Raw genomic sequence first — 113,081 nt, forward strand, 5'->3', positions numbered from 1 at the left:
ATTTGAGTAAAAATTTATCCGATTTTAGTTTATAAATACAGTACAATTTGTTTACAAGTAAAAATTAACTATTTATATTTTTAATGAAATATTCACTCAATGTATCCATGATATTAATCATCAGTGGATTAACAATTTTCTTTTATTAATGGTATTTATAGAAAACGATGTAAGTAGTGATCAATGACATGTCTCCTTATTTATCACAACGTTCATCTAAAAGGGTGATAATTGTATTGGTGGGGCATGCTAAAGGTAGATTGTTATTGTACAATCGAGCACTTTTCAAGGTGTACTTACCTCCTTCAATGGTTGGGTTGCTCCTTCACATTTGACTATAACTACGACTATGAAATTCTTTTGGACCTTTGGGCTCTTTAAACTTTGTGGATTATGAGAAAGGGGTATTTAGACTTTAATTAGTCCAACCAATGTCATTAATGAATGGAAATGACATTTTTCCCTGTTTTAACATATGTTGATAGTTGACATGTTTAGTCTAGTAGGCAATGAAATTAAGATAAAAGACTACAAATGAGAGTAGGTATAATATATAGGAAGAGAAAGGTGAATGGAAGCACATAATTAGTGATGATTGAAAAAGAGCAACATTTTTGCAGTAGTAATGTTGTATGTTTGAAGAACAGAATGTGTATGTTGGGGGTTAGGATGGGTGAGATTGGACACATGTTCTGTAGTGTCTACCAACTGAGTAGACAATGTAGGAGGACACAATATTACACATCATCCTCCTTATCTACCAACCAGTTCACTCCATAAAATACCTTTCATCTTTAATTTCTTCATTTTTTTAATGATATATCATTCATGTTTTAGCTATCATTGGACAAATTTAAGAGTCTTATATACATTTTAAATTATCACAACATGCAAAAATGTAACATAATTTAGTTTTCAACGTGAACGTATATCCTTTTAAGAAATTGTAGGTTTAATTATCTCCTCAAGAATGGTAAGGTGTCTGAAAATTTAGATTTGAAGAGACAAATATATATATATATACATTGACACAATTTTACAATTTTAGATGCATTATATACAATATGAGACGGGTAATATTTATTATCAAAAGTAAAACCAAATATTATATTGTATCCTATCAATTTATTTTAACGAAACAATAAAAGGTATTGAAAAAAAATTTATTATCATCCTTAGACTAACGTGCTTGAGACTAATCAAGCTCAATGCGGACACTATCTTGACCTTACCAAATCAAACTAGCAAATTCTTTCCATATATATACTCAAAAGAATAATACTCGGATGCATATCCAATACATTCAAATGTGATAGAATACATGCAACTCAAGATGGAAATACCCCACCTTTCACAACCATCAACAAAAACCTTATAAATACCACTTATAATAATTATTGCTTAACAAAATTAAATTAGAATTTCTAAAAGAAAATATGATTTACGATATAAACCTTTTGAAAATAAAATTTTGAGTGAAAGTTTTTAGTTCTTGAACGGGTAATATATATATATATATATATAAACTCTAATTTGGAGGAGACATGGGTGTAGGTGGTGCATAGATGTAACTCTATTTCATCACACATTACTAGAAAGCTACTGATTAAAAACTGTTTAGCAGTGAAAGAGGCCTAAAGTTGTTGAAATTATTAGAAGAAAAACAAATAAGATGCTTGAGCTTGATTATGAAAAAAGGTTACACTAAAAATACTGAGACGATGGGGTCCGACGAAGAGATTCACTAAATCTTTCATAACACACCCTTTTCTGACCACCTGCTCACTCTACTCTGTACTTCTCCTCTCTTCTCAGTCGTCTTGTCGGAACCCCTCTCTTCTTTGGGCTCAAGCCCATTTCTTTCATCCTAATTGGGCTCCACTCTTCTCTGTCCATCTGCTTCCCGCCTTCCGCTCATTGCCAAATCAATCCCCCACTCTCACTCTTTTCCCTTCTTCTCTACCATCTACCTCTTTTCTTTTTCTTCAGATTTTTAAGTTTGTTGCAAGATGATAACAGATTAAACGGAGCTTTGATTTTTTAGAACCTATATTTTATTTCAAGTTTTAAAAAAACACCTTTCAAATTATAAGTTATTTAACTAATTAAATTGTCACAAATTTCACCCATCATATATAAATACTATACGTATATAAAATAATGATTAAAAAGATGGTATATATAATCTGTTATTGTCTTCGGATGTGGAATTGTTGGGCTTTGAGGGCGGCCCAATAAAGATGGTAAAAGGCAAAATTGGGCTGATCCAGTTGCCCATCAACTTGTAAACTCTTTGACTCCCTCTATTTTGGAGTCATTTGATTTGATTGCACATCAGAATTGAGAATACATTATAAATCAAATACTGACAAATTAGGCTTTCTTTTTTTTTTACCCTAAAGAAGAATAAAAAACAAATAATCTATATTTGGAAAATGATTTCAAACTAAGCATCTAAAAGAGAAAGGACTTTTTTTCTTTTTTTTTTTCTTTTTTTAATTTTAAATTCTGTCCATTGATAGGTTTTTAGTGCTTTTGGGTCTCTCTTGGAGTTGAAGTTGTCTGGAAAAAGAGAGAAAAAAAGGAGATTGTAAGTGGAGAAATGGACTTTAAGAAAGTTTTAAGGGTACTTTCTCTGCCCTTTTTAAACTTTCTTTCCACTATGCAAACAAACAAAGTACCATTAACCTTTTTTAATTTTGTTTTTCCTTTGAAAATTGTTGTAAATTTCAGTAGGAATTAAAATCTGTAAAATATTATATCCTTTATCCAATTATGAGGAGGTTGATGAGGTGTGATGTGAAGGTGGAAATATGCTTCGCTTCTAATTCATTAACATTTTTCCTTAAAATAAAGTTCCTCATCTTCAAATCCCATCATTTTATTTCTTAAATTTGATAATGTCATTTCTTGATTTCTCTTTTGATCTTTTTTTTTTATAAAAGAACAACAACAATAATATATTCTGTGGATCCATTTATCATCTTCTTTAAACTTGCTGGTTGTTTAACTGTGGTTGGTTTATCTTTAGTTTTGTTATCATATAATATAATTGAGGGTTTCTTATTTTATTATTTTCGGGAAAAGATGTTTTAGAAAGGATCTAATGTGGCAAATCTAGCTTGTCTAACAAAAAAGAACCAATTGTGGGGTCTCTTTGTTAGTTGCATTTAAGATTTTACATTGATTAAATTGTGATAATCATGAATTTATGAGTAAAAATATTATATTTGTAGCTATACCTTATAACACCTATGCCATATTTGGGGAGTGGTTTTCAAGTGTTTTATCATCGATAGAGAAAAAAAAATGGAAATTATTTTGAACAATCAATTTGATGGTCATATAAATGTTTACACTGATCTTTTTGTTAAACCTATTCCAAACGTTGTTGATAACAAAATTTATTTCTAAACTTTAATTGCCAACAAAACATAAAAATAAATGAGATTGGAAATATTTTTATATCGACTCTTGTTTCAATTAGTGGGTGAGAATTAGTAAAAATAAATTGTAATATTTAACTAAGTTTATAACCCAATTTACGATTTCTTTTAAAGGAAGTTAGAAGCCCTCTACATGATGGTTGAAAATATTGTGTTCAATGTTTAGGGAGAGAAATCTTCCAAGTGATTTAATGGCATAGGCACAAGAATTAATATTGAATATAATTATCAATATTGGATGTGTTAGTGTAGTTCTTAATTTTCCATAAAGTGAAATCTAAAATAACAATGATAAAAACAAAATGCAGCCCACTTAAAAAAGAATAATACATATAATTCAATAATGTCATTAATTCTTTTTTTATTATTATTTTAAAAATTGTTATATGTGTGTAGAATTTTCTAACAGCTAACATAATAATTATTATCCTAATTAATAAGTAGTATGAGAGTCAAATCCTATATTTAACTAATTACATTCTATTAGTAATGGTGCAATGTTTATATGGTGTTATAATCAAACCATATTATTAGATAAAGTCTTTAATTACTTGATAAAAAGCAAACAATAAAAGTTAAATGTATGTTATTGACAATTGACTGGTGGGACAGAATTTTGTTAATTGGTCTATATCATATTATTTAAAGAGTAGATCCAATAATCTTGATGATGGGTCAGTAGTTATGATTAAATGCAATTAATTTAACAAATTGTACTTTTTAAGAGTGGTAATGAGGTAAATGAATGTCACACAAAACATTCCAAATGGCCTTATTAATATTTAACATGTGGTTTGCCATCTATGCCATATGCCATTCTCTTTAATTTGTTTTTCTTTCGCTCTTAATTTACTTTAATCTCTCACGCTTTATAATATTTTTTTTTCCGTTTACTAATATATAAACCAAACTTTGTTAGTGTGATAAATATGCATTTTTGTGTTCATTGTTAATTATCGTTTTTTAAACAAATCACTACACTTTCATTTTGGTGTGTGTCCCTTAATTTTGTTTTTTTTTTAAACAAATAATTCAAATATTATTGTTAAATATTGGCTATTTTCTTTTTAAAAAGTACTAAAGAAAAGGAAGAATTAGAACGTTAACGTTTCAAATTTAGGGTTTTACTGCAACTTTAATTCGAAGCTATGAATGATAGCATTTCTAATTACAACCCAACCTTTTCTTTCTTTTTTCTTTTTCTTTCTCTTGGGCTTATTCATTTCTTTTTGAAAAAATTCAATTAATATGGAAATAATAATGAAAATATATGGAGCTGATATAGAGAGTAAGACCCAGAATTTAGAAGCAAAAAACCTATAAGTCTTTTATTCTTATTTAAATTCGAATTGGGTGAATGTTAAAATGAGTGGTTGATAAATTTTGATGATATGATATACAGTGAATCAGCCCTTGGAATTTATTCTACTACTTATAAAAAGAAAAAGAAATAAAAGTTTCTAATTTGCATTTAGACAATGGAAGTTTGGAATCCATTATCCAAAGTTTAAAATTTTACGAAAAAATCAACCATTTAGTAAACTCTGTTAATTCAGGACATTTACTATTGAGAATTTCACATAAAGAAAATAAACAGATCTAACCAATTTTTTTTTTTTAAAGAAAGAAAGGTTTTTAATTCTCTTAGCCATGCCAATGTGAAATGGAAAAATATTGGAGAATAAGTAGAGATTGACATGGTAATGTTTAGAAGGCATAAAATGGAAAGTTTTTCGTGTAAAAGGGTCTGAAATGGAAAAAACAACACAAGAAGGCAAAGAGAATAATTAAAGAGCTGACTTAACACAATCCAACACAAACAATAAGAAAGCCCACTCACAGAATATATGTCTGAAATACAAACTTTGTCTTTTAATACACATAAAAAGAAATGTATATAATTTATTTTTGAATTTCTTCTCCATATATATATATCATCGTATCTATCACAATTTATCACATAATTAAAATCAAGAACATTGGAGCCATCTCTGTGCAAGACAACCAACAGGAACATTTTGTTTATTTATTTAAATTTAGATGAACACAAAATAACAAAGTCAATAGGAACAAACGCGGTTGTCATCAATTTGAATAGGACCCTCCACTTCCAACAAAACGAGCCTAAAAATTGGAGAAGAAACACAGCACATATTAACAAAAATCAAGTCCTCCATTTTCAATTAAACCACAAAAAACTCTATTCTTTAACTTTTTCTTTTTTCTTTTTCTCTTTGGTATTATTGTATGAATCTGTGTGTGTGGTAGAAGCTTCTCCAAGATCCCTCTTGTCCCCATCACCACCATCCATTATAACACCCCATCCTCTCACAACTATGAATTCTAGATTTTCCTATTTGTGTTTAACCCAACCTGATTCAACTAACATAAAGAAGAAAAAGAAAAAGCTTGTACTATACCAATTCGGAGGTCAAAAGTTAGGTAACAATTTTATACTATGTTTAATTATTATTTTTATTTTAAAAAACTGATTATGAATTCACATAGAGGGAAGGTAAAATGATTATGTGCTTTTCAAAATATGAGATTAAGTACGTTCTAAATTTGTGCTTATATTATAATTTAGATTTTAGATTTTATCTTTACCCTTTGTTTCTGGTTAAAGAAAGAAAATTTTAAGTTTTTAAGTGAATGAACGTATGAAAAGAAATATACATGTGAGATCTCATGGTAGATAAAGTGTTTTAACTCATGCCCTAGTAAAAAGAAATGTCACTTTTTGAGTATATTGTATGATATAATGTTTCAACAATTTCGTGAAATTGATAAAATTTGAACCTTTTACATGAGTCTTTTTCTTTTCTTTTCTCTTTCATAATTAATTAATTAATTTGGTGCTTAAAAAAAATCATATAGGAAAGCAGCAAATAGTGAATCCAACTTAAGTCCAACTTAGAACATTTGTAGGAATTATGTCTCATTCATGCTTAGTACTGTTCCCCTTTCATTTTCCTTTTCCCTTTGGTTGTCTTCCAAATATTATTTCTTTTTTCTTCTTTGGTGGTCTCTATATTTGAAGGTAGCTGTATTTCAATGAGAAAAATATTATTAGACACATAATTAAGAGGAAAAAAAAATACATCCCCCTCCTCACATGCGTCCAAATATTCGAATAATTTATCATTTGAAACAATCATCAATAATAACCATAATATCAAAATTGTTTGAAAAAACTATTGATTTATTGGGATCCATCACTGCTCGGTCTACACTGATTTCCTTTGAAATTTTGTGGTATATTTATTTATAAAAATATATTAGAGACGGCTAATAAAATGATGATTAATCATCACCTCATAGAAACAAAATTGACCAACAAAAAACTTAATGGTACAAATTAATAATAAAAGAAACTAACTATTTTTCACTAATATAAGGAAATTAAAAAAGGTATGCAGAGGAGCTCTGGTACCAAGTTGAATTTTTTTTTTTTAAAAAAAAAAACCATCATCAAATGGGTCAAATTAAAACAATGTTTTGTTGTGTCTTTTGTGGATCATGTGTGTCATTTTGTGAAATAAAAGAAATAGTAGGGGCCTAGGAAGAAAAGGAAAAAGAAAAGAGTGAGGATATATAATTAATTAGGATCAGTAGTAATGTTTTCTTTTCTTTTTTTCTTTCTTTTTTTTTTGAATGGGAAAAATAAAATAATGGTTAGAGGTTTTTAGTACACACAGCAACATGGAAAGCAATCATAGTTGATGTCTCTCCAAAGAGTCTTGTGTTTCACACTTCACAATATAAAAGAAAGTAGGAGTAGAGAGAGTTAAGTTGAAGGGTTTAGGTTACACCCAATATATTTCTCAAATTGATGTCATTGCCTTTTCTTTTTCTTTTCTTATATGTATTCTAACTAAAATATTTTTTTAATTAAAAGAAAAAACTATAAAAAAAACAAGGTTAGAAAACAAATCGAAACATCTAACTAAAACTTTACCATAGCGTAAGATATAATTAAAACCTAATGCATGAGAAAAATGTATATTAGGTTGTTCAAACCTAATATATTCCTTTGACTGATTTTTCTGTACACTATTCTTGTAACTCTTATGGTTTTTTTTTTTTTTTTTTTTTTTTGAATGAATGCATTATCAGATCTAAGATATGATGAAGGGTACTAAGAAGTGAAACTAAGATATGTCAGTGTTCACCTGTTGATTCCACTATTTAGTACCTCAATTTATATTTGGACACGAAATTATAAAGTTAAAAATATGGTGATAGTTTAATTTTGAGAGAGGGACAAATGGATATAATGTTAAAAAGGGTTCAAGTGTAATTTTGGAAGGGGGGAGAGAAGTTTGGAAGGTTGTCGATGTCAAAAAGGGCTAATTAAGATCCTTGAATAGGTCCCCCATGGATATGGATCTCTCCTTTTGATCCTTACGCAAACTCTATTTCTATTTTCTTTTTTTAAAAAATTTAATTCTCTCTTTTTTGTTCATTTGAAAATAATTTTAAGAGAGAAGAAAATTGAAATTTTAGAGGTAAGAGTTTTTGGTGGAAACCCATATTGGGTGTGGGGTCTGGAGGGAGAAGGGTTTAATGATGCGGTCCGCCGCATGATTGGATCCGCAGCCGACCACCACCACCGCCGTCCTACGTGGACATAACCCAATCTATATCACCCCCCCTCCACCGCTCCTCACCGCCGAGCTCGGAGGCGTCTCTCTTTTATCAACTCAGCTCTTTTTCTTCACCCGGCGACCGACTCAACTAAATATATTGGTCGTTTTAGTGCTCCGATCACCATTACCCCAACTTTATAGCCTTAATTTAAACTCCAAGTTTTCTCCTTTATATACCTAGTGGAGCTTCATTTTACCATGTTTACAGAATTCATCTCATAAAGTATCGTAAATAAAAAATATTTATCCACACTTTTCTTTTTCGGTTTTGAAATTTAACTTGCGAGGTTAAGGGGTTGAGTTTCTTGGCAAAAAGATAAAATAAAATATAAACGGGAGCTCGATCCATAAAGTTCATATTTAATATCTATAAAAGCATTTTGAAAACTTCATTAGTTGACCCATCAAGTTCTTGCTTTTTAAGATTTAAATGCTAATTTAAATTTAGTCTTTGTTGTTAGTAATAATGAAAATATTAAATTTTATTCAAGAAAAGTTGCAATGCCTACTGCATATCTGTCCAAAATTTATAAAAGAGATTAAAAGATAATAGTTTTTCTCCAGTATGTTCTTTTAAAAAATAAAATTGGACATCATAACTTTATGAAGGATTCAAAGTTAAAACTTCCACAGTGAAACTATAGACCATCTGTTCATTTTCTTTCATTTCGCCAAGGTGATATGGGATCAGAGGGTGTCGATTTGGACTAGATGGCTTAACAGAAGTGAAAATATATAGGATCTTTGCTCCAATATATGCCACGACATACTTCCAAACACCAAGAAGATTATCCGCTTCAAAATATATCAGCTGCAGGCTTATGGACCATATGGAACAACCGAAATTTCAAGGATACTCAAACAAGCTACTCCACCATCAACGTTTGGGAGGATATTTGCTCTCATAAAGAAAAAAAGTTTGCAAATTGTTTAAAGATTACAGTTCGCTAATATCTTTATTAATATACATATGCCTTTTGTAATCTTTAATCTTGCTATATATTGGCCTATCTCTAGCTCGAACTTTTTGTTCTATTTGTTCGTAATGATATATTTTTTTCAAAATAATGAGGGTATTAAGTCCTGTTAGAGTACATATACCTCTTTACCTATGATACGGAAAAAAGAAAAAAGATAAACATCCACAAATATTAAGATTAGTTTTATTTACTATGTTAAATGTAGGCGCAGGGCAAGGCAAAGTATTCTCGATGTGGAAATAATTATAATAATTAATCCATGTCCTGTAAAGATCCCTAAGAAAAATAAAACAAGCAATTAATAATATTTAAACAACAACTACTAAAAAAGTTTGAAATTGAAACTACTCAATTGGCAAAGAAGTAAAGACAAAATTAATAGTTAGAGGTATAATTGATTCAGAAATGGAATTAATTATAATTATAATGATCCTCCTCCCATTTAAAATAATAATGTGTAGTAGAGAAATAGAAGAAATTGATTGGTAAGACGGTTGTCACACTTGAAAAGGGATAGGTTGGTTAATTAACAAAGTGAAATTAAAATGATGGATTTTATATGGTGGGATTAAAGAGTCAATTCTTTGGCGGAAAGGCATATAGTGAAGAGAAAAAATGAAGTTAAAAAAAAGTAACATATAACATTGCTTTAATTAGATATAAATAAATAAGGTATAGTGAAACCATGGACATGCCGACCCTTGATAAATCCTTGTCTTGATAGCAACTGAGGTTGATAACTTAGCACCATATATAACTAGATCATAAAACGACATGTCGGACATTCCCCACTCCCCGGCCCTTTCTTTTATTTTCTTTGCTCATCAATTTTCTTTTTGCCTTTTCTTGTACCCACGCAAAGGACCACTGCCCTTAAATTCAATGGTATTATACTTACGGTCTAATTGCTTCACAAATAATATCATGAAGTTTATGTAATATTATTCTCGTTTTCTTCTAAAATTTTATTTACTTTATGTAGGGATTTTGATTTACCATTAGAAACAAATATATTTGGTATTATTTATTGAATTAATTACTCCTTCTTGTAATTCAATGAATGATATGAGAGGGAGAGCTCAATACATGTCTACTAACTTATACATTACTCTTGTAAGTCAAATTTTTGTATTAGGCATGGTTTTGACATCAATTTTGAGTTAATGAATAAATCTATAGTTAATAGTTCATAGAATAAAGTGGTTATAAATTTTAGATTTTCAAAATTTTATTTTAGTTGAAGATAATTATAAAAAGGGTATTTCATAACCATTTATCATTCATAATTCTCTTCTTTTATTGAAGAGACATGAAAATGTAAACGATAATTATGATCTTTTGTGCTTTTAAGTTTTTCTCTCTCTCTCTGCAAACAAGATGGAAGCAATAATTTTCACAAAACAAAATTATAAAAAGTAAAATGACACAAATCCCTTGTCATATTTAATTTGATGTGAACCAATTTTTTTAATTGAATCTCTGTTGTTACAAAATAGAAGAAGTTAAAAAAAAGAGAGAGAGAGAGGAGATTAGGCCAAAAAAATAAAGAAATAATTAGAGAACAAAAATAGAGGGCACAGAAAGGAATGATCCCCGTCCGTGGGGTTCCAATTGGCCAAAGGAAATAAATATGTATTTTCCAAATTCTCTCTTTTTTTCTTTTTTATTTATTTTCTTTTCGTTTGCTTTGTTTATGTGCTACGTAAAGTAAAAACACACTCCACCAACCATTGACTGACACGTTGCACTCACTGCACTCCTCAACGTACTCGTTTAACTTTTTTTTTTTTTAATTTATTTTTTGTTACTAGACAACTGTTTCTTTCTTCCCCAAAGTACTTGTCGAGAAATCATTTGCTGGCCGGAATTCTACCACCCCCTCAATTTACTAAAGTACCCCTTACGCGATTCTATTGACTACTGCTTTCTACGTTCTATGCCTAACCCTTCGAATATTCTACATCAGAACTCACAAAAAGCCATGTCACCCCTCCACCGTGGACGGTCGGCTATTGGCGCCATTACGTGGCATCCTTGTTATGCCAACGTTCATGCTTCTTTATATTTTCTAAATTTTCATCCATGGATATTAATTATTATTCTTTTTTTTTTCTTTTTGTAAATTGATTTATGGTGATTATTTAAATTTATTGACACATAGAGATGGTATTTTATTTAAAACTTGGGGCAATAAAATAGATTTAAAATATATTAACCAAATTTGGAATATTTGTTTTTTCTATAGAAAAATGATGAGTACTTTTTTCTTCTTCTTCAAATTCTAATCATCACAGAGGTATATCAGCACAAGGGGATTATATATATACAGAGAGGAAGTTCACATGTGTTCTGAAATTTATTTGAACTTTTTTCCTCAAAAAAAGCTTCTTGTTTCTTAGTCTTAAAGGTTGTTTGAAAAAATATTTTATTTATATATATATATATATATAGAAGATATAATTAACATTGGTGGTTGTTTGGATCCAATTATCTCTTAGTAGTCAAAACAAACAAAATATATGGGTATACATTTCACTATAGTCTACATCTTATGAATTCATTTGACATTTGAATAAGTCACACATGTACCATTTCTTACAAAAGTAACCATAATAAAAATTAGAATCAATTGAGTTACAAAAACTTAAGAGTTTGATTAAAACAATAACTATTGATTTCATCTGAATATTTACGAAACTTGAAGAAGGTAGAGACGAATAAATGTTTTAAAATTCTTAATTCCAAATGTAAGAATTTTTTTATAAACAAAATTTGATAACTATAGATGAATTATAAAAATATTTGCAGATCACTAAGTTAATAAAATAGACATATTGTATATCTGGTCGTTACCCTTAAATAACACCAAATATTAATTTAGTTAATAAGTTACATATACAGCTAAAAATAGCGTAAATAATAAAAATAATGGTATTTATTTAAATAGTTTTAAAAATATGGTAAATAACTATTTGAAAAAAAATATATACAAGAAGAATAGAATACATTATTAAAAACTAAAGAGTAAATTGTATTTATTTTATTTGTAATTATAAAGGAATAATTGTCACGGATAAAAAGTAGGATTTAAATTGCCACCACTTTTATAACATATATATATATATTATTTGATAAATAGTTGAAAAACAAGAAGATTTGTGTGGCAACCAAAATAATGAGGACGGAAAGTAATAATCAATACAAAGAGAAAAACAAGAAGGAAAGAATGTTAGTTTCTGAAGGCATACTTTTTAGTAAAGGAGCGCACACTAACGAACCAAACATTAATCCAACATCAAAATGACGCACACTTTAAACTCATGCACCTATCTCTTCTCTTTTTTCGCTTTTTTGCTCATCCTAAAAAAAGAAGATGACCTTTGTTAGTTTTGATTTGCATTTGAACATTTTCAAATAACTATCTTCGGTAGATATTTCTTGAAATAGTGGACAAAAATTGAAATCTATAATATATGTGATAGTGTATGGATCTTATGCTCATCCCTCACATTGTTTCTAAATCATCATTTTAAACAAATAGCAATCTTGTTATTTTACAAATAAAATTAAGAATAGATTTTATTTTGGAGATTATGATTGTAGCTAGTAAATCACAATATCTTAATTAAATTGAAACATCTTTGGTACCCTTATTAAGTTACAAATCCAATCGAAATGAATCCATTGCCACAAAAGTAAAAATACATGCTTGTCGATCAATATAAGTAAAGAAAGGATGAAAAGGGAAAGGGAAAGGGAAAGGCAGGAGAAAAACCTTTCAATTTAAAGCAACAGTAAATAAATCCCAGTTATATATATATATATATATATATATATATATATATATATATATATATATATATATAAAGATTAAAGCATCAAGGAAACTAATTAATAGATAAAGTCTTTCTTTATCTTTCTTAAACATGGCTGTAGTCACCCTCCCGACTTTATGGTTAGAAAGAAATAGGAGAATTTTTACTGAAGAAGAAAAATCTCAGTCGGCTTTATGGAAAGATATACAAGTACTCACTGGATTATGGACAAGTCTCTCTCATATTCAGAAACTACTCTACTGGTCGCATTACACTAAATCTCAATGTATTTTAATGTTTTTTCTTAGACTTTGAGGTTTCGGGTCTCATAGGCTACTCTCTAGCCTTTTTGTTTTCCTGCTTCCATACTTTCTTTGCAAATTATTAAAGAAGCGGGAATGATGAGGGTGTTAAGGAGGTGTCCACCTAGTGGAGATTTTCTGTTTGCACCTGCTGACCCATCGTATATTTATAAAAAAAAATTAATAGATAAAGTCTTTATATTTAGAAGTCGAGAGTTCAAATACCACAGACCTTTTAATCAACTTTAACACAAAATATAAAGTAGACGCTCAAACAAAATACACATATATGTTAAATATATAATGATCAAGTGTGAACTATATCTACTTTTCTAACTTATTAAGATGAAATTAAAATGGAAAGACCCTCAAACTCACAGTTAACAACATCAAAAAAACGAACTAATTATAATTATGATAATGGATTGAAGAAGAAGAATATGAAGTAAATAATTGGTAATGATATAACAAAGATGAAATGTAAACGTCATGAAACAAACTTGAAGACCAAAAATTTGTTGAGAAAACGAAACCTAAAGTCATATCGTAAACGACAATAGTAATAATAATAAAAACGTACTTAACAACAAAAAGCACTTCTTCCTTTCACATTTTTACCACCAAAAAAACAAAACCCACATAATAAATAATAATATTAATAAAAAGTAAAGTATTTTTAAACAAAACAAAGAAAAGAAAAAAAGACGTCATCGAACTGGGGACAGCCATCAAGCCATGCGCAAGACACTGACCCTACACACTACCCTAAACCTCTCCTTTTATATTCTCTTTATTTCCCCATTTCCTCCCCTACACTACTCCTCCTTCAAATTACACAATCCCCCTCCTGATCTCCTCATCTCCTCATCTCCAGACACCACACCCACAACCACTTCCACCACAGTCTCACCGCCATCGCCCTCCGTCGCCTCCGCCTCTGTCTTTGTTTTCTTACCCAGGTATATAAATTCTTAATATTAATTCTGAGAGCATGGTGTGTACAGTTAATGATAGAAGTGGCAGAAAACAAAGACATGGGAGATGAATTTCAGAGTATTTAGGTTTAAATTAGGGTTTGGTATTTTCGAGGTTTCTGATTACAGTTTCTGCCTTCAAAATTCTCGACAACTAGACATTACCCATTTTCAAGTCAGACAGACACAAACCCATTGTTTTTATTTTTCTTTTCTTCTTTTTTTCTTTTTTTGTCTTTTCACTTTCGAGAACCGCGTGCTAATTTGTGATTACTGATCACGTCATCCTTACACCCCCCGTTCTTTTTTCCTTTTTTAGGTTTTAAAATACCATTAATGCTCTTCATCACATTATTAATTAATTCCATACTCCAATCACTACTTTTCATAATAACACAGAGTGAAGATAAATAAATCATTTATAATTTAATTCTGTTTATGGGTATACCAATGGATGAGACCCCGTTCTTGAGTTATCATTCCCACCATTCACCAACACAAGACAGCATCATTAACACCCAACAAAATTCTTTTCCTTCTCCGTTTTCACATTCATTCCAATTCTTTTTTTAAAAAAAATTCCATATTAATCCCGTCATTAAATGATATATTGTTTTGTTTCGAATGCTAAAGTAGGTAGTATGTTGATAATTTTCCAAAAATACCCTACCTCTCATCATTTCTTCATCTACTTTTTTTTTTCACCTCCTCCCCCACAATTTTATTTTTCCCAAGAAAAAAAAAAGGAAGAATCATTGTCTCTGATATAATGGGTTTTGTTTATACCACACGCGGTTTTTTTTCCTCTAAGAGATTTAAAATGGTGGGGTGTCTCGCTGCTCACCACCAAATGAACTTATCATTATCTTTCATTCCATGTGTCCTCACCTCATTCGTCAATTTCCTTCCTTTTTTTCATTTTCCATATCAACCCCTACATATATATATACACACCCACACAAGTCATTTGATCCTTTGTCTCTCTACTTGTTTTCTTCGATCCATTGTTTATGTTTTTCTTTACATTAAAAAAAAAAAAATAGTGCTCTGATTCATTTTATAATCATAAGGTGATTTTGGTAGTAGTGTAGAGATGATTGAGGTTACAGCATGCGGAGAGGATTAATATTTGTGTTTGTTGGGGTTGAATTTGATGCAGTAATTTGACAACACAAATAAACAGTTATAGTTGCCACTAGAGATGATGGAATCTATAGAGTCATCGTGTGTTCCACCGGGGTTTCGGTTTCATCCAACCGATGAAGAACTCGTTGGATATTATCTAAGGAAGAAGGTAGCTTCACAAAAGATTGATCTCGATGTCATTAAAGATATAGATCTTTACAGGATTGAGCCGTGGGATCTTCAAGGTAACATCTACTAATCAAAGTTTTATAACTTTTTTGTTATTAGGGTTTCCTTTTAAGAAACCCTAAGATCTCTTTTGTCTAAAACTATATATGTTTTGTGATGGGCAGAGAAATGTTGGATTGGTTATGAAGAGCAAAATGAGTGGTACTTCTTTAGTCATAAGGATAAGAAATATCCGACCGGGACGAGGACGAATCGGGCTACATTAGCTGGATTCTGGAAGGCGACCGGGAGAGATAAAGCTGTTTATGACAAGAATAAGCTCATCGGTATGAGGAAAACCCTCGTCTTCTATCGAGGTCGAGCTCCAAATGGTCAAAAGACAGATTGGATCATGCATGAGTACAGATTAGAATCCGATGAGAATAACCCTCCCCAAGTAAGCTCTTCTACTAAACCTATTTAAGAAGTTGCTCAAAGATCAATTTAGAATAATAAGATTAATAATTTTTTTTACATACAGTTACAAATCATGATGTTTATATAAGTAAAGTATTGAAAACAAAAAGAAAAGTTTTGTTTTTTTTTCCATCTATAGTTTCCAATCATTCGTGCTAAGTAGACTTCAATGAGTTTTTTCCTTTCTCTCTCTCTCTCTCTCTTTTTAATTTGTAATTTTTGTATCGGAAATGCAATTTTGATCAGTAGTAAAAATTATCCTTTTTGCACATCATTTTAACTTTATACAGACAATATGATCAATATGTCAAATTAACCTCATTATCAGTTGATCTTCATGAACATGAAGAACTTATGACTTTCACTACTTTAAACTGTGTTGAAAAAATGACAAAAAAACAAAAACAAAAACAACAAATGAGGAATTGGGACAACTTTTGGTTTCTATAATTAGTCCACTAAATGTACAGTTGTTTTAACAAGAAGACTATTTCCATAAAGATGATTCCCCCACCAAAAACTCCATAAGTCAAAAGCTAATACTTACAAATAAATACATATAATTGTTTTGTGTTTGAATTTATATTCTTTTCAATATCATTTTAGTCCTTCCTGTTTGTCAATAAAAGACAATTTCCTCCAATCCCTTTTCCTAGTTTTAATATCTTTTGACTTTTTTTTCACCACTTTCATCACTTTATAAATTACAAACATCCATAAAAGAGCTACACCAAAAGTTAATATCAAAAAGTCCAAACCTTTACTTTATTTTACCCTTCTGGAATACCATTCATCTTCTTACCATTTTTTATTTATTCCCACAAAATCTCTTATCTTTCCCTATGTACATAAAATTTTCTTTAAAATATTCCATTGGGGTTTTGGCTAATTTGGTTGATTTATATTTCAGGAAGAAGGATGGGTGGTTTGTAGGGCATTCAAGAAGCGAACCACCGGACAATCAAAGACGTCAGTGGTTGAGCGATGGGATTCAAGCTATTTCTATGACGAACCAAGTGGAGTGTGCTCGGCAATCGATCCACTCGAGCTCATCTCTAGGCAGGCATTGTCGCCACACGGGTTGTTAGAGCATAATAATATCATGTGTAAGCAAGAGATGGAACAAACTGAGAATGTGAAGTTCATACAATATAATGATTCATTTGTGCAACTTCCACAGCTTGAGAGTCCATCTCTTCCGTTAGTGAAGAGATCAAGTTCAATTTCTTTGGTGTCCGAATGCAATGAAGAAGAAGATCCACCAGCAAAAAGAAGGTATAATAATAACAATAATAATAATATCAACTCAAAGGTGACGGATTGGAGGGCATTGGACAAGTTTGTGGCTTCTCAATTGAGTCAAGGAGATGCATTTGAAGGAGAAGGAAATTCAAGGTTTGGTGCACAAAGTAGTAATAATAATAATAATACTAACAATAATATTATTATTAGTAATAATAATATAAATTCAGCAGATATGGCAATATTATTGATGCAGAATAGAGGAGATCAAGATGAAGAGAACCTGTATAAAGGGTTCTTGAGTTCAAACTCAGAGTCTGATTTTGGAATTTGCATATTTGAGAAATGAAGAGAAATTGGAGAGATGATTAATTTGGATAATATTTTTAATATGTGTTATTATGAGGGTTATTATATGGATCTTGGGATCATATCTCTATAATGTATTTTTGTAAGATATGGTTGTGAATGAGTGAAGATAAAAACTCTCTCTCTCTCTCTTCTCTCCTCTCTTTTTCTCTATCTCTCTACTCAAAAACCAAATAAGGATAAAGAAATATATAATGCTTCATATATTTCTGAGAAATTATTAATTTTTCCCCAAGAAAAAAAAAAGACATGGAATTATAATTTCACACAAACATAGAAAAGCAAAATAGAAACTTTGCACTAAAAAAACTAAAGTAGTTATTATTATTAAGAGTGAATCCTATTTATGTTTTAAGTTTGGTGTACTTTTGTTAGAGAGTTGGATTATTAAGAGTTTCTAATTAACAGTTAACATTTACTAATGCTTAACTGCTCAAGTTTACTTAGCTGGTGTGAACGCATGCAGTACAAAATAATTTATATTTTCATCTGGGAGAGATGTGCAATATTAGTCAACACATATAACTCAAAACGGTAGTGAAATATTTGCGTTACATTCATTAGACGTTTACATATATGAAACACCCATTAGCTAATTAAAGCACTGTTTTTTTAAGGATACTTCAAAAAAGCTTCCTTGATCAATAAATAAATAGAACAAATATAACAGATAGCAAGACCATCAAACGAGCGAGGTTAGAGAAACGTTTTTCAATTGAGGAAGGCAGTATGAATTTAACGCTTTAGGGAAGCTACTACGATCGATCATAATATCATTCCATAGAAATGGATGGGTTTTGGACAATTCTCTTTAAAAATTCTATTGTTACGTTTCAACTAGATGAATTAAAGAGATGCACCAATTATATTACCGCATCGGATGTGTATATATTTCTTATGTGATAGAGACGAGAAGAAATTCAAAAGAGCATCCAAGGAGGATGACAAATATAGAGGTTGCATTATTGGTGGCATATATGATCATCATATTGGCCCATTTTGTTTTATTATTAATGAGCATTGCAGAGAAGAAAATGAACCAATGTTTCATTTGAACTCTAAAAATTACAACACACACCAAGTGGAATTCGTATAATCAATGCCATTATGTACTTCCAGTTTTCTAAGCATCATGAAGAACCATCCACTTGAAAATTTTTACTTTCGAAGGAGAAAAAAAAAAGACCAAATATTCATAAGTAAACCACTAATAAATTTATGTTTTTTTATGATCTTTATAACAAATGATTGTAAATGACACATTTATGAAAATATTTATAGATGGATTGCCATAATCTATATATTTTTTTTTAATATGTTGATTTATTTTGCTATATTTGAAAGTGTATGAAGCATACCAACTATTTAAAAATAAATACTTACCCAAGTCATTAAGACATCTATTCTCCAGAGTTGGTGCTACTTGCTTCTATGTATATATACATCATATTAATTATATTTTCTATAACTTCCTAACCTTGTTTAAATACATTTGCATTATGATAATGAAAGCAACATGATCACCATCCACCCCCCCACCACACACACACACACAAAATCTTTTGTTCATATATATTCTCTCCAATAGCCACTGTTTATTAAGTTCAGAAACACATTTGGGCATGGACCAAAACCCTAGCTATCTTTTTTCCTTGTTGGTAACTGTATTCCTTTTTCAAAATAGTGGAAGGAAAAGGACATGTATACATTCTTTCTGTTGGAAGGAGGAAGGTAAAGGCTATGACTTTAAAGAGAGAGGGAAGAGGCATATATTCGATGATGGACTTAAATGGTTATGGGATCGACCACAATCAGCAATGGGATGCAAAATTTAATTTAACTATTCTCCCTTTAGTTCTCTAGTCTCTCTTGGCGGTGTGTGTGTGTGTGTGTTTTTGGTGGGCCAATTGGTTGTCTAGCGTGCTCTATGCTTAATATACCGTATATCCCTTTCACTACCATGCTTCCTCTTCTCTCCCTTTTTTCCCCTTCGCAAACTCCACTTTATCATAACATACCCTTAAACCATACCCAATTTTCAAACAACATAACCAACTCATCTGGAAGGGTACTGCTATATGACATTTTTTTCTAATGATAAAATCATTCTTTTCCTTCGTCATCTACTGGTTAGATAAGAGACTAATCGTGGATGTATAAACGATGACAATTATCTTTAATGGTAAGATATCTTTTGGGTAGAACAAAAGTAAAACAAAGAAAGTATACAATATCACTGTGAACATATGGGAAGGATCCTTATTACTACTTAACACTTTCTTATAGTTAGTTGATTTGGTTGATGTTGGTAACACATTGGTGACTTGAATAATATGAGTGAGAGAGAGAGAGAGAGAGAGAGAGAGAGAGAGAGAGAGAGAGAAAGAGAGGTTATAGGTTGGGTGACTGCTGCATGGTTTTGTGTGTCTGAAAAAGAAAGAAAGGCAAACTTTTCTTTTTGTTTGGGGAGGAGCAGTTAAACTTTGAGGTTGTGCAGTTTGTGTCGGAGGGCGGTGTTCCTGAATGGACAAAATTAAACGCATGTCTTACGTTGTCTTTTTCCATTCTTTTTAAAAGTGAGCTCTCACAAATTGGTCCATTCCTTCTCCCCTACTGCCCTATTTCCTCTTCTTTACCCTTTTTTCCTCTTATCTACAAATAAAGACAAACTACTTCTCCATTATTCCTTTTGCTTTAAATTAACATTTCATTTTTCTATTTATCTTCCTTTCTCTTTGCATGTTTTTCATTCACCTACTACCTTAACTTTCTTCTTAAACAATCAAAGATCAGTCCTCTTTATTATATCAATATCAATTTATTACTAAATTTTAATTATAAAAGAAATGATGCATGATATATATATATCAGACTATCAGTGCAATCTAACTTTGATTTAGATTATTAAAGACTAGTAAATTTATCAACTTATTTCCAAAGCTTTCGATTAATTCACTGCTAGCGAAGATTTAGAAAGTACAGTTAATTATTTCGTTGATCACCATACAGAAGCAAGCATGTATAACCAAAATTCACAATATATAATAGTTAGAATGAGACGATTGTCATTCTAAACATAACAATAACGATGGAGTGCAAAAAAGAAATGTGGTACGGTTCTACAACATTATTATTTGTATGAGGTAGGTTATAGGTAGCTAATATATTCTGATGAATAGGCTTTTGGGGGTTAGGGATAGATGGTTGTAAAAGAATGAAACCAAAAAGCAAGATGTGTGTTTGTGTGATGTGGTGTAGAAAGTGGAGAAGGTGTATGGCTTTTTGGTGAGTGAAAATAAAAATTAAAGTGGAAAGGAAACGAAGCAATGAGTATGAAAGTTGACAAAAACGAGAGGCTTTAAGAGAATGTTTTTGAAGAACAATAATTCGGTTGATGGCACGCAACGCCACATTTCTCTTTTTGAACTTTGTAACCCTTTTCCATGCAATTTCACTCACCTTATGCTTCCACTTCCACCTTTTCTTTTATCTTACTATAACTTACCACAATAACATTTTTCATTTTGACCAAAACTTCACACATTCAACTGTTATTTGTCACCTCACTTCTTTTTTCTTTTTCTTTTTTAACAATATACTAAAGTTACCTATTTCTCACCTCACTTTTATCACCTTTCTATTATTATTTTATCTCATGTGGGAGAAACAAAATTGATAAAGCAAACAAAGTGAATGTTACAAAATCAACAATTAAATCCATACAAAAAATATATAGACCAACACAAAAATATACATGATTCATTAACATTGTGTTAGCTACGTTCACAAAGTAGAGAAAGAAAAATATTATTAGAGAGAATGTTTTCTATATACAAAATGACATCACTAGGTTAGTGAGTTTATACATTGCGTTTATCTAGATCTTACAATTGAAATCATAAGTAACTCTTACATAAATACACATGCTCGATAAGAGAGTAGTTTTTATCAAGGTTAATTTTCATAAATATAACAAACCAACAAAATATTTGCGACATATGTAACAAAATGAAAAACCCATTAAACTGATGTATATGATGGTGTACAAAAAAAAGTCTAATCTAAATTATCGTGTTCCAAATATAAACAATATTTTATTAAAAAACATTTTTTATTGTATACCAAATCTAAAGATCGTGTGCTAAATCTAAAAGATTGTCTACACAAATATAGTACGTCAATTAATGGTGTGATATTTTTAATATTTTTCATTGTGGAAGTATTTTTCGTTTTCGAAATTGTTCTACTAAATATTTTGCCTCTTGTTATATTTCTTAAAAGACCTCTTTTGTTAAGGTAAATATATAAAAAAAATACATAGGTAAATGTTTCAATGAGATTGTAGATTCTAGGAAAATACTTAGTTGTATTTATTAGAGAAAATTGACTACTAAGTCATGAGGATGCAAGTGTCAACATAGTTGAGATATCTAAATGCATTTATTGACATCAATGGGAAATGTTAGTTGGGATTCCCACCAAATAAGGGTGTCACGAGAATATATAAAGGAGGATCAAAATCATCTTATTATGAGATAGTTTGAGTAACAAAATAAATAATATCATATTAATTATATTACTATTTAATAAGCATATTATTTTTTTCTTAGTATTTTAGGCCAAAACTTAAAGAGTTGAGGAGCAATCGTTTAGAGGTGGAGTCTTATGGGCTGGACCAACCAAACTTGCAGGCCCAATTAAGTGTTAAACCAGGTCCAAATAAAAAGTGGACCGGCCTTCTATTCAAATTACTCATTCTTTCCCATTCAAACCCATTCATTGCCAATCACACTCTTTCTTTTTTCTTTTTTCTTTTTTCATTTTTTTTAAACACTGATTTATTTCTTCAAACTATTCATCTAAATCATATAAATGGAAGTAATTATGTGACATAGTATATGTATATATATATGTGTGTTAAAACAACACTCATTATTCTCTAATTTATAAGTATGCATGCAATTGCACAGTCGGACGATAATTAGTATATACCACAATTTATATAATATAATATTACATATAGTTACATGAGAATAGAAAGAGTGGAAACAAATCTGTTAAGAAACAAAATATATGTTGTAAAAGAATGAGAGTTTAAGAATGAAGCAAAATCATGTAAAGTGTAAACCAAATTTATTCAAAATCATGTAATGTGTATTTTACATTTAGATATAAAATTGACTTTTTAAATTTAGAATTTTTCTCAATCTTTTTAATCTTCAAACTTTTGTATTTTTCCGTTCAATAAATTTGGATCAATTTCCAAACATGAACAAATATTTTTTATACTAATGGATCTCCCAATTTTATTCAAAACAAGTGGTAGTTAAAAATATTCAAATTGAGATTAACAAACAAGGATTAATTGGCAAAAATTTGAAGTAAGGTTATTTGTTTATTTTCTTTAAATTAGGAAGAATTGTTTTGGTTTCTTTATAGAGAATTACAAAAGATTACGAATACGGATAAAACAAAATCCCAAAAATCAAAACCATAGGCCAAATCATGCATCTAATTCAATTGGTTTTCATTTGATTCTTCCATCTTATTCAAACTGCTAATCAGAGGATCCCAAAAAAATGTATGGTATCAAGAACATTGAAATTCATAAGAAAGGATTTATTCTCATTGCAGATGAAGCAAAAACACTGAAATAGATCACAAGATCCCAGAATTTACACACTACGACATGATCGTAATTCGTAACCAAGATATTCACAGAAGAGGATTCAAACACAAACTTTGTTTAAACTCTACTCTACATTCACACAACCGCTTTTTTAGCCCTCTTCGCTGCAGGAGACTTAATTGATTTCGGCTGTTTCGGCTTCGCCGGGGTAGACCTTTTCGGTTTCTTTGCAACAACCTTCTTCACCGCCTTACTCACCGCCTCCTCCGTCTTCACCGCCTTCCTCTTCCTTCCAGTAGTTCTCGTCGTTCTTGCCTGTTTTGTTTTCTTCTCCGCGTTCGCTTTTGCGACTTTCGTTGCGTTCATGTCTTTTTTCTTTCCTGTTTCGGATAGCTTATACGACGCCTTGATCTTCGTTAATTTTCCTTTAGCTGTGGAATTCTTCAATTGAAGAGCCAAGATTTTCCTGAAATTCGCTGGAAGAACCGCCTTGTGTTTTTCCTCCATGTATTTCGCTATGGCGTACGGACTCGATCCATTCTTCTCGTTGAGTGACGAGATTGCTTCATTGATCATCTGCAATTATATTACAATTCATCAGAATTCTCACTCAATACAATCAAAATCAACACAATCAAAACATCAACAAATAAAATTACCTGAAAATACGGTGGATGTGAAGCAACTTTAGACTGTCTAGGCTTCTTCTCCCTCGTCGCTCTAGGTTTCTTCTCCTTCACCGGCTTCTCTACCTCCTTCGGCTCCTCCGTAGCCGGAACCTCCACAGGAGCGACATCCTCCGCCGGAACTTTCACTTCTGCAGCCTCTCCCGTCGATGACATGATCAATACTTTCAAGAAGCAAAGGCTTATCGAATATGCTCGAGACGGAGAACTGCTCGGAGGAAGTTATAGGTGAAGAAGAATCTGGATGTGGAGGGAAATACGAGCTGAGATTGGCCAGTTCAAGTGGACAAGGATTGCCAACATGTAATAAAGAAGATATCTGAGGCGTACACGTGGAAAAGAAGGGATCGTTATTATGAGATGCAAATCCTGAAGGGAGAAGGCATTTGGACAAATACCACTGAGGATTTGTTTTTCCTTTTACATTTTCATAGAAAGAAAATGAAGAGAGTTTTTGTGTTTTCTCTTTTAATTTGGAGTGGCAATTAAATGGGAATTGTTTTGATTAATTTAGATTTATTTTTGAAGAGATTGAAGAAGAGAAAATGAAGATTAAAATGAAGGGTCAGTTAGAGAAAATGGTTGTGATTTGAAGTTAATAGGGGAAGTTGAATTGGAACAGTTTTTGATACATTTCTGCATGCATTAACCATTATCTTATTAAACTTTACTCTTTACTCACATTTTACCTTAATTTAATGATCTACTGTTTCCAATTAGGTAGTTTGGGTTTCATATCTATATCTACAAAATTAAAAATCTATCATTATGGTCTACAAATAAAAATTTTAAACTCATATTTATGATATACTTATAGTATTTTGATACTATTGAGTTCGTTATTTTGTGCTAAAGTTGTAATTGAAAAAGAGTTTTTAAAAAAACAACAAAATAACTAAGGATATTTTCAATTTGTACTTGGAGTGAGTGTTAAAGTAATGTGGAAAGGTGGTTTTATAATAATCCTTTTGCTATAGTAAAACTTTTTATAACTAACTCTATCATTAAAATGCACAACTTCCTCCCTCTCTAATATTTCCATTCATCCCACCATCATCTTTGATGATTGGTCACCCTTGATGACTAGTTTTAGTAATTACTTCGTTGAAGATCGCCTCTAATGACTACTCTAGCTTGCCAACTTCTACAATCACCTCTGCGCTAACACCTATATGACCAACTCAACGACATTGAGACCTAACTTTAGTTTCAATTATATTGTTAAGCTTTCAAATATATAATTATCGTTTTTTTTAAGAGGTACAGTAATAAATGCAAAGGTGGAGAATTGAACCTGAAACCTCTTGTCAACAAATTTATCGGTGCCAGCTAAATTCATGTTGGTGCGTTATCGTGAATTTTAGATGAAATCATTAATACTTTACGTTATAAAATATCATTAACTTTCAAAATCTTCAATGATACCAATAAACAAAACCGTTAATACCTATTTAAAATATATCGTTGAACTTTAATCTATATGGCGGTACGAAAAGAAGCATATGAAGTTTATGTAATATCTATACAAATATATTTTAAACAAAAAAGAGTAAATAGATATTTTTACAAAGATGACATAAAATAAAGGGATTTGTAAAATTGATAAAATTGGCCAACTATTTAGGGTTTATGACAAAATGCAAAATCATGTGTAACTAATTTTTGTTTTTCTGTGAATATTTTTTCCATAAAATATAAATAGTTTGTATTTTTTTTATTATTGGAAAAAACCCTAAAAATAATTTAGAAAAAGCTCTCTAAGAAAAAAAAATGAGAAAGTTTATTTTGAAAATATTATTATAATTAAATTAAGAGCATTTTGGAATGACTTAGAAACTAACTTTTCAAAAATTTATTTTTATTTAAACAACTCTTCATAAAAATTTCTTAAAATAAAAAATACAAATGTGTTTTAAAATGTTTTTAAGGAGTATTTTTATACACAATTTTTTTTATTTGTTATGTATCCTAAAAATGTTTTTATAAAACAATTTCAAGGTTAATCGATGGTGACTAGAGGTTGGTTGATGGTGGTCACCAGAGTTGTTTGTCGGAGTTACCATTGGTGATGGTCGAAGATTAGCCAACGACATTCATCAGATCTGGTATCCGAAAGTTGGTCGATGAACTTCCCTACCTCTGAAATAAATACCCATAAGGTTGAAGAATGGAAGAGCAATTGAGTTATTTTAAATCTTAATCATAACCTACAACTAAAACAAAACATTACCAAGTAGTGAACTATTATAGCTCACTCCAATCCAAACCCAAACATATCCTTAATAGGTATTTTTTATAAAACCAATAGAGATAAGAGATCTCACAACTCAAGGTCAAAGACACACATAAAGACACCAAACACGACAAGGAACCAACAAAAAACTACTAAAACACAATAGGAAAACAAAAACAACTCATAAAAAGTCCCAAAAAGAATTTGTTATTTGAGTCCTCTAATCGAACTAGAGGAAGAGGTCGCAAAGTAGCACCATGTACACACATCTAATATGATAAATAAAAACACAACAAACTAACCCTCTAAACATGGCCTTTAACCATACAAATCAGCGGTGAATCTATGAAAGGGGCGCCCCCTCAGTCCGTGTGTTATATACGGGTATATATTGTGTTTTTTATAAAATATATAGAAAAATGTTTGTTTTGCTTAATTATAAATAATATGTGACCCATTTAGAACCTAAATTAGTGCTTGCTTTGTTGGTTGAGTAATGGTTCTCTATATCCTAGCCCTTGGATTCAAGAAAAACAAATGTCAATATTTTTATATTTTCATAAAATTAACCATTAACCAATTTTTATTGGTTTAAATATACACACAAACACACATTAAAATGTTTATAATTAAGTTTCATATACCCTAATTATAGTTAATTAATCAATTAAATTAGAATTTTAGAGATGTATTTGTAACAAACGTGAAGGTTGTTTGTGAAATTTTCCTCCTTAAAACCTATCTAAAACTAAAAGGTATTTTTGTAACGTTAATATATATATATAGAAGAATTAAAAGCCCTAAAGAGGCTTAATCGTCGTCGACTCGATAGGGTCGGTTTTTAGGGCTTCCTCTTTTGCAGCGCACCATTCTTTCTACATCTCCCTTCGTCATCTGCTTCAAATTTCATTCTATTTTCTTCATCGTCTTCTTTTCGATTTTAATTTTCTGAATCAGATCCTTACTATCGGATCCACCTTAAAGGATTGAGTTTTTTTTTTTTGGTTCAGATAAAACAAATCTTCGTTTGTTAAGTAGATTATCTCCTCTTCATAACCGATCGTTTATTTGGTTATATACTTATAATCTGGAACATTATTGGTAATTTTGAAGCGAATCGATTTTGAGTTAGAGCGTCTCTGATCTGAGATTTAGAGATGAAGCGGTCGAGGAAATCAAAGGGTGTTTCGTGGGCTCACGGAGTTAATCTTTGTCAGGTATAATCGTAATATCTTCTAATCGAAGTCTCGTTTCCTTAGAAAATTATTAAAATTAATATAAGCATTCATTCAACGAATTTAACCTCTAATCGAACCACTTTTCTTATTGATCTAAATTGTATAATTTCACTTTAGGTAATTCTAAAAATTCATAGAAATACCATCTTTGGGACAATGTTTTTCTTAAAACTGGAGCGATTAACAAGATTTTGCTGCTAATGAATTCGTTTTCTTGATAACAAAAAGTTGGAATTAATATCGCTCGTTGGGTGAATTAAGAAATTAAGATTGTTTGCTAATAATCAATTGGGCAATAAATGATTAATACATTTGCTCACATTTACGAATTTCAATGAGCCGCAGTCCGATTGATCGATCTGAGTGACGATCTTGAATTTCAGATCAATAAAATTGTGGAAGCTTTGAAGATACGATCTTAATCTAAAATATGTAAGGATTGACGTAATAAAAATTGGATTCAGTTTATAGTTTCAAGTACGATTGTACAAATGGCTGTAATACACGTGACCAAAGCTTCTGGCGACAAAATATTAACAGAATGATTCTTGTTCATCAAAACTGCAATTTTGTTCTTTGTGGTCAATAATCCCAATAACAATAACAATTAATAAATAAACGAAGAAAAAACAACAAAATACAAATGGGTTTTTTGAGTTGCTTCAAGAAGAAGTAAAAGTGGAATCTTTTATTGAATCCTTTTCTTTTTTTTCTTTGTAAAAACTCAAACCATACCGGGGAGATATAGATCAAACTTTTGTTTTTTGCCCCTCTTTTAATGATCTGGTTTCTTGGAGGATTTGGATGTTGGACAACTATTTCGATGAACCAATAAAGATATCTTCTCTCAAAGCTCAGTATGGAAATACTAATGCCATTCAATTCCAGTTTAGGAAATTTTTTTATTCCTCCTTAGAATGCATTTTGAAGTGTTTTTATTTAGTTTCTTCCATGGGAAACCAACCCTTTTGTTATTGTCACTCTTTTCAGAAAGTATTCTTTTGTCATCGTTTGCCTTTTTTCTTAAAAACTGTAGTGGCTTCTTCTCAGATGCTATTGATTGAATGCCTACTCTTTTTACATTTTATGAACACACTCTGGTTCACCTATTGCCATTCTGAGAGTGACAATGGAACCAATTGAATGAAGGCTTTAGTTTGAACGGAGGCAATGCCTTAACAGGGTGATGCAAGATATTGATTGGAGTTTAGAATGTTATACTTAATAATTAGATGTCGCAGAACCATTTAGCAGATGCTGATACTACAGATATTAGGATTTCCCTCCTTTCCTTCTTGCTGTGTAACTTGTGCAAATTGAAGTACATTGAAGTTTTAAATTAAGGTGAATATCTATGGTTTTGAATAGGTGAAGCTCTTCTCATCAGAGGACTGTCCTTCAAGAGTTGGTCTGAAATCTCCAGATCAACTCCAAGCAAAAACTCCTTGGATGTTGCATCCTTATACCGCCGAGATTAACGATTGCCCTCCTGGATTTGAAGTTACTCCTTTGGGGAACCAATTAGCAGATCTGTCCCGCATCCCTTTGGTTAAGTGGAAGCGCCCTCTCAAGGTGAGAGTCCTATTTGAAAATTTTGTTCACTTCTCAGTGTACTAATCCGCTTTACAATGTGATGTATGTTGCTTGCATCTTCTTCTGTTGTGTAATATTTTTAAAACTGCAATACCATTTCTCTCCGTACAGTTTGGTATGAATCCCAACTGGCGTGTGGGGGCAGGAGAGGAAAGTGAAGAGGTAGAATCTCAGAAGTTCAGAGAAATGAGATTTCTCGAAGCAGTTTATCCTCGAGCATCTGCCATTCCCCCAGGGTAATTTCATTATTTTGTTTTTGACATCAACTTGGAAGGCTCACTCATTATTTTGTTAACATTAACCTTATGCAATTTTTTTTTTTTTGTGTGTGTGTATAGTGCGACCGTTTCTTCTGATATTCAAGACGAGTTTTACGATGATAGCCTCACTCCTCTTGTCCCTATTATTCCTGTTGAAGAAGATGAGTGTGAAGATTTAGGTTCAGATTCGGCCATTGTAGGAAACTTCTCTACGAGCTCTCTGCCGATGGCTTCCCACTTTCATTTGGAACCTTCTGTAAGAACCATTGAAACATCTGCAGTTGAAAAGCCTATCGAGAAGTTACCTGATGTTGGTGTGGATGTAGCCGTTGCTGCCTCTACTGCATATGCAGTATTAACGAAAAGCATGGAACAGGGAAGCATGATCGATACGAATTTGCTTATTAAAATTTTCAGTGACCCGAAAATGATTCAGAATTTGTCCAATATTCACCCTCTATCTACAGCTGTCCCAGGGAATCCACCACCCACCTCCACTGGTGCACCAATATCTTTGTCAAAGCCAGTGAATGAATCCAATAGAATACCAAGAGTGCCGAACGGATTCTCATCGACGGTCACTGCTGCTCTCCCTCAGACGAGTAGCATACCTACACCTGATGTAAATCTAGTTGTAGTTCCCGGCAACTTACCAGTTCAAGATCCGAACTTGGTAAAAGTTACCTTACGAAATGCCGGGAACTATCCAAAATTAGGTTCAATTCCCGCACACGCAAACATGTCACTGGTAAGTTCAGTGAGAAAAGAAGCAGCTCAGCAAATGAAGGATGTTAGCTATTATAAGAACTTAGTTAGAGAACATGGAGATCAAAGGGACTTTAAGAAACAGAAACTTGGACAACAAGATGGCAACAATATTTACAATCATCATAATCTGAATATGGCACATGAGATGAAAGAAGAAAACTTGAAACCCAAGATTCAGAAACAATGCATTTACTTTAATGGCTCAAAAGGGTGTCGAAATGGCCTTAATTGCCAATTCAAACATGATATCATACTTAACAATCAAAACAAGAGAATGAAACTGTTTGGTGAAGTAACAAGGAGGAATTAATTGGGTTTATGGTCAGGCAGGTAAATTTTATGTCCTCTTTGAGGAAAAAAGGGAAATCTTGTGTTAGGATGAATTTCAACATCATTCCTAAGGGGAAAATTTTGAGATAAGCTGGGAGAAAGAGTTCTTCCCTGTGTAATCCTTTAGCATGATTGTGAATCCCTTTCATACTATTCTATTTTGTAAATAGAGCCTTCTTTTGTTAGGCTGTGGATGTCTTTCGTTTATTATTATTTTTTCAAATTTTGTAAAAGAACATCAATTTTGTGATTTAGCAATGTTGATGGATTTGTCATACGTATTTTTTTTAATAACAAATTTTTTAGACTAATAACCTCACTCTTCGTTTTGTACTATACAAGACATTTTGAAATGATTGTATTGGAATTTTGGGAGTGTTTTTTAGAAATACAAAAGCTTGAAATATGATGGCAGTAAAGTAGATTCTTAGGCATATTCTTTTTAACTTTATAATTTTGTAATTTGTATGTGCTTTAAAGTTCATTATGAGGCCATGTGGAGCGTCACCTTTCAAAAAATTGTCAACTTCTTGTAGCATTTAATACCAAACCTTTGTAAACTTATGCATACTTCTCTAATTTCTTACTTCATATAGATCAACTTTATTTATGTTTAGTTAGAATTTTGTAGAAGCCAATGCCAAATCTTTAAAATTTTAATTCGTGCTCTTATAATTTGTTTCTTGTAGGTTTGTACGTTTTTACAATTTTTCATTTTCAGTTTTTCTTTGTAATTTAAAAAAAAATGTTTTTGTTTTAGAAACAAAAAAATAAATTCGTTATCAAGCACCAAATCTCCAAAACTTAAAACGAAAAATGAATAAGTTACCAAATAATCTCTAAGTAAGCAATTACGAACAAGTGAAAGATGTATAAGTAATAGTTTTTACTTTTTAGAGGGTTGACGTTTGTGTATTATCATTGAACCTCACATTGTGACATAATTTGGAGGGGAAAGCTAAAGACGAAATTGCCTCCACTTTTGGTGAAGTTTTAATTACATCGAAAATAATGTAATGACTTCAGATTGCAATTAATTATGGTAGCCTATGTTTTCATTAAATTATTTTATGTAATTGATTACTCATTAAGGACGGGCTACGTTTCTTAATAATTGTCAATAAATGCATGGTAAATATTTATGAACTTATCAATATATTCACTTACAAAGTAAACAGAGTCTAGCCTATTTTATGATTAGGGACCATGTTGTTTCTATAATCTTATTTGAAGCTATTTGTAATCATGATTTTTCTTCTTTCAATTATATCAATTGAAATTTCTATTTTACTGTTCATCTCTTGATATTTGTTGTTTTACTTTCATTGTATACCGAAATTATTCTAACCATTCCTTTTGTAAACAAATTAAAAGTGTGTTATTTAAGACAAAACCTCTGCTATCACGAGATCATTATTAGAGCGAAATACACTCTTTTTTTTTTTTTATTTCAAGGAGCATGAGTTTCTTTCTATTAGCTCTTGAGGGGACGTTTCGGACAAATATTAACCTAAGACTATAAAATAACATTTTGTTGTAATAAATACTATTTTGTACTCCTCAATAAACTACCATCTCACGTTATTTTATAGCTTCAATTTACTATTTGCTACCGTTTTTACTATTTTACACTCTTTATTGTTTTATTATTTCTTATTGTGTTATTATATCATTTCTAAACTAAAATAGTTTACCTCTCAAATATACTATTATAAACCAAATAAAAATTATTTGCACATCAATCACCAACTATAATAATCTAGAACTACGATAACTTAACTCCTTGACTCAAACGACTCCTAAAGAATTTTAAAATTAAAAACAAAATTGAGATTGATTTAGTAATTTAAAATACATGAGTGTACTTATATATATGTGAACTCTTGAAAATACACATTTGAAATATTACTTGAACAAATCATTTTCTTCATTCGTAGTGTAGTTTACATTTAAAACTTCAATTTTTTCCATCCATTCGTTCATTCACATTTTAAATTAAGCTTTCAAATATAGTCTTTTCAAGATTGGAGTTTCCATATGTTTCAATAATAAAAGGTTTAAGATAATAATTAAAAATGTAAAACCACGACTCAAGACAGCTCATTGGTTCTCTTCACTCTTCACTCTTTAACGTATTATATATATATATATAAGTATATTTAGGTAGTGAGCCTGAATCTTCAATACTCTGTTACCCTAAATCTGAAACTGAGGTACAACATAGCTCAGTTTCTTGATGACAGACGGGGAAAACGAAATGTTTAAAGAATGAAATATTCCCAATTGGTAAGGAGTAATCAATCTACATAATAATGGGTTTGAACCAAAAAAATGAAATTTGTAGCTACAAAAAAATTGAAGCTGAGAGAGTAAATTCAATGGATGATCAAACAATTTGGGCTTCTGCAATCTAACAAGAAGACCAACACTGATGCAACAGCATCGGTTTGCTACCAAGCTAGAAGTTTGCAAGAACATGAAGTTATTTTTCTCTCAGAATAGGCCATCCTTTCTTGATAATATCGTTGATCTTGGCATCGATTTGCTTCTGAGTCTTTGGAGGGCATAGCTCTGCGGCGTACCCATTCATATTTGCTGCCAAAGTGGACATCTCAAGCTCCTCTTCTGGCAAGTTACCCATTAATTGAATAAAAAATGGATTCCTCTTCAGCTCAAATTTCTGCACGTAAATATGTAGATCAGTGTGAGCGAGATATACATATGTCAGCAAGTCCATTCTTCTTTAGGGTAATTGCAAAGACGCAACTTTTAGGACTAATAATTAAGTGCGCAACAATATTGAAAAGAATTGCAAATAAAGCAAAATCTACAAGTGATAGTTTCTATCACTTATTAGGTTCCTGTAAGTGTTAGACTCTTGTTAGCAAGATGGATCATTATCGATAGATTGTAGCTATAAGAGTTGGATCTAAATTTTGCTACATTTGCATTTTTTTCCTATGCTCTATCTGTACTTTTAGACCTGAATGTTATATTTTGAAACTTTCTTCTTTTGACCACAAAGTCTCTCGAAATGGATCATCCATTTCTAGAAATGAGATGCACTTCATCTTTCAAATGGGAGAGGGGTTTAGGAGGTTGCAATTCGTAAAGTACCAAAAAGACTACAGACATCACAACCTTGCTTACTTCAGCTTCAAGTCGGAAAAGTGGGGCAGAGGGTAGCAACTTACAAAGTAGGCAAAGACCAAAGATGTCTCAATCTATCTTAACTTGTAATGTTCTAGGTGAGTTGCATGTCAAGAACCAGGATATCTTAAAATCTGAAATTTCTCCACAAAATTGCCTCAAAGGATTACATTAATCAATGGTATTAACCTGATGTTCAGGCTCAGCAGGATAAAATGCTCCAAGTTCCTGAATTTGTGTAGTTACAGCACTTCCTCTTGACTTCAGTTGCTCTTTTTCTTTGCTAACAGTAGCCAGTCTAGATTCCTCAGTATCATTAATAGTAAAAATGATAGATCTGATACAAAAGAATACATAACACCATTATCAAAGGTTGATTTCGACTAAATTATGAGCTAGAATTTATAAATAGCATACCTATACTGGTTGCCCACATCAGGACCTTGCCCAAACACTTGCCTCGAATCATGACTGGACCAAAAAACCTCTAACAGTTGCCTAAAACTAATAAGCTTAGGATCATATTCAACCTGCAAAGAATTACAAAGCATATGATAAAAAACTCAATCACATCAAAACATTGATGTAATGTAAGGAAACCCAAAACGAAACTTTTTCAGAACCAATATATATCAACAAATGATTCAAATTTTGTAACTTGAAATACTCCATGGTCCACCAATGATATCTACAGATTGAAGCATTTATCATGAAGGGCGGTTCCTCAAGTAATTTCGTCACCACAATAGAATACAACAAACTTATCTAGGATTAAGTGAAGGCACCGTTGAATTCAAAATTTTACAGAACATGCAACTTCAATCTAACAATTTCTTAAATGCACGTAAATGAATGCCTCATTTGATTGGTTGGTCGTAGGTGCATAAATAGACAAGACGATTTATACCGAAGTTATTAACAAATCCTATCCCAAGCACTGACAAGTCGTCGACAAAAAAGAAAACTGGATTCAGTCCATTTTCACATCAGAGATCTGCGACAAACAAATTCTACATACCACCAAATGTCAGGACATTCAAACCTCATCACTGCCTCGCACAAGGAGATTTCCAAGACAATAAATCCGATCAAGAAAGCAAAACAATATCAAAAAGGTAAACAAACAATACGACCAAACGTACAAACAGGATCTACCGAAATAATGACATCAGCAACACCATCCGAAATGTAGAGTACAGAAAATTCACAAAATGAAAAGTGAAAATTAAGCAATCAAAAAAATAAGAAATGAAAAGGAGAAGAGAAGAGAAGAGAAGGTAAGAGTACAAACCCGAACAGACTCGGCGTGATCCCCCAAGCTACGGTACTCAGGATTGTGTTTAGTACCACCGGCATAGCCGACGGTGGTCCGGACAACTCCATCCAAGCAACCGAAGACAGCTTCGGATCTCCAGAAACTTCCAAGAGCAAAAACTGCGGTTTTCAAGGACTGATGGCTTGAAGTAGTCTTAATAGGTTCAACAATTCGATTCGGAATTCTGATACAATGAGATTTCTCGGAAAGGAGAAAGACGAGGAAGAAGATGATGGTGGAAATACGAAGGCAGATTGTTGTCTGCAAAAGAGCCATCACAATCTGCAATACAGGCGGACAGTTCGAGCAATTGAGTCTTCATTTTAGACATAATGGACTCCAAAATTTAGCAACATCAGGTCTGGGCCACTAGCCCGCTATAATGTTGAATCCCAGGCCCATTTATCCAGAACAAGGTAAAAAAACCACTATCTTTCACCATTGTGCTTTACCCATTTTGAATCTTTTAACTCTATATATATACTATGTTTATATTTTAAATGTTATAAATTAAATAATTTTTTAGGTAAAACAAGATGTTGAGTTGGAAAATGTGATGAAGAGTAGTTGAGATAGAAGATTGGATTCACATCCCCTGCTGTTGTACTACAAGAAAAGATCATTTTAACTTCAAATATATGAATAGAAATAGAATTACGTTATGGGTACAAAGAAAACCGTTCAAACAACGAATCAATTGCCGGAAGAGCCAGCTTAGAATGTGGCAATTCATGAATGGTGCTCATTTTATTTTTCCAGTGAGGCCAAACTAAACACAACCAAAACTAGGTTAGGTTTCCATTTCGATTCGATATTTACACTCCTAGTCCAAAACATATTTAGGGAGAACAAGCATTTTTTAAATCAATGTTCATATATTATCAGGGGGGCATTTAACCAGAACAAAACTTCTGAACGTAAGTAACCTTCAAAACAATGTAAGCACCAAACAAAAAGGAAAACTAAAGTTTCTTCAAAAATCAGCCAAATATATAAATATCGGACCAAACTCATACGGGAAAAAACAAACCAAAATTTCAAATTTGTAAACGAAGGAACTCTTAACAGTTACTCAAAAAGTAATATTGGTCGTACACGACTAGTCTTGGAAAAATTGATAGATAAAAGTAAAATGAAATGATCTCAAAACCGAAATAACAATCTAGATTATAATACTGTCTATGCCTTATCGGCTTTAGCGGCAGTTGCTGCAGCTTGTCCTCTGAGCCTACCAGTTCTTCGTGCTGCAATGAGACCAACCTTTTGACCAGGAGGCGCATCCCGTCTGACTGTGCTGGCATGTCCAATGTGTTGATGGTTACCTCCTCCATGAGGATGCTCAACGGGATTCATTGCAACACCACGGACCTTAGGCCAGCAGTTCCTCTTCACTCTAAATTTATGGTAAGCATTACCAGCCTTCAAGAGGGGCTTCTCAGTCCTGCCTCCGCCTGCAACCTGACCAACCATGGCACGGCACCCACTTGGAACTATTTTCTTCGCACCGGATGGAAGCTTGATCCTGATTGTTATTAAAAAACGAACATCAGACAATGTTTGAATGAATTCACAAGCTAGAATCAAATGTCACCAATCTGCTAACTACCAATCACACACGAAAAATATAAAATTCCACAAGACAGCAAAGTTTAAAACAAGAATTAAACATCAATTCAGTTCAGCACCCAACACCAAACAACAAAAATAGAAAAGAATCAATATCTTAAATTATTAAATTCCAACAACCGGGAATGGAGACTGAATGTTATTCAACCTGGACGTTCAATCAGAACCTATCTTGCAAACGCCTAATGTTTGAATTTTCATTTCCATATCAATTAAGATCAAGGCAGCAATTAAAAGCAATAAAGTTCACAGAACAATCCATCAAGAGACGTGCGAGAATTAACTGTCAAACTTCAGGTAGGTCAATAATTTTTCATTCAAAATTCAACCTTAACCCCAATTTTGTGTCTATTATCTCTCCTTGACGGTCCTCTATTTGATTGCTTCTGATTTTAGTTCACCCTAATTTCTGTCTCTCGCTTATTAATTCTCCTCTTTTGATATTTACCCTGATCCACTCTTATCCCCCTTTCTCTTCCTCTCTCAAAAGCCTTCCCGATCCCTCTTCGAGAAGTCAAGGCAATATATCTTCTTGGACTAAATTTGTTCGTAAAGGTGAAAGATTAACTACACGCATTAGATTACACTTTTTAGCTAGGTTGGTGCAACAAGTAACATAATATTAACGCAAAACAACATACAACCGCGATAAAAAAAAAAAGTATATTTATAGATGAGATCAAACAAATTAAACAGAAATCAATATCTCATCATCAAACCTGGATGTGTCGTTATCGGGATTGTGACTGATAACAATCGCGTAGTCTCCCGAGCACCTGGCAAAAACACCACGATCACCAACATGGTGTTCAACGTTGCAAACGACGGCACCTTCAGGGATCGACCTAACGGGCAAGACGTTTCCAACCACAAGATTTGCTTTCTTCCCACAGTAGACAAATTGGCCAGTGTACATACCCTCAGCCGCAACGAACAGCTCATTCTGTTTCTTGTACCTGAAAGGATGACGGAAGGAAACACGAGCAAGTGGCGCTCCACGGCCAGGGTCGTGAATAATCTCAGTGACGACTCCTTTCAGATAACCATTTCGTTCACCGAAATCAAGACTTCTGAACCTGGCCGGGCCCTTCCGATGATGGGTATGGGACTTGAAGACGGATCCCGCTCCCTTACGTTGAGCACGAATGACTCTTCCCATGGCGACTCCGCGAGATCGGAGATTTTCAGTTCGTTACCGCAGCGATAATAAAGAAACCTAGGGTTTAGACGAATTTATATCACGTCAAACTAAAACTGACTAGCCCATTTTGCTACAAGGGTCATATATGAAGCCCAACTTGGTTCCGCTTTTAGAGCCCACCGGCCCACACTCGTTGCCCTCATAATTGGATACTTGGATCCGTCCCATGTAAACAAACAAAGTTGAACGCTAGCATATGAGATTAAATAACTCTCCTTCATACCTAACAAACATGTAATATTTTTTAGGCTAATTTATAAAACAAGTCCCTCAATTGATGATTATGTAAAAAACATCACTAAACTTTGTTGAAAAATATCTTTAATATTAGTTTTAGATGAAAATTGTTTAAGTTTTATTTCAAAACTCCAAATTTTCATAAATACTTACAAACTTATAAAAAAGTTCAAAAATATTTCAATAAATTCAATTTTAAAACTATATTTTTAAATTTTCATCGATAAGTGGATATTTCTATTGATATCTTTGCATTTTCATGGATTCGATATTTCCATAACATCGTACAAAAATTCACAAATCATAAAAAATAAACATGAAAACGCCACTAATATAAATATAATGTAAATGATAGATATGTATACTTATTTAAAAATAATAAAATACTTATTTACTAATTTAAAACTATATTTTGAGTTTGTTATTTTTATAATTTTACAAAAATAATAAATATATTAGATTATAATCATATATTGTATAAATTTAAACTTTGAATTTAAACCTATTTATTAATCAATAATGTTTAAAGTTAATAATATTTATATAATATTAGCAACAATGGCATAGCAATAATCTAAGGGGATTTACATATATCTCCCAAACCTTACCATTATTTTACTAAAAGTATTGATATTAAATTATTTTATCAAAACAGGTATATATAGAGTTTAGTGGTGATATCCAAAATTAACTTTTAGAACAATAATAATAAGTTCAAAATTAGTATTTAACCTTATTGTGTTTTCTCTAATACAATTAAAAGATTAAAGATAGTTCTTATTACGAAACAAAACTAAAAGACAGTAGTACAGAAGTCCACCTAAATCAAATAAGTAAAGGACAATAGTACACAAAAATAATGAAATTCAAACATTTCCATAAAGAATATTTATACATTGTGTTTTCAAACAATAATGGTTTTTAAAAATTTCATATCTACCATAAACATAATTAAATAAAACCTGAAAAAATAAACCTTTCTCAAATAAAACACTTTTTAAAGTGTATTTAGCATATGCATATTCTCATAATTAATTTCAAATTACTAGAAGTGTTTTTTGTTAAAAAAAAACTGTGATAGCACGAAAAAGATTTTTCCTAAAGCAGAAAACATATTAATTTAAAAACTAGTTTTGGGATAACCCTTGGGGCAAGTTAGCAACTAAACAAAATTGACATTAAAAGCACAATGTTAGAATTAAGAAAACATTATTATTTAAAGTACTTTATGAAAAAGGTTTCACCAACAAGCCATGTCTAACTCAATAACAAAAACTAACATTGCATGTAATGTTACTCATAAATTAAATCTCTAGATTGTTACTATCAACTTAAATAAAACTATAATTATTAAAAACATTACAACTTTGATTATCAATTAAACGATTCAAACTTCTCAAGCCGAAAAATTAATGTTAATAGTAAGATATTTAAGATTGTTTAAAAGAATGGAGATAATGCAAGGGTAACGAACATGTGTGGCCTACAAACTTGGCCCAAGGCCAACCCCATTTGATGGTTCTAGATGGTCTCCCAATTACTCCCACAAGGAAGGGAAGGCATTGGGGTCGAAGAATGTTGTCCTAAACTTATAACTATCAATTCCATTATTATATGTCGTCGTCCTCATCATCATTTTCTTTTCTTTCAATTTGGTATAGGAAATTTTGTAACAAAATTTGTCATCCATCCAATTTTATCCATTAAATTAAAATTGGTACTTTTTAATTTGTTGATGTGGTCAGATTTGGAGTTCTAGAAAGATCTTTTTCAAAGTATGTGAAACTTTAACCTTTCTAATACTCCTTTTCTTTTGTTGCTTCTTAGGGTAGGAGTTTTTTTTTTTCTTTTAAAAAATACAATTTGATTTCATATGGTTCTTCTATCCATCATAGATTTGAAATTTTATTGTATCTATACACTTCTAATTTAAAATTTAAAATGGTTATTATTTTGTAATATTAGATTAATTTACAATCAATTAAATAAGACATATTATTATGTTTAATAATGAATTGAGTTTAAATTTTATATACATAAATGGAAGCAATTGAAGTAAAAAATCCATAGATTGGCTTAGAATTATGGTAAGGGTGAATAGTAATATAACTGTTTTTTGTGATTATCTTATCTTGCTTTATCTCATAGCTTGTTTTTCCTTTTTGACTCTTTGTAGCCTCATATTATCTCTTTAGATACATTTCACATCAAACCTTCATTTTCTAAACTAATAATTTACCAATTTTTGTTTTTTTTTTTTGTTTTTCTAAAAAAAAATTTAAGAATCCATTAACAACTTCAATAATCTTTAAATTAATAGAATTATCTGACAAAAAATGAAGAACTTATTGGCTAATAATACTCTAACTCCTCAATTGTGTACAACAAGAAAGTAATCAAATAAGACAAGAATTTATAATACACGAATTTAAATGTTTACAGATCGGATCTATTAAACTACATAACTCAAAAACTAAATATTACTTTTAAGAATTGAAATGAAGAAGAAGAAGAAGAATGAAAAAAGAAAGAGCTTTTTTTTTTTTTTCTTTTGAGGAAAATAAGATTGAAATCTAAAATTTGGTAAGATATGGAAATAATAAAAAGATGGATGATAGTGATGATGAAAGCGAAATTGATTCTAAATTTATTTAATCATATAGTGTTATGATGTGATGAGGTTTGTCTCAATATAATTAATCACCGAAATTAGCTCATAATCCCTTTGTTTAAATCGTAAGTAATGATTGAATGAATATTGTGAAAGTTAAAATTGATTAAAATAAAAAGTACATATATAAAAGATAAGAAAAACACACACTTGAGCAATAATTAAGGGAGGATGAAAGTCATATTATGCGGCTGCTGATAGAGAATACTTAATGAAGCAAAGCATGGAAGGTATACAATAGACACTGTTTGGTAGAATGATCCACATTATGTGTGGATATCTCCACCCCCATTCCCATGTGCCCTTTCTTTAAAAACAAAAAGATTAATTAACCTTTAATCTTTTTTTTAAGTCCAAAGTTTTGTTATCATATCATTAACAAATGATTAGATTATTAAAGAAATTTTTTGAATGTTATCCTATTTGTTTAAAAAATACATTGATTCTCTTGAAAGTTTGTAATAAATTTTTAAAAACTATATGTGGTTGAAGTATAATTTCGTACCTTGTTTGTATAAATGTTTATGAAAGTTGATGAGTAATATTTTACTATTTTAAAAATAATTTAGCTTTTTTGGACTTTATTTTAGGAGGATTGTGGAACCTACTTTACTTGTTCAACTTTGAACTTCATGTTCCAACTTGAGTATCTCCCAACTTGATAAGGTCTAAAATTTGTCAACTGTCAATTATGGAGGGGGCAGTACCATGATTACAAGGATCCTAAACTTACAAATTAAGTTTGGGGCATAGCTCTTTACATATGTTTACTAGAACTCTCACTAGGTTCAATCTAAAAATGTTGTTACATGTTATCAGGTACACTCACCACATCACCTTTTTCTTTTCTTTTAATAATATGTAAGGAAATCACGTAAGGGTAGAGGAAATTACATGATCAATAATATAAACATTTTTATGTCAATTGAGCTATATTTATTTTGATAGCTCTACTCGTCATTTTGCAACTCACTACGACTATACAGAAAAAAAATGATTAAAGAATAAGAAAAAAGAAGTTATCGTATACCAAACTTTAATGGAACAATTGAATGGACTACAAAAGGATGAGTGTAATTTAAAATTGGACTTTTAAAAGATATTTTTTCCACGTAATTATAAACTAATTGCAGTACTTTTTCTACTCCAAAAAATTCCAGAATAGAAGTAAAATAAATAAAGATCAAAATGATTTGTGTAGTTTTATTTGAATCGAGGATAATGAAAAACCTGCAACCTTTTGCTTTATATTATTGATGGTAGACTTATAAAGATGTTCACAACAATAGAAAAATCAAATCCATTGCAACGCTTTGGCATTTCATCTTAAACACCAAAAAGAGAGAGAGAGAGAGAGATAAATGATATACGGTTTAGCTTTACAGTTTGAAAAACTGTACAACCAAATTTTTACAATATATGATCAAAGATGATTTTACGTCAATCGTGTTAAAAAAGAACTCCAGCAAAAGGAGGAGGGCAAATTTGGCTCCTTCCAATTCCTTTTTCCTACTAATAATCAAACAACTTAAAAGAAGAAAAAAATGATGAGTATTTGTATTTGTTTGAACTTCATCTGATCTTAATCATGGAAGTTAAGGAGCGAAAAACAACTTCTTCACAAGGGATAGTGATTCCCATGTCATGGTTGAAACCAAACTCCTCCTCTGCTCTCTGCAGCAAGCTTTGGAATTGTGGATGGGCTAGCCACGAGATCGGGACAATGTATCGGCTTCGGTTTTCTCCGACGTAGACGGCGAAATGGCCTTTTGGGACGTCTTCAGGGAGACCATCTTCATTACAGCCATTTGTTCTCTTGCCAAAGCTTGAACATCTTTTGAGAATATGTCTGAAGGAGGCAGAGGGCTGAAGTAGATTAGCCTTTTTGATAGCCATAATATTATAAGAGTGGGAAGCAAGTATGTGTGTTTTGTGGCTGGTGGGAGGGAGGGAGGGAGGGAGGGAGGAATATGATAGGTAGACCGATAGATTGAGTTAGAATATAAGTTTGAAAAGAAAATGGAGAGATTAAAGAGGTATTTAAGAGGAAGAGGAAAAATATTGAGAAACAAAAACATGTGAGATGTGGGAGTAAAGAACAGACCACAAGAGTTCTAAGCCAATTGTGTATTGGAAGAGTTTGCATATGCCAACCCAAGTGGGCCTTTTCTCTACCCAGTTGGGTCTCTTTAACACACAACATGGGGCCCCCACTTTCGCCAATTCAACATTTTTCACAGCTTAGATTGGGGAGATGAGTTTTGTTCAAATTAGGGTTCAGGTGGAATGAGTTAGAACATTGTATATTAGCAAAGACATTTCCACTTCCTACCAAATCCAAAACTTACATACACATTTGAATATCAATAAAATAGAATAGCAAGGCAACCTTTTCCAGAGAAGAATAAATTAGAAACAATTTAATATGGTTAGATTTCACGAGAGTAGCATTAGAATTTGTCTTCATTATCCACATAATATAATAATGGTTATCACAAGTTTAGTCCGTGTGTCTACGTGATACTATTAAACAGTATCTAAACTTCAACTTTAAATTTTGTGTCATGGTAGAATAAAAAATTTGTTTTCCAAAAAGAAAATCAAGACTTAAATAGCTAAAATTTTAATTTAACCTAGAATAATAATAATTTATTAAGGTACTTCAATGTCTTTGACCATTTATTGAAGCTCTGCACACGCATAGGTTGGACAGAGTGTGGATTCATTAAATTTATCATTGAATTGAATTGTATTGTTAGACCACATGACCAGTCTACGCTACGGTTTTCAGCCTGTTCTATTTAGGAAAAAGCTTCCACAGTTATTTATCATCATTTTGTAAGAACTAAATAATTTCATTTAGAAGAGAAAGGTTACCAATATATTTACAACAACATAATAGCAATAGAGATAGAGATAGAGAATTCAGACCACAAACCTCGCCATTTCAGGAATTGAAATCCTCGCTTTGAGCCCGACCCATTCTATTTAAGAAAAACATTTTATTAGAAGAAGAAGTTTACTAATATATTTACGAAAAATAGACAGCTGATCAGAAAGCTGAAAGCAAAGAGCAAATATTTCGGGAATGCCAGAGCATTTTAACAAAGACGTGCCACAAAATGAAAAGCAATTTGCTATACTACATGTTTCCCACATGAGACTTAAGAGCCCGTAAAAGTCAATTTCCTGAAGGTAATTATTTAATTATTATTACAGAAAACAACGTTCTCACGATTTCCTCGTATCTAGGCTACACAAAGCCACTCACCAGATTGAAAGACCAAACTTGAAATTTTGTCTTACATATTTTGGCCTGTTAAATCCAAATCTTGAGGCTCTGTATCAACAGAATCCGCGCAAGTAAAGACTTGTGTTTCCGACTCAGTTGTGGAGTGGTCCAAGTCCAGGACATACGGTTCTACTTTCGGGCACGAAGTAGGATAGATTTGACTTATAGTACCTTATTAAGGTAGTGGACCATAGAGACGAAACTCTGTTTCTTTATTCTTAACTCTCTGCGTACTGGTCTGTTCCTTGGATAACACAAGTTTGTCTTTGAAAGCTCAGCTTAGCTCAAAATAGGCTACCCACCATCCACAATTTCCCAGCCCCTGTAGATGTTGGCACATTCGAACGATTCAAAAACCGTCACACTCCGAGACTGTTTGTTACCTGTTTATCTGTATGTGAAATGAAACATCTATAAATGTTAATAGTAAATAATGGTGAGAGATGAAAGGATACACATATTGAGTAAAGACTATGTCATTATGCTCCCAGCCAATTCCCTTGAATGTCTCCACATCAAAAGACCACCCATGTGGCAACCCAAAAGCTGGAAATACACGAGTTCAAAATTCTCTAGAGTTTCGATAAAATAGGGTTTATCTTATGTAAATGAGCACCACTCATATATCCAGCCTTACTTTGCTGACTTGCTTCAGTTTCCCATGTTCCAAGGCTCAAAAGCAATCTCGTTGGCTATGATATAAGCAGCCTCTCTGTCTATACAACTGACGTAGGGCAGCTGAATTCACCTTCCAGTCCTTTCCCATTCTCACCCCATTGAGAATTATTAGGGTAAATGAGAAGAGCTCCAAACTACCTGCATTCAGCAATTTCACAAAAGCAGACTTTTCTATTCATTGTGGGGCATACAAATGGGGGCTTCTACCATTGCAATAATGTCTTCAAGTTCAGCTATTGTTCTAATTTCAATGTAATGATGTTAAAGCAGCCAGAAGCAATAAATACGAGAATAGATAGGCATTATCCACAGAAACAGCTGTCTTCACAATCTGCGAGCAGCAAAAAAATGAAGGAGTAAGAGAGAAGGATTTTCGTTGTCAGTATTTCCTGTGAAGCAGAGGCCATTTTTACTAAGCAACAAAGGACAATTTCCTTTTAGCACATGCTGACCTGAAAATTTGATGAATATCATGACCATGTTTGTCATATTAAAAACAAGATTATTTAGCATAAATGCCACTCCAGTCTTCGGTGTAAAGAAAATCTTAAATAGTGCAAGATCATACTTTTTTATATTCTCCTTGACTTTATCATCATTAGTACTTTTTCTCTATGAGGAGTTTCATTAATCTCCTCACATAAAATCAAAATTGTAGAAAGGGAAAAAATCTATCTTGCTTCCATTCCATGGTTCTGCACCCACAAAAACATAATAATACAAATAAACTGATCACTTTACATGGGTTTAAAATATTAATTGTAAACCAGGAACACCACAAAAACATACAGTGAGGATTCAATCAACTATATCATTTCAGTTCACAGTATTCATAAATTACAATCATCTGAAGCTTCTTGAGGATTTGGGGCCGAACCAAAGAAGACTGGATTTGAGAGAATGGAAGCTGGATCACTTTGGTGCCGTAGTACCTGCAGATTTTTTGAGTCTATGTCCAAGGAGCAATGTGCCTAATAAACAATTTATCGACCTCATTGGGGGGAAAAAAAGCAAAAATATTATTTCCTTGATATCTTGCTTTTGAGAGGATTAGAACCCAAAAGCTGATAACGTTTGAAAAGTGTCCCGACATTCCCATCACCCCATAAGATGGTCCGGAGAAGATGTAGAAGAGGTTGCCACATATTTGTTCATTGAACTTTTGCCAAGAGATTCTGCAAAAAGCTCTAAGCTACTTCTAATTGTTTAGGTTCCACTCCAGGTCTTAATCCAAAGCTAAATTTGCATACAGAATCTCAGATCTACCTACTGTTTGAAAGATTTCAATAGAGACACAGCAGAATGTTTAGGATTGGAGAATAATATTCAAGTCTGAAATTATGCGAGGCTTAAGGTTTAATACTTTTAGCTAGTAATTCCTGTAGCTATTCCTTCTTCTATGCACTTGCCAGTTAGAGAGGGTCTTTTCTTTCAATGGTAATATTGACCCATGGGATTTTGCAACGGATTGCCAGTTCTTCCTTCCCCTGCGTATTCATTTTCATCAACGCAGATGTGGGTGAATCAATAAAAACACGGATGATTAAAAAGTATCTCAGGAGCACAAGTGAACTAACAAATTTCCTACGAGCGATAAATCCTACTTTAATTGACTTTAACTGCATGAATAATTTTTTTAAAGAAAACTCAGTACATTACTGTTTACATTGGCCTGAACCATGAGAACTGGCAGGAAAACCTAATTACATCGATAAACTCCATCAGCCTCCAGCTTATGACGTAAATTCATAACCAGCAGTTGGTTTAGAGAACTGAGGCAGTCCATCCATCACACTGAGTTGTCTTCTCAATTTGACAATATGAGCTTGCACCTAGCAGATCAACCATCGTGTTAATGCAAAAATCGACAATCTTAATCATGAGCCTCCCAATAGATTATTGCTCGTGATTAACAAAGAATGAAATAAGCTAATAATGATTGATTTGGAACTAACACATCTAGTAACCAGAACCAATAGGCACAAAGTCAACTAGGAAACAAGTTCAAGTACATAATAAACTACAAACTAATAAGTCATAACCATATTCTTATATAAATGTACTTTATATCAAATTTCACAATAAAACTAAAATCCACCAAAGTCTAGTAGGAAATGTCAATTATAAGTGGACTTCAATTTTCCACAGTTTGACATATACACTGCCACCAACAAGATGAAAAAGACCATCAAACAAACATGTATTAACTCTTATAAAAAAAATTCAGCCAGATATTAACAAAGTCACTGATCATTGTGCCGTTGTAGTAGAAAACCAGAAATTAGTTCTCTTTAGAAACTAAAGTATTTCGATAAGTAGAAAGCAAACGATAAAGAAATAGGAGAAAATATGGTTTGAGGTGAAAAATATATATATATATATTCATACTTGTTGGCGAGCAGCAGCAAGTTTTAACAGCTCGTCTGCTTCTGAGAAATTCAGGAACCACTGACTAAGGGAATGATCCTTAGTGTCGCCTTTCTCCCTTTCTGCCATATTCTCAATTGATGCTGCATATAGCCAATTATTGAATTAACATAGAAACTGCAACAACAGGTATGCAAGATAAAATAACAGACAATTACCAGGATTAGGTAGATTGAAACCAGCAGGAAGCCGAGGCACAACAACAGCTGGATGATTCTGAACACGAGAGAAAAAAATTTCGGATGGATCGGGAAACACAATTTCGTTGTAAGATTCCACCACAACAGGCTTCTTTGTTGTTTGGGGACCAGACTCATCTTCAGGGTACAACTTCAGATGGTGAAACCTATAATAATTTAAAATAGTCATAAAATAGAATTTGCAAATCCCCATAACTCAAGCTGGATAACTCTCTATCACACACCCCTATTATTCCTTTCTCATTTGATATAATCTTTACTGTCTCCTGATTGTTTCATATTCAATGAAAACACAGTCAATGCCACGAAAAAATAGCAACAATAACTTACAGATCTAATTGTTTATCACAGACGTCGCTGTGGAAAAAAAGTGTGATGGCAATCTCAAATTCTCCCCAACCAGATTCTGATAACTCAAAAGGCGGTGATTCAATCACTCTTGTCGGATTATTAAAGCTAGGGTGCAACTGAAACACAACTCTCTTTATCACTACCCCGAGATCCTCATTAGTAGCACCACGCACATAGACCGTCCATTTATGTGACTGGGACCTAAAGGGAAAATTAGATAATCTTCGTTAGCCAAATGCCTAAAAGAAGGAAGGGAAATGAAACAAACCCTGAAAAATGGAAACTCACTCGCTGGCCTTCCTGCCAAGGTAAAATGCGATGGTTCCACAGACAATTGGGACGCAGATTTCCATATCTTTAAGCTTCCTGCTAGCATTCTAGAGTAGTACAAAATGCCTTGAGATGAAATGGGCTAGTGCAATGTGGTATAGAATTTACATAGATAAACAAATTAATAAAATATAAACCCTCATACAGCTCAGGGATTTAGTTATCTATTATGTCTCTTCAACTACGAGTACCAATGTCAACAATCAGTGAAACAAGGGTGAGTCTGACAAGTAAATACAATATCTACTTTTCAAAACAACCAGAAAGATCAAGTATGAGAACCTTGGCATCGCTTCCTTCAGAGGATTTTGAGATTTTGATGCGCGGTGGCTTATTACCAGATGGTCCAGATCCACCTTCGTCAGCCGGCGCTTCACCTTGTTTCCTACCGGACATCGAGTTGGGCCTCTAAATCTGTTGACAATTTGATCACAATACAAAGACTATAATTTATTTTCATTCAATTTCATAATTTCGTGGGAACTCAAAGGCGCGAATCTGAACTGATTGGGGGTTAGGGTTTAAGAAGGTTCTAGCCAAAAGGGTCTTGTGATATTTCGTACCACTTATCAAAAAGTGTATATATGTTCCAGTTTAACAATTACAAGGTCTATATTTAAATATGATGTGTTTGTCAAATGCTTGATTATTATTTTCATTTGATGCGACTTTTTTTAAATAACTCAAGGTGTTTCGTATGCTTATTTTTTAAAACACTCACTTAATTTATGAACGTTTTTAAAAATAGCAAATAAATTAAAATATTTATAAATTATACCAAAATTTTATATTATATCAATGATAATCTATCACTATAACATATCAATAAATATTCGTTATAGAATTTACTATATGTTGTAAATATTATGTAAAATGTGTTATTTTTTAAAAAAAAAATCTTTAATATATACATGTGTATATAGGTGTCTAGTAGCATATTCGAAAAAATTGTTGGCATAGGCTTTATAGTTTAATTTAAATAGTTTGAAATATGACTTGAACGTACGTTTAGAGGGGATGAGTGACAGTTTTACCACTAGGCTAGCTTATAACGTTGATATTGTTTCAATTATATATACATACAAATAACATCAAGTTGTATGTATGCTCTTTGTATGTATGTAGGCCTATACTAAATCCATGATATCATCAGTAAAAAATTAATCAAGATGATAAAAACGTCAACAAGTACACTTGTTTTAGTTTAACACATATTAATTGATTTGAATCTCATAATATGACACTTAGGCATATGTTGACCAAATTAGTGCGTCTTACAACACATATCTACATCTTATTTCCCTTACTTGTATTCCTACTTTATTTTTAGAAAATCACCATCGTTGTGTTTTTGCCTTCACCATCATATCTCGATGAACTCGTCAAAAAACAATAAGACGAACTTTGTCAATAAACAATATACTTCATCTTCCATATACGTAAAACGTTCACCAATATGCAATATTTGGAATACGCTTTTGCTTTCATAAGCTACGTTCCACTTTTGGGTCAACCATGATAGGCCTACAATCTCACTCTATTTTCAATAAGTTTAAATACTACTGATTTCATAATTTTTTTACGAGAGTTGAAGAAAGTGTCCACTAGTAATGGTAAAAAGTGCTCGCACGAAAAAAAAAATGCAAATGAAAAATATCATATACAGTTTGTGTTGGAAAATGATCTAGGAGACGATGGAAACGGGTCGGTGGAAAACTCTATACCAAAATCATGAGCATACGAGAAAGTCAGTTTGATAACAGAATGGTACAAACATTCTCACATTTTAAATCACTAACAATCCTAACAAGGTTGCATTTCATTTTTAATGAAATCAATAAATAATCTATTACTATGAACTTGGAAGTTCGGGTAAAATGTTTGCTCAAACACAAGGAAATGTTAAAATATATATGGTTTGACAATACAAATTCATAAAATTTGTTGTGATAATATCTAATATATATTGGTTTGACAATATATAATTATATTTTACAAGCGGGTCCGAACACTTACCTATATAATTTTTTTATTTTATTTTTTGAAATAGAGAGTTTGTAAATAGAGAAACGGAGTTGGAGCGTGACAAAATGAATGGAAGTATAGTCAATAATTATAAATTTACTACACAGTCCTAAATTCCTAACACCTAAAATAGTCTAAAGTTAATGCCGAGGGCTCACTGGTAGTGCCGTAAAAGGCCATCGAAGCCGAAGCCCACGAAAATCCCGCGGGCAAGCTTAGCCCACACAGAGAAAAAGAAGAACCGCCGTGGTTGGTGTGTTGCTGGAGGCGGAAATTTTCGCCTTCTCCTCTCCTCTTCCCTTCGAGTACACTGGTTGTTTTTTGACCATCAGTTGAACTAATATTTTGAGCAATGGATGGAGGGAAGGAGGGGATAGAAGGAAAAGCATCGTTACAACTGGCAATGGGCGAAGGTAAAGAAGGCGATTGGGAGTGCAGTGGATGCAAGAATAGGAACTATGCTTTTCGATCCTTCTGTAATAGATGCAAACAACCTCGCCTTCTTGTCGACAATAAAACGCCTCCAGACTCCAAATGGCTTCCTCGAATCGGTGATTGGATCTGCACGGGTTAGCTTCCTATATTAACTGTACTTGTTTTTGCCCCGTTTCTTTATGCAACCTGCAAACTGTGTTGTATTCCCGACTTCGTTTTGTTGGTTTTCATAGCTGAACTTAGAATTAAACGTTTAGTTCAGAATTTTAGAGTAGCATAATTCGATTCTGTGTCTGACACTTGGTGTGGGTATTTTGTTTGAAGAATGTTCACGTGATGGAGTTTTGTTGGAACGTTTCTCTTTTCTAACATCTGAGTAGGAGTGGAGTTATCGAGTTAGGCTTATGGCTCTTACTCCAGTGAGGTTTCTTGCTTTGATAGTTTTCCACCTAAATACAATGAGCTAATAATTATTGAACATTTCCAATTTAAATCGACTAAAACTGTAGGGTGTGGTGAAGGAAAATCCCCATTGATGTGATCAGTAAATAAAATACTAATCAAGATAGCCTTAAACATCCTGTGTAATAAAATACTCATTTACTGCCAATTCAGAAAATCTGTAGTTGGAGTTGGTATACTTTACACAGCCATGTGTTATACTATGAAGAGTGAAATTGTTTTGATCTTTGGTTTGCCTGTCACTGGACTTAAATCAAAGGAATCTTCATTGCATATTTACCTCCAGTTCAAAATTTTCTTTGAGGATTGTTTTCTGCTTGCACTTTCCATTAATGTTTATATTCCAGCGAACTCATGCTTTTAGAAAAATTCTAAACTAGGTTGAGTCATGAGTCGTTTGTGTTTTTTGTATGTGTATATGGTGTGGATGGACTGCTTGGTGTGCGTATACCTGGTTTTCTTGTGGGTTGGGTTTGTCTGGCTGTGGTGCAATAGGTTGCACTAACAACAATTATGCATCAAGAGAGAAGTGCAAAAAGTGTGGACAACCAAAGGAGGTAGCAGCAATGCCAGCACTTGCAATCCCTGGAGCTTCTTTTCCAACTTATTCACACTATTTTGCCAGGACCCAGGGAGGATTGGATTCAAAGATGAATCTTGGATTAATTGGAAATGGCACTTCACAGCATCTGCATCCCTTGAGCTCTAACTGGTCCCTGGGAGGTGCTGATAAGTATGGAATTCATGCAGCTCCAACATTTCCTTTGAGTGGAAATAATTCTGCAATCTCGTATATGAGTTTAGCTAATCAGCTCCTTTCGGTTCCAAAGGGCTGGCGGAATGGCGACTGGTTATGCAACTGTGGTTTTCATAATTATTCTTCACGTGCACAGGTGGGGTTTCCACCTTTACATACTGAGAGTTGTTTTGTACTTTTCCTATTGGTGTTTGTGGTTTCTCATTTCTGTTTACACCTGTTGTTTATCTAATTGAGCTTTGTCATATTTGCAGTGCAAGAAGTGCAATGCTTCACCACAAGGTACTTGTCCTTTCTCTTTGGTCTCTAGGTTTTGAATGGTCATTCTAGGATTTTAGCTTTAAGAGAGCACGAGGGACTATTTTAAAGTCTATGTAAGTAATAATGAAAAGGCATTGGACCTATGGCGTGTCTTGTGAGAAAGATGTTTATATTGTTTAAGCAATCCTATTTATATTCTTTGTTGTTAGTTGAATGAGTAAATTCATAGTCCAGAGTTTGTAGTAATGTCTCATAGGAGGAAATGTTGGTGGAATGGAAAAACTTAGTTGGCCTAAGGAGAGGTTGTTCTAATATCCTTGTACAAGGTGTTTCAGCTGAGAAAAGTAGAGTAGGTAGTGGAGATAAAAGTTGATTGGAATTCTAATTCTGAATGAATTTGACTTCCCCTGAGGGACATTAGACTCACCTATCTTTCTTTCCACTTCCTTTTTTTATGTATATATTTTTTGTTTGGATTATGCAGCACTTGGAATGAAACGGTTAGCATCCGAAGAACTTGTTCATCAGTGGGATAACAAGAGATTGAATATTGGACAGGTATTCCCTATGCTCAGGAGAAAAAGGATGATAATATTTTTTCGTATTTAAAGAAAATTTTCTGTTAAAATTTGGTAACTCTGATCAATGGCTTCTTCCCGTTCTTTTCTTGGCATTCAGGCAAATGAGCAACAACAATCTTACCCAGGTTTTGAGCAGATGATGGGCGCTGGTAGTGACCCAAACGTAGGATTATATAATTCTTATCCCCATGAAAGTTCTAGTGTAGCTCCAAATTTGGAAATGCCAATGCAGTTTCCTCCACAAGCAACTGCACCGACGCTCCTAGGGAAAGGGTAATATGCATTTGCTAGCCGTATTTCATTTTCTTGGCGATCGAAACAATGAGATATTCAAACCCTTTTCTTTCTGACCAAAATCGGTACCAAGACTACTGAAGTGATGAATAATAATTTATAATGCTTGACATTACCCAATATTTTAGTACCATAGAACAACTTGTTTTTTGGTTGACTATGAACTCTTCACTGATTGAGACAATTCATTCCTATCCTAACCTTATGAATCTGCAGAGCAAAGCAATGGCGCAACGGAGATTGGATGTGCACAAATTGCAATAATCATAATTATGCATCTCGCTTACACTGTAACAGGTTATCACCTAAACTAATATATTATCTGGTTGATCTTTTAACCTTTAGATCTTATAATTCAGTTGCGCCACAAGTTCTTACGTGGAAAATGGCTGATTTGTATGTTCTTCTGGTTGCTAACTTAGTAGGTTTATTGGATGTTAAATGGAGTTTGGCAGCTCGCATTGCATTTATATTGCAGGTCCATTATTGAAATGCTTTTTTGTAACAGGTGCAAGACTCAAAGAGATTCACTTTCTCTGCCCCTCAGTGCCATCTAAGAACAATTTTTCTACAGACTTGGGATGGTTTTTGTTCCTATGCTGCAAGTTTCTTTCAACCAAATTTTTGGATCTCATAATCAACTCTTCTAGTCTCCAAGGTATATTGATTGATTGTCAGTTTTCCATTACTTAGGGAAGGAGGTTTTGATGTGAATGACATTACTATTTTTGTTGAACAGTTGAGAATTTTAGTGTTGAAGCATTTATATATAATAATAATAAGATATATATATATATATATATATTTTCAGTTTTTCATATTAAATTTATCACCTTCTTGTCTCAGACGGTTGGAATAGTGGGGATTAAGTGTAAAAATAAGGCTACCAGCATGAAAACGAGCTGCAGTGTGTAACACCAAGCTTGGATTTTTCAAAGTTACTAAGTTTCATCTTTCTTTCACTGAGAAATTTAGTTTTTTGTCTCTAAATTTTGGGTCTATTTCATTTTTCTTTGAAATAATTTAATATGATTACAAGATGTTGCGAACTTACCCTTCAAATTTGAATTTTGTTTTCAATTGAATTATTAAGTTTTGTAGTTAAAAAGTGTAAATCTTGAAACTTAATTATTCAATTAAAATAAATGATTCAATTAAAACAAAATTCAAATTTAAGTGCTAAATGTATAAAATTTTGAATGTTAGGATCAAATGGCCCAGAAATTTAGTGGCCATCAAGGTAATTTTCCCCCTTGTGTGTTTCTAATCATTAGAACTTTGATTTTGGTATTCTATGTCTCTAAACATATAAAGATATAAGATAATTAGTTGGAATCAGTGAAGGGTAAAGCTAAAGATATTTCAGTGTCTTCCACTAATAGATAACTCACAATATCTTCCACAAAGTATTCTAATGATCAAACCCAAAATTCATAATCACCAAATTCTCCACTAACACTTGTCAGTTAAGAAATCTCCAGTACAAGAATTTACAACAATACTTGAACAGCCGCGATAGATGATGTATGAAAAAGGATTAAAGATCGAAACTAAAGGAAGGTGGTTCCGACGATCATGAGCCCTTGAATACAGAAGTCGGAGATAATGGCGGAGTATCCAACTGATAAAGATTTAGCGAAGGCCCGACGAATCGAAACACAATCCAACCACCAATCATAATAAAAATGGAAGCATAAGCAAATTTGTTTAGCCAAAACAACAAACCCTTCTCTCCCATATACACCTCCATCGTCTTTTCCGCCACGCTCATCTCCTCCCATTTCTTCGTCTTACTGGAACCAACCTCCGCTGCCGCCTTTCTCGGCCGCCCATTTCCCATCGCCGCTCCATCCTCCCTCTCCTGTTTTGATCGTCTTCTCGACCGCTTACGAAACCGCACTTCAACCGTCTCCGGAGGCGTTATTTCCGGCGGAACCTGCGGTGGTGCGGTGTCGCCGTCGGTGCCAGTGGCGTTGATCGGTTTGATCCTGAGAGGGCGTTGGTGGCGTAGAGTTGGAAAGAAGATCTGAATTTGAGAAGTTGGGGAGAATTTTTGAGGATTGATGGTTGAGAGCGGTGGTTTAGAAGCGAGAATTTGGTGGAGACTGATTGATTCCATTGTTTCTGACTCCCGACCTTCGTATTCTGGAGTTGCTTTATCCATATCTTTCGGTTTCTCTGGCTGAGAATTATTGGGGGCCCATTTACATGAGTTGAACTCGGATCTAGCTCACTCGTATTGGGCTTCTCTTATTAGCCCAGCCCAACTTAATATAGAGGGAAAAAAAGCAAAATTTACCAAATTGTTTGTTTTTTTTTTTTTTGTTATATTTAGTAAATAGTTTCACTTTTTTTTCTATTCATAAGAGTTCTAAAAGTAAATTTCAAACTTGTTTTTTCCCATGTAGAATTTTACTTGTAATTCAAATATTTATTAAAAATAAAAAACAGTAAAACCACTTAAAATGTTAAGAAAAACTTAATAACAAATGAATGCTCAATAGTCAATAATACATATGTATTTAGTATTTCACCATGCTAAGCATGTTTTATTTGGATAATTACATGTTTAAACAACTTTTTAAAATACAGACTAATTAAATTCAACATATAAGGAAGAACAAAATTTTGTATCTTAATAGAAATAGAAAATAGTACTTGGATTTGGATCTGATTAGTGTTTTTTTTTTCTTGTTAGGGAACTTTTAATAGTACTTTAAAAAAGGAAAGAAATGAATAGTAATAAAAAAAGAAGAAAATCTTATGGGTAGAATAAAAGAAAGGAAAAAAAAGAAGAAGTTTTAATTAAATAAAAGAGAAAAAAAAAAAAAAGTAATTAAGTGTGTTGGGGTTTTTGAGTGTTCTAACCCAAAATTGGAAGAAACTGAAACTGTAATAGAAACAAGAGACCCGAATCCGAATCCGAATCTGATGCTGTTTTTGTTGTAAGTACTTCTCTTCCAAAATTCGCATTTGCCGCTATCGAATTAATAAAACTTTCGCAATTCCACTCTATATTTTACGGTCCACAAACCAAGTCTTCCCGTAATTTTGATTTTTAGCATCATTGCTTCTGTTGAGTTCTCCGGCTTTGCTGTCGACCGATTTCTTGCTTCTTTAGCAACATCTTCTTAGCCAACATCTCGTCGCTTGCAGTTGATTATCTTTCACTCGCCGATGGCATTTAGTCATCAGCATCTCAAACTGGACGACCCTTTTCTTCATAATTACAAGCCCTCAGAGCTAAAGATCGCTTCTGAGTTTCTCACCACTTGGCTTCCGTTTCTTTCCAAAGATCTCTGCGGAGACTGCACCAAATTGCTCTCGGATCGTATCCGCACCCTCGATCGAGGTAATTTTTTGTTGCTTTTTTATTCGTTCTTGATAAATTATTGCAGGAGGGGTGTTAGAAAGAATGACCCATCTAATTTATTTTCGAATCTTCAAATAATTGAGTGTATGAAGGGAAAATTTTAATATTTTTGAAGAGTGGGGAATTGATTTTTATTAAATTAGAGTTCTTAGATTTCTTCATGTGTTGTGTTACTAAAAAGAGTGACGGGTCTGATGTGTTTGGTAATTTACATGATCTGTTTCTTTGGTTTGCACGATCTTGCTTCCCCTGTTTAATATTTAGGATAATCTGATGGAATTATTGAACTTAACAATGTTGTAGCTGGCCGTTCCGACGAGAATTCAGGTTCTCCACCAGCAGTGGATGACATGCATGAGAGTAACGGTAATCAGGATGATGCTTTTGATGCAAACTCTCTTGGAAGTTGGAAAGATGAAGCGGAAACCAATTCATTAGGGAGTTGGAAAGACGGCATGAATGCAGGGAATGAAGCTGATGGAGGACCTGAAACTTCTTCTAGTGAGCTGCCCTCTAAATTAAATTCCACCAAGACCTCAGGCCCTCGAATGTCGTGGGCTGATATGACTCAGGAAGATGAACTAGAAGAAGAGGAAGATGAGTATGAATCAGAAAAAAGATTAGTCAGTGTTAATGAGTCCACACGGAAGTTAACAATATCGAAGGTTATTGAGAGGCCAAAGCTGTCTAGAGAGCAGAGGGAGCACATCAGATTCATGAATGTTGGAAGGAAGAAAGATTTTATTTGTCTGGAGAGGTTTAAAGGAAAACTAGTGAATATTCTTGAAGGACTTGAACTTCATACGTGTATTTTTAGTGCTGCAGAACAGACGAGAATAGTTGATCATGTTTATGCACTTCAGGAGATGGGCAAGAGGGGTGAATTAAGAGGTAATTTTTCCCGTTTGCATATTAATTATCTCTATTTTCTACTGAATGCTGACATAGTGGTTCAAGTGTGTATAACTTGGGGATTTATCCTATTCCTCGTTAGTTTTTGTTTAGCAAGTTATGTACGATGTACCTGGGCTCATCTAATATATTGCATCAGTACAAGTACGATCTAACAACCCATCCCTATTTCAGTTCCATTTGGTCTTTTTTGTAGTATCATGTAAGGTAATAAGCTAATATCATTTTAGTTAAAACAAAAGGTAAAACTATGTGGCATGAAGCCAGCAGTCATCGAGCAGGTGGTTTTGGGTGGAGTAAGTTGGGTAAATGTCCCAAGACATTGGAGGAGTAGACCGTGTTTGTTAGTTGTACAATTGGGGGTGGGTGGTGGTGTGATATTTTTAGCTTTCGTTGAGCAAGGTAGTGAAAATTCTGTATTTGACAATACAATAGTAGTTCTTGTGGGAGAGATCACCGACCTTCTTGAATTGGAAAATTTGAACAAATAGGCTTTTTTTTTTGTCCTGTTTGATTGATTGTATGTGAAATTCAAACTTTCCCTTGCTAAAAGGGTGACCAATTGGATCCCTTGAAGTAAAGTCATCAGCTTTCCTCCAATTAAAGCTAGATAAGCCAATAGGATATGATTTCAAAATAAAGCAGCATAAGGGGAAGTAATGAAGACATGTAGCAAGAATTCATTGTCCTTTTGACAAAGGGCACAACAGTTAGTGAGGAAGCAATTAAAGGGACTTTTCCTTTTAATTTTCTTTTCTTTTCTTTTGTGGAAAATCAACAGTGCAAATACTTCCACAACTAAGTTTCCACAAGAAAAGTTCTGATTTTCGTTGGGGAAGTACTCTTCCACAAACGCAAGTGTAGAGCTATGTGTTGGTATGATGTTGAGGATGTGATTCTTTGGGTGAAGGATTTTGATGTGAAGGGGTCCATTTTTGTCCAATGGTCATCTCCAACACTTTATTTTTCTATTGTGTACAAGCATGACAATTGTCCCCCTTGTTTTTTCTTTCTTTTGATTGAAAATGTGACAATGACTCGAACAGAACACCACATTCACCATTTTTAAATTTTTGCAGAACGAACATTTTCAGCTCCCAAAAAGTGGATGAAGGGAAAGGGGCGTGTAACTATGCAGTTTGGGTGCTGTTACAATTATGCACCTGTGAGTCTATCTGATTGCTAAGTTGGTTTGGTTCTTTCTAATTGCATTTAACTTTCCATTTTTGAGACTCAACTAGTTGTGATGCTCAGCTTGTACCCCTAATTAGAGTATCATGTTTAATGAAAGGGTAAATCATTCTAATGACAGGATAAAAATGGCAATCCTCCTGGAATTCTTCGAAGTGAAATTGTGGATCCATTACCATCTCTCTTTAAGGTGATCATTCGAAGGTTGGTGAGGTGGCATGTGCTTCCTCCAACATGTGTTCCTGATAGTTGCATTGTGAACATCTATGACGAAGGGGACTGTATTCCTCCACATATTGACAACCACGATTTTGTTCGACCTTTCTGCACTGTGTCATTTCTCAGTGAATGCAATATTGTTTTTGGAACAAATCTTTCTATTGTAGGACCAGGTGAATTTTCAGGGCCAATTGCAATCCCTCTGCCTGTGGGGTATGTATAATATGCAGTTAACTATGTTTACTTTCATGGTTAATTTCCCCTTTCCATCTCTGCAGTTTGTCCATTGCATCAGATTTTCAATCTTATTGTTATTCATTTTCTCCCAGGTCCGTTCTTGTGTTAAATGGAAATGGAGCTGATGTTGCGAAGCATTGTGTACCTGCAGTCCCTACAAAGAGGTATAATCAGGAAGTTTGTTTTGCTTGTTTATGATTCTGTTTGGACACGACCTTTACTTGCTAGTTATTCAACCTAACTTGCCTCTTTTCTGGTTTACTTTAGAATATCAATTACATTTAGAAGGATAGATGAGTCCAAAAGGCCAATTGAGTATGCTCCAGAACCGGATTTGCAGGGAATCCAACCATTACCCTATGATGTACCAACTTCTCCTGTGTCATCGGAAAGGGAAATAAGGAGGCAGCCATTTAGGAGGGGTGGTCATATGAGAACCAGGGGATCTGGAAACAGAGGCGACACTCGATATGATTCACGCAATCCAGGTAGAGGAGCTCATCATAATTCAGCAGATAGGAAGAGCAGAGAGTAAATTGAGGCAACTGAAGAGTAGCATACTAGCATTCATTTATCAGTCCTGTTTCATCATTTTTCCGCATCAGACAGTTGGGTGTTAAGAGTAATGCATAAAGACCTTAAGGAGACTGGTTTGCAAGCTCACGTTACCATGTTGGCATATTAGTTATTATTCATTTGTGTATCAAGAATTTTCCAAACATTTATTAGCACGCTTTAGATGCTGTCATATTTGTCATAGTCCTTTATCATATATTGTTACTGAAATGTTGTAAAAAATTATGAGTTTCTGCTCCTTGGGAGTGTCCGATAGATCCAGAACACAACTCTGAAGGCAGAATTCTCAAATGGATCTAGATTATACCTTGGGGAATGAGAAATAAAAGCATAAATATGTTTGTTCTACAGCACATAGCATTGAAGTCAGAGGTAACCGCTGCTGATTAACCAGTTTCAAGCTGTCTTGTATAAGGGCTTTTCATCAGGATTTTACTCTGAGAATTTGTGTTCATATTGATTTATTTGTATGGGCCCTGTGATGACTGGCTGATTAAAACGTGTTGAGCATATTTTATTTCCTTTCTTTGGGTTGGTGAAATGTGTAAAGGATTGTTTATCTGATATAAAGTCGAATTTTAGCCTATTTTTTTTATCTATTTAAATCTTCTCCAAATATGATAAATTTGAGTACTTGAGGTTCTTGTAAGAGTGAGAATATTTTGAAGGGATATTAGTTCTGCCAAATAAACTGGAGATGGTTATGGCAGAGGGGATTCTCTGTTGCTTCATATATAAATAAATGTAAATTAAAAGCCACTTCCTCAATTGTTAAATATTTAAGACGGGACCATGAAATTCAACATCCAAAAAAAGCTACTCTACTTGGAAGTTTAGAATGGGCCAGTATCATTCACAACACACTGCACTCTTATTTGCCAGTAAATCTCAAGATTTGAACTTCAACATCATTCTCTGCATATATTATCACACGTTCTTGATATGATCCTCTTGAATTGATGCAACATCCCAAAAACAAAACCAGGAAAAATCTTTAATTATTAACGTCACTAAATCATGTTCACCATTATTAGAGGCCTTCTGTTTGATGTAGTCTGATTTTTTTTGTTTAACTAACCTAAACAATTTGGTTCAGTTTTTCAAATTCAAAACCAAATCGAAAGTAAAATTTACTACGAACCACAAACTGAATTTTCGATCGAGACCCCGTAAATCAACAATTATACGAGGTTATAACAATATCTTAAAAGGGAAAAATATTAAAGGTCGATTGATCTTGATATATATATATATATAGTCGTAAAAGATAGATATATAGGTAAAATAGGAGTTGAAATTGTCATTAATGAAGGAACAGAAAATCTTCAAAATTTAAATGCCTCTGTCTGTGTTTGAGTTTCTGAGTGTTAATTAATTGAAACTGCATGAGAAGAAAAGGGTCCACCCTAAAAGGCCACAGCAATGGGAAGTAAAAGTTAAAGCACATATATTATTTAACCTAAAAAGAAAATTTAAAAACAAAAAACGTAATAAGAGGGAAAGGTCAGTACACAGTAGGTACCAATATTATTCCATCTATCCATATTTATGCCTTTTTCTTTCTTTTTCTTCTTCTTTTATTTTGTGGTTTGCTTGTTTTCTCATTTTTCTTTTACAAAATTGGCACTTTTTAAAAAATCCTTCAAACAATATTGAGATTGACAACCAAGATTGCCATAAAAAAATTGAAATTATGAATTCTATTTTCTAGTCATTGTCCACAAACTAAACCCTAATATCAATATTTTTTAAATTAGAAAAAAAAAAAGGGTAAAAAAGTTGTGGCTAGGGTTTTTCTTTGCCTGGTTACAAGTCTCTATCCTAAGGAGTGAAATCATAATATTATTTAATTTTCTTTTCCTTTAAAAAGAATAGGGGTATTATAGAGAGATATGGAATGATATTGTGATGTATGTTGAGTGATATGGGTGAGAAAATGAGAGAGAGAAGAGATTTATGATTACCCGGAAGAAAAGGGAGATTTTGTACCTAAAACCCTACACCCCTTCATCTCTAAACCCACTCCCCCATCAGCTAAGCCCTTCACAATTTCTTTCATTCAAAACAATACCTTTCCTTTTAATTTAACACTTAATTTAGATTAAGTTTTTACGATTTTCACTAAATCGTTACTCCATGGATTAAATAAGTTTAAAGGTTTTGTTTGTTTTTTTTTATTTATAGAGATGATAGGGAGAGAAGAGGGGTAGTGTTTTCACACTGACAAAACCCAAGTCTAAAAAGTTGATCAACTTTGAAGCAAGAGTGCAACATATTTGGGCAAATAAAACAAAAAGGAAATTGTAAAATTAATGTTATTGAATTTGATGTGTGTGTGTGTGTGTGTGTTGTGTGTTTTTATTATATATATAAATATATATATATATATATATATATATATATATATATATATATATATATATATATATATATATATATATATATATTGATATGGCTCAAAAGCCCATAAAAATGGATGATAAGGAAAGGCATATCTCATGATGGGGTTTGTCAAAATCAAACAAATAATGTAATCTGTAAAAGTTGTAATTATATTATTGGAATTGGAGAAAAGGAATGAGACAGTTAACACACCCATGAATTCAACGAAAACCAAAACTCATCTTCTCACCTTTTCTCACACATTATTTACCAAACCCTAACATTATCATGCATTCTTTTCAAAACCAACAACAAAGTACTACATTATATACAATAATGGGTTTCCCATTGTATATAATTATTCGTTACAATGCATGCAAAACTTTAATTTATTTATTAAATTCTACTAGTTTATGGATATCTTATTGTTTTTGTTAAATTTTGCACTGGATTAACTTAGATTGAATAAAGGATAACAACATTTATTACTTTTTAATTTACACACCTTCACAACTTTAATTATTTAATTTAACGCTTACACGTGTATAAAAAAACAAAATACAAATTAAGAAACACATTTGATTCTTACGAAGGTAAATTACATTTTTTATAGGTTGTTTGAAATTCGAATGATTGTTTAGTTCTACATACTAACCATCTACGTTATCAATTTATATGAAATGAGATCTTTTGGTAATCATATATATATATATCATTTGAGCTAAGTGGTAGGGAGAAAAAATCAAAACTTTGAAAATACTTATTGAAAACAAAATAAGAAGACAATGGTCTATAATATAAAATGGCGGAGTCAGAAGAAGAAAAACCCTAGTTAGGGCTACATTTGGGTCACAGGAGGACTGTCTAATTAAAAAGAAGAAATCACAAAAACATTATCTATTTTCTTTGTTTTTTCTTGATACATCAAAAACATTATCTTGGGAGTTGGGAAAATATGTAGTATATATATATATATATCCCTAATTCCACAGTTAAATCATTGGGGTTATGGAGTTGATAGGTTTGGGGAATATATGTATAAATGAGAGAGAGAATTATGAATAATTGTTAGGAGATTTTGGTAAATAATTGATTGTTTTTAAAAGAAGAGAATAGAGAAAATGGGATGTTTTGTTTTGTGCAGAGAAATAATGAAATGAGATGAGAAATGGATTGGGAATTTGATTGGACATTTGTGAGTGAAAATTTATGAATATAATTATTATGGGTTTTTGGGGGAAAAATGAATGAAAACAAATTGGAAGAGGGAGAGGTGACTGAACAAAAAAGGGATCAATAGATTCTACAATTCAAAGTGGATCTTAGTATGATCTTTTCTTATATCCATTTTTTCTCTCAACTTGTCACTTTTTTTTTTTTTATTTTACACTTCAATATATTTTCTCTCTCAAATATATTATTAGTATTCTCTTCTTTAATTAATTTATTCTCATCTGATCTGAGATGTGGTGCTGAGAACTGCAAAAATATAACACACTTGTATTTGTATGGGACACCTAATTAGACCTAACACTAACAAAATCTTCTATCCCTCTCTCTCTCTCTATCTCATCAAGTTTGGATTTTTCTCAACTCTATGGTTTCCAATAATTTGTAATCTTTATACCACATATAAATATATATAATATATGTATATGTATGTACGTGTTAGAAGGGTTCACGCCCAGGTAAAGACCCAAAGCTTATGTGCATATACAAAACTAGAAGAATTAAGTGCAACCGTCAAAGAAAATACATATAAATAGCTTCATTTGAGAATCCTACAAAGGAAGGGTAAGTAATATGTAAAAAGATAACTATGGTCTCACTTTTTGTGAGCGTTTTAGCTAAACTACGTACTTTTTATATATACTTAGGCATTAAAGTGTGAAAGACTTGACATTACACTATGACGATGCAATGATATCTCTTATGCATGTCAACTTTGGATAGCGAGATTAGCTTGCAAATCAAATCATGAGAGGCCACGACAACAACGAATGGAAACAAACAATTACCATGTATATTATTTTACCTTGCATCTTTGCTTGTCACTGTTCAAACGACAGCTAGAGAATAGGAAAATAGGAACACTTATGATAAGCAGTCAAGTTATATACGCTCAAATTAAAATTAGACAGAAGAAAAAAATATGAGTATTGTGTATAATACATATTTTGTTTGGGAGAAGTTTGTTGGGTTAATTGTATATTAATTAACCAGGTTAAAAATGGATGATTGTAATTTAAATTATATAGTTTTGTCATATCCATTAAATTGATTTGGGAATGGCATACATATCCCTGGAAAATCCATTCTCTCATTTCTTCATTTTCTTGTTTATTCAAAGCTTTTTTCGTTCCAAAAGTTGTTCAACTAATATAATTAAATTGATTTCCATTTTCTATATTTTATAAAACAGACTCCAATTCTACCACAATGTTACTGTTTATTTAATTTAGTTTTTCTTCTGTTTAGAGACCTAAGATTTGAAACACCCAGTTCAGAAAGGTAGATTACAAAATAATGAAATAGTGATCATAAATTATAAAAATTATAATAAAGTTAAAAGAAATTTAAACTTAATATATCCTCTTCTTTTTATCTAGTTTACTACTGAAAAAGCCAAAATAGAACACTTAACATATAAACAAAAACAATAAAGTAAATTCATTATAGCACTTTACTAGTTGGATTTGTGGTTTTATGTGTCAAAAATCCCAAATCAATTTCCAAGACATCTTATCATAACTGATCTTCTGAGCTGATTAATCGGGGAATTATATATATATATATATATATATATATATATATATCTTTTTCTCTTACTGATTAGAGAAGTTTTAAGACAGCCCCAGTAAACACCCAAAGAGCAGAAAAGGATTTGGAGCTCATTTTGGTGCTTAGCTTTTTTAAGGTATACTGTTACTAAAGCAAAAATTAGAACAACAAATTGCACCCAAAAGTCCCCAAGTTTTATATGTAAATTAAATGAACAAACACACACATATATATATATATGATATAAAAAATGGTTTTTCTAAATTTAAAATCTTGAAACAACAAGATTGGAGTTTATGGATTTTGGTTGAAACCAAGCTTCCAAAATATAAAAATGAAATGATCAGTTCTGCAGAATAAATATGGTAAAGAACCCACTTAGGGTTTTTAAAGCTCTGCCTATATATTCAAATAGATATGAATGTTGATCCTTTACTGGGGAAGAAGCAGCCTCATTCTTTTTTCTTTTTCTTTTTTTTCTTCTTTTTTTTAAACAAATAAAACATATTTTTAACAGCTGCTTTTCCCAGATTTCTAATTCTAAGGAGAGGGTTATAATTTCTTCTTTTTTCTTTTAAAGGAAAATACGTTTTTAGCTCTCAAATTTTGGGGGGCTTAATTAAGTGTCTGTTTGATCATTTAGGCTTTGATATGATGATATGATACACATTATTTAACTGTCAAATTTTAAGTCACGTTTTTATTTACACTTTTAATGTTGAATGTTTACTGTTTATTCATACTTTTCTTTTTTCTTTTGGTGTTAATGGAAATCAACTCATTTTAAATAATTACAATTAATAAGTATTTTTAAATATAGTAAAATTAACCCATATATATATCTATAATAATTTATCTCTAATTAGTTGATTTTCACTGTAAAATATAATTTTCTAACTATTTTAAATTAAGCTAATTATTGATAGTGGAGAGTAGATATATTGATTCTACTTACTAATCCATTATGAAAAAAAGTATATCTGGAAACGTAAAATTGTAAAATTTTAAAACTAAGGAAGGATCAAATTGAAACTTACACCCAAACACAAAAACTAGATCCAAAAATAAAAATTAAAAAAAGGTGAAAATAATAAAAGGAAAAAAAAAAGGGGTTAATTTCACTGTCAAGGAAAGGTTGAATGAGTGTACTTTATGGGAACAGAGTATCTTCTCCTTTCCGATACAAAGGAGGGGTTTTTGGAGGGTAGGCCTCCCTAACTTTGCAAGTACAATTAAACCCTTCAAATAATACATTCATCTCTTTCATTTTCTTAGCCCTCACAGAACCATAAAATAGAAACCCTACTCTCTAAAACTACCCCCTCCCCTCCTCCCTCCTTTCCTTTCTTTCTCTTCTCACCAAAATTAAAATAAACATTATTCATTTTATCATAAGAGATATGGACTAATTAGAACAACAATTCTTCACCCATCCATAGTATTTAATTCTCATTTCCACGTTTACATGAGTTTGATGTCGACTTGAGAGGTACAGTGAATCATTATCAATTCCATTGCAGTAAAATTTTTTTGCAATTTTACTAATGTTAAAATCATACAGAAACAGAAATGTTAAACTTGGTTAAAATCATAAAATGTCTATATATATCAATTTAATTAAATCATTTTAAACTATCAAAATTTCAATAAAATTAAGATTGGATAAAATAGACCCATCAAACTCAAGTGTAGGATCTCAGCATTATCTTCTTAAGAATCTTCAACTTTTACAGTTTTACCCATTGATTATTTTTGCATGTACAGAAATATCCCTGGGGGGTGAAAAAATCATATGGGATAGAATTAATGGAAATAGAACATAATAATACAATGGAAAGGGATTGATTATATATATGATGAATCTTTAAACATTCATAAACATAAATATTAAAAGAAAGTTATGATTAATAATTCAATTCTTGTAATTTATAATTGGTAAAGATGGTCACTTTCCTGTCATATGAAAAATATATCACTTAAAATTGAATGATATTTGTTATAATGTGTTCTATTGATAAACTTATTAATGAAAGTTAAATTTATTTTATAAGTTACTGTCGCAATGGGATAAAAAACTCAACTCTAAACTTAACTAAAATTTTCGTTAAATTGTGATAAACTTCAAATTCAAACAACTAAAATGGTTACAAACTTATAAAATGTAATTGATAATATAGGGTTTGGTGAAATTTTGATTTTTGATTTTCTATTTATAAAAATTAGGGTTATTAACATCCCTCTCACCTATTTTTCTTTTTAATTTTGTATTTTTAAAGGAAAATATAAAATTTTAACAAACTATTTACCAATATTTGTGGAAGGTTCTATTTTTCCAAAATTAAATCCAAATTGCAAAAATTAAAATTTGCCTTTTATTTAAAAAAAGCTAACAAATCAATTTAGTTTACATATATTAAATATGATGGATAAGAAATTGTGAAAAAAACAAACTCAATTTTCAAAATTCTATCGAACGAGACGAATATGGGTTAATGAGTTTAAAGTAGGATGATGGAGGTGTCAAGTTAATCAAAACCTTCTTATACAACTCTAATGCTTATTTGATATCGAGTTTTTTCCTTATTTGATATCGAGTTTTTTTCGTATGAATTAAATCATTACAAAATGCAAAATTGTTAGGTTTAAAAAGTAGTTAAAGACCAAAATTGCTACATTAGGGAAAGAGGCTGATAAATTTTTTTAACCCAAATGAAAACAATAACTTTCGAAACTAAGAATAACGAAAAGAAATTTGAGCACCTCTCCCCCCACCCCACATTTATTCATTCATTCAAACCACCTCCCCTCCTCCTCAGGTAAAAATAATTTTTTTGTGGGGTTTTTTTCTTTTATTTTCTAAATAAAATTAAAGTATATATATAATTTTTTAGAAAATGAAAAAAAAAAAAAAAAAAAAAAAAAGAAAGGGGCAGTACAAACCCACTCTTTCTAAGCCCTCTTTTGTCCCTTCCCTTTTTATGATCATTTTGAGTCCTTCTCTCACAGATTTTCCCTCTGATTTCACTCCATGTGCCACTCTCACTCTTTCTTTCTTTCTTTCTTTCTTTCTTTCCTTCTTTCCTTCTTTCCTTCTTTCTTTATTTCTCTATATTAATTAATTTCATGCACACACACCCTCACACTCACTCATCTCATTAATTAATAATTTTCTCAATACCCCTTAACTTGTCCATATTCTCACCAATGGAACATCCTGCCAAACAACAACAACAAGAACAAGGAATTAATGATCAAGGTGGTGAAGGTGGTGGTGGAAGCAATGGAAAAGGTGGGTTTTTGTGTAGGCAAAGTAGCAGTCGATGGACTCCAACAACTGACCAAATACGAATATTGAAAGAGCTTTATTATAACAATGGTGTTCGCTCCCCAAGCGCTGATCAAATTCAGAGGATCTCTGCTAGGCTTAGACAGTACGGTAAAATCGAAGGCAAAAACGTTTTTTATTGGTTTCAAAACCATAAGGCTCGTGAAAGACAGAAGAAAAGATTCACTTCAAATTCCACTTCTCCTATTACTACCTCCAATACTACTACAACTACTACTGATTTTAAAATTTCTTCAACTAATAATAATATTAACTGGAAGTCTGAAGATCATTCCTCCTCTTCTCATAACAAATTTCCTCCAGGTTCGTTGTTTCTTATAACAATCTGTTTCTGTTTTTTTTTTTTTAAGGAAAGGAATAACAATTGCTTTAATTGATTCTTGTTTTTGCAGCTCCTTCTTCTTCGGTTATGGTCGCCGTTGGCCATATGGGAAATTACGGATATGGGTCTGCCACTTTTGAGAACAGTTTTAGAGTATGTTCTAATTTTTACCATACTAAATTTTCATTATTTAATTTCATCAGGGTGTTTTTTCCCTTTCACGTGTTCTGAAGTCAAGAAATGGAAATTTTTTTATCTTTTTTTGTTTTGTTTTTTTGTTTGAGAGAAGCAGGAACAATCACTTCAGAAAATTTTGGAAAATAAGATCATAGAGTGAAACATTTGAGTTTTTTTCTTCTATTATTTATAGCGATTTCTGTTTGGAATTTCTGTTTGTTTCTCGTCGTTTTTTAAATTATGAATTTTACTTTATTGAAGAAACATTTGAATTTGAGCTGCTAGTTGAATTTTGGAAACAAGAAATTACTTTTTAGTTTCCATACTTGGTTCATTCAAAGTCTAGTAAAAAGTGAACAAACTTTTAATTTTCATAAAGATCAAAGGTTTTGTCTTTACAAGAAAAAAAAAAAACATTTTCTTTTTCTAAAAATCGAACAGTTATCGAACAAATTTAGTATTTGGAATGATTTTGGATACAAAATATAATAAATAAGTGGGTAATTTTAGAAGTGGTTTTGCAAGGTGTGGGATCTTTTGTCGATTAATCCAAATTTGATCTGATTCTGCTACGCCACTTCTTCCCGTTTCTCAGGAGTGTTCAATATCGTCCGGAGGAAATAGCAGTGTCGTCGGGTACCGGAGCCACAACATGGGATCATGGATCGGTATCGATCCGTATTCTTCTCCGGCAGCTGCCGCGGCGGGGGGATCAGCCAATGTGTTTGAAAAAACAAAATATGTTGAAGAATCCATGGAAGATCACGAGGAGCAAGAGATCGAAACTCTCCCCCTTTTCCCCATCCATGGTGACCGGAATAATCTCGGTGGTTTCTGCAGCATGAAGCCGGAATATTCAGAGAGCTACTACACCACCACTTGGTACGGGCGGTCTGACGATAATGGAGCCGCCGGTTCTCGGGCTTCGCTGGAACTCAGCCTCAACTCTTACGCCACCATCTCACCTGATGATGGAATGTGATTTCATGAAAACCCCCAGAAAGTAATTTTAAATTAATTGTTTATGAAGTTTAATTATCCAATTATGGGTTTGTTTGAAAAAAACTTAGAGATTTCTAATTAATTAGGTGCTGAAAACTGATATTAAGAATTAATATCTTTGTTTCCTCGAACTTAGTGTTTGTATTTACTAAAATTCCCAACTAATTTCTCTTTCCCTCCTTTGTTAATTTTTTCAAAAAAAAAATTATTTTCTTTTTAAACAAAATTTCAAAAATCGTCTTGAATTAACTTTTATTTTATTTATTAACTAAAACATTAGCATACATAAACTAATTATAGTATTACATTTGATGAGCATATGAAAAATTTATATTCCATTATTTAACTAACCTAACGTGTACTTTTAATTAAGAAATTTTCAAATTAATTTTTCATTCCACTCGAAAAACTCATGTTTCACAGTTTAGATCATAGACATAAATAATCGATCTCACGCATGCTCATATTTCATTTTCAAATCATCGATGAGACACTTAGATATGTTTCGTTCTATTCAAGTAATTATATTTTATCTTTTATATTGAAAAAAATCATATATATTAGGACACATTTTGTATATTTAGATATATGAAGTATTTATAAAACTATGAGTCAATCATTTCCACACATTTTAGGTGCAAAACATATTTTAATCTACAGTTTAAAATTCTAACATATAATTTTAAGTTCTTGTTTTTTATTTCTTTTTCCAATTCACTAAAGGATTTGAAAATTAAACAATATAAAAGTTTTATTTGTTTCATAAATTTTTTATGTCATTTAAAAAAAATGTATTTGATGTGTTTTTCTAATAAGTTATTGGAGATAAAGACTTACTAGCTAACATGTGCATGGTGCATCCATACATATATGTATTTAGTTTTATGGGATAAATATTATTTCGATTTAATAGAAATAAAAATAAATAAATCAAAGTATACGACACAGAAGACAAATAAGTGTAAAATTAATCATCTCACATTTTTATATTAAGAAAGTTGATAAAAGTAAATAACTATAAGATTTGATTAATACATTTAAAATTATATCAGTTAAAGAGTTACTAATAAACTTGTCCAAACTTGACTAACCAACATCTACCTTTTAATGAACATAGTTAATATAAAACCCTTACTTTAAGAAAATTATAGCTTTTTATTTTCTAAAATGTTAAATCTAACAAAATGGTCAATGTTCCTGTGAGGTTAATATTTACACATATTTTGTTTGTGCTTTAGTTTCAATAACTTTTTAGAATCCACACCCACCTCTTTTGTGATAATTGGTTCAAAAATAATATTTAATACATAAAACTTTAAATTGGAATACATCCTAAGTATTTATTTTAAAAAATAAGTTATTTTTAAAAAAAATTAAAGTGTGTTTGAGTCCTTTATATTGAAAAAAGAAATTAAGTCAATCAAACCGATCATAACAATGATATATTTTACGTTTACCAACTTTACAAAATTTTGTTTTTGATAATTAACTTTTATTTCATTCTTACTATAAAGTAAATCTTTAAACTTTAGAAAGAGGGTATTGAGTTATAAAATCAAATATAAAATTTTAGATAGACCCAAAATATTATTTTTTTCAGGATATTTTTTTAGGGTTTTTGGAGTTGTGTTAGATGGGAGGAAGAGTAAGAGAAAGAGAGAGAATGATTAGTTTAGGTGTTGAAGGAAGGGAATAATGTATTAAAATAAAGAGAAGAAAGATGATTGAAAGAGAAAAATGTATAATTTTACTATTGGTGGGTGACAACTGACAAATATGAGAGAACATTTGTCTTTGTTGATGGAATGACCAATGCATCTCTCTCTTCATCTCTGCATCCTCATCTTTCCAGTTTCATTTGTTTTTCAATCTTCAGATTTTCATGGCCCCACCCCCCTATACCCTCTTCTTCTCCATCTTCCATATATTAATACTTCAAACTTTATCCATTGCTTTTCTTGTCATTTTTCCCTCCTATGTTTAGGAGCTTTCTTTTTAACTTTCACTGTCACTAAAGCACTCGTATCATATCCAACGTTACATTGAACGATATATGCGCTTACAAGCATCCTAAGTTTTATTTGTTTTCTAAAATCTTAGTTATATACCTAGACTTTCAAATTTTATGTTTTAGTTATTCAAAGTAAAATGGTTCAACTTCAAATCATTAGTTTCTTCCCTTAAATAGATTTAAAAAATTGCAATACTTACATCTTTCCACTTTAACAAACATCTCAAAACTATTCTTGAAATAAAAGATATTCTTTCGAGATATTGACAAGAATTGTATCCTAAAATGGTGTTCGCTTATCTTCGACAAAACTCGAATGAATCACCCGCATAATTGTTTCAAATCATCCCACATATTTTTATTCAAAATGGTAAAAGACGTATACTCCAAACGGTGATTTTTAAAATTCAATAAAGGTTAAAGAATAATGTTATCAAATAGTAATGTTACTGTGTCTTTAATTTAGTGATAGTTAAGGGTTATTTTTTAAATTCAATAAATTAGGGTTTCTTTTTCTAAGGTGGAAGGGAACAAAGGGTTAACTAGTAGTAGTGGTAGTGTAGTACAATTTTGTGGAAAAGATTTTGCAATGATTTAAAGTTGAATAAATGGAAGAGAGAGAGAGAGAGAAGTGAAAATGTATAGTTTTTTTGTATAGTGTAAAGTGTAAAGTGTAAAGTGTGTTAGGGGGTAGAAGAATAAAATGATGAGAGATGAAGAATGTCTATGCAGCCATTTTCATAGAGAGTATATATTTTGAAGTTTGAACCCTTACTTTTTTCGTAAATTGCGCTTTAATTATTTTCACTATTTCTTTCACTAATCACTCTTTTCAATCCAACCTTTCCCAATATTTTTCTTTTCCTTTCCCAATGCTCTCCAAATTCATCCACTCCTCTCTATTCTTTTTTATTATTAATTTCCCTCTCAATTTTATATTGTTTATTCTAATCAAACAATTAGTGCAACATAATTAAGTGTTAAACATGTTAAAAAGTAGTTGTGATTAAAGAACACTCTTTACTCTTTTGTGATAATTAAAAACAATTAAGCATATTGGTGCCTCCTTCCTTTTGGGTTTTGGAACAGCTTCTACTAGATTATATTACTTTCTTGTTTTCAGGGTTGTACAGTTGAATAATTAAGCTGCATGTGCCCTTTTTTTTCCCTTTATTGAGAAAGGTAATTTAATATTGTAGTCATTGAACTACGCTTAGGTTACTGTTTGTGTAAATTAAGTGGATGTTAACTAAAGTTTGATAAGAGCATAAATTAATTAATTAATATATCAAATGGATGTTGAACAAACCTCATAAAGAGATCATAATAAACTAAAGAACAACAAAATTTTAATAAGCAAACTTAACTGTAATATATAAATGTTTCAACCATCTTATACTAATTCCACGAGACAACTCACTTGACTTTACAACATTAAATGTAATGAAAACTCATAAGAAACTAAGTTCTAGATAAGTGGCTTCGTTGTTGATGAAGATTGTGTATCCTTTTTACCACTTTTCAAATTGGAAATAAGAACTCTGATCTAATTTGTATTAATTAAATTATACTCAAATTCACATTAACAAAAGCAGTAAAACAAACAACAAACTCTAGTCATAATAATATAGACATCCAGAATATAGAATTATGGAAAAGAAACTGCTAAACGAACTCCTTTGTTCAAAGTGCGGTGTGTTCTTCAATAGTGAAAAACATATGAGAAATTAAAAGCAATCAGAAAATGATACGGAACTTTATGTTGGTAATTCATTACTGGGGTCTCCATCCCAGGATGCTTGTAAAATGAAGCATTGATAAATAAGGTCTCAATCAAAAAGATTTTGGGCGGGGATGCGTTTCTCTGTTTGGTTTGACAAATTGTCATACTTTATGGCTTCCGAATGACTCTAATGTCTTTTGGGGAGGGGGTTGAGTGTCAATACCAGAAAGAAGAGGGAGAAAAAAAAAAGTGAAGACAAACCTTCTATTCACGGTTGATAGGTACAGTAAAAATTTAGTTGTGGATCGAAGAAGATCTTTAAAGCTTTTTGAGGCTTCAAGTACGTAATGTCCTTTACCAGTAACATGGCCCAAGTGACATGAACCCACGCATGCATGCCCTTTTTCTTATTTTCATTTGCTATTTGGACCCTTTCAAAATATTAAATTTCACTTACCTTTGCCTGTTTCTTTTGATCATAACTGACACTCCTCTGCACTCTGCACTCCATATTCCTCCATGCTCCTTCTGCTACAAACTTCTCCCCTTTTCTTCTACCTGTTACTCCAAACAAGATATCAGAAAAAGAAAAACAGAAATCTTCATTAAGCAATTGATTCCTAAACAAGAAATGATCCGTGATGTTGAACTAATTGCTAATGATGTTGCAATGGTACTGAAATTTAATGTAGCATACAAAAGAAATATTCTATAACGTGGTATAAGCAAACAATGATGTGTGCCATGTTATAAGAGGAAAAGCAAGGAAGATTATAATTTACAAGAACGCTTGAAGAGCTTCTACTAAGATGAATAAGAACGATGTAAAGTATATTACTTATTCAAGGAATTTTGGGAGCTTTCACATTAACATTAGGACTGTGAGCAACATATTGATTCCATAACTATGTATACGTTTAACGAAAGTCTTCCTTTCATGATATACATATTTTTAGATATCTTCTATAGGAGAAAGCTAGTTAAAAGTTCAAGCATTTTTATGAGGCAGCTTGAACATCAATAACAACTACTGGGACCTTGTTCTTATGTAGATAACCAATTATACAATTAATAGCTGCGGCTGCTCACTTCCTATTGTACATCCTCACTGAGCCAATTGGTTTTAGAAAGAGGATGGCATCTACAGGTTGGCATTTTCTCCATGACTTGATGAGAGAGGTCATTTCCACCTTGTTAAAACGTGGATGCAAATCAGAAGATTTCTATTTTCTGTCTACATAAGCTCCCAATTTAGACAAATCGGGTATCCAAAATGACAGTTCAGAAGATCCCGTTGCAAACATTAGACTTCCCGGAGCCCACTTTATGACAGGAGGTTCCATTTCAGTGCTCATCCAGCTTGCAACCTGGGTGAGACAGAAACACGCCAATAATAAGGCAAAGGGATTGTAAGTATCAAACACTGTGAGCATGAATATGAAAAGATATTTAATCCTCCATTTATTACTGACTGCCTGCAATGATTTATTACCATCAATTGATACAGTTAGCGAGCATGGCAACAGATGTGCATTTCATGTGCAATTGTAATTCAAACCAAAACTGAGTCATTCAACCTTCAACATGTTTATCTCAAGCCAAGATGGTAATTACTGAATGTAGAGATGAGGAACAAACACAGTTTTACATGGAAGCCTTAGTACAGGGAGAAAAACCACGGTGCTCATAATTTTATTATTTTCTAATACTCATAAAGCTACAAAGGGAAAGTATTCATAGCCAACACGAGCCTAATTAACAAAATAAAAAATAGGCCAAAGTAAATTACGTAGCTACCCTTGGGCTTTCAACATGACCTAAGCTCATTATTTCTAACAGTAATAATGACAGAAGACAAAACTCTGGTCTGTGTTATGACAATTACAATCCTCTGTCATTTACTTGTTCTATGAAGTCGTTTGAGGTGAAAGTTGTTTGGACCACGATGGTTGTAAAATAATCATAAGAAAGAGGGAAAATGAAGGTTAAATAAGAAATGGAGAACTTTCACTACCTCTTTTCCACTCCTTACACTCCAAGCATAAACACTGCCATCTCCCGAACCTGTCATGTGTGCACAAACACCCAAAAACTTAAGATCCCAAAAGAGTACCAAATTGTTCTTTCAATTCCTTTTATGATCCTCCGTTCTTTCAATCTGACTAGGTCACTATTGATCTTTTATTTTTACATATAATCAATCAACATAAGATGAATAAAATTTCAAGTACTACATAATATAGTTGTGTGTATTCATAAGAGAACATAAAAACAATCATGAAAACATCTAAAAGCTACATTTTCTGTAGAAAATTAAGAAACAGATTCATTGAACGAATGAAATTATCCAAAGCTTTACAAAGAGGGATTCGTTTAATAGGGACTCCATTATATAATATTACAACTTGATAAATCTTCAAACTTTGATCCAACAAACACATGCCAGATTCGTGGTTACCTGATATCACAAACATTCCCTCCGGACTAAAAGATGCCTCCAACGTCAAATTCCTTGAAATGGGTTTTACATTGTACGTAGATAACTACATCAACAGTGAAGTTAGTAGCATATCGGGGTCAAAATGGGCGAAAAAGTTATAACGTAAAGCACTTAAACATTGGAAAAAATAACTCACTAGTGTTCCTCTGAAAGAATCAAGAACATGAATATGCCCATCTGAAGTCGTCAACAACATGAGTCTCCCATCATTACTGAACTTTACAATATTTGCATCAGATAGATCCTCCCCAACAGAAAATATATCGAAAGGACCCTATAACTTTCAAAAATTTCACCATATAAGAAGATTAGAATAAGACATACAAATGAAGAATAAACCTTAAAGTTAACCACATGAATGTGCAAAATTATCAATCTTATTAAACCTTCTCATATTTGCGAGCATCAAACATCCTTATGTAACCTCCAAAGGCAATGGCAAAGACCACACCTTGCTCATCATATGCTGTAGCTGGCTTTCCTTGTACACGTAAGAGACCCTAACATACAGACATGCTTAAATTAAGTTAATGGAACTTTTGCTCTCTTTATTCTCTTACGGAATGGAAAAAAGGAAGGGAGGACGTGACAGGTGTAACACTGAGCTTCTAGTGACTATTACATCACCTGGCATTTCTCTGCCCTTTGATCCCAAAGCAAAACAGTTCGATCAAGAGACCCAGATATAAAGCATTCTTTGCGAGCGCATAAGCTGAGTGATACAACTCTGAAAAAGGGAAACTAAAGTTGGTCCTCTAATTCATAAACGATTCCTTGGAAATAGATGCCAAACATAGATCCTGGTAATAGTGAAGACAAAAAAAAATGTATAAACCTGTCGTGATGACCTCTAAAGTACCGCAGGTACTTATTGTCGTTCAAGGAGAGAAGCCGCAGAGACTCTAAAGATTTAAATTGATAAATAAGAAAAAATAGTGGAATGAATTTGCAGGCGAAAAGGAGATATGTTCTAAGATTAACATTACCGTCCCACCCATTTTTGGAAGAATATATCACTGTTGTAGGGTGAGAAGTAAAGCAAACCAGATCAACCCCGTACTTTTTGCTGTTAATTGTTTTCAAACATCTGAAATCACAACACCCTCAAAATAATAAGATGGTGGGAAGTAGAGCAGAACACCAGCTAAGTTGTAAACTAGTAAAAGTAATTAAAAGCAATCTAGATTGAGGTGAATAGAAGGACTCGTACGTTGCACTGGCAACATCATAAAGTCGGATGGATTCATCGTCACTTGCAGTCACCAGATAGCTTGAAGTCTTGTGAAAATCCATTGAACTGATTCTACCATTCTGGGGTAAATAATTGAAGAGGAACAGACAGCATTAAAATTAAAACAAGAAGAATAAGCAACAATACGACAAAAACATCAAATTAGACATCATAAAATAACAATCCCCTCGTCAGTTAGATTGAATGAACTCAATATTTTTTATTATTGACAGATAAGTGAGTTTAATTCTCCACTTTTGTCACAGCCGGATTCAAAACGCTCAAGGATTCCCCATATTTGAAAAACAAAACAAAGGGAGGTGAAGCAATATCGGAGTATCGGTCAGCTATTCCATTTTCTAACCACTAAACGTTGAAAATTGAACGGAAGAATTGAGTGTTCGTGAAATTCAGTAATGAGATGGAGAAAAGAAAGAAAGTACATAGTCTCTGAATGTCATGCCGACTTCCATGCTTTGAAGGATTTCTTCAGTTAGCTCCAAAGACACTTTCTCCTCCCTTTCGGATTGAGACCCTGAATCAATTATTAATTGAAGTTAAGCGTGAAAGAGCAGAAAGTGGATGAGCTAAAATCAAAATACTGACCTCCCATTGATGAATTTTTAGGCTTCGGATTCAAAATATGATGAACTTCTCGGCGGAATTACGAACGCTTTCATGCCCTAACAGGCAACGTCCTCAACCGCCTAAAATGGTAGCGGGAAAAACATCCGCAACGCCAGACCCTCTGGACGGGCTCTCTTTTATTGGGCCAGAATTCAGCTTTGGCGGCCCAACTTGCGACCCCCATTTTATTTAGGAATAATAGAACTTTTTTATTTAAAAAGAAAAAGAAAAAAAAAAAACTATCTAATACGATAGGAAGATTTGAATGAGCTTTGGATTATTGTTAACACGTACTATGTGGTAGTTGAGTCATTCTCAATTTCTCACTAAGGAAGGCATTCGTTCTAATAAAAAAGAAAGAACTTGATATTATATTTTTACTATTTTGGTGTAAGTTATAGGGTTGAAATACATAAATATAGATACTACCAAAATATCACCTATAAAAAAGTAGTATACAAGTGAGATTGGTTTTTCCTTAAAATATAATAATATTTTTAACAAAATATTTAATGTTGTTTAATGTGTGAACCCATTCAAGGTACAACTTAAAATGTTATAAAATATGAAATACATGGACTAATTTGTTAATTGATATGACTAAAATGTGACAATTTTGAAAATACTCGACAAAATAACCGCAAGTTAAGATTCAAAATAATAAAGTGTAAATTTTAACCAAATGTATTTTTTAACCTACAATTTATTTAATAAACTCTTTTTTTAACCTTAGATGTGCGAATTTATAAATGTCAACTCAGTCTCGTAGATATTAAAATAGAATGTTATGTCTAATATAATTATTGGGGAATACGGTTTGGTCAATCGAGTTTTGTTGTGACATCACGACAATAGTAAATCTGTTGTGTCAAACATACATTTATATATGGAGAAAAATTAGTAACAAACAAGTGTTATCATCTTTTTTTAGTCAGTTGATCATAATGATAGGTTTGTCATATTTAACAATACTTGACGAATAAATTTACAAACTTTTAATTTTATATATTTCAAATGACACGTTTGTCTGAATTCATGTGCATGAGAGTTCATGATACTTTTTCTTTTTAAAAACAACAATCAAGAGGGTAAAAGTCCAACCAATTACAAAATACCACTACTAGACAAAAGCATAAAAAAAAAAAATTGATCCACTAAAGCTTTATGCATAACATTGTTAGCAAAATCATCTCAACGCTAACGAACATGGGACAATGCGACAATTCCCAACACAACACCTCGATCCTTGGCTTCCAATACAAAGAACGAGACTTCCAAATAGCATTATATGAAATTACAAACAAGCTAAATACACATTTTTATTAGTATTTCAATCTGTTAAAACTATATATGTTTTGTTTTATTTCATTATAAAAAAAGAAAAATTGTCTCTCCCTGGTGTGTAGAACCAACCATTTTATTATATGTATACATTCACAATGTAACAACATTTCCAAGTTTAGCTTAGTTCTTTTAAGGTCAAGTGTAATTTTCCTAAATTTGCTTGGACACACTTTAATTTTAATACTTACATAAATATAATATAACTAAAATATCTGAGCAAAAAGATACTTCGTACTTCAACGTGATCTCACTCTGTATGCTTCGTAACAACAATATAGCAAAAACAAAATCATACATATAGAAAGATATCCACATGAAATTTCTCTACATACCATTCTACAAACTCATAATTTACACATCTACATAAGACCCAAATTGTAAAACATACGAACAATACATTCAATTTCAAACACACAAAAGTCACTAAATTGGATCCACCCTGCACTTTTTTTACCTGACCGGCACCGGCACCGACACCGTCATATCATCATCGGCGTCATCCACCGATCCACGGTCAAGAATTACCTCGTCGTCGGAATACGCCTTCATCTTGATGAACTCGATGCAATCGGCGACGGCTTCACTGTGGTGGTGGTCGACGTTAGGATATGAGTGTCGCCGCCTTACGACTACGTCGTCTTGGAAGGTGGCTCCGGCGGCGGGATGATGATTTGTGGCCTTTGAGAGAGCACACAGCATAATGAATCGGAAAACAGCCTCGCGGAGGCGCTCGAACAGGGTCATTGGCGACGGGGGCTTGGTGGTCTTCTTGGCGTCGCCGGATCTTGGTTTTCGGAGGCAGAGATTGGGCGGGGGCTTGATCTTCCTGGGGACTCGTCTTGATTTTTCGGCCATTGATAAATTTGATTTGACTGAATTGGAGCAATTGGTGGTATTTTAAAAGGAAATATGGGGGTTGGTTTTTTTGTATTTTATATGAGAATTCATGGCATAGGACAATAACTTTTTAATATTTGTTTTCGTGGTTGGATGGAACATTGACATGTGGTTAAGAGCTACAATCCATAAGCCAATTTGCCTACGTTCAATTACATTTCTAATTTGATCCCCTTAATTATTGATTTGTCTAATCTAATCATATGCATTCTTGTTATAATATTACTCCATGTTAGCTCTAATTCGGTTAAATTATAAATTTATAAATACTCTGCTTTTTTATTACTATTCTTAAAAAAAAAAACTCCAATTTAGTTCTTATAATTTAGAGAAGATGGGTTGAATAATTCTTAGGTAGAGATTTTTGTTTGGATTTTATCAGGCTATGAGAGAGTTAGATTCCAACATTTAAAACTATAGAGATTGAATTATTTGGCTATATTATGGAGCGGAATTGATTAATCTAACCTTTGAAGTATATCAAATAACAAAGTGAACATTATCTCTTAGACAATGGTTCTTGAGCACACATGGTATATTTATTATTATGTTTAATTATACTTTTAAATCATACTAATCCACCCAGTTAATATGTTGGTTGTAATGTATCGTGGTCACATGGTTGTGTTTAAAGGTGAAAAACTAAAGATTGTTGGTTGTCATCTAATATATTTATTTATTCACTTCAAATCATATTATCGTCTTACATGAATCAATGAGCCTTCTAAATTCTCACATCGTCTAACTTACATTATCAATCAAAAGAGATAAATTATATATACAAAAGCACATACTTTTTCCCCACAAAAAAGGCAAAGACAGCATGCTGAAGTGAATTAAGTTATTTTGTTTAAATAATTATTTAAACAAGTGACTGTGAGTGAAAAAATGCTCATAAAAAAGGTAGAAAACCGATATAAACGACTCCGAATATTTATAATATATACATATAGATAATTACTACTGACATTGTGACAATTTAAATATAATAAAAAATATTGTGACAATGCTTAAGAGGTCACGAGTTCAACTCATAGTGTCCACTTATGATTTAATTTTTCATTAGTTTATTTCCTACCTAAATATTATATCGTCACGTAGATTGTTCCATGCAAATAGTTAGGATGTGTATAAATTAATTAGTCAAAAACTTATATATATAAAGACATACAAAAAATTAAAGAGAGAAGAAGAGTACTAATTTTGTATGAATATATACAATAAATTGTAAACGATTAAAAAGTCGACAAAATATTTACAGATTAATTTGGACAAAAATGTTAAAATATCATATGCTTAATATATATAAATTTTTTTCTTTGAAAGTAACTTGGGTTAAAATTGAAGATTTAAACCTATAACTAAATAGAAGAAGTTAAGCTTAGGTAGAGAATAGAGGAAAACCATAGTTTAAGAAACAGAAATGAGGAAAATGTGTGATGTACGGCTGCATGGCTTTGGTTAAAAGTTGAAAGCATGAATGGGGTTGTTTAGTTAACAAACAATGATGGAATTAAGGCATTAAAGAATGGAAGCATTTTTGGTGCTTTGTTATTGTCTGGTAACGTGCACAGCCAACTCGATTCTACTATTCTTTTAATTTCCCAAATTTCATATTTTCGTACACCCTCTGTTATTATATTCTTGACATTTTTTGTGATTGGACCTCATAGGGTCAGTTCAGTCTCAAATGCCTACAAATCTCCAAATAGTTTCAATTTCCTTTTTTTAATTTTCGACATGGACCCCATTTGATTATTATGTGTTCTCTAAGAAGCCTTTCAGAAAATGCGCACTACATTCTACATTGTATAAGCATCCATCATTTTTGGGTCAAATCATGATTCATGGATTATAAATTATGTATTGGTTTTAGTGAGCTAACTAATTGTAAAATGTATTTCATTTCTTAAATTACAAACCGATTTTCTCACCTTTTTCAAACATCAGACTTATTTTAGTTTTATTTTTATTCGTCTTTTATCTCATTGAATTTTTTTTACCTATATTTCAATAATTTTACTATCATCTATCTATCACGTTTAAATGTTGCAAATATGTGTTTGTTGGTTTTGAAACATTTCTCTAAATGTTGAGTACTGAGGAGACCCAAGAATTAGTAAGAGAAGGTGAAGATAAAAAGAAGAGATAAAGTAGAACAAGAGTGATAAACCAAGATATGGAAACGAAATTGGGTGAGATTAGAGTGATAATGGGAGACAACAAGATAACGAGCGTGGTTAAGAGGTCAATCTGTGTGCATGATGTTTCACTTTGGTAATATTCACCTAAGTACATCACATCAATAGATGAGTTAAAAAAATATATTTATTTCAAAATGTCAAGATCAATTTTAATTCTTCCAACATGATCAATATAAGATATTTTATAGTTTTTATTTATTTATTAAGAATAACCAAGATTTATCACAACATATATTTAATGTCAATTAAACTATTTTGGTACTAAATGATTATACCTAATTTAAATAACCAACAACAAAGACTGAGATTAAAAATTAGTAAGAGTGTAAAAACAAATTTAAATTGAAGTATTATTAAGTAAAAATAAATAAATAAGTATACATATTTGCTTACTGATTTTATGCAAACATGTTTGGTGCACGTATTTTTAAAAACCAAGTGTATGCGTGTATTGTCAACTTAGTTCAAGGCTTCATTAATTTCAGCATATCACGAAAATTCTGCTAACAAAGTAAATGAGAAAAAAATAAAATCCACCTCGCATGAATGAAGGTAAATATATACTAAACACCAATATTAGCAAAAATGCAAACAGAGCTAAGCCACATGAGTCGTGTTAGTCATTTTTTATGTCTTGGATATAGAATTTTTCATTTGAATCTTTTGCATCATTTGGACGTCACACATTCACATGCCTCCATGTGCATAATCATGTAATTTTTTAAACACATGCTCATTTGCTTGCTTAAGTTGTATTTTTCTTTTATGGTTTTAATTAATTAGGGAATTCATGTGTTGTTTATAATTAATTTAGGATTTGTTTTCTGAGTGTTCGTTTTTATGAGAGCTTTTTTAGGTTTCTTTGTTATGTTATTTGTGTAGCTAAATTTGGTAACTGTGTGTTTTATTTTTACTTTGGCAATCTCAATCATTTACGCAATTCATTACTTTTGTTATAGATTTTTCTTCTTCTTAACAACTCTTAATATATACACACACATATAAGTATTTTTATTAGTTAATTTCTGACCTATATTTACATGTCATTTGGCTTGGTGTCGGCCGTGGATAGCATGCCCTTCCGCCCACTTACCGACTATCTATTTAAAAACAGTTTATGAACTATCCTTTTCCTCTTGTTTTGATTATATTGGATCACATTAATGCTATTTTTTATTACCTACTATGTAAAGCTAATTTCATTTTGATTTTGGTCAAATTTAATTATTTTTAAGTGTATTAAACTATGTGATATTCCAACAAATTTGATTCTACAGATTTTATTCTCATCCACACCTATCTCGCTTTTCTTTCGATTTTCTTTTTAAAACTGGTGACGGAGATTCGTTAAGATAAAGACTAAGATCGAGATGAATTTTGACGCTATCTTTTTCGTCTCGTTTTTGTATTTTATAATTTTTACCATCAAACTTTTCAATGCTTCTTTGTTATCTATTTGAGGATGCATGGTTGTGTTGGTTAAAAAAATCCTATTTGAACGTAGCTCAACATGTAAAATACGATCTAAACTAGATTGAAGAACCGTATAAGTCTAAATTGTTTCATGCAATGACAATTCGTCATCTATTTAAGTATGCTCTAAATAATGAAACATAATCTATCATCTCAAATATAAATTATTATTCATATTGGCAGTTGTTAATTTGAAAGAGATAGATGGAACTCACATTGTCACATAGGGTATGAGAACCTATAAAGTTGAAATGGGTATTTGGTGGAATAAAAAATAAATTGAGATACATGACCAATGTTGATCAATCAGAAAATGTGAAAGAACATGGTGAGAATCTAACATTTGAAAATGTAAGGATTCGTAATCATTCAAATATCAATAAAATACGATGAAAAAAATACTAACAAACGTTTGTCACACTGGAAACAATAAATTATTTTAACTTTGGTAAAAAAACAAGTAAAATACGTACTTACTAATCTAAACATTTTTTAGTTTTTATAATTTTCTAAAAAAATATCATCCGACACAAACACATTTTAGTAATATTTTTGTAAAATTACGACCTTCATCAAAGTTTTAAACCTTTTAATTTTGAGGCACCTTTGACGATCGAGTAACCAATCTAATAAAAACACAAAACCAAACAAGAAAAATTTCAAAGCTTTTTTATTCAATGCGAAAACTCAACACAGTACACAACTCCAAAATCGTGAGCATGCAAAACCCAGGATTAAAAGGACATACAAAAACCAATTTGAACTTGCATGCCAAAATAATCACATCTATAAATTTCGAAATCAAATTTAAACTTTCAAATATAAAATCAAACTTCTTAATAATTTCCCTTCTTTTTAGCGAAAAGCCATCCAATCAAAGGAACCAAACCCTTTTTTTTCGACCTTTTAACCGAAGAAGAAGAACCCGGAGGCGATAATAATGACGGTTTTTGAGCCAACAATAACTCCTCATTCTTATTAACCATGATTCGGTCCAATTCAGGAGGACTTGCAAATTTCACACTTCTCCTATTCTGCAATATCACTGCATTGTTGTTTGTTTTGCTGTTTAATTCTTTTTCATTCTCTACGAATTTGAGATCTTCGTCCACGTCGGGATGCATTGTCAGGGCTAGTGAAAGCGGATGGCGATGATCGTTGCGCCGGTGCGGGCTTCGGTGTTCTATTGACTTGAGTTTTTCGAGTTCTTGTTTGGTTCGCTCGAGCTCGTCCGTGAGAGATTGGAGGCAGAATGCTAATACTCCGTTCTCTTCTTTGGCTTTCTCTAGACTTTCCTTTGTTCCTTCTAGCTCCGCCGCTAAGACACCTATTCTAGTTTGAGATTGTCCTCCTTCCGCCATCTTATAAAAAAAAAAAAAAAAACTAAAACTTACTAAACCATATGCTCTATTTGATCTTTTTGTACGTGTTGATCAACAAGACACTCAGTAGTTTTGGAAAAATTTTTTCAAGAAAAAAACTATGTTACAGCAATCACCAAACAAATAAATACATCAAAATGTAAGAGAAGATTGATATATACCCACAAATTTAGAATACAAGAAGATGTCATATAGGTTTATACAATGCACTTCATCTAAACCAGTAAATCATAAATAGCCATAGATAATTAATTAATACAAATTTAAAACATTTACTGAATAGTGTCATTGTAAGTTTATCAATTGAATTTTAGGATATATATTCACAGTAAGAGGAGGTTAAAAAAAAGAATATAACGGATTCAGTCAAGAAATATCAAATTATTCATGACTAAGCCACATATATAATTTTAATTTCTCGTATAAAGACCATTCTGATGTCATGCATGCTGGTACTTTATTTCATTTTGTTTTAAATTTTCTTTTTCTATCTCGTGAATTTAATTAAGCTAGAAAAAAATATTTTTGGTTCTTTTAAGTATTTATTAAAGTAACAATCTACTCTACAAACTTTGATCCATAGCATTTTACTTTTTATATAATCTGTAAATAGAACTCATTTTAATATATATACATATATATTCACTTTTAACAAAAAAAATTCAAAAACCAGTCAAATAGTGTAAATGTGAAAAAAGAAAAAACAATAATTTTAATAAATCGTGTTTTGATTTGTAGACTACGACTAAGAAATTAAATGTTTTAAGAAAATGTAAAATCCATAGTATGGAAAGTGGAATAAAAAAAGATATGTTTCAAAAGTAGAAAGCTAGAATGAACTAATCAAATCAAGTTGTTAAGCCCTATGTATTGGTTGGGTATAAATGATGATTAGGGAAGGAAAGATGAGCTTGAAGTAATAAATAAGATATATGACAGAACTAAACTGATTGTAATGAACCCTAATTCATTTATACATTACTAATATAAGTGATGGAGCTAATTAAGGGCTCTTTTGAAAAATAAGATTAGGATGTATATATATCAGTTACAAACAGAGAAATTTGAATATAGATTATACTGATGGTCTAACTGCTTTTTTAAAAAAAAAAAACTTATTTTTTACCATTAGAGTGTTATAAAATAACCATTTAACATTAGTTAATTAGTTATCATTCTTTCTTTCAAAATATATTATGTACATTACATTTCATAGCTAAAAGTTTATGGGATACGAAATTTTAAAATAGAAATAAGACTAATATTTTGTTTAATATACTTGTAAATAATTAAATAAAGGCTTTTAAATGATCTGATTAGGTTACCGAATAAATTTAGTAATTCGTATAACTAATTAGATAAGTTATATGTGATTCAAATGTCCAAATAGTTCAAATCATCTATCTTCACTTTTTTATGGTTGAAACTAAAAGAAATGCATACTTACGCTATATTTTGTTCTTTTAAAAACAACTCAATGAACAAACATATAATTCAATAGGTTAAATATGTAAAATCAATTCAGGAAGTTACATTCGTGTGCTTGTAATTTTTTGCACGTTTAACTATATAGCTTTAGTTAATATCGATAAAAACAATGATAAAATGTGAAAATTATTCAATCATATATTTAGAAAAAAATTTAATTAGAAAATAAACATAAAAAGAGTTAAACATATATATTATTTACACCAATACCAATGTAGTACTTACTATTTTGTGTTACGATCAGAAATATAAATTTATCCGTGGCATTCGTGCATGTCTCGGACTCATTAAAACATTGTTATGTTAAACAGCGATAGAAAGCTATAATAATATACGTACTTCCTTAATTTTGTTGGCATAAATTTCCCCAACAAGAACTCTTTCTCCGAACAACACAACTGCCTCCTTAACCGACCTGAACGGCGCTCTAGTATCAATCTCGGCTCTACCTCTCACAATCAGCCGCCCGCCACCGTCTTCTCCGTCCATGTTCTGCGGCTGAAGAAATTAACCTCTCCGGCGGGGCGGAGAGATTTTGGAAATGAAAGTAGTGGGAGTGATAATAAAAATATGGATGTGGGATAATGTGTGTATTGTGTGGGGAGTGGGTTTTAAAGAGGGAGGTTGGGAAATGGAGGAGGTTAAGGAAATTGATTAAGGGGGAGATTTGTTTTGTTTACTTCGCGTCCACTTCACTAGAATGATTTTTATTGTTGGATTGAAGTTGACAACGGGACGGGGGGGTGGTTAACCCATCTTAATTCCGTTAGTTCTACCCGGTTGTGTCTTAAGATTATGACTCGTCTCCACGCCCCACCTTTGGTCCGGGCCCCACACCCCACCACGTATTTGTTTTATTTTTTAATTTTGTAATTTCAATTATGAAATTAGTTTCTCTTTTTGTTTTATTTACATTTTTACCGTCGACTTTTACTGATACTTCATATTTAGTGTTGATTTAACTTACGATTAACTAGTTGTTGTTTTACTGGTACTCCTTTTGGTATCCGGACTTAACTTAATTCCAACTTAATTACTGATTTCAAATAACAACCATGCAAAAGATTCCTTGGTCATGGAAATTATTCAAAGAAGAGAAAGATTGAGATTAAGATTAAAATGTAGATTTTGAAATTAAATTTAAATTTTTAAAAAAATTATGAAACACAACCATAAATTAAGTAAAAGTTATATTCGAATTTTAACTATTATAGTAAAATGTGTGTTTTTTTTTAATCTCTTTGATCATATATCTATATATATATATATACATGTGTGTATATTATACAGAGAGAACAAGGGAGAATCAATTTTGAGAAAATTTTGATTTGTTTTTCTTGTTGGTTTTATTTGAGGGGAGTATGCATGGATTCTATTTTATTTCAATGTCTAAACTCTTGAATGTTCGATTAAAGGAGGATTAATTAGGGTTGGTTTAAATTAAACTTTGAATATAGTAGCAAATATTATGACTCTAAATAATTAAAAAGTATTTATAAAATATAATAAAATTTAAGATTATATCGTAGATAGAAAATAATAAAATTTCAATATTAGTAATATATATAAAAATTGATTATATTTTATAAATATTTTGTTATATAATTATGTGATAAAATTATCAAATAAAAATAGTTTATAAATTAGGAAACAATTAAAAGTTTTCTTTATTTTCTAAAAAAACGTGTATGTTTGCAAAGTTTGGATTCAAGAGAATTATTCAACCATCAAAATAATAATAAATTAGTTTATTTCTATGAAAGGATAGAGATGGTTATTAGACAATTTTATAACAAACAAAAATTGAAAGTTTGAAATTAAAAACCACCAATTGTAATAAAAAAGGAAAGAAATAATTGCAAACAAGATAATAACATTATAAGTTTTCATGGGAAAAATTGACTTTACAAGATTTTAATTTATATCAACGGTGGACTATGATATACATGTGTTACATTAATGGTAAACCGTAATATCATTTATTTGTGTCTATTATTAAAAATATGAATGTTTATAGGAATCTATTATTATAATTTTAAAGTATGATTTTGTAACATCCGTAAATAAGTTAACTCATATTGAAAATCATGGATATGACTGCACTTCCTCGTCTGACAGGGAAGAAATGTAAAACTTAAATTTAAAGGTGTTCATCCAATTATTACGAGCACTACAATAAATGATACCTAGCTTAGGGTTTTGCAAAATTTCACCTTCGCGGATTGAATACGATCAGCGTCACCTGCTCTACGGATGGGCCAATGTTAGCCCATGGTCCGGCTAGCCCAGTCGGGTCCAGCCCAATCACAAGACTAGACTATACGAGTACGAGTAGAGCTCTCTCTGACCATTTCATGTGATGGTTGATTCGGAAGCGGGAGGGATCGAAGTCTAGTCTACCCGGGAAACAGAAATTCGACTGGGAATTGCTTGCAATTTTGCGCAACAAGATCACTGAACCCTAAGCACCGGAGCAGAAATCGAATTCCCTGCACAATTCTCTCACCGAAGTCGCTTGATTCTCTACTTCTTTGTTCTACTACACTCTACCAGTCGATGAAGGCTCTTCAGAGCCTGGTTCGAGTATGAAGAAGAAGAAGAAGCTGCTGGAACTCCCTAACGCTGTGAATATTTAGTCGTTTAACGTTCGACAATTACCTACCTCCTATTCGCATTCATCGTTACTACAAGTACGCCATGAGTCCCATTCAGAACTTCGAGCAACATTCTCGCCACCTCGTCGAGCCTGAACTCAGTACTCTTTCTTTCTCTATGTCTTTCTGTTTCTGCGCCAACATTTTTGCTTTCCTGCGTTAAGTTCCAAGAAACTTGGTTATTTGAGTGTAAAGTTGTAGTTCTTTCTTTCTTTCTTTCGTTTTTTACAAATATATTTTGTAATGTTTTCTTGTGTTTTCTTGTGTTTTCTTGTTTCGAAGTACGGTTGAACTCAGCCATGGAGTATGACTTGTGCTTCTTTCTTATCTTTCAGTCATCAGGGCACGGTTTCTGTATTATTGTCGTGTTTTCTTTTTGTTTCGCAACGATTAGATTGAGCTATACTTAGTTTCACCTGTACGTTGCTTTCTTTTTATTCTGAAATATGTGTTCTCTAACAGATATTCAGACGAGGCTTCAAATGGCAACGGAGGTTCGAGATAGCTTGGAGATTGCTCATACTCCTGAGTACTTAAATTTTCTGAAATGTTACTTTCGTGCGTTCTCTGTAATCCTACTTAAAATTACAAAGCCTCAATTCACCGACAGTCATGAGCATAAGCTTCGGAACATTGTGGTGGAGATTCTTAATCGGCTTCCACACAGTGAAGTTTTAAGGCCCTTTGTGCAGGATCTGTTGAAGGTCGCCATGCAAGTGCTTACCACAGATAACGAGGAGAATGGCTTAATTTGTATTCGCATAATCTTCGATCTTCTTAGAAATTTTAGACCGACTCTAGAAAATGAAGTGCAGCCATTCCTGGACTTCGTGTGCAAAATTTACCAGAACTTTAAGTTGACTGTAAGCCATTTTTTTGAAAATCCGTCTGCTAGTGTCGAAGATGTAAAGCCCATGGAGGTATCCACTTCATCAGACCAGTCAATGAATTCCGGATGCACGGGGACTGTGCAACTCAATCCCAGTACCCGTTCATTTAAGATAGTAACGGAGAGTCCACTGGTCGTCATGTTTCTTTTCCAGCTGTACAGTCGGCTTGTTCATACAAATATCCCTCACTTGTTGCCTCTAATGGTTTCTGCTATTTCTGTTCCAGGACCTGAAAAGGTTCCTCCCTCTTTGAAGACTCATTTCATTGAACTGAAGGGTGCGCAGGTTAAGGTATGCTGTATGCGGATACTCGTGTATATATTTATTTAAATTCTGGCAAGGGAGGGCGAGACATGATTCCTTGAATGTCTGTAACAACGTAGCTATTTATTCTCGTAGGCTTCATACCCAAATGTCCTAAATAAGAGCAATGACATGAGTCTTTTCTTCTTCTTCTTCTTCTTTTTTCTTCCAGTTTTTTCCATTATATTATCCACACAGTTGAATGATATTTCTCTGCTTTGCATGCGTGTTTGTGTATATCATGTTAGTAATCCTTCAGGCACTCTTTATGGGTCAGGGGGAGTGACTCTCCCCTTGACTTTTTTGAGATCGAGTCAAAATCATTAGAGCCTTTCGTCCTTATGAAGTACGATAGCATTGGATATATGTCTCTGATGACTAGATAAACTGTGCTATTGTTGGGGACTTACTCCGCCTTGATATTGCATTAAATAATTTTCATTTAGAGTTGCATATCTATCTTTTACTATGAGCTATGCTATGAATGCAATTAGTCAATTGGGCAGTACAGATACATCTAGTTACAGTAGAATCATTCTGTACGTTAACTACAGCAATCAATCAGGAAGTAAAATAAAAATGTACTTATTTTATGCCTCTGTGATTGCAGACGGTTTCTTTTTTAACATATCTATTGAGGAGTTCTGCTGATTATATCAGGCCACATGAAGAAAGTATTTGTAAGAGTATTGTGAATTTGCTGGTCACATGTTCAGATTCCGTGTCGATACGGAAGGTGAGAACTTTTGTACTCGAGTATCCTGGGTTACTTTGCGAACCCAGTCAGTTGGTTCAAAAGAAAATCGGAGACATAAGTTTAATGTTGATTAATGCAGGAATTATTAGTAGCCTTGAAGCATGTTCTTGGAACAGAGTATAAAAGGGGCTTATTTCCATTGATTGATACACTGTTGGAAGAGAAGTAATGTATTCGACCTATATACATCCCAGTGGAGAGCTTTGCTGTTATTTATACTGATAGTTGGTTGTCTTATCTTTCCTTTTTTCAGGGTTGTAGTTGGAACTGGTCGGGCATGCTATGAGACATTAAGACCATTAGCCTATAGTTTACTAGCAGAAATTGTGCATCATGTCAGAGTGGATCTTTCACTGCCTCAGGTATTTCCATTTGTGTACTTACTATAAGTGCCTATTTATTTTCTATCGGTATCTATGGATTGATCACGAGCCAAAATATGGTTTGGGCCCTTATGTGTCTTGAGCATATACTGAATGCAGTTAATATGAATTTTGTAACATTTTCAGATTTTTTTGATAGTCGCCAAATAAAAGGGAATATTTTCTCCTGCAATTTTCAGTGCTACTGGACAAATGTTCTAAGTTTGTCCTATTTGTTCGTTAATTTTAGCACCTCTAAAATTTTCTGAGGGTTCTGGAAATTTAGGGTGTCTATACCTTTGCACATGAATTTTCTTGACAGTCTTGTTCCAAGCTGGTCTGAAAACGAGAATGCTTATGTTTTTGTTATTTATATGCTTTCCTACTGTATTTTTTTTGAACAAGAGATAGTATTTCGTTGATGAAATGAAAAGAGTGACTAATGCTCAATAGATACAAAACTCCACAGAGGAGAGAGAAAAGTAAACTAAAGACAAATCATTAAGTAAAACATAATTAGAGCAATTCCATAAACAAGAAATTACATTAGGGTTAGATGGGTTGTCCTGTAAAAATAGTCGAGGTGCGCGTAAGCCGTGAATGCTCATGGATATAAAAAAATAAAAAAAAAATTACACATTAACACAAAGTGATGTTATAACATGTACTTAGCATTACTTTTCACATTTTCAATTGAACATTTTGTATTTTTGTTTCGTCATAACGTAAACCATTCTCCCCTCCCCTTCTCTTTATGATCTCGTTGGTCCATGTTAACTCAGTTTCTTCTGCACATTATTATGCTTTATCATCTGATTAATGCTGTGTGATGGTTGCAGCTATCGCGGATTATCTACTTGTTCTCAAGCAACATGCATGATGCTTCACTATCACTTAGCATTCATACTACTTGTGCACGGTTGATGCTGAACTTGGTACCTTAACTACCTGTTTTGCTTCCAATGTTATGAACCTCTTCCTATTTTATTTTTTGGCATGCTTGAATAAAATGGATTTTGGATATAGGTGGAGCCAATCTTTGAGAAGGGTGTCGACCAAACCTCTATGGATGAATCACGGATTCTCTTGGTCTGACATAATCATATGTTTGTTGATTGCATTCTCAATTAGCAAAACCCTATCAGTCAATTTTATGTTTAACATTTTACATTACAATCATCCCTTGTATAGGGGCGTATTTTGGACTCTTTTGTTGGAAAATTTAGTACATTCAAGCACACCATTCCTCAGGTACCACATTTGCCTTGTATACATACCTCCCTCAACCTGAAAAGCTGTGAATACTTATTACTCTGCCATTTTTGTTTCAAATATTCTTACTGAGTTACACTTTTTTTAATTTAAATATTCTTATTGATTTTCTGTCTCATTCTTTGCAGTTGTTGGAGGAAGGTGAGGAAGGAAAAGACCGTGCCAACTTGAGGTCCAAGCTTGAGCTTCCTGTTCAGGTTGGTTCTACGCACCAACTTTTTTGCTGTATATATATATATTTGAATCTCTATTTTTAATGAATTAATTTATTTGGTATTGTTATTACTGGAAATTTCTCACTTTTTATTTTTCCCGTGAGAGAGTAGGGACTTAGCCTTACATAAAATGATAGTCAATACATATGTACCTTTTTAACAGACTGGTTGATGGAATAGAAGCATGAGCTGAAAAAGGATAAGTCTTGACGACTTCTTATGAATCACAATTTAAGCTTATTATCACAAATCTATTAATTTCTTTCTCTTCGTCCCTAGATAATTTTAATATTGGCTCAACTTGAAGGTCCTTGTGTCTCTTTGTGGGACCCGTTGAACTTGCGCCTTTTTTTGGTAAAAAACTGAGCTTGCATTGTAAAAAATGAAAGTATGTACAAGGGCATACAAAAAACAAAAGTCTAAAAAGCCCCTACATTACCAACAACTAAGGATTCGATTCAAAAGAATCAAACCAAGATCACAATTACAAAAGGTGGGGTAATAGTTGCCCCTAAGGATGCACCAAAGTTTCATTCCAAAAGATCATTAAGAACAACCTAATGGGCCAAGGCACAAGAAGTCCCTTCCCCTACATTTCTGTTCTCTCTCTCTCTCTCTTAAATGAAAAAATTCCGATCTAAATTAACAAAGTGGAGTAATTACAAAAGATATTGTAAAGGTTACTTACAAAAGTAATCGTTGCTCACTTGTGATCATCTCACCTCTTATCTCATTGAATTAAATGGTAGGATTTTGCATGTTAGCCACCCTCCACAAAAAGAAAAAGAATACATTCAACACTCGAACAGTATTCTGCAAATACTGAAGATTTAAGGAGTCCATGGTTTGGTTTTTCAGTCTAAGAGATCATATTTGTTATCTTCTTGTTTGTAGTGAAAATGTTTGGATACATCTTCTCAAAAAATTAAAATTGTATTATGTTCATTGGTGTTCAGTTAAGTGGTTAAAAGTGCGAAGTGAAGGTTGTATCCTAATACGCTAATAATGTCAATTATCTATATAAATGGCGTTGATTAGATTACTGAGTTAAATTTTGTTGTCTACAAACTTCTGGAAGTATTATTAGGTTTTGCAATTTACTCAATGCAACATGTTCTTGATTGATATTTCAATACGTAAGATCTATTCTCCTGCATTCTGCTGTATATTATTGAACCCATTATCTACCATATTCTTGCAGGCAGTTCTAAATTTGCAGGTCCCTGTGGAACATTCGAAGGAAGTCAATGACTGTAAGCATTTGATTAAGACATTAATCATGGGTAATAAATTCTCTTTCGCAATCATTTTTTTTCTGAATTAGTATTTAAAATCAGTATGTTTTGAGGCTTCTGATTCTGTATTCCATAGGTAGCAGATTTTCTCACCTGTTATGTCTTCTAAATATTCTTTTATTTGGTCTATAATATTGTTATGTTGGCCTGTTTTCTTTAGGAATGAAGACTATCATTTGGAGTATCACTCATGCACATTTACCCCGATCTCAGGTGCTTATTAATACTAAATATGGTGGTTTTAGTTTGGCTATTCTTTGGTTATGTAATGTATTATTTTGATTTATGGTTAAGGTTTCTCCATCTCCAAACGGAACACATCCACAAATGCTTGTTAACCCATCATCGAATTTGGCAACCCCACAAGCACTCAAGGGAATGAGAGAGGATGAGGTATCGTACAATTGATGATTAATGTGCGTGTGTGTTATTTTGTTGTGGTGATTAAAAGTCTTACCATAACTTTTGTCTGGGTAGGTGTGTAAAGCCTCTGGTGTTTTGAAAAGTGGTGTTCATTGCTTAACACTTTTCAAGGAAAAGGACGAAGAAGTAGAAATGCTTCATCTGTTCTCACAGATACTTACTATTATGGAACCTCGGGATCTGATGGATATGTTCTCATTGTGTATGCCTGAACTTTTCGACTGCATGATTTCTAACACACAGCTGGTCCATCTGTTTTCAACATTTTTGCAAACACCTAAAGTATATAGGCCTTTTGCAGAAGTTTTGGTTAATTTTCTTGTCAGCAGTAAACTTGATCTTTTGAAGCACCCAGATTCGCCAGGAGCAAAATTGGTATTGCATCTCTTTCGTTTTGTATTTGGTGCTGTTTCTAAAGCACCTTCAGATTTTGAGCGTATTTTACAGCCTCACGTGACTGTCATAATGGAAGTTTGTGTAAAAAGTGCTACAGAAGTTGAAAGACCTCTTGGATACATGCAACTTCTTCGCATAATGTTTCGAGCATTAGCAGGGTGCAAATTTGAGCTTTTACTACGTGATCTGATTTCTTTGCTACAACCTTGCCTCAATATGTTACTGACCATGCTCGATGGTCCAACTGGGGAAGATATGAGGGATCTGTTATTGGAATTATGCCTCACATTGCCTGCACGCTTAAGCTCATTATTGCCTCACCTTCCTCGTTTAATGAAGCCTCTTGTTTTGTGTCTTAAAGGAAGTGATGAGTTAGTTGGTCTGGGTTTACGAACCCTTGAGTTTTGGGTTGATAGTTTAAACCCTGATTTCCTAGAACCTAGTATGGCTACTGTGATGTCTGAAGTGATTTTAGCCTTATGGTCTCATTTGAGGCCAATGCCCTATTCTTGGGGTGCAAAAGCATTGCAAGTTCTTGGAAAGTTAGGTGGTCGTAATAGACGGTTTCTCAAGGAGCCACTTGCTTTAGAATGCAAGGAGAATCCGGAACATGGACTTCGTTTGATTCTTACCTTTGAGCCATCTACTCCCTTTTTGGTGCCACTGGATAGATGCATTAATCTTGCTGTATCTGCTGTGATGAACAAAACTGGTGGTGTCGATTCTTTCTACAGAAAGCAAGCTTTGAAGTTCCTTCGCGTCTGCTTGTCGTCTCAGCTTAATTTACCTGGAATTGTGGCTGATGATGGCTATACACCCAGGCAATTGTCAACTTTGCTTGTCTCTTCTGTTGATTCCTCTTGGCGAAGATCTGAGACTCCGGAGGCAAAGGTTGGATTTCATTAGACTGTACTGTGTCTATACTCTCTAACGTGATGTTCTGCTTTTTGATGTAAAGTCGTTTGGTCATAAGAAAGTTTTTCTTATTGCCCTAGTCTTCTTATTGTAGAGGTCTCTAGTGGTTTTAAATTCTCCCTTCTTTAGGAAAGGTGTGTGTATTTTTATTGCATGCTTATGGATATGTTCTGATCCTACCCGTTATCTCATTTGGAATATATATGGTATATGGTTTTAACTTTTACTTGTTTGAAATTTGATATATTTCTGATTGTTTATATTTTCATCATGATTGTTAATACTGATATTGTTTTTCTCCATCATATTTATGCTTTCCTTTCGTTTTTTCAAATTACTTGTTTGTTCTTCCTAGATGGGAATGCATTCTTATTGCCAATTACTCTAATATCTGTCACTTCTCTAATTAGACGGATTTTTTGCAGGCGGATTTGGGTGTGAAGACAAAAACCCAACTTATGGCTGAGAAATCTGTTTTCAAACTTTTATTGATGACCATTATTGCTGCTGGTTCAGAGGAAGATCTCAATGAACCGAAGGATGATTTTGTGCTTAATGTATGCCGCCATTTTGCCATATTATTCCATATTGATTCTTCTCTAAATAATCCTCCAGTTGCTTCTGCCTCACATGGGAGTACCCTGCTTCCCTCAAATGTTAATGCCAATTCGAGATTAAAAAGCAGTGCCTGTTGTAACCTGAAAGAGTTAGACCCTCTCATTTTTTTGGATGCTTTGGTTGAGGTGCTAGCAGATGAAAATAGGATCCATGCAAAAGCTGCTCTAAATGCTCTAAATTTGTTCTCTGAAATGCTTCTTTTTCTTGGTCGTGGAAAACAAACTGATGTAATGATGACGAGAGGGCCGGGGACCCCAATGAGTGTTTCCAGTCCCATGAGCCCTGTATATTCACCACCTCCAAGTGTCCGTATTCCGGTTTTTGAGCAACTTTTGCCACGGCTTTTGCATTGTTGTTATGGCTGTTCATGGCAAGCCCAAATGGGTGGTGTTATTGGACTTGGTGCTTTAGTTGGGAAGGTTACTGTTGAAACTCTTTGCCATTTTCAAGTAAAAATTGTACGAGGCCTGGTATATGTTCTGAAAAGGCTACCCATTTATGCTAGTAAGGAGCAAGAGGAGACTAGCCAAGTACTTAATCATGTTCTTCGTGTTGTGAATAATGTTGATGAAGCAAACAGTGAACCACGCAGACAAAGCTTTCAAGGAGTAGTAGATGTTCTTGCTTCTGAGTTGTTTAATCCCAATTCATCAACTATTGTGAGAAAGAATGTACAGTCATGCTTAGCTCTTTTGGCCAGTAGGACCGGTAGTGAGGTGTCTGAGTTGCTTGAACCTCTGTATCAACCTTTGCTTCAGCCTCTCTTATTGCGACCACTTCGGTTGAAGACTATCGATCAACAGGTCTTGAATTGCTTGTTGTTATTGAAATGGTTCACTTTGTTTCTATGTTAACTTGCTCTTGTTTACAGGTTGGAACTGTTACAGCCTTGAATTTCTGCTTGGCTCTAAGGCCGCCTCTCTTGAAGTTGACTCAGGAGCTGGTTAATTTTCTGCAAGAAGCTTTGCAAATAGCTGAGGCAGATGAAACTGTATGGGTTGTAAAGTTTATGAACCCAAAAGTAGCCACATCATTGAACAAGCTCCGAACAGCTTGCATTGAGTTATTGTGTACCACCATGGCATGGGCGGATTTTAAAACTCCCAATCATTCTGAATTGCGTGCAAAGATCATCTCAATGTTTTTCAAGTCTCTGACATGTCGTACTCCAGAAGTAGTTGCGGTTGCGAAGGAGGGGTTAAGACAGGTTTTGTCTTTTACTTGTTTTATTGCCAATATGATCTGTTTTCTGTTACCATTAGAACATGTAAGTAGATTCAATAAATACAAGTGAAATATAATCTCAATGTTAGGCAAGAATTCACTCATTCATATCTAGCCTAGTATGATATGCACAAGTTAAATTTTTTATTTATTTTGTGTAACATGATTAGAACCAACTGTATTCATCTGTTTTTCGTTAAATTATACAGAATATCCCTGAAATTTGGGGTAGGTTTCAATTATAATACATTCCTAAACTTTGAAATGTTTCACTTTAATATTTAAACTTCAAAATTATTTCTAAAAGTACCCTTTAATATTTCACTCACTGTCTCAGTGAAAGAAACTTCAGGGTATTTTTGGAAATAACTTTGAAAGATGAAGGGTTAAAGGGTACTTTTAAAAGTCTAATAATGTTTAATAAATGATATTACTTTATTTATAACTTTAAATTTTAGTGTATTGTTGGACTAGATAAGGATCTTATTTCTTATTAGCTTAATTGCAGTATATACAAATTGGTGCCATAGACATTCTTTGACAACAAAAAGAATAATAATAGATGAGAGAAGTTGAGGGCACAATAGGGTTTTTTAGTTAGACCTTATGGGGTGTTATTTTTATTTGCTATCGTGTACTGCTTGTGTGTATATCGTTTTAGGATTTACTCCTTGTTTCTGTATAGGTTATTAATCAGCAAAGAATGCCCAAAGATCTGCTGCAAGGTAGCCTTAGACCTATTTTGGTGAACTTAGCACACACCAAAAATCTTAGCATGCCTCTACTTCAAGGTCTTGCTCGCCTCCTTGAACTTCTGGCCAGTTGGTTTAACGTTACATTGGGAGGCAAACTTTTAGAACACCTCAAGAAATGGTTGGAGCCTGAAAAACTTGCACAAATTCAGAAAGCATGGAAGGCAGGTGAAGAACCAAAAATTGCAGCAGGTAATCTTTTGAGGGGAAGTACTTTATACTTCACGAATAGATGGTAAAATTGATACCTCAATATTCTAAAAGAAAAAAGAGTCCAGGAATTAACCTATAAATTACACAAGAATTAACCAATAAATAAAATTCTCAAATCCATTACAATAGTATTCAAACTCAGACACAAAATTAAACTGATAAAAAGAATCCAAACTTTATATCAATACATCCAAACTCATCTAAGAAGCATCTAATGGAAGTAAAAAGCTAAGATCTACAAAACTTCTCTTCTGGCCACAAGAAGGGCCAAAAACTAGTTACAAATCTTGAAAAAGAAAAGAGAAGAAAGTTGTGGAAAACATGAAAATTCAATCAAGGGAGGGATTTATTTCACCACTCATATAGTTTGTGATTTGTTTTAATAAAATTTGAACTTTATGGTCAAAATTGACCTAAGGTAAGTGCAAGAGCAAAACCTTAATTTTCCCGTCATTCTTTCTTGTGTCTTGTGGAGTTGCTTGAATTATTCCCCCGCCATATGTTGGTGATTAACTGATGTTAGTGTTTTCTCCTTCCAGCTATCATCGAACTTTTTCATCTGCTTCCCATGGCTGCGTCCAAGTTTCTTGATGAACTAGTAACATTGACTATTGATTTGGAAGGGGCTCTTCCCCCGGGACAAGTGTATAGTGAAGTTAACAGTCCTTACCGTGTTCCACTAATTAAATTTTTGAACCGGTATGCGCCACTTGCTGTTGATTACTTCCTTGCTCGACTTAGTGAACCAAAATACTTTAGACGGTAAGATTGTGGATGTTGGTTTCTTTGTTAAAACACAATATTGTTGTCACCATTTGTTTGTTCTGATTATAGTTATGCTTGCAGATTTATGTATATAATCCGATCAGATGCTGGGCAGCCTCTAAGAGAAGAACTTGCAAAGTCACCACAAAAAATACTTGCCAGTGCATTTCCTGAATTTGTCCCCAAATCTGAACCTGCTTTAACTCCAGGTTCGTCAACCCCACCAGCTCCTTTATCAGGTGATGAAGGCCTTGTAACTCCTTCTGATGTCTCTGATCCACCATCTGCATCCTCTAGTGTGGTTCCCGATGCTTATTTTTGTGGTCTTGCACTTGTTAAAACTTTGGTCAAATTGATGCCTGGCTGGCTACAGAGCAATCGTGTTGTTTTTGACACTCTGGTAGCTGTTTGGAAGTCACCAGCTAGAATAGCTCGATTGCACAATGAACAAGAGTTAAACCTAGTGCAAGTAAGATTATTAACTCTAAGTGATTGATGGATGTCTGAATTTATGGTAGTAATTATTGTCTACCTGTTTTCATTTTCTGAAATACTTTTAAGCTGTGAATATATATCTTGGTTGTTGGCTTAGAATGTTTCATCACACTTACATGCGGGATTAGTTGCTGCTAACCTTATTTTCTTTCATTTACATCTCAGATCTCTCTGACTATTAAGATCTTGATTGGGTGTAGCACGTGTGTTATAATTGTTTTAAAAATACTCTGTAAATGTTTAAATTCTTTTGGTCCATGTACAAAGATTACTCATTAGTATAGTTGAAAGTAGTGTCATTAGCAATATTTTCCTAGTGTTTCGATGGACATGCTTTAGAAATATATATTTGTCAAATTGATATTTTATTTATCTGTTCTGGAACCTTTATGCTTGATTAAGTCTTCAAAGCGTAATCTCTTCAGAGTGGCTTTTGAAATTCCAAAAGTCAGTTGTTGTTGTTCCCCTCGTTGGTGTGTGTTGAAGAAGCTGAATTCATTAATCCTATCAAATAAATTTCCTCGCGTTCCTTTTCCATTTCTTTCTTCTATTTATGATTTGTTCCATCAATCTCTAATGTATGATTTTCTTCTTGAGAAATTTATCAATTCTTGAGAATTCTATCAATCTCTAATCTAGTTAGAATTTCTACTCTTCCTTCTTGAGTCGGTTGATAGAAAGATGCTTCATCAATTATTAAACAAGATGTACAATTTATATTTGATGTTTTTCTACAGCTGATTTTCTTAAATGTTTGGAACATTATAACGTAGGTGAAAGAAAGCAAGTGGCTAGTAAAATGCTTCCTCAATTATCTGCGACATGAAAAAGCCGAAGTGAATGTGCTATTCGACATACTTTCCATCTTTTTGTTTCACACTCGAATTGACTATACTTTTCTGAAGGAGTTTTATATCATCGAGGTAATCTACTTATGAAGTTCTCTTTGTGAAGATTACTGTTCTGTCCTTCACTACATGCAATGTTTACTATTCTCTCTTAGGTTGCTGAAGGATATCCACCAAACATGAAGAAAGCCCTCCTGTTACATTTTCTAAACCTATTTCAATCAAAACAACTGGGTCATGATCATTTGGTGGTTGTAATGCAAATGCTAATTCTTCCTATGCTTGCTCATGCCTTCCAAAATGGGCAAAGTTGGGAGGTTGTAGATCAAGCTATAATTAAAACAATTGTTGACAAGCTTCTTGATCCTCCAGAAGAGGTAATTTTGCAATTTACTGTTTTCTTTTCCATTTAGTTTTCTTACTCATCTTAACTTTCTTTCTAGGTGACTGCTGAGTATGATGAGCCCTTGAGAATAGAACTTTTACAGCTTGCAACCTTACTTCTCAAATATCTTCAGAGTGATCTGGTCCATCACAGGAAAGAACTAATCAAATTTGGTTGGAACCATCTAAAAAGGGAAGATAGTGCCAGTAAGCAGTGGGCATTTGTGAATGTCTGCCATTTCTTGGAGGCCTATCAAGCCCCTGAAAAAATTATCCTTCAGGTATTGCATTATAGATTGTAGATATGGTTTCTCCATAAATCTTATGCACTAATTATATGGCTGTCATATGTAGGAATTAGGAAACTTTCTTAAAAATTGTACAGTGAAATTTCACAGAAACCAGGGAAAACAGTTTTAATATGAAGGAAAACATATCAAAGAAATTTTTTTATATGTTCAGTTGGCTTCTTTGGTGTGAGCTACTTTTTAATCCCCATTTTGTGCTTTTCTTTGAACCCTATTGGGTAAATGGATGATCAATGGGTGAATGTGCTACTTTTGAAGTTGCCATGAATGAAATCTATTTTGGTGCCTGTGGCTAATGAATGTCAGAATACCTAGTCCATATCTGCAGATACATTATGGGATTATTCTTGGTCAAAGTATCCTAACTCTGATGTGGATGTACAGGTTTTTGTAGCACTTCTTAGAACTTGTCAACCAGAGAATAAAATGTTGGTCAAGCAGGCCCTTGATATACTAATGCCAGCCCTTCCACGAAGATTGCCTCTTGGGGACTCTCGGATGCCAATTTGGATTAGATATACCAAAAAAATATTGGTTGAGGAGGGCCATTCAATTCCTAATTTGATTCATATTTTTCAACTCATTGTGCGACATTCAGATCTCTTCTACAGTTGTAGAGCTCAATTTGTTCCACAGATGGTGAATTCGCTCAGTCGCCTAGGTTTGCCGTATAATACAACAGCAGAAAATAGGAGACTTGCAATTGATCTTGCCGGGTTGGTAGTTGGGTGGGAACGACAAAGACAAAATGAAATGAAGCCTGTAACTGAAAGTGATGCCCCTAGCCACAACAATGATGGATTAACTTCATGTCCTCCTGGCGCTGATTCCAAGCGTTTGGTTGATGGTTCTACATTCTCTGAAGATTCGACCAAGCGGGTCAAGGTTGAACCTGGTCTTCAATCTCTCTGTGTCATGTCTCCTGGTGGGGCATCATCAATGCCAAATATAGAGACCCCTGGGTCGACAACACAACCTGATGAAGAATTTAAACCTAACGCAGCAATGGAGGAAATGATTATAAATTTCCTTATAAGGGTAAGCACACTTTTTTTTTGTTCTTTCAGGTATCATTAGTTCACCAGTGCTGCTTCAATTATTTTCATCGTAACTATATATTTCCCGTGACTCATTTCAGAAATAGTTGTCCATCTAATTTCTCTATGGTTTGGATTACCACAATGAAAAGCTTGTTACTTGTAAAAAGAACTCTATTTCTTGTTACCTTCCCATGAAGTGCATGTGTTGTAGATTCTTTTATTTCTCTTGATTCTTCTTTTTGAAAAGTAACGTTCAGATGCTCATTGTTTTTGTTTCTATATAGTTTCAACGAGTAGTGGTAGACTGTTTTTCATTGACTGGTCTTCAAGCTATTGGTTATTTGATTCGCTATAATATTATATATAAACAAAAGATGTCAAAGAACTGAAACTAGAATATTGTGGAAATGCCATCTTTGTAGTGCATCATTGTCTTGTTTTGAACTGATCATCTCTGAATATCTTTATTAGGCTTTTTAACAGCTATACTTTTTATGGAAAAAGGTTGCATTGGTTATAGAGCCTAAGGACAAGGAGGCAACTGCCATGTACAAGCAAGCATTAGAGCTTCTCTCACAGGCTCTGGAGGTGTGGCCAAATGCTAATGTGAAATTCAATTATCTGGAGAAGTTGCTCAGTAGCATCCAGCCATCTCAGTCCAAGGACCCTTCCACTGCTCTTGCACAGGGTTTGGATGTAATGAACAAAGTCTTAGAAAAGCAGCCACATCTGTTTGTCAGAAATAATATCAATCAGATATCTCAAGTATGTTGCTAACCCCTTTATTATCCCAATAATGTAGTATTTATTTTAATTAACTTAAGGTCACGTTTCTTATCTTTTTTGACAGATTCTAGAACCATGTTTTAAGCACAAGATGTTAGATGCTGGAAAATCATTATGCTCCCTGTTAAGAATGGTATTTGTGGCTTATCCTTTGGAAGGGGTCACAACACCACCGGATGTTAAGTTGCTGTATCAGAAAGTCGATGAGCTAATAAAGAATCACATTAATAATCTAACTGCCCCTCAAACATCATCTGAGGATAACACTGCATCTTCCATTAGCTTTGTCCTGCTTGTAATTAAAACTTTGACAGAGGTGCAGAAGAACCTAATTGATCCGTATAACTTAGGTCGTATTCTTCAGCGCCTAGCACGAGATATGGGATCGTCAGCAGGCTCTCATTTGAGACAAGTATGAAAGCATCACTTTTTCGTTCTCTACATAGAAACAGTATTTTCATCTACTGTGTTTTAATCTTTCCACACCAAGAATACCTGATCTTATATTGATTGTGTTTTCTTTATGATGACGTTGCCTGTTTCTTACATCTTAGCCCCACACCCCTTGATATTAAAGTTACAATCGATTAATGTTCTGTACTTAATAAATCTTATCCCATGCATTCGTCTTTTTTTCATCAATTCAACAAAACAAACAAAAGTACTTTTTTTCCGTGCCTGCTGTATTTTGGGCTTTATACAATATGCTCTCATGCGAAACATTATCCCCTTTTTTTTGCCATTATTGACCTGCAGAAGCATGGTTGAAGGGTTGTTGGATTTTCTTAGGATATTTTCTGTTGATATTATAAATAAATGATCAATTACATGCTATAACTGTCAGGTTTATCTTCATTAACTCACTCGCCATTTATTTTCTGTAAATGTATTCCTCTATAATTTATTGGTTGGACAACGTCCTTGTTCCTGTACATGTATTTTTTGTCAAATTTGGATTTTGTTTTTTTTTTTAAATTTTAAAAATACATTGAACTTATGATTTTGACATTACTTGATTGTAGATCTTAAATTATCTTTTGACCTACTCATTTCTATTATATACTCACGTTTAACATCATGCGCTACATTGAAAAATTTATCTCTACGATCGTCAGGGTCAAAGGATGGATCCCGATTCTGCAGTTACTTCTTCTCGTCAAAGTGCTGATGTGGGAACAGTCATCTCCAATTTGAAATCAGTTTTGAAACTCATTAATGAAAGAGTCATGCTTGTTCCTGAGTGCAAGCGTTCTGTAACTCAAATCATGAATTCACTGTTGTCAGAAAAAGGCACTGATGCCAGTGTGCTGCTCTGCATACTTGATGTGATAAAGGGGTGGATTGAGGATGACTTCAGTAAAATGGGCACATCTGTCTCATCGAGTTCTTTCCTTGCTCCTAAGGAAATTGTCTCATTTCTTCAGAAACTATCACAAGTGGATAAGCAAAACTTCTCTTCCAGTGCTGCAGAAGAGTGGGATGAAAAATATCTGCAGCTTCTTTATGAAATTTGTGCTGATTCAAATAAGTGAGTGCTAATTTTATTTTTTAACTTTCGTGGTCTTGGATGAAGTTGTAACAATATAATTTCTTTTTTATTTAGATACCCCGTTTCTCTGCGTCAAGAAGTATTTCAGAAGGTTGAGCGTCAGTTCATGCTGGGTCTGAGGGCAAGAGATCCTGAAGTTAGGAAAAAATTCTTTACACTATATCATGAATCCCTCGGAAAAACATTGTTTATAAGGCTCCAATACATCATCCAGATTCAGGATTGGGAAGCTTTAAGTGATGTATTCTGGCTCAAACAGGGTCTTGATCTCCTTTTGGCAGTGTTAGTTGAGGATAAGCCTATAACTCTTGCCCCAAACTCTGCGAGGTTACCACCTCTTCTGGTATCTGGTCATGTTGGAGATTCCTCTGTGGTGCCACACCCGGTTATTGATGGTCAAGAGGGTATTGAGGATGCCCCTTTAACATTTGATTCCCTTGTTCTTAAGCATGCACAATTTTTAAATCGGATGAGTAAACTTCAGGTAATTTAATGTGTTGCTCATTAGGAACTAATCATCCTTCTATTTCCCATTTTTGCTGCTGGTTATTCATCTAAGATATTACCAGTCACTGGATACTGTAATTGTTCAACTGGTACTACAGTTGTTTTGAAGAAATTTGGTAGTCTTTTTCCAATGTAGAGAAGTTTAACATGTTTTACTGTGTAGGTGGCTGATCTTATTATTCCATTGAGAGAATTGGCCCATAATGATGCAAATGTCGCTTATCACCTATGGGTCTTGGTTTTCCCTATTGTCTGGGTAACATTGCACAAGGAAGAGCAGGTGGCATTGGCCAAACCAATGATTGGCCTCTTGTCAAAGGATTATCACAAGAAACAGCAAGCACACAGACCGAATGTTGTGCAGGCACTTTTAGAAGGGCTCCAGCTGAGTCATCCTCAGCCTCGGATGCCAAGTGAGCTCATTAAATATATTGGAAAGACTTACAATGCATGGCATATAGCACTGGCTCTTCTGGAAAGTCATGTTATGTTGTTCATGAATGAGACAAAATGTGCAGAGTCTCTAGCTGAGCTATACCGCTTACTCAACGAGGAAGATATGAGGTGTGGACTATGGAAGAGGAAGGCCAACACTGCAGAAACTAAAGCTGGACTTTCATTGGTTCAGCATGGATACTGGCAGCGTGCTCAAAGCCTTTTTTATCAATCAATGGTTAAAGCAACTCAAGGTACATATAATAACACTGTACCGAAAGCTGAGATGTGTCTTTGGGAAGAACAGTGGCTTTGCTGTGCTAGTCAACTTAGTCAATGGGAAGCTTTGGCAGACTTTGGGAAGAGCATTGAAAATTATGAAATACTGCTTGACAGTCTATGGAAAGTGCCTGATTGGGCATACATGAAAGAGCATGTTATACCAAAAGCTCAAGTTGAAGAAACACCGAAACTTCGTTTAATTCAAGCATATTTTTCTCTTCACGATAAGGGTGCAAATGGTGTAGCAGATGCAGAAAATATAGTGGGAAAAGGAGTTGATCTCGCTCTAGAACAATGGTGGCAGTTACCTGAAATGTCAGTTCATGCCAGGATTCCACTTTTGCAACAATTCCAGCAGCTAGTTGAAGTGCAGGAATCATCTAGAATTCTTGTTGACATAGCCAATGGAAACAAACATTCAGGAAGTTCTGTTGTTGGTGTACATTCAAATCTCTATGCAGATCTAAAGGATATCCTTGAGACTTGGAGACTGCGAATTCCGAATGAATGGGATGGTATGACTGTTTGGTGTGACTTACTGCAGTGGAGGAATGAGATGTATAATGCTGTAATTGATGCATTTAAGGATTTTGGCAACACAAATTCCCAACTCCATCACCTTGGTTTTCGTGATAAAGCATGGAATGTCAATAAGCTTGCTCATGTTGCTCGTAAACAAGGACTTTATGATGTTTGTGTAGCAATACTTGACAAGATGTATGGTCATTCAACCATGGAAGTGCAGGTATTATGAAATGTTTCAAACTTTATATGAGCTTTGAGAAAAATTTGTACTAGTGTACAATCTATGGTTAATTGAAAAATCAAATGTTTGTATCATATATTTTATTACTTCTAAACTATCGTTGTGTTATTTATTTTCAAGTGTTGCATAACACCTTATTAGTCTTGGTGATCTTCTGATGGTATGCATGTCAACTGCAGATTGGTTTTTTGGTTAGTTGTTAATTTAACCTTTATATATGAATTGATTACACACCAAACTAGTAGTTCAAATTCCTAGATGGGGGTGAAAAAGATCACTTTTTAATATGGTGGAAGATACATTAGTTGCGTTTTCTCATCCATATTATTTTATTGCTTGGTTGGGTATGAAACAGTAGGGTGTGGAGTCTCATTGGGTTCACTGTTGTATGGTTGTAGGAGGCTTTTGTGAAGATAAGAGAACAGGCAAAGGCTTACTTGGAGATGAAGGGAGAACTCACCAGTGGCCTGAATCTGATCAACAGCACTAATTTGGAGTATTTTCCCGTGAAACACAAAGCAGAAATTTATCGACTCAAGGGAGATTTCCAGCTGAAGTTAAGTGATTCAGAAGGTGCTAATCAATCATACTCCAATGCTATAACTCTTTTCAAGAATTTGCCCAAGGGGTGGATAAGCTGGGGGAACTATTGTGACATGGTATTTCTTTCTATCTTCTTCCTTCAACTATTTCAGCTTTTAAGATGTAATCTCAACTAAGTTGGGTATTATTTCCTTCAGGCTTACAAAGAATCCCACGACGAGGCTTGGTTGGAATATGCTGTTAGCTGCTTTCTTCAAGGCATTAAATTTGGCATTTCCAACTCAAGAAACCATCTAGCTCGTGTATTATATCTTCTCAGCTTTGATGCCCCCAATGAGCCTGTGGGTCGAGCATTTGACAAGTTTCTGGATCAAATTCCTCATTGGGTTTGGCTGTCCTGGATTCCTCAACTCTTACTTTCCTTGCAAAGGACGGAAGCACCTCATTGTAAACTTGTGCTCCTGAAAATTGCGAATGTTTATCCTCAGGTAAATCTTGAGCATTTTCTTTATAATATTTCACTTTACACTTATTTTCTATTAACTGAAAGTTACCTAACAAATTTCAGGCATTGTATTACTGGCTTCGTACTTATTTGCTCGAAAGGCGAGATGTTGCAAATAAATCTGAGCTAGGAAGGATGGCAATGGCTCAACAGAGAATGCAGCAAAATGCTGCTTCAGCTGGTTCTCTTGGTCTGGCTGACGGAGGTGCTAGAGCAGGTCATGGTGGCAGTAGTACCCCTGCTGATAACCAAGTTCACCAAGGCACTCAATCAGGCAGTGGAATTGGATCTCATGATGGTGGTAATGCTCACAGCCAAGAGCCTGAAAGGACCACTGGAGCGGACAGCAGCACGCATGCTGGAAATGATCAATCTCTCCCTCAACCTTCTTCAAATGTCAATGAAGGTACTCAAAATGCATTAAGACGCAGTGCTGCCTTGGGCTTAGTGGGTTCTGCTGCTAGTGCATTTGATGCTGCAAAGGATATAATGGAGGCTCTTAGAAGCAAGCACACTAATTTGGCTAGTGAACTTGAGGTAACGTTCATTCCTTTATCTTTCTTATTACTGTCTGCCGCTCTCCTCCCAGTCAGGGTGATAATTACGGTCAATAACATTTGTTTGTTTGATACTTCAAATAGTTGTGCTTCTTTATTCATCCTGTTGTGATATTCATATGAATCCCCTGGTGAGTAACATCTGTTTCATATTATTTCATTAAAGAAGTCTCACTCTAGGAATTTTTGTAATGCATTTCTATACGTTCTTATCTATGCTTTACTTTGAGTGAATGAGAGTATGTGTTCTGGACTCTATTTGGCAAGTTGCTACGGATGACACAATCTTTTGTTTTTTTTTATCATTTTTTAAAATAAAAAAACCATGTGAGGGAAAGACTGATGTGGCAAGTGGACAAGGAATTTTTATCATGAAAGAAGTAATATGGAGGAAGGAGAGTGAAGGATAGGGAATGTTGGTTTCTCCCTTTTGTCCAAAGATGTTGCCAAAAATAAAATCCTTAAAACGGAATGTTTTTTCCCCATGAGTTTCTGATATTGTAGAATCTAGTTTGGTTTCTTTTTATTTTATTTTAACGAGTCCCTTATATTGTAGACTCTAGTTTGGCTTTTGCTATTCAACAAAAGTACGCTCAAGTGAGGAGGAAAGGATAACAGTATAACACCGGGGTTTTTATGCTAGAGTCATACTTTGTATCGTGCTAAATTTTATTTTTACATGGCCTTAGTGGTTCATGATGCATAAAATGAATATTTCCTTCTGCAGATTCTACTCACAGAAATTGGTTCAAGGTTTGTTACCCTGCCAGAGGAGAGACTTCTCGCTGTGGTTAATGCATTACTTCATCGTTGCTACAAGTATCCCACTGCCACAACAGCTGAGGTTCCTCAATCTCTGAAAAAGGAGCTCTCTGGAGTTTGCAAGGCTTGCTTCTCTGCTGATGCCGTTAATAAGCATGTTGATTTTGTAAGGGAGTACAAGCAAGATTTTGAACGTGATCTTGATCCAGAGAGCACTTCCACTTTCCCCGCAACGCTGTCAGAGTTGACTGAGAGATTGAAACACTGGAAAAATGTTCTTCAGGGAAATGTTGAGGACAGATTTCCTGCAGTCTTGAAATTAGAAGAAGAAAGCCGGGTGTTGCGTGATTTTCATGTGGTTGATGTGGAGGTGCCGGGGCAATACTTTACCGATCAGGTATATTTAAACAGGCCCTTAAATGTTTTAATCAGTTTTAACTGTAAGTCATACTAGAATTCAGTAGCTCTCAGGGTTTATTCGATAAACACAGATTAAATGCAAGTTATTTTTATTATTATAAGTATCTTTTCTTTTTTCTTTTTTACTTTTTCATGAAGTGCCAATAGAAAAATATTGGACCGAGGCACACACCTTAAATGAGAGTGCATCGCTTAAAAAAATGAGGCTGCGATGGTGGTTGGTTCATGTGATATGGTTGTGAAATATGAATTTTAAATGTTTTTTCGTATCCTCTTCTAAATGTTTAATTTTGTTCTTAGCTATTTATATTTAATAATCGTTTAAAAAAACTGAACCATTTGTAGAAGAAATAATTACCTTTGTAGAAGCTGCTGGCATCTCATTTTTGTTGATGTATGACAAGCTTATGTAAAATATGATCAGGAAATTGCACCTGACCATACCGTGAAGTTAGATAGAGTTGGAGCAGACATTCCAATTGTCCGAAGGCATGGAAGTAGTTTCCGACGCTTGACTTTAATTGGTTCTGATGGTTCACAGCGTCATTTTATAGTACAAACGTCCTTGACCCCTAATGCTAGAAGTGATGAGCGCATTTTGCAGCTCTTCCGAGTAATGAATCAAATGTTTGACAAGCACAAGGAATCAAGACGCCGCCACTTATGTATTCATACTCCAATTATAATCCCTGTTTGGTCTCAGGTTAGAATCCACTTTTTATTGATTGATTAATTTGGGCCCTGTTTGGTAACAATTTGATTGTTTTTTTTTTTTTTTTTTTTTGTAGTTTTTTGAAAGTTAAGCTTTAACACTCCTTTCATCTCTAAAATTATTGTTTTGTTATCTACTTTCTACCCATGTTTTGAAAAACCAATGCAAATTTGAAAACTAAAAATAGTAGTTTTTACAAACTTGTTTTTGCATTTGAAATCTAACTAAAAATTTAACTCTTTTATTGAGAAAGATGTAAACCAATTGCAAGAAATTAAGAGAAAGTAGACTTAATTTTCAAAAACAAAAAACTGAAATAGTTAATAAGCGGGGTCTTAAATGCCGGTCATCATCTAACTGACTACCTGATAATAATTTATAACTTCAGTTTTTTTTTTTTCAATAGTACGGTTATTATTATCATTTTTCTTTCCTGATTATGGTTCTTGATATACAGGTGCGCATGGTGGAAGATGATTTGATGTATAGCACTTTTCTTGAGGTTTATGAAAATCACTGTGCAAGAAACGACCAGGAGGCAGATCTACCAATTACATATTTCAAAGAGCAATTAAATCAAGCCATATCTGGCCAAATCTTGCCAGAAGCAGTCGTAGATCTTCGCCTCCAAGCTTTTGGTGATATAACGAGAAACCTAGTAAACGACGGCATATTTTCACAGTACATGTATAAGACATTACTTAGTGGAAACCACATGTGGGCCTTTAAAAAGCAGTTTGCCATTCAATTAGCCCTTTCGAGTTTTATGTCTTACATGCTACAGATCGGAGGAAGGTCACCGAACAAAATTTATTTTGCTAAGAACACGGGGAAAATTTTCCAAACAGATTTTCACCCTGCATATGATGCAAATGGTATGATCGAATTCAATGAACCAGTACCTTTCAGGTTAACCAGGAATATGCAAGCCTTCTTCTCAAATTTTGGGGTGGAAGGCTTAATTGTTTCTGCCATGTGCTCTGCTGCTCAGGCAGTTGTTTCACCCAAGGTAGGTCTTTGAAATTCTTTTCTTATTATCTCTGTTGTATGATTGTTGGCAACATGTAGTGTAACTTACTAACCTTGGTTTCAAAATCTCAGCAAAATCAGCATTTGTGGCATCAACTTGCTATGTTCTTCCGTGATGAATTACTATCATGGTCCTGGCGAAGGCCCCTTGGTATGCCTTTAGCATCCATTGCAGCTGGTGGTATGAACCCTGCTGACTTCAAGCAGAAGGTCACTACCAATGTTGATCTCGTCATTGGCCGGATTAATGGAATAGCACCTCAATATTTCTCCGAGGAAGTAAGCCTTCTAACCTCGAACCTGCATATAATTGCTTTGTTTTGAAAAGTAAAATTAGCGTTCCACCAATCACTCAAACGTGTATAGTCCAATCCACCTAACACTCTGCTTTCTTTCCTCAAGTCCGTGGGTTGACCTTCTTTATAGGCATGCAGAACTGTCTGATGTTTCTTTTTGCCATTTACTACCAAGTAACAAGTCTTTATGAGTCTGGAAATTTATAGAAAAGTCTTGATTGAATATAGTTGATCATATTTTACATTTTTGTGTTTTTTATCTTCAATTTCTCTTGACCTTCCATACTTTCACCAGGAGGAGAATGCCATGGATCCGCCTCAGTCGGTACAAAGGGGTGTGTCAGAGCTGGTTGATGCTGCCTTGCAGCCGAAGAATCTGTGCATGATGGACCCCACATGGCATCCCTGGTTTTAATTAAGGTACAATTCACAACTAGGAAACAGAGGAGGGAAAGGATACAAATTTTGCATACTGATATTTGGGGTCCGCTTCTAACATAATATTGTTGTGCATAGTGAATTGATATTGTAGATGATTACTAGAGTTGATAGGCGAAATCATCAACATTTGCCAATCTTGTTTCTCATGTGTATGTAAAGAGGTAAGGTTTTTGTATATTGTGGGTCATATGATGTCAATTTTTACATCGTTCAAACTCCAAATGTTCACTTTGTTCATATTCACATAGAACATTGCACTACCGATGCCTTAAGGGTCATGGAAATTACTAAAAAAATATCACTTACTGATCGAAATTTTTAGAGTTATTAGTTCTAATTTATACAGCTGGCGCTATATAATTACTGATTTATCTTCTTATTTCTCGTGCTTTCTGCATCGTTCAGTGTCTTTCTAAGTGATTCATAAAATGTAATTCAAGTGCTTTTTTCTCTTTCGGTTTTTCTGCCTAATTATAAAAAAATTTAACCACTTTTTTCGAAAATAAGAATTGCTTTCTTAATTGCTTTAAAAGACGCCAAAATCTACATTTCAAATTCTGTTCAGCTGAAATTATTCTGGACAAACGATCCTTTATTTTTATAGCTTTTTTCGATATTTTTTGGTCGTCCATTTGTATGAGAACGATGACATACAATCTATTGCTTGATCTTTCATACGTATTATCGTTATTTTTTCCCCTTCGTTAGTGTCTGTAGCAATAGAAGTTGAAACGATTGAATAAATGAGAACAGAACAATAGCAAAGCAACTTCTGGAGTTTAATAGCTGAGTCTTGTCATATGATGTACATAAACAAATGTTGGCTATTGGTTGTGTTGTTGACAACAGTATCTTGCCCAAGGGAAACATGTGGCCTGTATCTCATAAGTTTTCTTGTTATAATTAAATTGGTTGGACATTACTAACTTGCTAACTTCTAATTATCTGTGTAATACAACAGTTTTTTTCATTAAATGTATTTATTTTTAAATTTTTGTGACGCATGCACTTTAACCTCTCTCTCCACTTTACTTTTAAACGAACTGCTATAAATAAAGAAAAAAAAAAGGAACAAGTAAGGTAATTTAAGAAAAATACAAATCGTGTTTGTGATGCCACGTATTGACAGATGATTGGTTGTCTCTTCAATTATTGTCTTTTAACGAAGGTCAAAAGAAAAGTGCTAACGGACCCGCACTGGGCCACTTTTTCATTCTGGGCCCAATGTACTTATTTGCGGCCCTACACCCACTGTCAAAGCTCGTGGCCCAACCATCCCATATTCAATATTTTTAAATTTTAAAACTACAAAACTATTTGGAGGTCAATCTTTAGGTGTTACAAACTTTGACTGAGTTTAAGATAAATAGTTTATTAATTTTTCATA

The 113,081-nt window shown here is 33.1% G+C and overlaps 14 protein-coding genes across 16 annotated transcripts; 6 read left to right on the top strand and 8 right to left on the bottom strand.

Moving 5' to 3' along the window:
- Positions 1-13,990: 13,990 nt before the first annotated feature.
- On the top strand, positions 13,991-17,679 carry LOC101204760 (NAC domain-containing protein 37). The gene is made up of 4 exons (XM_011659737.2): positions 13,991-14,151; positions 15,326-15,536; positions 15,645-15,916; positions 16,847-17,679. The coding sequence occupies exons 2-4, from the start codon at positions 15,368-15,370 to the stop codon at positions 17,525-17,527; spliced, it is 1,122 nt and encodes a 373-aa protein (XP_011658039.1). The 5' UTR covers positions 13,991-14,151; positions 15,326-15,367; the 3' UTR covers positions 17,528-17,679.
- Positions 17,680-23,145: 5,466 nt separating this feature from the next.
- Positions 23,146-24,161, bottom strand: LOC101205007 (histone H1). Its single transcript, XM_004134826.3, has 2 exons — positions 23,836-24,161; positions 23,146-23,752 (listed from the first exon to the last, which is right to left on the bottom strand). The coding sequence occupies exons 1-2, from the start codon at positions 24,016-24,018 to the stop codon at positions 23,312-23,314; spliced, it is 624 nt and encodes a 207-aa protein (XP_004134874.1). The 5' UTR covers positions 24,019-24,161; the 3' UTR covers positions 23,146-23,311.
- Positions 24,162-26,891: 2,730 nt separating this feature from the next.
- LOC101202975 (zinc finger CCCH domain-containing protein 6) lies at positions 26,892-30,598 on the top strand. Its single transcript, XM_004134983.3, has 4 exons — positions 26,892-27,312; positions 28,702-28,905; positions 29,038-29,162; positions 29,265-30,598. The coding sequence occupies exons 1-4, from the start codon at positions 27,253-27,255 to the stop codon at positions 30,262-30,264; spliced, it is 1,389 nt and encodes a 462-aa protein (XP_004135031.1). The 5' UTR covers positions 26,892-27,252; the 3' UTR covers positions 30,265-30,598.
- A 1,853-nt stretch (positions 30,599-32,451) lies between these two features.
- On the bottom strand, positions 32,452-35,071 carry LOC101204515 (peptide methionine sulfoxide reductase A5). The gene is made up of 4 exons (XM_004134824.3): positions 34,726-35,071; positions 33,852-33,964; positions 33,624-33,771; positions 32,452-32,964 (listed from the first exon to the last, which is right to left on the bottom strand). Exons 1-4 carry the CDS (start codon positions 35,023-35,025, stop codon positions 32,767-32,769), a joined length of 759 nt encoding a protein of 252 aa, XP_004134872.1. The 5' UTR covers positions 35,026-35,071; the 3' UTR covers positions 32,452-32,766.
- Positions 35,072-35,717: 646 nt separating this feature from the next.
- Positions 35,718-37,599, bottom strand: LOC101204269 (60S ribosomal protein L8-3). The gene is made up of 2 exons (XM_004134823.3): positions 37,095-37,599; positions 35,718-36,271 (listed from the first exon to the last, which is right to left on the bottom strand). Exons 1-2 carry the CDS (start codon positions 37,532-37,534, stop codon positions 35,929-35,931), a joined length of 783 nt encoding a protein of 260 aa, XP_004134871.1. The 5' UTR covers positions 37,535-37,599; the 3' UTR covers positions 35,718-35,928.
- A 4,171-nt stretch (positions 37,600-41,770) lies between these two features.
- On the bottom strand, positions 41,771-44,977 carry LOC101204027 (auxin-responsive protein SAUR50). Of its 2 annotated transcripts, XM_031887563.1 has the most exons (3): positions 43,756-44,977; positions 43,423-43,468; positions 41,771-42,333 (listed from the first exon to the last, which is right to left on the bottom strand). In XM_031887563.1, exons 2-3 carry the CDS (start codon positions 43,428-43,430, stop codon positions 42,057-42,059), a joined length of 285 nt encoding a protein of 94 aa, XP_031743423.1. In that variant the 5' UTR covers positions 43,431-43,468; positions 43,756-44,977; the 3' UTR covers positions 41,771-42,056. The 2 variants fall into 2 exon arrangements, with proteins under 2 accessions (XP_031743423.1, XP_031743422.1); XM_031887562.1 differs by having other exon boundaries at positions 43,423-44,977.
- Positions 44,978-45,772: 795 nt separating this feature from the next.
- Positions 45,773-48,361, bottom strand: LOC101203782 (transcription initiation factor TFIID subunit 14b). Its single transcript, XM_004134821.3, has 6 exons — positions 48,045-48,361; positions 47,721-47,809; positions 47,412-47,633; positions 47,040-47,227; positions 46,843-46,964; positions 45,773-46,286 (listed from the first exon to the last, which is right to left on the bottom strand). The coding sequence occupies exons 1-6, from the start codon at positions 48,156-48,158 to the stop codon at positions 46,188-46,190; spliced, it is 834 nt and encodes a 277-aa protein (XP_004134869.1). The 5' UTR covers positions 48,159-48,361; the 3' UTR covers positions 45,773-46,187.
- A 1,558-nt stretch (positions 48,362-49,919) lies between these two features.
- Positions 49,920-53,395, top strand: LOC101203537 (uncharacterized RNA-binding protein C17H9.04c). Its single transcript, XM_004134820.3, has 7 exons — positions 49,920-50,356; positions 51,180-51,577; positions 51,696-51,723; positions 52,187-52,260; positions 52,381-52,556; positions 52,794-52,874; positions 53,086-53,395. Exons 1-7 carry the CDS (start codon positions 50,140-50,142, stop codon positions 53,132-53,134), a joined length of 1,023 nt encoding a protein of 340 aa, XP_004134868.1. The 5' UTR covers positions 49,920-50,139; the 3' UTR covers positions 53,135-53,395.
- A 523-nt stretch (positions 53,396-53,918) lies between these two features.
- On the bottom strand, positions 53,919-54,756 carry LOC101202736. Its single transcript, XM_004134982.3, has one exon. It carries the CDS (start codon positions 54,739-54,741, stop codon positions 54,151-54,153), a length of 591 nt encoding a protein of 196 aa, XP_004135030.1. The 5' UTR covers positions 54,742-54,756; the 3' UTR covers positions 53,919-54,150.
- A 643-nt stretch (positions 54,757-55,399) lies between these two features.
- On the top strand, positions 55,400-59,682 carry LOC101203292 (RNA demethylase ALKBH9B). 2 transcript variants are annotated; one of them, XM_031886615.1, is made up of 7 exons: positions 55,400-55,522; positions 55,734-55,929; positions 56,254-56,841; positions 57,942-58,027; positions 58,175-58,485; positions 58,602-58,673; positions 58,777-59,682. In XM_031886615.1, exons 2-7 carry the CDS (start codon positions 55,755-55,757, stop codon positions 59,042-59,044), a joined length of 1,500 nt encoding a protein of 499 aa, XP_031742475.1. In that variant the 5' UTR covers positions 55,400-55,522; positions 55,734-55,754; the 3' UTR covers positions 59,045-59,682. The 2 variants fall into 2 exon arrangements, with proteins under 2 accessions (XP_031742475.1, XP_004134867.1); XM_004134819.3 differs by lacking the exon at positions 55,400-55,522 and having other exon boundaries at positions 55,545-55,929.
- Positions 59,683-67,190: 7,508 nt separating this feature from the next.
- On the top strand, positions 67,191-69,275 carry LOC101203055 (protein WUSCHEL). The gene is made up of 3 exons (XM_004134818.3): positions 67,191-67,897; positions 67,987-68,069; positions 68,689-69,275. Exons 1-3 carry the CDS (start codon positions 67,453-67,455, stop codon positions 69,073-69,075), a joined length of 915 nt encoding a protein of 304 aa, XP_004134866.1. The 5' UTR covers positions 67,191-67,452; the 3' UTR covers positions 69,076-69,275.
- Positions 69,276-73,634: 4,359 nt separating this feature from the next.
- On the bottom strand, positions 73,635-77,319 carry LOC101202819 (protein ANTHESIS POMOTING FACTOR 1). The gene is made up of 11 exons (XM_004134817.3): positions 77,167-77,319; positions 77,004-77,095; positions 76,540-76,640; positions 76,316-76,416; positions 76,165-76,231; positions 75,957-76,056; positions 75,716-75,829; positions 75,466-75,603; positions 75,288-75,372; positions 74,844-74,893; positions 73,635-74,196 (listed from the first exon to the last, which is right to left on the bottom strand). Exons 1-11 carry the CDS (start codon positions 77,171-77,173, stop codon positions 74,053-74,055), a joined length of 999 nt encoding a protein of 332 aa, XP_004134865.1. The 5' UTR covers positions 77,174-77,319; the 3' UTR covers positions 73,635-74,052.
- A 6,431-nt stretch (positions 77,320-83,750) lies between these two features.
- LOC101223009 (WEB family protein At3g51220) lies at positions 83,751-86,563 on the bottom strand. Its single transcript, XM_004134981.3, has 2 exons — positions 86,315-86,563; positions 83,751-84,466 (listed from the first exon to the last, which is right to left on the bottom strand). Exons 1-2 carry the CDS (start codon positions 86,462-86,464, stop codon positions 83,942-83,944), a joined length of 675 nt encoding a protein of 224 aa, XP_004135029.2. The 5' UTR covers positions 86,465-86,563; the 3' UTR covers positions 83,751-83,941.
- A 1,766-nt stretch (positions 86,564-88,329) lies between these two features.
- On the top strand, positions 88,330-112,031 carry LOC101223090 (transformation/transcription domain-associated protein). The gene is made up of 35 exons (XM_004134816.3): positions 88,330-88,730; positions 89,092-89,810; positions 90,433-90,558; positions 90,659-90,744; positions 90,833-90,941; positions 91,781-91,876; positions 91,968-92,030; positions 92,133-92,192; positions 92,342-92,410; positions 93,630-93,711; positions 93,884-93,936; positions 94,018-94,116; positions 94,201-95,433; positions 95,883-96,878; positions 96,947-97,282; positions 97,985-98,243; positions 98,804-99,026; positions 99,111-99,498; positions 100,298-100,447; positions 100,528-100,749; positions 100,816-101,037; positions 101,449-102,102; positions 102,609-102,869; positions 102,955-103,302; positions 104,006-104,418; positions 104,494-104,923; positions 105,110-106,408; positions 106,828-107,088; positions 107,170-107,460; positions 107,541-108,014; positions 108,762-109,193; positions 109,641-109,919; positions 110,386-110,937; positions 111,030-111,236; positions 111,549-112,031. The coding sequence occupies exons 1-35, from the start codon at positions 88,673-88,675 to the stop codon at positions 111,666-111,668; spliced, it is 11,670 nt and encodes a 3,889-aa protein (XP_004134864.1). The 5' UTR covers positions 88,330-88,672; the 3' UTR covers positions 111,669-112,031.
- The last annotated feature ends 1,050 nt before the right edge of the window (positions 112,032-113,081 follow it).

This window comes from Cucumis sativus, chromosome 6 (genome assembly GCF_000004075.3).
Source record: "Cucumis sativus cultivar 9930 chromosome 6, Cucumber_9930_V3, whole genome shotgun sequence".
Taxonomy (NCBI): domain Eukaryota; kingdom Viridiplantae; phylum Streptophyta; class Magnoliopsida; order Cucurbitales; family Cucurbitaceae; genus Cucumis; species Cucumis sativus.

Excerpts from the sequence above, each read along its gene's own strand:
- LOC101204760 (XM_011659737.2), top strand. The coding sequence starts at position 15,368 with ATGATGGAATCTATAGAGTCATCGTGTGTTCCACCGGGGTTTCGGTTT. Across the intron at positions 15,537-15,644 it reads TGAGCCGTGGGATCTTCAAG|AGAAATGTTGGATTGGTTAT; the intron begins GTAACATCTACT and ends TGTGATGGGCAG. Across the intron at positions 15,917-16,846 it reads ATGAGAATAACCCTCCCCAA|GAAGAAGGATGGGTGGTTTG; the intron begins GTAAGCTCTTCT and ends TTTATATTTCAG.
- LOC101202819 (XM_004134817.3), bottom strand. Across the intron at positions 76,232-76,315 it reads TTCCAAAAATGGGTGGGACG|AGTCTCTGCGGCTTCTCTCC; the intron begins GTAATGTTAATC and ends TTAAATCTTTAG. Across the intron at positions 75,373-75,465 it reads ATTCTTTCAGAGGAACACTA|TTATCTACGTACAATGTAAA; the intron begins GTGAGTTATTTT and ends CTGTTGATGTAG.
- LOC101203292 (XM_031886615.1), top strand. The coding sequence starts at position 55,755 with ATGGCATTTAGTCATCAGCATCTCAAACTGGACGACCCTTTTCTTCAT. Across the intron at positions 55,930-56,253 it reads TATCCGCACCCTCGATCGAG|CTGGCCGTTCCGACGAGAAT; the intron begins GTAATTTTTTGT and ends ACAATGTTGTAG. Across the intron at positions 58,028-58,174 it reads GCTGTTACAATTATGCACCT|GATAAAAATGGCAATCCTCC; the intron begins GTGAGTCTATCT and ends TTCTAATGACAG.
- LOC101203537 (XM_004134820.3), top strand. The coding sequence starts at position 50,140 with ATGGATGGAGGGAAGGAGGGGATAGAAGGAAAAGCATCGTTACAACTG. Across the intron at positions 51,578-51,695 it reads ATTATTCTTCACGTGCACAG|TGCAAGAAGTGCAATGCTTC; the intron begins GTGGGGTTTCCA and ends TCATATTTGCAG. Across the intron at positions 52,875-53,085 it reads TCTCGCTTACACTGTAACAG|GTGCAAGACTCAAAGAGATT; the intron begins GTTATCACCTAA and ends TTTTTGTAACAG.
- LOC101204515 (XM_004134824.3), bottom strand. The coding sequence starts at position 35,025 with ATGGCTCTTTTGCAGACAACAATCTGCCTTCGTATTTCCACCATCATC. Across the intron at positions 33,965-34,725 it reads ATCACGCCGAGTCTGTTCGG|GTTGAATATGATCCTAAGCT; the intron begins GTTTGTACTCTT and ends AATTCTTTGCAG. Across the intron at positions 33,772-33,851 it reads GATGTGGGCAACCAGTATAG|ATCTATCATTTTTACTATTA; the intron begins GTATGCTATTTA and ends CTTTTGTATCAG.
- LOC101203782 (XM_004134821.3), bottom strand. The coding sequence starts at position 48,158 with ATGTCCGGTAGGAAACAAGGTGAAGCGCCGGCTGACGAAGGTGGATCT. Across the intron at positions 47,228-47,411 it reads TGTGATAAACAATTAGATCT|GTTTCACCATCTGAAGTTGT; the intron begins GTAAGTTATTGT and ends AAATTATTATAG. Across the intron at positions 46,287-46,842 it reads TTGCTGCTGCTCGCCAACAA|GTGCAAGCTCATATTGTCAA; the intron begins GTATGAATATAT and ends TTGATCTGCTAG.
- LOC101223090 (XM_004134816.3), top strand. The coding sequence starts at position 88,673 with ATGAGTCCCATTCAGAACTTCGAGCAACATTCTCGCCACCTCGTCGAG. Across the intron at positions 90,942-91,780 it reads TGGATCTTTCACTGCCTCAG|CTATCGCGGATTATCTACTT; the intron begins GTATTTCCATTT and ends TGATGGTTGCAG. Across the intron at positions 91,877-91,967 it reads CACGGTTGATGCTGAACTTG|GTGGAGCCAATCTTTGAGAA; the intron begins GTACCTTAACTA and ends TTTTGGATATAG.
- LOC101202975 (XM_004134983.3), top strand. The coding sequence starts at position 27,253 with ATGAAGCGGTCGAGGAAATCAAAGGGTGTTTCGTGGGCTCACGGAGTT. Across the intron at positions 28,906-29,037 it reads AGTGGAAGCGCCCTCTCAAG|TTTGGTATGAATCCCAACTG; the intron begins GTGAGAGTCCTA and ends CTCTCCGTACAG. Across the intron at positions 29,163-29,264 it reads GCATCTGCCATTCCCCCAGG|TGCGACCGTTTCTTCTGATA; the intron begins GTAATTTCATTA and ends GTGTGTGTATAG.
- LOC101202736 (XM_004134982.3), bottom strand. The coding sequence starts at position 54,741 with ATGGATAAAGCAACTCCAGAATACGAAGGTCGGGAGTCAGAAACAATG.
- LOC101223009 (XM_004134981.3), bottom strand. The coding sequence starts at position 86,464 with ATGGACGGAGAAGACGGTGGCGGGCGGCTGATTGTGAGAGGTAGAGCC. Across the intron at positions 84,467-86,314 it reads ATGCCAACAAAATTAAGGAA|ATGGCGGAAGGAGGACAATC; the intron begins GTACGTATATTA and ends TTTTTTTATAAG.
- LOC101203055 (XM_004134818.3), top strand. The coding sequence starts at position 67,453 with ATGGAACATCCTGCCAAACAACAACAACAAGAACAAGGAATTAATGAT. Across the intron at positions 67,898-67,986 it reads TCATAACAAATTTCCTCCAG|CTCCTTCTTCTTCGGTTATG; the intron begins GTTCGTTGTTTC and ends TTGTTTTTGCAG. Across the intron at positions 68,070-68,688 it reads CTTTTGAGAACAGTTTTAGA|GAGTGTTCAATATCGTCCGG; the intron begins GTATGTTCTAAT and ends CCCGTTTCTCAG.
- LOC101204269 (XM_004134823.3), bottom strand. The coding sequence starts at position 37,534 with ATGGGAAGAGTCATTCGTGCTCAACGTAAGGGAGCGGGATCCGTCTTC. Across the intron at positions 36,272-37,094 it reads CCCGATAACGACACATCCAG|GATCAAGCTTCCATCCGGTG; the intron begins GTTTGATGATGA and ends AATAACAATCAG.
- LOC101205007 (XM_004134826.3), bottom strand. The coding sequence starts at position 24,018 with ATGTCATCGACGGGAGAGGCTGCAGAAGTGAAAGTTCCGGCGGAGGAT. Across the intron at positions 23,753-23,835 it reads CACATCCACCGTATTTTCAG|ATGATCAATGAAGCAATCTC; the intron begins GTAATTTTATTT and ends ATATAATTGCAG.